The sequence below is a fragment of the Pseudophryne corroboree genome, chromosome 6 (genome assembly GCF_028390025.1).
Source record: "Pseudophryne corroboree isolate aPseCor3 chromosome 6, aPseCor3.hap2, whole genome shotgun sequence".
NCBI classification, from domain to species: Eukaryota; Metazoa; Chordata; class Amphibia; order Anura; family Myobatrachidae; genus Pseudophryne; species Pseudophryne corroboree.
The window spans coordinates 531,954,671-532,098,849 of NC_086449.1; the positions used below are offsets into that span (position 1 = coordinate 531,954,671).

General features: G+C 46.9%; 1 protein-coding gene across 2 annotated transcripts; it reads left to right on the top strand.

Moving 5' to 3' along the window:
- The first annotated feature begins 7,957 nt into the window (after positions 1–7,957).
- NDUFA12 (NADH:ubiquinone oxidoreductase subunit A12) lies at positions 7,958–85,461 on the top strand. Of its 2 annotated transcripts, XM_063927608.1 has the most exons (5): positions 7,958–8,115; positions 34,927–35,009; positions 41,555–41,642; positions 52,246–52,402; positions 85,243–85,329. In XM_063927608.1, the coding sequence occupies exons 1-4, from the start codon at positions 8,027–8,029 to the stop codon at positions 52,385–52,387; spliced, it is 402 nt and encodes a 133-aa protein (XP_063783678.1). In that variant the 5' UTR covers positions 7,958–8,026; the 3' UTR covers positions 52,388–52,402; positions 85,243–85,329. The 2 variants fall into 2 exon arrangements, with proteins under 2 accessions (XP_063783678.1, XP_063783677.1); XM_063927607.1 differs by lacking the exon at positions 52,246–52,402 and having other exon boundaries at positions 7,971–8,115; positions 85,243–85,461.
- Positions 85,462–144,179: the final 58,718 nt, after the last annotated feature.

A 144,179-nucleotide genomic window follows, 5' to 3' on the forward strand; every position in this document is an offset into this window, starting at 1 on the left:
CTGTGGATACTGGCTGGAACCAGACTGTTGTTAGCACGGAGTGGATACTGGCTGGAACCAGTTAAATAATAAATGAACTTGGGAGCGATGAAATATGAACTGAAATGTAGAACTTGAGAGCGGAGAAATAATAATACCGGTGGAGAGTGGTAAAGTGTAGAAAGGACACCGGCCCTTTAAGGGAAGCTGTACTCTGCTGGAAGCTGAGCTGGAAGCAGGTAATGTTGTAGCTGGAAACAGATGAATCCACAATGGATTGGAGAGTCAGGCTACACCGCAGGTGGAATGCTGGTGCGGGTCTCTATGGTGGAAGTCTTGAGACAGGAGCTGGAACCTGGAAGACAATCACAGGAGAGAGACAAACAGGAACTAGGTTTGACAACCAAAGCACTGACGCCTTCCTTGCTCAGGCACAGTGTATTTATACCTGCAGCAAGGAAGGGATTGGCTAGGCAATTATGCAGATTATCAATACTGAGAACAGATTGGTGGAAATGATCAGCTGACAGAATCCAAGATGGCTGCGCCCATGCAGACACTTGGAGGGAAGTTTGGTTTGTAATCCATGTGGTAATGAAAACAGTAATGGCGGCGCCGGCCACCGGAGACAGGAGGCGCCAGGCTGACAGATGCACATCCAACCACGCGGACACAGCGGAGGCCGCGGCCGACGCAATCGCCACTCAGACACTCTGCATGCAGAAGCTCCGGGACGGCGGCGGAGGCCGCGGGAGACGCCATGCCAGGTGCAATATGGCGTCCACTGTGACAGCGTCCCAGAGTGACAGGAGAGGACACAGGAATGTACACATCAGGACAACAGATGGGATCCGGTCCTGGAGCGCCGAGCCAGCCCCAGGAGGCATCCGATGGGTAAGAAATGGCGTCCAGATACCCGGATCGTGACAATTCCGAGTCCCTTGATGTGGTCAGGGCTTTGAAAATTTACGTGGCCAGAACGGCTAGAGTCAGAAAAACAAAAGCACTGTTTGTCCTGTATGCAGCCAACAAGGTTGGCGCTCCTGCTTCAAAGCAGACTATTGCTCGCTGGATCTGTAACACGATTCAGCAGGCTCATTCTACGGCTGGATTGCCGTTACCAAAATCGTTCAAGGCCCATTCCACTAGGAAGGTGGGCTCGTCTTGGGCGGCTGCCCGAGGGGTCTCGGCACTACAGCTGTGCCGAGCTGCTACTTGGTCGGGTTCAAACACCTTTGCAAAATTCTATAAGTTTGATACCCTGGCTGAGGAGGACCTCCTATTTGCTTAATCGGTGCTGCAGAGTCATCCGCACTTTCCCGCCTTTGGTATAATCCCCATGGTCCTTACGGAGTCCCCAGCATCCTCTAGGAAGTAAGCAAAAATAAGATTTTAAACCTACCGGTAAATCTTTTTCTCGTAGTCCGTAGAGGATGCTGGGCGCCCGTCCCAAGTGCGGACTACTTCTGCAAGACTTGTATATAGTTTTGCTTACTAAAGGGTTATGTTATAGTTTCATCGGACTCGGACTGATGCTATGTTGTTTTTATACTGTTAACTGGTTAGTATATCACAAGTTATACGGTGTGAATGGTGTGGGCTGGTATGAATCTTGCCCTTGGATAAACAAAAATCCTTTCCTCGTACTGTCCGTCTCCTCCGGGCACAGTTTCTCTAACTGAGGTCTGGAGGAGAGGCATAGAGGGAGGAGCCAGTGCACACCCATACCTAAAGTTCTTTCTTAAAGTGCCCATGTCTCCTGCGGAGCCCGTCTATCCCCATGGTCCTTACGGAGTCCCCAGCATCCTCTACGGACTACGAGAAAAAGATTTACCGGTAGGTTTAAAATTTTATTTTTTGGTTACCCTACAGAGTTTGACACATATATAGGTATATTATATTATATATCTTTTTAGTATATCTATATATACACATAATAAATATGTCATTATCTCAGTAGGGGACCCAAAAATGTGGGATTTTGGATAAGGGATACTCAACCTGTAACAGCCATTGCATTATTTGATTTGATGTCAGAAGCCATTCGATGCCAGGATTCCAATGTCTATCCCTCCTCTCAATGCTCTTCCATAGCTCTCTCTGCCCATCCACATCTCTGTCATTGCATCCACCCTCCATACCTCACTGCACCTCCACTCAATCTCTTCATTATCCTCTTACCTTTTTACTTTTTTTTTTTTTTTAAAGAATATTTTATTAGGTAATGCAGAATTAGGTTACATCAAATAAGAGAAAACAGTAGACTTATTATGGAATCTCAGCAAGACATTGTTAAACTGTAAAAAGAGTCTGCGGTCTAGTAGACATCATTAGAAGTCAGTAGAGGTGTAACCTATTATAATACTGAAATAGAGCATATCATTTTGTTTATGTGAAGAAGAATATACTAGTCAAAAATCTAAGCAATGTGCAACAGAATGTAAGAGAAAAAGAAGAAAAAGATAACACAGAACTTTATGGAATATGTAAAGAGAGAGACAAGAGGGTAGAAAGGGTGTAAAGAGGGAGAGCAAGAGAAAAGGGGGAAAAAGAAGAAAGGGAGAGGTAGGACAAGGGTTAGGAATTACAAAATCAGATATGTAGCCGTAAGATAAAAGTATTGAGGGGGGAATTGGGGGGTTGCCAGTCGGGGTGTATCATCATGCTAAGGGGATTCAGATGGTTTCAGATGGTCGACAATGGAGGTTCAGCATTGTTATAATCGGTGCAAGGTGACCAAACGCGGATAAATTGGGTCGGGGTGTCATGTATAACTGAGGAGATTCGTTCCATTCTGTAAGTTGACCATATGGCATTAATAGTAGCAGGGATGGGAGGGGGGTGGTAGACTTCCAATGTGCTGCAATTTGACATTTAGTGGTGTTAAGTATATGATTAACCAATTTGTGTGTGGGGCGTGGGAGGTTGGGGATCGGTCTAGCTAAAAGAGAGTAAAAAGGTGAGGAGGGCATATCAAAGTCAGTAACATTTTTAATTAATTTATGTATTTCCTGCCAATACTGGTTTATACTAGGGCACGTCCACCAAACGTGTAATAAAGATCCCCTCTGGCCACATTGTCGCCAGCAGAGATCCGAAGCATCAGGGAAAATAGCACGGAGTCGGGTCGGAACAAAATACCATCTAGTATATAGTTTATAAGCATTTTCTTTAATGCGCACCGAAATTTAACATTTTGATATGGCCAATTTAATTTGAGACCAATCGTTGGGAGTGAGAACCTCCCCCGTGTCATTCTCCCATGCCAGTTCGTGAGATTCCTTAATGGGTTGATTGTGAGATAGTAGAATCTGATAAATTGACGATATAAGGCCTTTAGATAAGTGGTGTGAACGACAAAGGGATTCAATAGCTGAGGTAGGTGTGAGGGGAGTGCCTGGAGAGGGGCGGTTAAGTGAGTGGTAAAGATGTCGGATTTGTAAAAATTGGTAAAAAACTCTGTGGGGGAGATTAAAGCGCGATTGTATGTTAGCAAAGTCCGGAAAGGTGTGTAAGGGAGCTATGTCCAGAAGGAACAAAATATTATGGGTAGTCCACAGTGGGAAGTGACAGTGGTCCATACCGGGAATGAAAGTGGGATTGTTCCATCAGAGGACCAGAAGGGGGTGAAACGAGCAAAGTTTGTAGAAGCGTGTACAGTAATCCCAGATGGATAGTGTGAACCGTATCGTAGGGAGAAAGGATGAAGGTGGCGGGCGATGTGCGCGTGAGCACCATAAGAGGGTAGAAGGGGAATAGACCGATAATGTGTGGGCTTCTATATGCGTCCAAACTTTCTGGTTCGGCGGGGCATGCCAATGAATACAAGAGGCTAAGTGGGTGGCTCGATAGTATTTGATAAGATCAGGTATGCCTATTCCCCCTGAGGATTGATGTTTGTGCAGTATTCGCATCTTAACCCTCGGTTTTTTGGTTGCCCATATAAAATTTGAGATGTCTCGCTGCAAGTTCTTAAGAATTGAGGTGGGGATATGAATTGGTAGCATCTGCCACAAGTATAATAAGCGGGGTAGAACGTTCATTTTGACCGCCGCGGTGCGACTGAACCATGATATATATTGTTTATCCCACGTTAATAGCTCCGTTTTGATAGAGGCTAGCAATCTTGGGAAATTGGCAGCGTATAACCGAGGATATGATTTCGTTAGATAAACCCCCAAATATTTGAGCTTTTCAGGTTGCCACCGAAAAGGAAAGTCCGTTTGAAGCAGTGTTAGATCTGAGTATGGGATGTTGATATCTAAAAATTCTGTTTTATCTGTGTTGATGTTATAATTTGAATGTAAGCCATAAGTGCGAGCCTCAGTAGGGTTGGTCAATGTCAGTATTACATCGTCTGCGTATAGTGCTATCTTATGGTTCGAGTGTCCCACCCTTATACCCGTGATGTTGCCATTAAGTCTAATCCTCGCTGCAAAAGGCTCCATGACGAGGGCAAATAACAGGGGGGAAAGAGGACAACCCTGTCGGGTGCCGTTTTTAATTTGGAAGGGCTCGGAGGTGAGGCCATTTACAAATACGGAGGCGGAGGGGTTATGCTAGAGGGAATTAATACCATTGAGAAAAGCGCCTCGAAATCCCATATGACATAGGGTTTGAGTCAAAAACGGCCAGGCAACCCTGTCAAAGGCTTTTTCGGCATCGAGCGCCACCACCAGGGTCGACAACGAGCGGGTTGTCGCTATTTGAATAAGATTGATCAGACGCCTCGTGTTATCGGAAGCTTGTCTGTTGGGGATAAAGCCCACCTGGTCCGGATGGACCAAGGACGTCAAGATAGGGGTTAGGCGCATGGCAAGAATCTTAGCAAAAAGTTTTAAATCAACGTTTAAAAGAGAGATAGGCCTATAATTGCCCATCTCTAGAGGGTCTCTCTGTGGTTTAGGGATAATCACAATGTTGGCCCTGGTGGTGGCAGCATCAAGCGTACCGCCCTCCAGTAGTGAGTTGAAAAGGGGACGAAGCATAGGAAGCAGCGAGTCTGTAAATTTTTTATAGTATAGAGCGGTGAAGCCATCAGGACCTGGCGCTGCAGAGCGGCGTAGCGATTTAATAGCTATCCTAATCTGAAAAAGTTGGAGTTGAGACCCAGAGTGGGAGACCGTAGAGAGCCCTCTAACAGCGGTCATAATTTGCTCTTTCGCTTTAAAGTAATGAAAGCGGAGGATAACGTCCCGTGGTGGTTGGGCCGAGGACGGTTTGGGGTGGAGAGGCCTATGAGCCTGGTCCAGATGAAGAAGATCTACAGAAATGTCAGGGACTAGGTGGAGAAAAAGGTCCTCTAAATAGGCTGGGAGTGAGTTGTCAGTTACTGTTTCCGGGATGTTGCGTATGCGGATATTGTTCCGCCTGTTTCGATTTTCAATGTCCTCGAGATGGTCTTTGTATGTTTCCATTTCAGCCCGCAGATCCGTGAATTCTTGGTCCATCACGCTCTGGTATTGACAGATTTCATCTACCTTCTGTTCGAGAGTGTTCGTTCTGGAACCTAGGTCATCTAGTTCCGATTTAAAATCTGCAAGGGCCGATCTCATCTCTGATTGTATCGTTTTAGTAACTATGGAGATCACATCCTGAGCTGAGAGAGGGGGGTCAGTATGAGAGACACCGGCCATGGTCAGAGTACCCTCAGCCCCAGGCGGTTGTTTCGGAAGAGAACCGGCTTTTTCCCACGCCCTAATGATACTGGGTTTGGATGGAGCAGGGGCCTTTCGGCGCTTCTGTGGCATACCGTGGGAAAGAAATAAAAATGGAAAGTTTTACAATGTGGGATAGATGTTATGGGGCTTCCCGTGATAGAACGGCAGTTACGGTCTCATGAAGATAAATGAAATAGGAGCAGACGGCATTAATAACAGAAATGTGTAGCTGAGCCCTTGTTCGGGTCATGTCATCTCGTGAGTTAAAGGTAAATCATCATCAGGCGAGTTGAAGAGAGCACATGTGGTGAGGAACTAGGCACTGTAGTATAGGAATGGAGGACACAGATGAGCAGCACCACCCGGGGGGGGGGGGGGGGGCACTCAATAAGTGTACCCTTAGGCAGCAGTGTGTCGGCCGGGGTCTGGAGAGCTAGTCGAGCAGATGAGGCGTCGCCTCATATAGTATATTGGGAGTTGTGGGTTGCCTCCAGGCAGCAAGGCAGTGTCCAGGGCGTATAAATATATATATTTGTTTATTTATTTTTGAATTTTGTTAATATATTCCCCTTTTTCTTTCTTTTATTTTTCCTCTCTCTCCTCTCCTCCTCCTTAATCCCTTTTGTGAGGGGTCACAGGGGACATGTGCCAGGAGAGCATGGAGGAAGATGGGCAATGGAGGGGGGGGGGGGGGGGGAGAGCAGGGCGTAGGGCAGAGAATCTGCCGCAGCTGCACCCACCAGTCCAGCGGAGGCACACAGGGTCTGGGAGGGCGTTCAGTGGGGTCCCCCAGCGAGGGGTGCGGCAGGCAGTGCGGGTCCCGCAATGTGTGGTAAGAGCCGTGCAGGCAGTGCAGAGCTCGCTGCGGCCGTCCGCCTCCTCCAAGATGGCCGCCGGACGAGCTTGTGTGTCAGGTGTACGGGGGAGGCGGCGGAGGCCGGCCGGATAGGTCAGGTGGTTCCGGCGGTGAGTGAAGCTCGTGGCCGCCGGGTGGAGAGCCGCGCCTGGTCCGGCCGAGCAGACAGCGGTGTGGGGCCTGTTGTGGACGTCTGCCCCCTCCAAGATGGCCGCCGGACGAGCCGCGCGCGGCAGAAGTGGCGTCCAGCGCCGATCAACGGGGTGAGTGAAGGCAGCGGTGGAGGGTCAGGCACACCCGGGGAGGTCCGGTGGCAAGGGGGCTCGTGGCGGGCGGCCAAACCGCGCTACTCACAGCGTGCGGGGCGCCAGGGAGCCGCGCCGGGTCCGGTCCAAAATCGAGGTCCCAGGCCGGAGGGTGCGGATAGGCCACAATCCTCAGGAGCTCCTATAAGTTGCTCCCCGACTCCGTGGCCGTAGTCTGGACACCCCCCTGGATACCACAGGTGGAAGTCCGTCAGTAGGGACACTGTAAGGGTTGAAATGGGCGAAAATGAGAGATTTGAGCCTCTGAGAATGTGGAGCTCAGGGCAAACGTGTCTGTTCCTCTCAGTAGCTAGGCCACGCCCCCTTACCTTTTTACTTTGTGTGACAGGCGTCTGCTGTTTTACTGCATTGTAGCTGCTATGGCATGTTGAGTATTGAGTTGTCATAACTTCCCCCCATCTAGGATCCTCTGCTGGCGCCTCCCACATTCAGCACTTGATGAACAAGCCATGCCAGCCCCCAATAGCTTTGCCCCTGCTCTAAGGTCACTACAGTCACTAACCCATTGAGAGCTATACCATTCTAAATAAACCTGCCAGAGATGCCTGTACATTTTACATGCATGTGTACTAAGCAAGAAATCACTAGATGTGGCCACATAAGAAGTTGCGTGCGACTCTGTATCAGGCCAAAAATACCATATTTTTCTCATAAAATGATTATATTCAATGAACTCTAACAATTATTGGGATATTTTTATATTTATGTTAATAGTCTTTAAATGAAAAATATTTATATGGGGCTAAGGTTTTTCAGAAATATGGTCATCTAATGGCCCCCATACATTACAGATATATTGTGGCAATTTCCCGATCCCCGAAAACTGTCGGGATTGGCAAATCAGGTATTTTCAACATGGCAATGCTGGCGGGTCGGGGAATCGGGGCCTCTGATATATGCGAGCCATAAGTTTTGACATTTTTTGATCACTCAGTATTTAGAAAACTTATTGTCAACAGATGCAGGCAGGTTTAAGTACCTATAATTGAGCAAACTGTTTTATTTGCATGTTAATTATATTAAGTTTGACCAAAGCAAGAAAATTATGTGTCTGTACATACAAATTGTGAGTTTTTTTTTAGTAGCCTAATGTACCACCTGCGCCACCAAGCAAAATGCCGGAACTGTCAGTGTAGCGTGCTTGTTTCCACCCGGTGCGCTTTCCGGAGCTGACACCGGCTATACAGGCAGTTGCCACACAGAAGATGGCGGAATACGCGCAGCTGGTCAGGAGGGCGCTGCAGCAGGTCCGGGCACACGGGGGACTCTGGGGATCGTTTTGGCAAATTCTCAGGTTAGATTCGGAGATGAAGTGGAGTCTGTGCCTGGCGGTCAGCCGTGTGAAGGCGGTGCAGTAGTCATGTCTGTCCGTCTCTGTTCCACCTTGGCTGTCACCTTGTACCGGAGAGGAAGCTGATAGCTGACCTCTGATAGACATACACTAACACAGAGCACAATGGTGGTGTGAGGCTGCAGCTCCCTCCTGGCACAGGTTTATTATTCTCTCGTTAGTAATTATGGAGGATGCGTGTTACTAGTAAGAGGCTGCTGCTGGTGTAACTTCAATCACTGCTGGACTGGTCTTCCGCAGGACATTGTATTTTGAGAATACTTGATGTGATAAAAACAAATATATTTTCTTATACGTTGTCTACATTTTCCCAGTATTTTAGTAACATTATTGAGGTTTTCTGCACTTTCTGTCTGTCTGATGCTGTCCTCACAATTCCTGAGACGATTCTGTGTGCGTGATCTGAGATTCTAATGGCAGTGGCTGTGTAATGTCATTAACACTGCAAGTCATACATGGGCAGATGTACTAAGGCAGGGGTGTCAAACACAAGGCCCGCGGGCCAAATACGGCCCGCCAGACCTCGTCTGATGGCCCGCGGTGCCGCCGCCAGCCTTGCAGCCTCCCCTTTTTTTTTTTCAATGAATTTACTCCGTGCCTGCACGGAGTAAATTCATTTTAAAAATGGCTCAAGTTAAAAAAAAAAAAAAAAAATTTACTTACCTTCCGGGACCTGGCCCGACTTCTTCCTGCCCCGCACTGCTCCCTGGGTGTCGGACGTGACGTCATCACGTGACGTCCGCCCGACATCTCCAGGGATCAGAGGAGCGCGCGGACGCCGCGGAGAGGAGCAAGAAGAAAGAAGTAAAAGAAAGAAAGAAGTAAAAGGTAAGTAAAGTAAATGGAGGGGGCAGATGGCTGGGCACTATAAAAGGGGGCAGATGGCTGGGCACTATAAAAGGGGGCAGATGGCTGGGCACTATAAAAGGGGGCAGATGGCTGGGCACTATAAAAGGGGGCAGATGGCTGGGCACTATAAAAGGGGGCAGATGGCTGGGCACTATAAAAGGGGGCAGATGGCTGGGCACTATAAAAGGGGGCACATGGCCTTGTGTTTTCCATATGTTTAATAAACAGTGTTTGGCAATATTTGTATGTTTAAAAAAAAAATTAATGTTTGTTACCAAAAAACATTTTTCAATACATTGTACAATAATTGTACATTTGAATATCTACTTGTCATTATTCTGACTATGTTTCTGCTTTCAGAGCTAGTTATTACTTACATTATTACAAAAAACAGTAATAATTGAATGCAGTGACATTAATTTATGATAATAAAGAGTGGACACATAGACCTACAGATACAACCGGCCCTTTGATGGGGACCAAACTGCTGATGCGGCCCCCGATGAATTTGAGTTTGACACCCCTGTACTAAGGGTTGATGCTATATCCAAGTGGGCTAAGTAACCTTTTCCGTCAGGGGGAGGAGCCACGACACAAGGGGGAGGAGCAAGTCTAGCGGGATAGGTCCTCTACTATCCACGCCACCAACTATTACCTTTAGTAATCAGGTGGCGAGCGTACTTTTCGGGTATCCTGTTCGGCCGTGTCTCCTCCCCTAGGTACGTCAGAAGGTCCCTTCTGCCACTCCGATATAGAATCAACCTGTACTAAGCTGTTGAAAGAGATAAAGTACCAGCCAACAAATATCTAATAACACTTTTCAAACCCAGCCTGTAACATGGCCAATATTAGCTGGTTCTTTATCGCTATCACTCTCCAAGGCTTAGTGTATGTCCCCCATATTGTGTAAACTAGCTTTCATATCACATTTAGAACACCGCGGACTCTTCATGAGTGAAACGTGATTTAAGAGCCCTACACACTGATCGATACCAGTAAAAGATATGAACGATCTCATTCATTAGTGAACGAGATACCGTTCATATCTTTCAGTGTGTATGCACCAGCGATGAACGATGCGCAGCCCTGTGCTCATTCATCGTTGGTGCCGGCTCGTTTAAACATGCAGGCCAATATGGACCATATCGTCCATATTAGCATGCATTGCTATGGAGCCGGGTCGCCCGTTTGCCGTATCGGCGGTCGGGCAGCCGGGCAGCGGGTCGCCGAATTTGTAAGTCTTATAAGAAAATGTAGTCTCCTCTTTTCCTGCAGGCTACTTTTTAAGTATACTGTGAAATTACCACTTACAAGCCAAAATCTGGGAATGGATGTCACCACATGCTGAATTTGTTGCTTAATCTAAGTTGGCTTATACCACTTTCAGATCGCACATGCTGGATCCCACCCGGGAAGAGAAACGTGTCCTTACCGGGTGGGATCCCGCATTTGCTCTGCTTTGCTGGCTTTCCGACCCGGCAATATACCGGGTCGGTTGCCATAGCAGCGGGGGGCGCAGCAGCAGCAGGGGTGGAGGCGGCGCTGGGAGATAAACTCATCTCCTGCGCCGCCTCTCCCTATGCTGTGAATGGGAGCCGTGTCGCATCGAAACAGCTCCCATTCACACTGCGCCTGACCCGGTATTCAACCCGGTAATAACCCTTCTTATATACCGGGTTGAATTACCGGGTCAGGCGACCCGCTAATTCGGGCAAAGTGCTTTCACATCGCACACTGAACTGTGTCGACAAGGCAATATGCCGTGTCGATACCGGGTTATTTGTGCGATGTGAAAGGGGTATTATTGTATCACAAAGTTTACACAATTTAAAAGTCAGATGTGCTGTCCTGATATAAATATATAAGGGGACAATACACAGAGCTAGAAGGGGATTTGTTTTTGAGAAGATCAGCACAGAGGACACGTGGACACCCGCTTAGGTTAGAGGAGAGGAGATTCCGTACACAGAGGCGGAAAGGTTTCTTCACAGTAAGGACAATACGTATTTGGAATTCCCTGCCTGAGAGAGTAGTAATGGCAAACTTGGTCAATACTTTTAAGAATGGGCTAGATAAGTACCTAATGGATAAGGATATACAGGGTTATGGTGGATAAATCATGCACTATAGTAAAAATAAAATAAAAAAATGAGTAGACATAACGGCTAACCATTCACCACAATTAACATTAGTTTTAAAATATTACAGTGTAGCAGATCACTACCAGGTTGAACTCTATTGACAAATTCTTTTTTCAACCTCAAAAACTATGGGGGTCAATCCGACCTGATCACATGCTGCAGTTTTTTCACTACTATGCAACGCAGTGTGCAGGCGCGTCGTACGAGTACAAAGCGGATCGTTGCTGGGCGATGGATTTAATGAAGAATCCATTTGCACAGCCGATCGCAAGAAGATTGACAGGAAGACGGCGTTTAACTGACTTGTTTTCAAGGAGTGGTTGGAAAAACGCAGGCGTGTCCAAGCATTTGCTGGGCGGGTGTCTGACGTCAATTCCGGGACCGGACAGGCTGAAGTGATCGCAGCGGCTGAGTAAGTTCAGAGCTACTCAGAAACTGCACAAACTGTTTTTGTACTGCTCAGCTGTACATGCGTTTGCACGGGCGGCGTTTGTACGGCTGCAAAAAGTAGCTAGAGAGCGATCAACTCGGAATAACCCCCTTTGTTACTATATCCAGCTGTGCATCTGAGTGACAATTATGGTCGGCCAACACTGCCTATTTCTCTGACGTTCTAGTGGATGCTGGGAACTCCGTATGGACCATGGGGAATAGCGGCTCCGCAGGAGACTGGGCACAAAAAGAAAGCTTTAGAACTACCTGGTGTGCACTGGCTCCTCCCCCTATGACCCTCCTTCAAGCCTCAGTTAGATTTTTGTGCCCGACCGAGCAGGGTGCAATCTAGGGGGCTCTCCTGAGCTTCTTAGATAAAAGTTAGTTTTAGGTTTTTTATTTTCAGTGAGACCTGCTGGCAACAGGCTCACTGCATCGAGGGACTAAGGGGAGAAGAAGCGAACCTGCCTGCTTGCAGCCAGCTTGGGCTTCTTAGGCTACTGGACACCATTAGCTCCAGAGGGATCGAACACAGGCCCAGCCTCGGAGTCCGGTCCCAGAGCCGCGCCGCCGGCCCCCTTACAGAGCCAGAAGCAAGAAGAGGTCCGGAAAATCGGCGGCAGAAGACATCAGTCTTCATCAAGGTAGCGCACAGCACTGCAGCTGTGCGCCATTGCTCCTCATGCACACCTCACACTGCGGTCACTGATGGGTGCAGGGCGCTGGGGGGGGGGCGCCCTGAGCAGCAATATTAACACCTTGGCTGGCAAAAATACATCACATATAACCCCCAGGGCTATATGGATGTACATTAACCCCTGCCAGAATCCATAAAAATGCGGGAGAAAAGTCCGCGAAAAAGGGGCGGAGCTATCTCCTTCAGCACACTGGCGCCATTTTTCCCTCACAGCTCCGTTGGAGGGAAGCTCCCTGGCTCTCCCCTGCAGTTAATACACTACAGAAAGGGTTAAAAAGAGAGGGGGGGCACAATTTAGGCGCAGTATACAATATATATGCAGCTATAAGGGAAAACACTTTTCTCTGACGTCCTAGTGGATGCTGGGAACTCCGTAAGGACCATGGGGAATAGCGGCTCCGCAGGAGACTGGGCACAAAAAGTAAAAGCTTTAGACTAGCTGGTGTGCACTGGCTCCTCCCCCTATGACCCTCCTCCAAGCCTCAGTTAGATTTTTGTGCCCGAACGAGAAGGGTGCAAGCTAGGTGGCTCTCCTGAGCTGCTTAGAAGTAAAAGTTTAAATAGGTTTTTTATTTTCAGTGAGTCCTGCTGGCAACAGGCTCACTGCATCGTGGGACTAAGGGGAGAAGAAGCGAACTCGCCTGACTGCAGAGTGGATTGGGCTTCTTGGCTACTGGACATTAGCTCCAGAGGGACGATCACAGGTTCAGCCTGGATGGGTCCCGGAGCCGCGCCGCCGGCCCCCTTACAGAGCCAGAAGAGCGAAGAGGTCCGGAGAAAGCGGCGGCAGAAGACGTTCCTGTCTTCAAATAAGGTAGCGCACAGCACTGCAGCTGTGCGCCATTGCTCTCAGCACACTTCACACTCCGGTCACTGAGGGTGCAGGGCGCTGGGGGGGAGCGCCCTGAGACGCAATAAAAACTATATGTAAACCTTATATGGCTAAAAAAAATGCATCACATATAGCTCCTGGGCTATATGGATGCATTTATCCCCTGCCAGTTTCCTGAAAAAAGCGGGAGAAAAGGCCGCCGTGAAGGGGGCGGAGCCTTTCTCCTCAGCACACAAGCGCCATTTTCTTTCACAGCTCCGCTGGAAGGACGGCTCCCTGACTCTCCCCTGCAGTCCTGCACTACAGAAACAGGGTAAAACAGAGAGGGGGGCACTATTGGCAGCTAATATATAAATACAGCAGCTATAACAGGGAGTAACACTTATATAAGGTTATCCCTGTATATATATATAGCGCTCTGGTGTGTGCTGGCAAACTCTCCCTCTGTCTCCCCAAAGGGCTAGTGGGGTCCTGTCCTCTATCAGAGCATTCCCTGTGTGTGTGCTGGGTGTCGGTACGATTGTGTCGACATGTATGAGGAGGAAAACGATGTGGAAGCAGAGCAATTGCCTGTGTTAGTGATGTCACCCCCTAGGGAGTCGACACCTGACTGGATGGTGGTAATTAAAGAATTACGTGACAATGTCAGCACTTTGCAAAAAACTGTTGACGACATGAGACAGCCGACAAATCAATTAGTGCCTGTTCAGGCGTCTCAGACACCGTCAGGGGCGCTAAAACGCCCGTTACCTCAGATGGTCGACACAGACCCTGACACGGATACTGAATCCAGTGTCGACGGTGACGAGACAAACGTAATGTCCAGTAGGGCCACACGTTACATGATCACGGCAATGAAGGAGGCATTGAACATTTCTGACACTACAAGTACCACAAAAAAGGGTATTATGTGGGGTGTGAAAAAACTACCAGTGGTTTTTCCTGAGTCAGATGAATTAAATGAGGTGTGTGATAAAGCGTGGGTTTCCCCCGATAAAAAACTGCTGATTTCTAATAAATTATTGGCACTATACCCTTTCCCGCCAGAGGTTAGGGCACGTTGGGAAACACCCCCTAGGGTAGATAAGGCGCTCACACGCTTATCAAAACAAGTGGCGTTACCGTCTCCTGATACGGCCGCTCTCAAGGAACCAGCTGATAGAAGGCTGGAAAATATCTTAAAAGGTATATACACACATACCGGTGTTATACTGCGACCAGCGATCGCCTCAGCCTGGATGTGCAGCGCTGGAGTGGCTTGGTCGGATTCCCTGACTGAAAATATTGATACCCTGGATAGGGACAGTATATTATTAACTATAGAGCATTTGAAGGATGCATTACTATATATGCGAGATGCACAGAGGGATATTTGCACCCTGGCATCTAGAGTAAGTGCGATGTCCATTTCTGCCAGAAGAACGTTATGGACGCGACAGTGGTCAGGTGATGCGGATTCCAAACGACATATGGAAGTATTGCCGTATAAAGGGGAGGAGTTATTTGGGGTCGGTCTATCGGACCTGGTGGCCACAGCAACGGCTGGAAAATCCACCTTTTTACCCCAGGTCACCTCTCAGCAGAAAAAGACACCGTCTTTTCAAACCCAGTCCTTTCGTCCCTATAAGGGCAAGAGGGAAAAAGGCCGCTCGTTCCTGCCCCGGGGCAGAGGAAGGGGAAAAAGACTGCACCATGCAGCCTCTTCCCAGGAGCAGAAGCCCTCCCCCGCTTCTGCCAAGTCCTCAGCATGACGCTGGGGCTCTGCAAACAGACTCTGGCACGGTGGGGGGCCGTCTCAAGAATTTCAGCGCGCAGTGGGCTCACTCGCAAGTGGACCCCTGGATCCTGCAGGTAGTATCACAGGGGTACAAATTGGAATTCGAGACGTCTCCCCCTCGCCGGTTCCTGAAGTCTGCTCTACCAACGTCTCCCTCCGACAGGGAGGTAGTATTGGAAGCTATTCACAAGCTGTATTCCCAGAAGGTGATAATCAAGGTACCCCTCCTACAACAGGGAAAGGGGTATTATTCCACGCTGTTTGTGGTACCGAAGCCGGACGGCTCGGTGAGACCAATTTTAAATCTAAAATCTTTGAACACTTACATAAAAAGGTTCAAATTCAAGATGGAGTCACTCAGAGCAGTGATAGCGAACCTGGAAGAAGGGGACTATATGGTATCTCTAGACATCAAGGATGCTTATCTCCATGTCCCAATCTACCCTTCTCACCAAGGGTACCTCAGGTTTGTGATACAAAACTGTCATTATCAGTTTCAGACGCTGCCGTTTGGATTGTCCACGGCACCACGGGTCTTTACCAAGGTAATGGCCGAAATGATGATTCTTCTTCGAAGAAAAGGCGTATTAATTATCCCTTACTTGGACGATCTCCTGATAAGGGCAAGGTCCAGGGAACAGTTAGAGGTCGGAGTAGCACTATCTCAGGTAGTGCTACGTCAGCACGGGTGGATTCTAAATATCCCAAAATCACAGCTGATTCCAACAACACGTCTACTGTTCCTAGGGATGATTCTGGACACAGTCCAGAAAAAGGTGTTTCTCCCGGAGGAGAAGGCCAGGGAGTTATCCGAGCTAGTCAGGAACCTCCTAAAACCAGGACAAGTGTCAGTGCATCAGTGCACGAGAGTCCTGGGAAAAATGGTGGCTTCTTACGAAGCGATTCCATTCGGAAGATTCCATGCAAGAACTTTTCAGTGGGATCTGCTGGACAAATGGTCCGGATCGCATCTTCAGATGCATCAGCGGATAACCCTATCTCCAAGGACAAGGGTATCTCTCCTGTGGTGGTTACAGAAGGCTCATCTTCTAGAGGGCCGCAGATTCGGCATTCAGGATTGGATGCTGGTAACCACGGATGCCAGCCTGAGAGGCTGGGGAGCAGTCACACAGGGAAGAAATTTCCAGGGCTTGTGGTCAAGCATGGAAACGTCTCTTCACATAAATATCCTAGAGCTAAGGGCCATTTACAATGCCCTAAGTCAAGCAAGGCCTCTGCTTCAGGGTCAACCGGTATTGATCCAGTCGGACAACATCACGGCTGTCGCCCACGTAAACAGACAGGGCGGCACAAGAAGCAGGAGGGCAATGGCAGAAGCTGCAAGGATTCTCCGCTGGGCGGAAAATCATGTGATAGCACTGTCAGCAGTGTTCATTCCGGGAGTGGACAACTGGGAAGCAGACTTCCTCAGCAGACACGACCTCCACCCGGGGGAGTGGGGACTTCATCCAGAAGTTTTCCAAGTGATTGTAAACCGTTGGGAAAAACCAAAGGTGGACATGATGGCGTCCCGTCTCAACAAGAAACTGGACAGATATTGCGCCAGGTCAAGGGACCCTCAGGCAATAGCGGTGGACGCTCTGGTAACTCCGTGGGTGTTCCAGTCGGTATATGTGTTCCCTCCTCTTCCTCTCATACCAAAAGTACTGAGAATCATAAGAAGGAGAGGAGTAAGAACGATACTCGTGGCTCCGGATTGGCCAAGAAGAACTTGGTACCCGGAGCTGCAAAAGATGCTCACGGAGGACCCGTGGCCTCTACCTCTAAGGAAGGACCTGCTCCAGCAGGGACCTTGTCTGTTCCAAGACTTACCGCGGCTGCGTTTGACGGCATGGCGGTTGAACGCCGGATCCTGAAGGAAAAAGGCATTCCAGATGAAGTCATCCCTACCCTGATCAAGGCCAGGAAGGATGTAACTGCAAAACATTATCATCGCATTTGGCGAAAATATGTTGCGTGGTGTGAGGCCAAGAAGGCCCCTACGGAGGAATTTCAACTGGGTCGTTTCCTACATTTCCTGCAAGCAGGATTGTCTATGGGCCTAAAATTAGGATCCATTAAGGTTCAAATTTCGGCCCTGTCGATCTTCTTCCAGAAAGAACTGGCTTCAGTTCCTGAAGTTCAGACGTTTGTCAAAGGGGTACTGCATATACAGCCTCCTTTTGTGCCTCCAGTGGCACCTTGGGATCTCAATGTAGTTTTAGGGTTCCTAAAATCACATTGGTTTGAACCACTTGCCACAGTGGATTTGAAATATCTCACATGGAAAGTGGTAATGCTGTTGGCCCTGGCTTCAGCCAGGCGCGTATCAGAATTGGCGGCTTTATCCTATAAAAGCCCTTACCTGATATTTCATTCGGATAGGGCGGAATTGAGGACTCGTCCTCAATTTCTCCCTAAGGTGGTTTCAGCGTTTCACATGAATCAACCTATTGTGGTACCTGTGGCTACTAGGGACTTGGAGGACTCCAAGTTGCTGGACGTAGTCAGGGCCCTGAAAATATGTTTCCAGGACGGCTGGAGTCAGAAAATCTGACTCGCTGTTTATCCTGTATGCACCCAACAAGCTGGGTGCTCCTGCTTCTAAGCAGTCTATTTCTCGTTGGATTTGTAGTACAATTCAACTTGCACATTCTGTGGCAGGCCTGCCACAGCCAAAATCTGTAAAAGCCCATTCCACAAGGAAGGTGGGCTCATCTTGGGCGGCTGCCCGAGGGGTCTCGGCTTTACAACTTTGCCGAGCAGCTACTTGGTCAGGGGCAAACACGTTTGCTAAATTCTACAAATTTGATACCCTGACTGAGGAGGACCTGGAGTTCTCTCATTCGGTGCTGCAGAGTCATCCGCACTCTCCCGCCCGTTTGGGAGCTTTGGTATAATCCCCATGGTCCTTACGGAGTTCCCAGCATCCACTAGGACGTCAGAGAAAATAAGAATTTACTTACCGATTAATTCTATTTCTCATAGTCCGTAGTGGACGCTGGGCGCCCATCCCAAGTGCGGATTGTCTGCAATACTTGTATATAGTTATTGTTACAAACAAATCGGGTTGTTTATTGTTGGAAGCCATCTTTTCAGAGGCTCCTACGGTTATCATACTGTTAACTGGGTTCAGATCACGAGTTGTACGGTGTGATTGGTGTGGCTGGTATGAGTCTTACCCGGGATTCAAGATCCTTCCTTATTATGTACGCTCGTCCGGGCACAGTATCTTAACTGAGGCTTGGAGGAGGGTCATAGGGGGAGGAGCCAGTGCACACCAGCTAGTCTAAAGCTTTTACTTTTTGTGCCCAGTCTCCTGCGGAGCCGCTATTCCCCATGGTCCTTACGGAGTTCCCAGCATCCACTACGGACTATGAGAAATAGAATTATCGGTAAGTAAATTCTTATTTTTTATAGGTGCTATCCCTGTGATATATAGCGCCCTGGTGTGTGCTGGCATACTCTCCCTCTGTCTCCACAAAGGGCTTTGTGGGGTCCTGTCCTCTATCAGAGCATTCCCTGTGTGTGTGCTGTGTCGGTACGGCTGTGTCGACAGGTATGTGGAGGATAATGAGGTGGAGGCGGAGCGAATGCCTGTAAATATGTTGTCACCCCCTGCGGGGTCGACACCGGTGTGGTTGAACTTATGGAAGGATTACGTGAAAGTGTCAACTCCTTACATAAAAGGTCGACGACACGGAACAGCCGGCTACTCAGCTTGTGCCTGTTCCAGCGTCTCAAATGTCATGGGGGGCTCTAAAATCGCCCGCTACCTCAGATAACAGACACAGATGTCGACACGGATACTGACTCCAGTGTCGACATCGATGAGACTGGTGTACCCTCCAAATAGGTCCACCCGTTACAGGATTGAGGCAATGAAAAATGTATTACACATTTATGATTATACCCCAGGTACCACATAAAAGGGTATTGTGTTTGGTGAGAGAAAACTATTAGTAGTTTGTCCTGCATCTGAGTAATTAAATGAGGTGTGTGAGGAAGAGTGGTCTTCCCCCGGTAAGAAATTGATAATTTCTACAACGGTTATTGGCAGCGTACCCTTTCCCGCCAGAGGATAGGTCACGCGGGGAAACACCCCATAGGGTAGATACAGCGCTTACACGCTTATCAAAAAAGGTGGCACTACCGTCTCCGGATACGGCCGCCCTGAAGGAACCTGCTGATAGAAAGCAGGAGGTTACCCTATAAGATATGGTCACACACTAGGGCATTATATTGCGACCAGCCGTTGCTTCGGCATTAATGTGCAGTGCTCCCGCTGCGTGGTCAGATTCCCTGTCGGAAAATAACTATGGATAGGGACAATATTTTGTGAAAATAGAGCATATAAAAGACGTGGTCTTATACATGCGTGATGCACAGAGGGATATTTTCCGGCTGGCATCAAAAAATAAGCGCTAGGTCCATTGCCGCCAGACGGGGGTTATGGACTTGGCAATGGTCAGGCGATGCCGACTCGAATCGGCACATGGAAGTTGCCCTATAAGTGGGTAAAACTGTTTGGGGATAGTTTTTCAGACCTCGATTCCACAGCTACTGCTGGGAAATCGATTTTTTTGCCACAGGCTACCCCACAACAAAAGAAAGCACCGTATCATCAAGTACAGTCCTTTCGGCCCCAGAAAAGCAAGAGGGCTAGAGGCTCATCCTTTCTGCCGAGAGGCAAAGGTAGAGGAAAAAGCTGCAACACACAGCTAGTTCCCAAGAGCAGAAGTCCTCCCTGCATCCGGTAGGTCCACAGCATGGTGCTGGGGCTGCTCAGGCGGACCCGGGTACGGTGTGGGCCCGTCTCAGATATTTCAGCGGACAGTGGGCTCTCTCACATGGATCCCTGGGTCCTTCAAGTAGTATCTCAGGGGTACAGGCTGGAGTTCGAGACGTTCTTCCCCCCGCCGTTTCCTAAAATCTGCCTTACCGGCACCTCCCTCTGCCAGGGAGACGGTGTTGGTGGATATTCAACACTAATCACAACAAGTGATTGTCAAGGTGCCCCTCCTTCAGCAAGGAAGGGGTTACTATTCCACAGTGGTTGTGGTACCGAAACGGTTCGGTGAGACCCATCTTGAAATTAAAATACTTGAACTTTTATATCAGAAGATTCAAGTTCAAGATGGAATCGCTCAGGGCGGTTATTACGAGCCTGGACAAGGGGGATTACAGGGTCTCCCTGGACATCAAGGATGCGTACCTGCATGTCCCCATTTACCCCCCTCACCAGGAGTACCTCAGATATGTGGTACAGGACTGTCACTATCAGTTCCAGACGCGGCCGTTGGAGTTGTCCACGGCACCGAAGGTCTTTACCTAGGTAATGGCCGAAGTGACGATACTCCTTCGCAAGAAGGAAGTTTTTATTATCCCCTACTTGGACAATCTCCTGATAAAGGCGAGGTCCAAAGAACAGTTGGTAGTGGGGGTAGCACTCTCTCGGGAAGTGCTACAACAGCACGACTGGATTCTCAATATTCCAAAGTCACAGCTGGTCCCGACGACATGTCTTCTGTTCCTGGGAATGTTTCTGAACGCAGACCAGAAAAGAGTGTTTCTTCCAGTGGAAAAAGCCGAGGAGTTGTCATCTCTAGTCAGAGACATCCTAAAACCAGGACAGGTGTCGGTACATCAATGCACACGAGTCCTGGGAAAAATGGTAGCTTCGTACGAAGCATAATTCCATTTGGAAGACTCCACGCAAGGACGTTCCAGTGGGACCTGTGGGACTAATGGTCCGGGTCCCATCTACAGATACAACAGCGGATAACCCTGTCAGCAAGAAACAGGGTGTCGCTGCTGTGGTGGCTGCAGAGGGCTCATCTACTAGAGGGCCGCAGATTCGGAATACAGGACTGGGTCCTGGTGACCACGGATGCCAGCCTTCGGGGCTGGGGTGCAGTCACACAGGGAAGAAATTTCCAAGGAGATTTCGCTTCACATAAATATTCTGCAGCTAAGGGCCATTTACAATGCCCTAAGCCAAGCAAGGCCCCTGCTTCGGAACCAGCCGGTACTGATCCAATCAGACGACATCACGGCGGTCGCCCATGTAAACAGACAGGGCGGCACAAGAAGCAGGATGGCGATGGCAGAAGCCACAAGGATTCTCCGATGGGCGACCTACACCCAGGAGAATGGGGACTTCATCCAGAAGTTTTCCAAATGCGGGTAAACTGTTGGGAATGACCACGGGTGGACATGATGGCGTCCCGCCTCAACAAGAAGTTGAAAAGATATTGCGCCAGGTCAAGGGACCCTCAGGCGATCGCTGGGGACGCTCTAGTGACACCGTGGGTGTACCAGTCGGTTTATGTGTCTCCTCCTCTACCTCTCATACCCAAGGTACTGAGAATAATAAGAAGGCGAGGAGTGAAAACCATACTCGGGGTTCCGGATTGGCCATGAAGAGCTTGGTACCCGGAACTTCAAGAGATGCTGGCAGAGGACCCTTGGCCTCTGCCGCTCAGACAAGACCTGCTGCAGCAGGGACCCTGTCTGTTCCAAGACTTACCGCGGCTGCGTTTGACGGCATGGCGGTAGAACACCGGATCCTAAAGGAAAAGGGTATTCCGAAGGAAGTCATCCCTACCCTGATCATAGCCAGGAAGGATGTCACCGCAAGACATTATCGCCGCGTTTGGCGAAAATTTGTTGCTTGGTGGGAGGCCATGAAGGCCCCGACGGAGGAATTTCAACTATGTCGATTCCTGCACTTCCTGCAAGCAGGGGTGACGTTTGGGCCTCAAATTGGGGTCCATCAAGGTCCAGATTTCGGCTCTGTCGATTTTCTTCCAGAAAGAACTGGCTTCACTGCCTGAAGTTCAGACTTTGGTTAAAGGAGTACTACATATTCAGCCTCCTTTTGTGCCTCCTGTGACACTTTTTGGATCTCAACGTGGTGTTGGATTTCCTAAAGTCGCATGGGTTGAGCCACTTAAAACCATGGAGCTAAAGTATCTCGCGTGGAAAGTGGTCATGCTGTTGGCCTTGGCCTTGGCCAGGCGTGTGTCAGAATTGGCGGCTTTGTCATGTAAAAGGCCTTATCTGATTTTCTATATGGATAGGGCAGAGTTGAGGACTCGTCCTCAGTTTCTCCCGAAGGTGGTCTCAGGTTTTCACTTGAACCAACCTATTGTGGTGCCTGCGGCTACTGGGGACTTGGAGGATTCCAAGTTGCTGGACGTAGTCAGGGCCCTGAAAATTTTATTTTTCCAGGACGGCTGGAGTCAGGAAAACTGACTCGCTGTTTATCCTGATGGCACCCAACAAGCTGGGTGCTCCTGCTTCTAAGCAGTCTATTGCGCGCTGGATTTGTAGCACTATTCAGCTGGCGCATTCTGCGGTAGGATTACCGCAGCCTAAATCAATAAAAGCCCATTCCACAAGGACGGTGGGCTCATCTTGGGCGGCTGCCCGAGGGGTCTCGGCTTTACAACTTTGCCGAGCAGCTACTTGGTCAGGGGCAAACACGTTTGCAAAATTCTATGAATTTGATACCCTGGCTGAGGAGGACCTGGAGTTCTCTCATTCGGTGCTGCAGAGTCATCCGCACTCTCCCGCCCGTTTGGGAGCTTTGGTATAATCCCCATGGTCCTTACGGAGTTCCCAGCATCCACTAGGACGTCTGAGAAAATAAGAATTTACTTACCGATAATTCTATTTCTCGTAGTCCGTAGTGGATGCTGGGCGCCCATCCCAAGTGCGGATTGTCTGCAATACTTGTACATAGTTATTGTTAACTAATCGGGTTCTTGTTGTGAGCCATCTATTCAGAGGCTCCTCTGTTATCATGCTGTTAACTGGGTTTCATATCACAAGTTGTACGGTGTGATTGGTGTGGCTGGTATGAGTCTTACCCGGGATTCAAAATCCTTCCTTATTGTGTACGCTCGTCCGGGCACAGTATCCTAACTGAGGCTTGGAGGAGGGTCATAGGGGGAGGAGCCAGTGCACACCAGGTAGTCCTAAAGCTTTCTTTTTGTGCCCAGTCTCCTGCGGAGCCGCTATTCCCCATGGTCCTTACGGAGTTCCCAGCATCCACTACGGACTACGAGAAATAGAATTATCGGTAAGTAAATTCTTATTTTTCCTGTGTGCTTCTATCTGGTGCAATGTCAGCAGCTGCAATATGCAGCCATTCCAGCCACTGCTGTGGCACTTCAAGGATGTTGCTTTGAATAGAATTGCTTAAAAAAGGGAAAAAAAGAAATAACTTAAGTTTTAGGATGTTTCCTTTTCTGCTGCGGGGTACACTGGGCTCCACAAGTCTGGACAATGAGGTGTAGAGTAGGATCTTGATCCGAGGCACCAACAGGCTCAAAGCTTTGACCTTCTTCCCAAGATGCATAGCGCCGCCTCCTATATCACCCCGCTTCCCAGCACAGGAGCTCGGTTTGTCATTTGGTGCTGCAGTAAGCAGGCACTTAACAGAGGGGCTGCTCCAAGCAGCCCTGAGAAAAGCTTTTTATGAGGTAAAAAGTGAAGACTTCAAGGGCAGCAGCGGTGGTAAATGTCTTGTGACATTCACTGCTGCAGCTCCAGCTCTCCCCAGCGGCGCTGTACACTCCCGAGCCCTGGTTGCCGGGTACCTACAGCGGAGGCTCCGGTTTTCTTCATGTTAGACACACACGGCTGGGGCTCTCCAGGATCGTGCTTCGGGAGGTGGTAAGTGGGTCCCGCTCGCGGGACCCGGTCTTTATCGTGATCCGGCGCGGTCAGTGGGAGGCGGGCCGCGCGTGCTGGCGGTGGACACTGTGGATACAAGCAATCCCACTAGATCGCTTGTATCCACAGCGGGGTGATATAGGAGGCGGCGCTATGCATCTTGGGAAGAAGGTCAAAGCTTTGAGCCTGTTGGTGCCTCGGATCAAGATCCTACTCTACACCTCATTGTCCAGACTTGTGGAGCCCAGTGTACCCCGCAGCAGAAAAGGAAACATCCTAAAACTTAAGTTATTTCTTTTTTTCCCTTTTTTAAGCAATTCTATTCAAAGCAACATCCTTGAAGTGCCACAGCAGTGGCTGGAATGGCTGCATATTGCAGCTGCTGACATTGCACCAGATAGAAGCACACAGGAAAAATAAGAATTTACTTACCGATAATTCTATTTCTCGTAGTCCGTAGTGGATGCTGGGAACTCCGTAAGGACCATGGGGAATAGCGGCTCCGCAGGAGACTGGGCACAAAAGTAAAAAGCTTTAGGACTACCTGGTGTGCACTGGCTCCTCCCCCTATGACCCTCCTCCAAGCCTCAGTTAGGATACTGTGCCCGGACGAGCGTACACAATAAGGAAGGATTTTGAATCCCGGGTAAGACTCATACCAGCCACACCAATCACACCGTACAACTTGTGATCTGAACCCAGTTAACAGCATGATAACAGAAGGAGCCTCTGAAAAGATGGCTCGCAACAACAATAACCCGATTTTTGTAACAATAACTATGTACAAGTAATGCAGACAATCCGCACTTGGGATGGGCGCCCAGCATCCACTACTGACTATGAGAAATAGAATTATCGGTAAGTAAATTCTTATTTTCTCTAACGTCCTAAGTGGATGCTGGGGACTCCGTAAGGACCATGGGGAATAGCGGCTCCGCAGGAGACTGGGCACATCTAAAGAAAGCTTTAGGACTACCTGGTGTGCACTGGCTCCTCCCCCTATGACCCTCCTCCAAGCCTCAGTTAGATCTCTGTGCCCGAACGAGAAGGGTGCACACTAGGGGCTCTCCTGAGCTTCTTAGTGAAAGTTTTAGTTTAGGTTTTTTGTTTTCAGTGAGACCTGCTGGCAACAGGCTCACTGCATCGAGGGACTAAGGGGAGAAGAAGCGAACTCACCTGCGTGCAGAGTGGATTGGGCTTCTTAGGCTACTGGACATTCGCTCCAGAGGGACGATCACAGGCCCAGCCTGGATGGGTCCCAGAGCCGCGCCGCCGGCCCCCTTACAGAGCCAGAAGGCAGAAGAGGTCCGGAAAATCGGCGGCAGAAGACGTCTGTCTTCAACAAGGTAGCGCACAGCACTGCAGCTGTGCGCCATTGCTCTCAGCACACTTCACACTCCGGTCACTGAGGGTGCAGGGCGCTGGGGGGGGGGGGCGCCCTGAGACGCAATAAAAAACACCTTGGATGGCAAAAAATGCATCACATATAGCTCCTGGGCTATATGGATGCATTTAACCCCTGCCAGAATACATAGAAAAACGGGAGATAAGGCCGCCGATAAGGGGGCGGAGCCTATCTCCTCAGCACACTGGCGCCATTTTCCCTCACAACTCCGTTGGAGGGAAGCTCCCTGTCTCTCCCCTGCAGTCACTACACTACAGAAAGGGTTAAAAAAGAGAGGGGGGGCACTAATTACGCGCAGTATTAAAGATACAGCAGCTATAAGGGGAAAAACACTTATATAAGGTTATCCCTGTATATATATATATATATATAGCGCTCTGGTGTGTGCTGGCAAACTCTCCCTCTGTCTCCCCAAAGGGCTAGTGGGGTCCTGTCCTCTATCAGAGCATTCCCTGTGTGTGTGCTGTATGTCGGTACGTTTGTGTCGACATGTATGAGGAGAAAAATGATGTGGAGACGGAGCAGATTGCCTGTAATAGGGATGTCACCCCCTAGGGGGTCGACACCTGAGTGGATGAACTGTTGGAAGGAATTGCGTGACAGTGTCAGCTCTGTATAAAAGACAGTGGTTGACATGAGACAGCCGGCTACTCAGCTTGTGCCTGTCCAGACGTCTCATAGGCCGTCAGGGGCTCTAAAGCGCCCGTTACCTCAGATGGCAGATATAGACGCCGACACGGATACTGACTCCAGTGTCGACGGTGAAGAGACAAATGTGACTTCCAGTAGGGCCACACGTTACATGATTGAGGCAATGAAAAATGTTTTACACATTTCTGATAATACGAGTACCACCAAAAAGGGGTATTATGTTCGGTGAGGAAAAACTACCTGTAGTTTTCCTGAATCTGAGAAATTAAATGAGGTGTGTGATGATGCGTGGTTTTCCCCCGATAACAACTGATAATTTCTAAAATGTTATTGGCATTATATCCTTTCCCGCCAGAGGTTAGGGTGCGTTAGGAAACACCCCCTAGGGGGGATAAAGCGCTCACACGCTTGTTAAGGGCTCTACCCTCTGCTGAGATGGCCGCCCTTAAGGATCCTGCTGATAGAAAGCAGGAGGGTATCCTAAAATGTATTTACACACATACTGGTGTTAACTGCGACCAGCAATAGCCTCAGCCTGGATGTGCAGTGCTGGGTTGGCGTGGTCGGATTCCCTGACTGAAAATATTGATACCCTAGATAGGGACAGTATATTTTTGCCTATAGAGCATTTAAAAGATGCATTTCTATATATGCGTGATGCACAGCGGAATATTTGCCGACTGGCATCAAGTCTAAGTGCGTTGTCCATTTCTACCAGTAGAGGGTTATGGACACGTCAGTGGTCAGGTGATGCGTATTCCAAACGGCATTTGGAAGTATTGCCTTATTAAGGGGAGGAGTTATTTGGGGTCGGTCTTTCAGACCTGGTGGCCACGGCAAAAGCTGGGAAATCCACGTTTGTACCCCAGGTCGCCTCTCAACATGAGAAGACGCCGTATTATCAGGCGCAGTCTTTTCGTGGACAAGGGGCAAAAGGTTCCTCATTTCTGCCCCGTGACAGAGGGAGAGGAAAAAGGCTGCAGAAATCAGCCAGTTCCCAGGAACAGAAACCCTCTCCCGCCTCTGCCAAGCCCTCAGTATGACGCTGGGGCTTTACAAGCAGAATCATGCACGGTGGTGGGCCCGTCTCAATGAATTTCAGCGCGCAGTGGGCTCACTCGCAAGTAGACCCCTGGATCCTTCAGGTGATATCTCAGGGGTACAAATTAGAATTCGAGACGTCTCCCCCTCGCCGTTTCCTAAAGTCGGCTTTACCGATGTCTCCTTCTGACACGGAGACAGTTTTGGAAGCCATTCACAAGCTGTATTCCCAGCAGGTGATAATCAAGGTACCCCTCCTGCAACAGGGAACGGGGTATTATTCCACACTGTTGTGGTACCGAAGCCAGACGGCTCGGTGAGACCGATTCTAAATCTAAAATCTTTGAACACTTACATACAGAGGTTCAAATTCAAGATTGAGTCACTCAGAGCAGTGATTGCGAACCTGGAAGAAGGGGACTACATGATGTCTCGGGACATCAAGGATGCTTACCTTCATGTCAAAATTTACCCTTCTCACCAAGGGTAACTCAGGTTTATGGTACAGAACTGTCACTATCAGTTCAGACGCTGCCGTATGGATGGTCCACGGCACCCCGGGTCTTTACCAAGGTAATGACCGAAATGATGATATTCCTTCGAAGGAAGGGAATTTTAGTTATCTTACTTGGATGATTCCCTGATAAGGGTAAGATCCAGGGAACAGTTGGAGGTCGGTGTAGCACTATCTCAGGTAGTGTTGCGGCAGCACGATTGGATTCTCAATATTCCAAAATCGCAGCTGGTTCCGACGACTTGTCTTCTGTTCCTAGGGATGGTTCTGGACACAGTCCAGAAAAAGGTGTTTCTCCCGGAGGAGAAAGCCAGGGAGTTATCCGAGCTAGTCAGGAACCTCCTAAAACCGAGCCAAGTCTCAATGCACAAGGGTTCTGGGTAAAATGGTGGCTTCCTACGAAGCAATCCCATTCGGCAGATTCCACGCAAGAACTTTCCAGTGGGACCTGCTGGACAAATGGTCCGGGTCGCATCTTCAGATGCATCAGCGGATAACCCTGTCACCAAGGACAAGGGTATCCCTCCTGTGGTGGTTGCAGAGTGCTCATCTTCTAGAGGGCCGCAGATTCGGCATTCAGGACTGGGTCCTGGTGACCACGGACGCCAGCCTGCGAGGCTGGGGAGCAGTCGCACAGGGAAGGAATATCCAGGGCTTATGGTCAAGCCTGGAGACATCACTTCACATAAATATCCTGAAGCTAAGGGCCATTTACAATGCTCTAAGCTTAGCAAGACCTCTGCTTCAAGGTCAGCCGGTGTTGATCCAGTCGGACAACATCACGGCAGTCACCCACGTAAACAGACAGGGTGGCACAAGAAGCAGGAGGGCAATGGCAGAAGCTGCAAGGATTCTTCGCTGGGCGGAAAATCATGTGATAGCACTGTCAGCAGTATTCATTCCGGGAGTGGACAACTGGGAAGCAGACTTCCTCAGCACGACCTCCACCTGGGAGAGTGGGGACTTCACCCAGAAGTCTTCCACATGATTATAAACCGTTGGGAAAAACTCGACAGGTATTGCGCCAGGTCAAGGGACCCTCAGGCAATAGCTGTAGACGCTCTGGTAACACCGTGGGTGTACCAGTCAGTGTATGTGTTCCCTCCTCTGCCTCTCATACCCAAGGTACTGAGATTGATAAGATGGAGAGGAGTAAGCACTATATTCGTGGCTCCGGATTGGCCAAGAAGGACTTGGTAACCGGAACTTCAAGAGATGCTCATGGAGGATCCGTGGCCTCTACCTCTAAGAAGGGACCTGCTCCAGCAAGGACCCTGTCTGTTCCAAGACTTACCGCGGCTGCGTTTGACGGCATGGCGGTTGAACGCCGGATCCTGAAGGAAAAAAGGCATTCCGGATGAAGTCATCCCTATCCTGATCAAAGCCAGGAAGGATGTAACCGCAAAACATTATCACCGCATTTGGCGAAAATATGTTGCGTGGTGCAAGGCCAGTAAGGCCCGACGGAGGAAATTCAACTGGGTCGATTCCTACATTTCCTGCAAACAGGAGTGTCTATGGGCCTGAAATTGGGGTCCATTAAGGTTCAAATTTCGGCTCTGTCAATTTTCTTCCAAAAAGAACTAGCTTCAGTCCCTGAAGTTCAGACGTTTGTAAAAGGGGTACTGCATATACAGCCTCCTTTTGTGCCTCCAGTGGCACTTTGGGATCTCAATGTAGTTTTTGGGTTCCAAAAGTCACATTGGTTTGAACCACTTAAATCTGTGGAGTTAAAATATCTCACATGGAAAGTGGTCATGCTGTTGGCCCTGGCCTGGGCCAGGCGCGTGTCAGAATTGGCGGCTTTATCCTGTAAAAGCCCTTATCTGATTTTCCATTCGGACAGGGCGGAATTGAGGACTCGTCCTCCGTTTCTCCCTAAGGTGGTTTCAGCGTTTCACCTGAACCAACCTATTGTGGTGCCTGCGGCTACTAGGGACTTGGAGGACTCCAAGTTGCTAGACGTTGTCAGGGCCTGAAAATATGTTTCCAGGACGGCTGGAGTCAGGAAATCTGACTCGTTGTTTATCCTGTATGCACCCAACAAGCTGGGTGCTCCTGCTTCTAAGCAGACTATTGCTCGTTGGATTTGTAGTACAATTCAGCTTGCACATTCTGTGGCAGGCCTGCCACAGCCAAAAATCTGTAAATGCCCACTCCACAAGGAAGGTGGGCTCATCTTGGGCGGCTGCCCGAGGGGTCTCTGCTTTACAACTTTGCCGAGCAGCTACTTGGTCAGGAGCAAATACGTTTGTAAAATTCTACAAAATTGATACCCTGGCTGAGGAGGACCTGGAGTTCTCTCATTTGGTGCTGCAGAGTCATCCGCACTCTCCCGCCTGTTTGGGAGCTTTGGTATAATCCCCATGGTCCTTACGGAGTCCCCAGCATCCACTTAGGACGTTAGAGAAAATAAGAATTTACTTACCGATAATTCTATTTCTCGTAGTCCGTAGTGGATGCTGGGCGCCCATCCCAAGTGCGGATTGTCTGCAATACTGGTACATAGTTATTGTTGCCAAAAAATCGGGTTATTGCTGTAGTGAGCCATCTTTTCTAGAGGCTCCTCTGTTATCATGCTGTTAACTGGGTTCAGATCACAAGTTGTACAGTGTGATTGGTGTGGCTGGTATGAGTCTTACCCGGGATTCAAAATCCTTCCTTATTGTGTACGCTCGTCCGGGCACAGTATCCTAACTGAGGCTTGGAGGAGGGTCATAGGGGGAGGAGCCAGTGCACACCAGATAGTCCTAAAGCTTTCTTTAGATGTGCCCAGTCTCCTGCGGAGCCGCTATTCCCCATGGTCCTTACGGAGTCCCCAGCATCCACTACGGACTACGAGAAATAGAATTATCGGTAAGTAAATTCTTATTTTTTCTCTGTGATTGTCACCATATCCTTTATCTCTGCTAGTGCTGACTACACTGCGCAGGGGTTTGGGCTAGAGGAATTGTGCTGCTGATAATTGTACTGTGTTACCTCATACTGCAAGTTATATCATGTCTGTTTCTGAGGGTAACGGTTCTGGGGCAGAACACGCTGCTGGTGTTGCTGAAGCCACAGGCACATATGGGGCGAATATAGCAGCTGTGGGCTCTGGTTCTGGGGGCTCCTTGCTCCCCAGTGGGACTGTGGCAACGGAGGCACATACTGACCCTCCGTGGACCGCTTTTTCCACGCTTCATAAACTAACACCCCCTATGGGACCCCCAATGCCGGTACAATCGTATGTGGTCCCTGCAGCTAACCCGACGTGGGCGGACGATTTATATGCTCAATTAAAGAAGTTGAACCAGTCCCTGACTACTAAAAAGTCTGACCAATGCTCGCCTAAGTCCAAGAGGTCCTCTAAGCGAGCGCTCGTCTCCTCACAAACCAGATGGTTCAAGCGTCAGAAGGTGATTAAACAAGTTTTACCTCACTCTGACCACCTAGTGGATATACGTCAGGAACCCTAGCAAAGCCCGGGTACGAAGTTTGTGCCTCAAAAGAAGATGCTGGCTCGCTATCCCCTCGCGCCAGAGCTGTCTAAGAATTGGGAAACGCCGCCTCCAGTAAACTCACATGTGGCTAGGATGGTGGTTTCCTCAGCTCTACCTGTCCCTACCGTCGCGTCTATAAAAGAGCCTACGGATAAACGTGTCGAGGGTTGTCTAAAAGCGATTTACACCCTCACGGGTGCTGCACAAAGGCCCACTATTGCAGCTACATGTGCGGCAGAGGCTATTGAAGCATGGGCCTTGGAGTTAGAAGCTGAAATCTCCTCTGACCATGCTAGACAATGCTTGTCATATATTGTCACAGCTTCTCGCTATATTAAAGAGGCGGCTCCTGATGCCGGAATCCTAGCAGCCAAGGCCTCTACTACGTGAGTCCTGGCTCGCAGGATATTGTGGCTAAGATCCTGGTCTCTGGATCTGGACTCTAGAAAAACCCTGGAGGTACTCCCTTTCAAGGGGCATATTCTGTTTGGGGAGGACTTAAATAAGATAGTGGCTGACTTGGCTACTGCCAAAACTGCCTGTCTGCCTAATACAGCTCCTTCTGTGTCGAAGGCCAAAGGCACGTCCTTTCGCCCCTTTCGTCCTTCAGGTAAAGCAAAAGGTCAGGCGCACCATAAGCAGGCCCACACTTCCAAACCTGGTAAGCCGAAGCCCAAAAGAGCCTGGGCTGCCCGTCAGCCAGCAGCCAAGACCGATAAGCCTGCCGCATGACGGGGCGGGCCTCCCCCTGGGGGATCCCAGGGTGGGGGGCTGGCTTCTAGGGTATACCTAGGAATGGTTAAATACCACTTCAGATGCCTGGGTACGGGAAGTCGTCACTCGAGGTTACGCCATAGCCTTCAAAAACCGACCCCCTCATCGATTTTCCAGACAGACGTCCCATCGGACCAGACAAAGGCAAACACTCTGCATTCGGTGGTACAGACCCTCCTGGATACAGGAGTCGTAGTACAGGTGCCTCTTGCTCAGAGGGGCCGGGGGTACTATTCTCCGCTGTTTCTAGTCCCAAAACCGAATAGGTCCTCCCGGCCCATTCTCAACCTCAAGGCACTGAACAAGTTTGTGAAGGTTTCCAAGTTCCGTATTGAAACCCTTCGCTCTATAGTTCTGGCCTTGGAACCTGGGGACTACATGGTCTCCCTGGACATACAGGATGCTTACCTGCATATTCCTATAGCAGTGTCACATCAACAATACCTGAGGTTCGCTATTGGCAACCTCCATTACCAGTTTCGGGCGTTACCTTTTGGTTTAACAATGGCTCCGCCAGTCTTCACCAAAGTGATGACGGTGGTACTCCGCCGTCAAGGGGTCAGGATACTGCCGTATCTGGACGACTTGTTAATCCTGGCAAATTCCCCAGATCTTCTCCTGCGTCATCTGGATATTACGGTCTGGTTTCTACAAGCCCACGGGTGGCTCATCAACTGGAAGAAATCCTCCCTGGTCCCTACTCAGAGCATGGTGCATCTGGGAGCGCTGTTGGACACTCACAACCAGAGGTTCTTCTTGTCTCAGGAGAAAGTCCTGAAACTTCAGGACAGGATTCGTTGCTTCCTTTCTCGTCCGCAAGTGTCGATACATTCGGCAATGCAGGTGCTAGGCCTCATGGTATCAGCATTCGACATGGTGGAGTATGCTCAATTCCATTCTCTCCCCCTCCAGAAGCTTATTCTAGCCAAGTAGGATGGCCTGCCTCACCGGATCAGGTCTCAAATGATCTCTTTGACTCTGGAGGTCCGTCTGTCGCTACTCTGGTAGCTCCAGGACCGACAATTGTGCAGAGGCCGTCCCTTCTGGATATCCAACTGGGTCCTGTTGACGACAGATGCCAGTCTAAGAGGTTGGGGCACGGTGCTGGAGCAGCACTCCTTGCAGGGTCGGTGGACCAAGGAGGAATCTCTCCTCTCGATCAACATTCTGGAATTGCGGGTGGTCTTCAATGCGTTGAACCTAGCCCAGCATTTGATTCAGAACCGTCCTGTTCAAGTACAGTCGGACAACGCCACCACAGTGGCTTACATAAATCATCAAGGCGGCACTCAAAGCCTTTTGGCAATTTAGGAAGCCTCACGGATTCTACGTTGGGCAGAACGCCATCTACCGGCAGTATCGTCAATATTCATTCCGGGAGTCCTGAATTGGGAAGCGGACTTTCTCAGTCGTCGGGACGTGCATGCCGGCGAGTGGGGCCTCCATCCAGAAGTTTCAACTCCTCGTGGAAAGGTGGGGTCTTCCAGATGTGGATCTGATGGCGTCTCGACACAATCACAAGGTTCCGGTCTTCGGAGAAGGGACAAGGGATCCTCGAGCAGCATTCGTGGATGCGCTGGCAGTGCCGTGGAGGTTTCGGCTGCCGTACGTGTTCCCTCCGGTGTCACTCCTGCCCAGGGTAATTCGGAAGTTCAAGCAAGAAAAAGGAAATCTGCTTCTCATAGCTCCGGCGTGGCCCAGATGGCACTGGTTCTCAGACCTGCAAGGCCTATCGTCAGAGCGTCCATTTCTACTTCCACAACGCCCAGACTTCCTCGTTCAAGGCCCCTGTGTCTACCAGGACCTAGCCCGGCTGTCTTTGACGGCGTGGCTCTTGAAGCTTCCGTCTTAAGAGCTAAGGGTTTTTCTGAAGAGGTCATTAAAACTATGTTGCGGGCCCGGAAACCAGCCTCTGCTCGGATTTACCATCGGATCTGGCATTCCTACTTTGTTTGGTGCGCATCTAACCATTATGACGCTTCCAAGTTTAGTACAGCCAAACTTTTGGCCTTTCTACAGCAGGGCCTAGATTTAGGCCTGCGTCTGGCTTCCCTCAAGGTTCATATTTCTGCCTTGTCGGTGTGGTTTCAGAGAAAAATTGCGACTTTACCTGATGTTCATACTTTCACTCAGGGTGTGTTGCGTATCCAACCTCCCTATGTCCCGCTTGTGGCTCCTTGGGACTTGTCGGTGGTTTTGGAGGCGTTACAAGAGTCTCCATTTGAACCTCTTGGTTCAGCTGACCTTAAGTGGCTTTTCCTTAAGGTGGTGTTTCTGTTGGTTATTGCCTCTGCTAGAAGAGTGTCGGATTTGGGTGCCTTGTCTTGTAGTTCCCCATATCTGATTTTTCACCGTGACCGGGCGGTTCTTAGAACTCGTCCTGGATATTTGCCTAAGGGGGTTTCTTCGTTCCACCTTAATCAGGAGATTGTGGTTCCAGCTTTTGTCTCTCCTGATTTGTCTCCCAAAGAGCGGTCTTTGGATGTGGTACGGGCTCTCCGTATCTATGTGTAGAGAACTGCTTCTATTCGAAACTCTGATTCTCTCTTTGTTTTGTTTGGATTTCACAAACGTGGCTGGCCTGCTCACAAGCAGACCCTGGCCAGGTGGATCAGAATGGTGATTGTGTATGCTTATGTGAAGGCTGGTCTGTCAGCTCCTTTTCACATTACGGCCCATTCTACTCGGTCTGTTGGACCTTCTTGGGCGGCCCAACGTGGTGCGACCCGTGATCAATTGTGCAAGGAGGCTACGTGGTCCTCCGGGAACACGTTCATAAGGTTCTATGCCTTCGATACTGCCGCTTCCCAGGATGCTTCCTTTGGACGCCGGGTTCTTGTGCCTGCTACAGTGCATCCCCTCCCATAAGGAACTGCTTTAGGACATCCCCATTGTCCAGACTTGTGTAGCCCAGTGTACCCCGCAGCAAAAAACGAGTTTTATGATAAGAACTTACCCTTGTTAAAACTCTTTCTGCGAGGTACACTGGGCTCCACAAGGCGCCCACCCTGACGCACTTAGCTTCTTTGGGTTGATATGGCATTAGCCGCTGACACTTCTCGTCGTGAGAGTGTGGTGTATGTGGCTACTAACCGTTGTCTCTTTTCCTGCTACTGCATTGGGCTGGTTAACTAAACTGAGCTCCTGTGCTCGGAGGCGGGGTGATATAGTAGGCGGTGCTATGCATCTTGGGAAGAAGGTCAAAGCTTTGAGCCTGTTGGTGCCTCGGATCAAGATCCTACTCTACACCCCATTGTCCAGACTTGTGGAGCCCAGTGTACCTCGCAGAAAGAGTTTTAACAAGGGTAAGTTCTTACCATAAAACTCGTTTTTTTGAGAAATTAAAATTAATGAAAAGCAGTTTAGTTACAACTTTAACACTGACGTTGAGGTGCTACTGTGCCATCGCATGCTTTTTTAAAAATACAAAAAATTACTATGAATTTGTTTTGCATTCTGTTTATTACTTTCTTGCAGAGTTAGTGATCTTAAAACTGGCACCCTTGTTGGTGTAGACAAATATGGAAACAAGTATTATGAAGACAAGCGGAACTTTTTTGGTAAGACCAGTTTCTAGTAATGCTAGATTTTTTGTGGATGATACTAATTTTTATATTTTTCAGTCAGTCTTTAACATTACATATGAATTGTGCTTGTTATTGATATTACTACATACTGTACAGTGTGATGTATTCTGAAATTGAGGTTAGATTTATAACACCACATTTGTGCTATTGTTCCTTTACCATTTCATTATTCAGTATCTGACACTAACATGTTTTATGGTAGAACTTCTAAGGATTATTCTATATATAAGAGTACAGCAAAGATGTTCCCAAGAGAAGTCCCATGGATCACAGAGAAAGGCATGCACTTTACACGCTGCGTATCTGACTGGTCGCATCCTTGCCGCCAGGTCAGATAAAGCACTTGCTGGTGTGGTCACATCTGATGCAACCATGCCAGGCAAGTGGTTAAAAACAAAGTTTGGCTGGCATCCTGCATGGCCGCTGAACTCGGGCTTCATTACATACGGGCCCTGTCCCCAGATCACACCAAATAGTCACATTTATTTATTTATTTATTTATTTATTAACAGTTTCTTATATAGCGCAGCAAATTCCGTTGCGCTTTACAATTTGAAATAATAACAAACTGGGTGATAACAGTCAGAGGTAGGAAGGCCCTGCTCGTAAGCTTACAATCTATAGGGAAATAGCACCTTTCCTTGTGTACATATGCCTATCTATTGCATAGAATGAGAAGACATGTGAGGATATGTGTGGACTGTAAAGAGTGGATGTAATTTGATAGGAAGGTTTATGAAAGTTATGTGGGCGGTTCAGGAATTTGATACGCTTGCCTAAAGAGGTGAGTTTTGAGGGAACGCTTGAAGGTTTGGAGACTAGAGGAGAGTCTTATTGTGCGTGGTAGGGCATTCTACAGGGTGGGTGCAGCCCGATGAAAGTCCTGCAGTCGTGAGTGGGAGCGAGTAATGAGTGTGGATGAGAGACGCAGATCTTGTGAAGAGCGAAGAGGTCGGGTTGGGAGATATTTTGTGATAAGCGAAGTGATGTACGTTGGTGTAGTTTGGTTAATGGCCTTGTGTGTGAGTAAAAGTAGTTTATATTGAATGCGGTAGAGTACAGGTAACCAATGGAGGGACTGACAGAGTGGATCTGCAGACGATGAACGTCTAGCGAGGAAGATAAGCCTCGCCGCTGCATTCAGAATGGATTGTAGTGGTGAGAGTCTTGTTTTGGGAAGACCAGTTAGGAGACTATTGCAATAATCAATGCGGGAGATAATGAGAGCGTGGATTAGAGTTTTAGCAGTGTCTTGTGTAAGGTATGGTCGTATTTTGGATATGTTTTTTAGATGCATGTAACATGATCTTGAGACAGATTGAATGTGGGGAACAAAGGACAGATCAGAGTCAAGGATGACACCTAGGCAGCGAGCTTGTGGGGTAGGGTAGATAGTCGAGTTTTCAACAGTGATAGAGATATCAGGTTGGTACCTACTATTGGCCGGTGGAAATATAATTAACTCTGTCTTTGAAATATTAAGTTTGAGGTGGCGAGATGTCATCCAGGATGAGATGGCAGAAAGGCATTTAGTGACACGGTCCAGTACAGATAGGGACAAGTCAGGGGAGGATAGGTAGATTTGAGTATCATCTGCGTACAGATGATACTGAAAACCAAAAGAGCTGATTAGTTTACCAAGAGATGAGGTATAGATAGAGAAAAGCAGAGGACCCAAGACTGAGCCTTGCGGTACTCCAACTGAAAGAGGTAGCGAAGAGGAGGTAGATTCAGAGAAGCGAACACTGAAGGAGCGATTAGATAGGTACGATAGGAACCAAGAAAGGGCTGTGTCTTTAAGACCTAGGGATTGTAGTGTCTGTATGAGAAGAGAGTGGTCTACAGTGTCAAATGCAGCAGATAGATCTAGAAGAATAAGTAGTGAGTAGTGGCCTTTAGACTTCGTAGTGACCAAATCATTAACCACTTTAGTCAGTGCCGTCTCTGTGGAATGTTGGGAACGGAAGCCTGACTGAAGTGGGTCCAACAAAGTGTATGAGTTAAGAAAGTGTGTGAGTCGAGTGTAGGCAAGTCTCTCAAGTAGCTTAGAGAGACAAGGGAGCTGAGAGATAGGGCGGTAGTTTGAGAGAGAACTAGGGTCAGAATTTTGTTTTTTTAAAATGGGAGTAATCACTGCATGCTTGAAAAGTGAAGGAAAAATACCAGTAGAGAGAGAGAGATTACAGATGTTAGTTAAGGTAGGGATGAGCACCAGAGACAGAGCTTTACTTATTTGTGAGGGTAAAGGATCAAGAGGAGAGGTAGTAGAGAAGCAGGATGAGAAGAGTGATGATACTTCATCTTCATTTGTGGGATCAAATGAAGAAAGAGTGCCAGAGGGTTCAGGTACAGAACGGAGCAGGTCACTGGCTGCCGAAGAGCATACCATTTCATCTCGGATCTTATCAATCTTCTCCTTGAAGTAGGAAGCAAGATCCTGTGCCTTGATAGTGGCTGGTGGGGTAGGTGCGGGAGGATTCAGAAGTGATTTAAATGTATTAAAGAGTCGTTTGGGGTTAGAGGCTTGAGCAGAGATAAGAGTTTGGAAATATGTTTGTTTGGCAGTGTCCAGGGCATTTTTATAAGAATGGTAGACTGTCTTATATGTGAGGAAGTCACTTGAAATACGAGATTTACGCCACTGACGTTCTAGTTTTCGTGTGAGTTTTTGTAGTTGTCTTGTTGATTTGGAGTGCCATGGTTGACATCTAGGCCTACGTGGAGTGTGATGGGTAGCTGGAGCCACTTCATCAAGGGCTAGTTCTAGAGTCTTATTAAGGTGTGATACAGCCATCTCAGGAGAGGTGAATGCAGAAATAGGTGAAAGCAGTTGTTGGAGTGAAGTGGAAAGTTCTTGAAGATTTATTGTGTTAATATTTCTGCGAGTTTGAGGAAGATTGGAGAACTTCCGCAACACAGGGTTTGAATTAACAGAGGAAAGCATGCAGGTGATAAGGTTGTGATCTGATAGGGGGAAAGGAGTGTTAGTGAGTTCAGAGATGGAGCATAGTTTGGTGAATACTAGATCAAGGCAGTGGCATGCCTGATGAGTAGAGGAGTCAGTCCATTGGGAGAGGCCAAGAGAGGAGGTTAGAGAGAGTAGTTTGGAGGCATGCGCAGCAGATTTTGGACAATCAATAGCAATATTGAAATCACCCATGATAATGGTGGAGATGTCAGAGGATAGAAAGTGAGGGAGCCAGGCAGAAAAATCTTCCAAAAATTGTTTTGGATGCCCAGGTGGGCGGTAGATAGCTGCAACACGCAGAGAGAAAGGAGAGTAAACCCTAATGGAATGTACTTCAAATGATGTAAATGTGAGTGATGGAACCTGTGGTAGAACAGTATATGCAAAAGATTGGGAAAGTAAAAGTCCAACTCCTCCTCCTTTATGGTTATCGGGTCTGGAGGTGTGTGTAAAGTGGAGACCACCATGTGCCAGTGCTGCAGGGGAGGCTGTGTCAGATTGTGTGAGCCAGGTTTCTGTTATAGCCAGCAGATTGATGTTGTTAGATATGAAGAGGTCATGGATAGATGTTAATTTGTTACAAACAGAGCGTGCATTCCATAAGGCACATTTTAGTGATCTGGAGGGTGATGGAAGACATGTGATGTTTATGAGGTTAGCTGGATTTCTATGTTGCTGTGAATCAGGTGACACATTTAGTGAGCCACGGGTTTTGTGACTTAGCCACGGCATGCCACTTCTTAAAATATGCGTCTTAATGTGCTACTTTATACCAAATCTTTTGTGACAAAAAATGTATTAATCCTCAGTACTTAGTACACTATTAGCGACTTAATTCACCATTAGTGAATTAACAAGCAAAATTAAGGAAAAAGTAGGTAATCTGTGTAAGAAGGCAAAAGACAGAGGTCCTATACAAGTGACTTGCGCCATGCGTTGTTATGCTTAATCTTCTACTTTCTAACAATTTCATTGTGACTAAAACCCAGTCCTAAAAACAGCAGTTAGGGGGCAATTCAGAGTTGATCGCAGCAGCAAATTTGTTAGGAGTTGGGCAAAACCATTCCGACCTGATCGTAGCTGTGGTAAATTTAGCACAGCTACGATCACTTACACTGACATGCGGGGGGATGCCCAGACAGGGCCAGTCCGCCCCGCATGGCAGGCACTACCCTCCCGCACAAGTACAAAAGCATTGCACAGCGGCGATGCTTTTGTACTTGAAGAGTAGCTCCCAACCAGCGCAGCTCCTGCGGCTGGCCGGGATTTACTGGTCGCTGCCCGGGTCGCAGCAGCTGCGTGTGACGTCATGCAGCCGCTGTGGCCTGCCCCCCACACTGTCCGGCCACGCCTGCGTTGCCCAGACCGCGCCCACAAAACGGCAGCCAAACCCGCCCAGCGACTCCCTCTGCCTGTCAATCAGGCAAATGCGATCGCTAGGCAACGACAGCCGTCAGCTGTCAGCCATGCGCCGGCGCACTGCGGCTCCAGCGCATGCGCAGTTCTGACCAGATCGCTGCGAAGAACTGCAGTGAGCGATCAGGTCAGAATAACCCCCCATGCAGATATAACATTTGCAGAGAGAGTTAGATTTGGGTGGGTTATATTGTTTCTGTGCAGGGTAAATACTGGCTGCTTTATTTTTACACTGCAATTTAGATTTCAGTTTGAACACACCCCACCCAAATCTAACCCTCTCTGCACATGTTATATCTGCCCCCCTGCAGTGCACATGGTTTTGCCCAACTGCTAACAAATTTGCTGCTGCGATCAATTCTGAATTAGGCCCTTAATACACTATTAGCTACTTAGTACGGGTGGTCTTCTGTTTGCCGGCGGTCGGCCTCCCGGCGCTCAGTATACCGGCGCCGGGAGCCCGACAGCCGGCATACCGACAATTATTTTCCCTCGTGGGGGTCCACGACCCCCATAGAGGGAGAATAAAATAGTGTGGCGCGCGTAGCGTGGCGAGCGCAGCGAGCCCGCAAGGGGCTCATTTGCGCTCGCCAAGCTGTCAGTAAGCCGGCGGTCGGGCTCCCGGCGCCGGGATGCTGGTCGCCGGGAGCCCGACCGCCGGCCAGCCGTAGTGAACCCACTTAGTACACTTATACACTAATTAAGATGCAAAATTCATAGGAATCGCTACCTGCAGCGAAGCATCTAAGTTGCTCCAGGTGTTTTGCACTAAATGATACAAAAGGGATATGTTTATGAGAACACACATGAGGGCATTATGCTTAAAATGTAAAATATTAGTCACTGGTTGACACAAGCGCCAATGAGTGGTTTCCACTGACAAACTACAGGGACTGTAATGCATACCAAATGAGTGTTGTTAATAATAATTGTCACCATGCATTACAAACTGGAATCGTTAAAATATATCTCCGAATTATCTAAAGACAATGGGGGTCATTCCGAGTTGCTCGCTAGCTGCTTTTAGCAGCAGTGCAAACGCTAAGCTGCTGCCCTCTGGGAGTGTATCTTAGCTTAGCAGAAGTGCGAACGAAAGGATCGCAGGACGACGGCAACATTTTTTCAAGCAGTTTCTGAGTAACTGCAGACCTACTCCTACCTTGCGATCACTTCAGTCTGTTTAGTTCCTGTTTTGACGTCACAAACACGCCCTGCGTTCGGCCAGCCACTCCCCCGTTTCCCCAGGCATTCCTGCGTTTTTATCAGGCACGCCGGCGTTTTTTAGCACACTCCCGGAAAACGCTCAGTTACCTCCCAGAAACGCCCCTTTCCTGTCAATCACACACCGATCAGCAGTGCGACTGAAAAGCGTCACTAGACCTTGTGTGAAACTGCATCTGCTTTTGTGAAAGTACTTCGCGCATGCGCAGTGCGCCCCATACACATGCGCAGAAGTGCCAATTTTTTTTGCCTGATCGCTGCGCTACGAACAACTGCAGCTAGCGATCAACTCGGAATGACCCCCAATATCCTTTATTTTAAAATCACTTAAAAATCATCTTCATGCCTGGTAACTTATACAGGTTGAGTATCCCATATCCAAATATTCTGAAATACGGAATATTCCAAATACAGACATTTTTTGAGTGAGACTGAGATAGTGAAACCTTTGTTTTTTGATGGCTCAATGTACACACACTTTGCTTAATGCACAAAGTTATAAAAAATATTGGCTAAAATTACCATCAGGCTGGGTGTATAAAGTGTATTTGTAACATAAATGCATTCTGTGCTTAGATTTAGGTCCCATCACCATGATATCTCATTATGGTATGCAATTATTCCAAAATACGGAAAAATCCGATATCCAAAATTCCTCTGGTCCCAAGCATTTTGGATAAGGGATACTCAACCTGTATATATATATATATATATATATATATATATATATATATATATATATATATATATATATATATATATATATATATATATATATATATATATATATATATATATATATATATATATATATATATATATATATATATATATATATATATAATTCTACTGTCAGTGGCAATAATCTCTCCCATAGATGCTCCTTCACACTTCTCTTCTGCTATTCTTGCAGGACGTCACCGATGGGTAGAATATACAAGTGAGATGAATGGTAAACCGACATACTGGGATGTGGATGGTAGTATGGTGCCACCTGAATGGTGAGTTCATGCCACTGCTCTTTCGCATACAGTGCCAAATGGTTGCTTATGTACATGTATAAATTACCTTCATACATGCAGGTTTGGCATGCTGCGTAAATAAATCCTATAAAAAATAACCATTATCCTTCTTGTTTTTAATTATTATTATTATTATTATTATTATTATTATTATTATTATTATTGCTGCGCCCCTGAGGCCATTTAAACCAACTTGTGCCTGTTAGAAATCTGTTTCTCAGAGTTCTGGGATGTTTCAGGATGTGTGGTACAAATTGTCACTTGTGTTCATGCCGCAAAGAGGCAATAAAATTTGTTGCTGCAATGTTTATACACATACAGAGTGTCACATTCAGTCATTGGTCAATAAGAATAAATTGACTTCATGTTGTACCAACAGATTCCACAACGATCAGCCTCCTCATTTGTTACAAAATTGTGGGATTATCTGCTGCTCACGGTCTTCTGGTACATATTAATTTTGGGAGTATGGCAATGGGTCACTCTGCAGGACATAATATCTTGCTGCTTTAGATTTATTCTGCCCAGTTACTGGTGGGAACTAAGCAATGCTGTATGGAATACATACTATTTACCGGCAGGTGGGATGCCGGCTGTCAAGATACCGGCAGTGGCATCCTGCCTGCCAGAATGCCGGAAGCAGGGGGAGCGCTAAGAGTTCCCTTGCGGGCTCGCTGCAATATGGGCATCCACGAGTGGGAATAGTGCCTGTGCGTCTGGCTGTCTGCATTGGGATTGCGGTGTCTGTATCCTGACCGCAAGGATCCCGACAGCCGGCAAATTGATTGCATCCCTGCTATATATGGTTCTCAGTTGCAACCCCTCAAATAAGATCTCTGCCCGTGGAGTTGACCAGGTATCGTCCAAGGAGGGGTATGACTCCCCAGGCTCTAGCAGCAAATCTGGATCTCTCTGCTATACTGGGTGACCGTGAAGATCCCTGTTCCCTAGTCCGTTATTATAATAGGGATGTTATGGCTGCAATTGATATTATCGCCCCTGTGCGTATAAGACCTCGCAAACCGCAGCGTCGAGCTCCCTGGTTCGACAACCGTGTTAGTGAGCTCAAGAAAAGGGAGCGTAGACTGGAAAGATGATGGAGGAAGACTAACCTAGTGGATGACCAACTAAAACTAATAAAGCATAATGAAGAATATCAATCGACAATCTCCCGTAAGAAATCACAGTTCATGTCAAATGAGATCACAGCAGCAAACAATAGGCCAGTTCAACTTTTCCGCACAGTGGAGATGCTTTGCAAGCCAGCATGCCTGCAGACTGATGAAACCCTCTCCCAGGCAAGATGCAACGAGTTTGCAAACTTCTTTGCAAATAAAATATCCACCATCCGGACTGGAATCTCCACAGTGTCATCAAAGGAGTGCCAAACTACAAAGCTTGCCAATATAAGCTACCTGCCTTCATGGACCAGCTTTAACCCAGTGGATATAAAGGACATTGCTGAAATTATTCGAAGTTTGCATCCCACCACCTGTGATCTGGACCCTGCCTCAACCAAGCTTCTAATAGGTTGCATGGATATAATAGGTCCTGTCTTTGCAAAAATTGTTCAATGCTCTTTGCAGACACGCATTTTTCCTGGACCCCTAAAGGAAGCAATTGTTAGACCTCTTCTTAAAAAAAACTAATTTAGATCACGACTGCATGACCACCTACAGACCTGTATCAAACCTTCATTTTCTAGGAAAGGTTATTGAGAAAGTGGTTCTAAAGCAACTGGAAACCCGCCTGACAACCCATGATATCTATGATCCATTCCAATCAGGATTCAGGAGACATAGCACTGAAACAGCCCTGGTGTGTATGTTAAATGATCTTCTGATGGCAAGAGACAGAGGTGACTGTTCAATATTAATCCTTCTGGATCTCTCTGCAGCATTTGATAACGTGGACCATGGGCTTCTGATTGAGAAAATGATACATTTTTGTGGACTGGATGGCACAGTCCTAAGCTGGTTCAAATAATTTCTCACAGGCAGGTCACAGAGAGTATCGTCTGGATTATACTCATCACCATCAGTGCCATTGCCATGTGGTGCCCCACAAGGTTCCATACTAACCCCGATGCTTTTTGCAGTATACATGCTCCCGCTGGGTGAAATAATCAGGCGCCATGGGCTAGTCTACCACTGCAATCCAGATGATACACAACTGTACTTGTACTTTGTTCCGGGCACTGATAACCCAATAGCAACCCTTAATGGCTATCTAGCTGAACTACAGGAGTGGATGAGTGCCAGTTGGCAGCGACTGAACCCGGATAAAACAGAGGTCCTTATGATAGGACCGCAACATCAAAGGACAAGACTGCAGCATATCCAACCAACTGGACTTACACTCGGGGATTCAGAATTACAAACCACTGATCGTGTGCGGAATCTTGCCGTTGTCCTGGATGGTGGCTTGACACTTAAACATCAGATATCAGCCACAATCAAATCCTCATTCTTTCACCTGAAGAACATAGCCAGAATCAAGCACTAAATTCCCTCAGATGATCTGCCAAAAGACATCCATGCATTTGTATCATCTCGATTTAGACTTCTGTAATGCCCTCTGCTTTGGTCTCCCAGCAATAGAATTGCAATGCTTATAGCTGGTGCAAAACGCAGCTGCCAGGCTGTTAACCGACCAGCCCCGTTCCAACCACATAACACCCATACTCTACTCCCTTCACTGGCTGCCTGTAAAATGGCGAATCATCTTCAAGATTAGCTTACTGAGTTTCAAAGCACTACATGACCAGGGCCCAAGGTACCTGAAGCAGCTTCTGACCCCATACTGCCCCACTCGATTACTGCAATCTATAGATGAAGGACTTTTAGCAGTACCTAGAATCTGCCGTAATTCATCTGTGGGTCGAGCTTTTAGTCATGCGGCTCCGACTCTATGGAACTCACTTCTCTGCACAGTGCGAGAGGTGCACAAAATGGAAAGCTGCTCAATCAGATTGTAATGTCACTCAGGTGCTAAAAGGGAGGGGTAATTCTGTGTAGGAAAAAACTGTGTTCCCTACTGCACACCGAGTGAAAAATATTACTACATAATAGTCAGATAATACGGAGATCTTAATTACGTATATCTGCAGATATAGGGTTAAGCCCCCAGGCCGATCGACCAGGCTTCTCCGTCACTGGGGGTCCCTAATACTAGGTATGGGTCCGGGGTGCAGGACCCCACGATGTCGGCACAGGTCGGCCACCCCAGGTCAGCACACAGGTGAGAATTAATAGGGGTTAATAAGAAGCACAGAAGTGCTATGTAAGTGGTGTGATTAAAATAATATATACAAAGTGATAGGGAAAATCATAAGTGTTAATAAAGTGTTAGGGTGTGCCGACCTGAAGCAGCCCAGCCATACCGACACAGGGGCCACCGCACCCCACACCCACCCCATAAATAATTACAAATATGTCTGGGTTAAATTCCCAGTGTAAGGCCACATGGTAATGGCTCCTACAGCATCTGAGAGCCAGCTTACCTGGGGATACTCCTGGCTTCCCCTATGGCACTCTGGAGTCAGCAATCCCTCCTAATGCTGACCCATCCATGCCTCTCTAAATACAATGCACAAAATGGAAAGCTGCTCAATCAGATTGTAATGTCACTCAGGTGCTAAAAGGGAGGGGTAATTCTGTGTAGGAAAAAACTGTGTTCCCTACTGCACACCGAGTGAAAAATATTACTACATAATAGTCAGATAATACGGAGATCTTAGTTGCGTATATCTGCAGATATAGGGTTAAGCCCCCAGGCCGATCGACAAGGCTTCTCCTTCACTGGGGGTCCCTAACACTTTATTAACACTTATGATTTTCCCTATCACTTTGTATATATTATTTTAATCACACCACTTACATAGCACTTCTGTGCTTCTTATTAACCCCTATTAATTCTCACCTGTGTGCTGACCTGGGGTGGTCGACCTGTGCCGACATCGTGGGGTCCTGCACCCCGGACCCATACCTAGTATTAGGGACCCCCAGTGACGGAGAAGCCTTGTCGATTGGCCTGGGGGCTTAACCCTATATCTGCAGATATACGCAACTAAGATCTCCGTATTATCTGACTATTATGTAGTAATATTTTTCACTCGGTGTGCATTAGGGAACACACAGTTTTTTCCTACACAGAATTACCCCTCCCTTTTAGCACCTGAGTGACATTACAATCTGATTGAGCAGCTTTCCATTTTGTGCATTGTATTTAGAGAGGCATGGATGGGTCAGCATTAGGAGGGATTGCTGACTCCAGAGTGCCATAGGGAAAGCCAGGGGTATCCTCAGGTAAGCTGGCTCTCAGATGCTGTAGGAGCCATTACCATGTGGCCGTACACTGGGAATTTAACCCAGACATATTTGTAATTATTTATGGGGTGGGTGTGGGGTGCGGTGGCCCCTGTGTCGGTATGGCTGGGCTGCTTCAGGTCGGCACACCCTAACACTTTATTAACACTTATGATTTTCCCTATCACTTTGTATATATTATTTTAATCACACCACTTACATAGCACTTCTGTGCTTCTTATTAACCCCTATTAATTCTCACCTGTGTGCTGACCTGGGGTGGCCGACCTGTGCCGACATCGTGGGGTCCTGCACCCCGGACCCATACCTAGTATTAGGGACCCCCAGTGACGGAGAAGCCTTGTCGATCGGCCTGGGGGCTTAACCCTATTTCTGCAGATATACGCAACTAAGATCTCCGTATTATCTGACTATTATGTAGTAATATTTTTCACTCGGTGTGCATTAGGGAACACATAGTTTTTTTCCTACAGTGCGAGAGGTCCCAACTATAGATTCCTTCAAAAGTAGACTCAAGACTTTCCTGTTTACTCAAGCATTCCCATAATGTCCCTTTTAGTATCTACATGCTTCTGTATTTTAAGAAAAGCTTTTCTGTACTTCATTATTTTCTGTACTATATTATGCTATGTATCTGTTAAGCGCCTTGAGTCCTATTGGAGAAAGAGCTCTATATAAATAAAATTATTATTATATACTAAGCAATGCTATTTATTTATTTCTAACTGCCTGCTCATACTGTGGCGATCACTGCCATGTTATGCATCACTCCTACCCATTGCCAAATGAAGAGGATAATATATTAAGTGTTTATTTTAGGACATCAACAATTGTCAGTGAAATATTAGTGTTGCGCAAGTACTATGGTATGGCCGACAAGTCATGGGGATAACTCCTGTGGAACTCCCAAGAGTCCAGAATAAGTGCTACATCATACAGTACATCACACACCAGTTATTTAAAGTTAAAATTTAGTTTATTTCAGATGCTAGCACTAGTCCCTCTTTCTGTCAACTCAGTTCTCTTCTTATGAAAATTTTACTTTTGTTACCTTGTCAATTTTCAGACTGACGCATTTTTTTTTCTCTGTTGCATCTTGACAAATTGCTTGTGTATCCCCACTAGATCTCCTCTTTGCTCCAGCTTGCTGCTACATCTCTCGCCCCATTCTGCCACTCCGTTAAGCAGCTTCACTTTCTAACTCTGAGCAGGTTACAGCAGGTTTCTGCTAGCACCTCTCAGAATCCTCATCTCTTTCCCCTCACCAAACATGGTGAGATGACCTGGCCAGCTTTATAAAGCTGCAAACATAGCAACGAAATGTGTCGGTTGACAAGGTTGGTCAGCGGGCATTCTTCTAGCGTTCATTCTAGCACCCTGCACCTTTCAAAACCTCTTTCCTGCCTGGGCTGTCGCTCTTTGGTTTGGTTTTCACAGCACTGATATACAGACCAGACTGTGCTAGAAGCACCACAGCAGAGAAAGAGGAACTACATGGGTTGTGGAAGGTGCTAGAATGAACACTGTTCTTCTGATGAACTCCTCCACTTCAGTTCTGGTCACAAACTGCATTTGGGACTTTCAGCAAACAACTGTGACATTATTCACTTTGCGTTGGAACCGATTAATATTTGGACCCCAAGGGACTATCGCAGAACTGGTAATTATTCACTGCCACAGCTGGACTATCTGTCCCTATAGGGATGTGTACCCCTTTTGTGAGCTGCCCATTGCTCCCCAGTTGTGATTGGGTGAAAAAATGTCCAGGGCATCTTATTGCATACTTGCTGAAAATCATTTTTTTTTTTTTTTACAATAAGGCTTTTATTTGTTCGCTTAACATTCAGTGATTTTAGTACTATACTTTTTAATCCTCGTCCCCATAACATACTTTAATTTAAGTTAAATGTTTTCTTATATTATATAGTTATATTGTATCAGTTGTATTTAGAATATGTAATTTCTCTTACGTCCTAGAGGATACTGGCGTCCATTTAGTACCATGGGGTATAGACGGGTCCACTAGGAGCCATGGGCACTTTAAGAATTTGATAGTGTGGGCTGGCTCCTCCCTCTATGACCCTCCTACCAGACTCAGTTTAGAAAATGTGCCCAGAGGAGCTGGTCACTCTGAAGGAAGCTCCTGAAGTTTTCTGCATTTATTTTCTATGTTATTTTCAGGCAGGGCTGGTTGGCACCAGCCTGCCTGCTTTGTTGGACTTGGGGGTCCTTTCCCGTTCCCCGCTGACAGGACACTTAGCTCCTGAGGGAACAATTCGCAAGCCCATCACGGCAAGCGTACATTCCCGCAGCATGCCGCCACAGAGCCAGAATAATGAAGAGTGGTGAGTAATGACCCGGCTAGCGGGGCGCTGGTCATTATGGCGGCATGAGGGTACGGAGATGCATGGCTTCTGGAATAAAGCCGTTTTTATCCAGTTTTATGGTATTTTTCATTTAACATCAAATAAAGCTGAGACAAATACGAATTTAATGTGGACGAGCTAAGTATTTTCAAAGGGCTTGATCCTACATGTTCTGGATGTTCCACTTATATTCCTGATATTTTAGTCAATATGAAAGCTTAATTTTATATTCAGTGACATTGGCTAAATATTATATGTATTTAGTGTGATTTGCAGTGAGTTTTTTTTAAATCTATTCAACATTGCAGTTAATGTTCCTATTTTACCACTAGAGGGCGCTCGTAGAATAATTATTATTGTATAAAAACAAATGCAATCTACAAATCTAATTTGCACTGTGAAGTTGCGTGCCTATACAATATGATGTGTGTGATTTCCTGACCTTTCCTCAGCTGAAAGAGAAATGATTATCTGCTCATCAAGCAGATGCTTTTAGATGCTAAAATACCAACTAAGCAGCTCCAAACTCATTTTTCAAACACAGCATATAACATGGCAGTTAGGAGCTGATTGGCTGGTACTTTATCTCTGTCCACTTATCTCTTTCTCCAAGGCTTAGTACATAGACCCCACAGTGACGGTTACACATAACAATGAGAAGGCTAATTTCAGTAGTCCTCTTTTTTGCATTATTTTCATTTTATTTTAAGTCCAAAATAATCATTAACAGTATTTGCATTTGTAAACGGGATGCAAGATAAAGAACAACTGAAACAGTCTGAGAACATTCTATTTGTTTATTTAATACCAGTTCTAGGAGTGTCACTTAAAACAAAAAATATATTTTTGCGGGTACTGTTGGTCTCAATTACTATTGGCGCCGCCTTCCTTTGGTTTTATTTATATATATATATATATATAAGCATGGGATTCAGGCGGCACTCACGGACTCACTCACAAACGACCTGGAACACCACGGTCTGCTAAGCAGACCGTGGTGTTCCAGGTCGTTTGTGAGTGAGTCCGTGAGTGCCGCCTGAATCCCATGCTTATCCATTCAACAAGAGGAGGGCACCCGGCGTTTTTGCTTTTGCTGTGTGAGGGGAGTGCCGGACATTGCATGACATATATATATATATATATATATATATATATATATATATATATATATATATAATCTTGGAGATGCGGCACTCTGGTTCACTTAAGAAACGACAGGCGGGTGTGGAGTCCCAAATATGTGTCAACGTTTCAATATTTATTTATATTGTCATCAGGATACAAATATAGATAAAAACAAACATACCTTTATACAAGACCATCACCACGTGAATGCCGGCATCGGAGCGGGACTGCACACCCGCCCCTTTGCTGCGCTGAAAACGGACGTCATAGACATGTGCCTATTGGGTCCCCGTGTTATCACCATGACAACCAAACCAAGTATAGAAACATAGAACGCACTGTAATTACATAAGTAGTAATAACTTAGTGATACCATTATAAACCCTAATTCTCCCAGATCTTATATGGGAGATATGTATAGACAGATTTCAAAGAAAGGAAAAAAAAAAAAAAAATGTATAGTAAAACATTACCGTAATACTGCATAGGCTATACTTTCATTAAGTCCCTTAGGGGCCATTACATCAAGGCGGTGGATCCATTGCGCTTCACAGCGCAATAGTTGTAAGGATCTATTGCCCCCTCTAATATTAATAGGGACCGTATCTATCATACGGTATCGGAGACTTGCGAGAGGATGTTTAAAAAGTGCAAAATGACGGGCAACAGGTTGATCACTCGTACCCGAGGTGATCGCTGCCCGTATAGCAGCTCTATGGTTGCCCATGCGCTCCTTGAATTTGCTCTCAGTTTTACCAATGTATGATAAGCCGCAAGGGCAAATAATTTGGTAAATTACAAACGAAGAGTTACATGTGAAGTGGTGTCTAATGAAGAATTGTTTTCCTGATTGAGGGTGACAAAAAACATCTCCCGTAAGGAGGAATTGACAAGTGGTGCAGGTGCATTTAAAGCATCCTACCCGGGTATTGGTCAAAAAAGTGGTTTTCTTAATGGGCCGTACGGAGGTCAAAGTTTTAACTAAGGAGTCTTTCAAGTTTTTACCCCTTGAAAAACAGGGCATTAACTCATGTTCCTGTAGATGTAATTTTTCATCACTTTGAATGATGGGCCATAATTTTTTTGCTTTATTCATAATAACTGGTGAGCAAACATTGTATTTGCTCACCCAAGGTAATTTATTTTTATTTTCATTTTCATGACTTCCAGGCTCTCTTATGTCGTCTCTAGATAATAAACTGGAGCGATCCATCTTTAACACTTTTTCTTTACATTGCAATAGCAAATTAAGTTTATACCCACGTTCTAAGAAGTGGTTAATCATCACATCAAGTTGCTCAATTGCAACCTGCTTATCACTATTAATCCTCATCACCCTTATCATTTGGGAATACGGTAAACCGTTAATTAGTGCTCTGGGATGGCAGCTTTGTGGTTTTAATAACATGTTTCTGTCAGTTTCTTTAGAGAAGAGTTTCGTGTGCAGGCTATTGTTCTTAATGGATACATTTACATCAAGAAAGTTGATGTTGTCCTTACTGTAATTATAAGTGAGTTTAATTGGATTCTCTGAATGATTATGAGTTTCTATTGTTTCTAAAAGAATCCGCACATCGCCTCTCCATAATAGGAATAGATCATCTATATATCTGACAAACATGAGGATCTTAGATGATATAATTTCATTTGAGAAAAATAGTAGATGCTCGATTAGGAACATCACCACATTTGCATAAGCTGGAGCCACAGAGCTCCCCATCGCACACCCCTTTGTCTGCAAATAAAACCGGTTGTCATAAAGAAAAAAATTGTTATACAGAATAAGTTCAAACATTTGAAGAATTACATCAATCACTTCATCAGGATAATCACTTTTAGCTTGTAGAAACAATTTAAGTGCATGCAAACCCAAGGAGTGCGGTATTGATGTATACAAGCTAACAACATCTATTACTACCAGGTAACAATCGTCAGGGATCTCAGTAATCATATTTAACCGAGTAAGGAAAGCAGTAGTATCGAGTAGAAAAGTTGATTCTACTTGGATCAGCGGCTGCAGCAAGGAATCCAAAAAGGTTGCTAAAGGCTGCAATAGCGATCCTCGGGCCGATACAATAGGGCGGCCCGGTGGCGGGTGTAACCCCTTATGCACCTTGGGGATCGTATAAAAAATTGGTATTAATGGAAATTTAGGGTTTTTGACCAATACCCGGGTAGGATGCTTTAAATGCACCTGCACCACTTGTCAATTCCTCCTTACGGGAGATGTTTTTTGTCACCCTCAATCAGGAAAACAATTCTTCATTAGACACCACTTCACATGTAACTCTTCGTTTGTAATTTACCAAATTATTTGCCCTTGCGGCTTATCATACATTGGTAAAACTGAGAGCAAATTCAAGGAGCGCATGGGCAACCATAGAGCTGCTATACGGGCAGCGATCACCTCGGGTACGAGTGATCAACCTGTTGCCCGTCATTTTGCACTTTTTAAACATCCTCTCGCAAGTCTCCGATACCGTATGATAGATACGGTCCCTATTAATATTAGAGGGGGCAATAGATCCTTACAACTATTGCGCTGTGAAGCGCAATGGATCCACCGCCTTGATGTAATGGCCCCTAAGGGACTTAATGAAAGTATAGCCTATGCAGTATTACGGTAATGTTTTACTATACATTTGTTTTTTTTGTTTTTTTTCCTTTCTTTGAAATCTGTCTATACATATCTCCCATATAAGATCTGGGAGAATTATGGTTTATAATGGTATCACTAAGTTATTACTACTTATGTAATTACAGTGCGTTCTATGTTTCTATACTTGGTTTGGTTGTCATGGTGATAACACGGGGACCCAATAGGCACATGTCTATGACGTCCGTTTTCAGCGCAGCAAAGGGGCGGGTGTGCAGTCCCGCACCGATGCCGGCATTCACGTGGTGATGGTCTTGTATAAAGGTATGTTTGTTTTTATCTATATTTGTATCCTGATGACAATATAAATAAATATTGAAACGTTGACACATATTTGGGACTCCACACCCGCCTGTCGTTTCTTAAGTGAACCAGAGTGCCGCATCTCCAAGATTGTATCTCCACTTCTATGAAGGCACCGGTGCAGGTGATATTTTTCCGTTGAAGGGAGTGCCAGACTGACATGAGTTGTGTGTGTGTGTATATATATATATATATATATATATATATATATATATATATATATATATATATAAATAAAACCAATGTGTGTGTGTGTTTATTTATTTTTATATTTTTAATGTGCGAAATTGTAAATGACGCAGTGTTGTGTTAACAATACAAGTGCAACATTTACTTCCATTAGGAGCAGAAGCATTTCACACTTGACTAATACATATTTCTTGCCGCGTATCTAGTTTTGATTTGCAAAATTGTTCATAGCTCCTACTTAACAGGAGGAGCAGTAGGGAGTACCGCTCGCCTTATTGGAAATGGACATATTCTTTTGCTGCACATCACACCCGTCTGCCAAGAATGTATGCTTGTAGCAGCTAGTGTTGCAACTTCACTCAGTTCACCTTAATTGCTATCTCATATAAATGTATCAAGTTTGTATATTAAAAAACTGGTGGTTGTGTTGTAATTCCAATCTTTGCAGTTTTGCAACAATTTTTACCCTTACTCAAAATGTGCTAGGACAATTTTACTCCTTTTCAGGGAATGGCCCAATAGCTGCTTTATTGGTTACTTTCTGTTAAGGGTGGGTACACACGGAGTGATGTTCAGCTAATTTCTAAGCAATCTGACTAGATTGCTTAGAAATTAGCTGAACATCCCTCCATGTGTAGGGGTGCCGGCGACAGCGATGCGTCGTCCCACGTATCGCTGTCGCCGGTGCTAAATTGCCCTGCATGCAGGCACAATCTAGCAGGTCGCTAATTTCACCTCTGAGTGAAATGATCGGCCCCCTGTGTCCGGCCTCCCCCCTGCACAGCACATCGCGCTGTGCTGAACTGGGGGAGAGATGTGTGCTGAGCGGTCTGTTCTGGTCAGCACACATCTCTGGGCAAATCTCCACGTCAGTACGGCCCTTAAATTGCATTATATTAGCCTCGGGGAATTACCTCTGAATTTGTCCTGCTTGTTTTCAGACAGTGTTTTGGAAACCTTGTTTATTTTTCTAATGTAAAGTAAGTGTTTCTCTACCCAGAGTTTAAACATGACTGTAGCCAAGTCTTTGGGATGTCTGCATTCTTTATTTAAATTGAGGGATTAACTCCGTAAAGAGGCTGTAATATAAACTGTTTGCAGGCCAAAACAAAATCGCACAATTAACTTTGATGGTTTAAAATCCCAGCAAATTGCTTACAAATTACATGCTGAGTTGTAGACTCAATCCTTATAACAGCTGTGTTAATTTTGAGTCATTTTACTTAACAAGCTTTAAAATGACAATTATGTATTGTAGATTTTAGCATCATAAATGCATTATTTGTATGCCCACAACAGATCAGTATAAACCCAGTTATTTCATTTAGTGTGTTGACCTCTGTAAAAGTGGAGGTAAATGAACTATATTCTGTATATAAATTATAACATATGAATAACATAACTTTTACCTTTCAGTTTATAACCAAAACACATTAATTCACAGTTGTGTCAAAGCGGTTAGAACTTTTGTGAGTGTACATCGCTTTCAAATGTACATTCAATGTGTGAGGTAAGACAATGGAGGTGGAATAAATGCGACTCCAGGCAGCACTCCCCATTCCCCCGATAATTAATTAATTAATTAATTAAGCAATTGGAAGTTTACAATTAGCTCAATCAGTCTGTAATTACTCGCCTTCCGAAGCAGTGTCTTCTGCATCCAACGCCGGGAGCCGGATCTTCTGCAGTATTGGTGAGTATGTGTGGTGTATGTGTGACCCCCGCAGTCAGCACAGCAGGACCCCACCCAGCGGATGCAGACTTTCCACTGGGAAAGTGTAAAAAAACAAAACAAAAACCCCAAGCCACCCCCAGATTCCCCCTGTGTACCTGGCAGCTGTTTTGGGGGTAAAAAGTAACGTTGCAATGTTCCAATGTTACCGATCTTCCCGACCGTTGTTTGTTTTGAGAAAAATTATTTAAAAAAAATATATATATAAACTATATATCTATAGTTCATCGACTTTGTACACAGACATATTGGGTTTGCCCTGCAGCACAGCCAACACAGATATCTTCATGTGTGGTTATGTGTACGGCCTTCCTCAGGAACACATTGGTGTCACAGTTGGGCAAGCAAATTCAAATACCCACCCAGTTGTGATGTCTGGCCAGATATATCAAGTGGCGATTGGTAAGTGTTCTGCTCAGTGTAGTGTGTACCCAGCCTTATGACTGAATTCACTTCAAGCGGTAATTTACCAGGAAAAGGGTTGTAGCCTCCGTTGCAGACCATATTTTCATGCACGGTAGATTACCTGCTACTGGACGGTAATCCATAAAATATGGGATTAGTTCCTGGAGCTATGGGTTAACAGCTTTGCGGCATCTGTGATCAGTAAATTTAACGCAGATTTCTGTTTTGATATAATTGAATAGTCCCTGCAGATCAATTAACTGTGGCTTATTGCAGTTTATTTAAGATCTGTTATACTTTAACACTGAAAAATTGACCAAGATTTATAGTCCGCCATAAATTGCTGGCTACATTTATAAATTCTAGATTTGCACCATTTTACCTTGTTCACAGTTTTTTGGATTATTTGTAAAAAATCACTGCTATATGTTTTTTTCAAAGTCAATTGATTTAGTTTGCAATTTTTTTAGCATAAGTTTCATATTGATTGCATCGAACTTTAGTTTTTATACAGTTGATCAGGCCTCATCATAATACAGACAGCGTAAGAATGATGGTTTATAAGGAATCTTTGTAATATGTTATTAATGGTGTATGGCTGCAGGTTTCATGTGTATACAAATGGCTACTGTGTTACTTTTCTTGGAAGTGGAATGATTTTTATATCCCCCCTGGACCGTTAACAAGTGAATCATTCTACGTAGCAGAATCTAGTGAAATTGCTTTGAAACTTTATCTTCTAAAAGTGTAACCTAGCTGGGAACATTATTTTCTTACACCATGCTGTCAACTCTATACAAATTCAGTGGCTGGGATCATGAAGTAGTGACCCATGTCTGTAAATGTGATATACAGATTGAAACACAACGGTATCTACAAATCTGTCTTCTAACTACTTTTCATGCAAGTGACAAATCCCAGAATAATATTCTCAAGTGCTTCTAATCAATTGGCGTCATCCAAGGCTGTTAAATCACGTGTATATGCAAATGATCTGTTCTTTATCCACAATGGTGTTGTAGAAGTTTTTTTTTTTTTTAATATATTTCTTTATTAGACAGCCATAAAGTCACAACAAACATTGTCAGACATTAAAGTACAAGGTTATTCAGCAGTGACATACATTCAAAGTCTAGTATGAATAAAATACAGAGGATTGAAGGCTGTACCGTTTTTTTTTTTTTTTTTTGTAGGAGAAGAAGAAAAATAAATGCAATTACAGCAAATAATGCAAACTCAACTGTCTAGTAATAATGGTGGTAGTGGTATCAGGGGGGGGGGGGGGGGGTGCCCAACATACGTGCACCCCCTCCTCCAGTAATAAAAACAGACCAAACAAATGAGTTAAATATCACATCATTTAAGGAAAAGTAGGGATAGGAAAGAGAAAGGAAGAAAGAAAAAAGAGAGGAAATAAAGGGGAAAAAGATATGTTAGAGAGCAAAGAGAAGGCCTTAGTACCGAGGTATCATAGATGGTTAGCGTTCGTTGCCGGGGGGGGGGGGGGGGGGGTCAAATCCTTATTTTGGGCAGGAAGAGCAGCTCATGGGTTTGGAGTGAATGTTGTGCTATGTTAATCTCTAATGATGACTGTCTACGCTGTAAGCTAGGCATCTCAGTTAAATCCATCTTTCATCTCACCTGTGGTCAAGTAATGGTTCCTACTATTCGACTAGTCCAATACCATGTAGTGTCGCGGAATACTTTCCAGATACATTCACGCCTGTCTAGGGGTAAAGTCTCTATATAGGTTCCCCATTTTTTGTGGAAAAGCTTCACTCCATTTTCAATTTGAAAAGTGGCCATTCGCCTCTCACAAAACAGTATATCTAATAAGGCAGATTCCCATTCTCCCATTGATGGAGCAGTTTTATATATCCAGTGTCTCAGTATCACCTGTCTCGCCACCGTGACCATCACAGTCAGTAGTGGGATCATAGGAGCAAGATCAAACTGAGACAACCAGGATGAAAAGTCCGCAAACAGCAACGGGCCCACCTCTTCTGGAAGGGGTAATTTAAATAAACGGGATAGATATTGGAGAAACTTGCGCCAGAACCGTTTGATTTTCCCACATAACCAGAAATTGTGGATGAGGGATGCTCCACTCCCTCCACATTTAGGGCAACTACCCGTCTCACCGGGGCGGAAGTGCTGTCTTTGAGAAGGGGCTATATACATCCTGTTTAAAGTTCTTAAATGTATTTCCTGTAGTGTGGTGGATTTTAGAGCTTTGAGGACCAGTTCAGTGTTCTTAGATATCTCGTCCATCGCGGGTGCCTCCGGGAGTTCCCGCCGCCATGAAGCAGAGAGGGGGGACCAAGAGGGTGCTGACGCCTCAATCAGGTCACTATAAAGGTAGCGAATTTTGAATGGGTTATGTCTGCAAAACGTGAGAGTATCGAGTATTGTTCGAGTAGAGGCCTTTTTACCCAGGGGGTCACCTAGGGAGGTAATGTAGTGTCGCGCTTGGAGATACATAAAAAAATTAGTGTGGGGCAAAGAAAATCTGTCACGTAGTTGTTGAAAGGAGAGCATCTGGCCACCAGGATCAAAGACATCCCTGATAGAATAAATTCCTCTACACTTCCACATGTAAAAGTGGCGATTATCTAAAGAAGAGGGGAAATTAGGGTTGCCCCATAAGGGAATATATGGAGACTCAAATGGGTTAGTATGGAATAATTTATGAGTGGAGATCCAGGCCCTATAAGTGTCCCAAAACAGAATGTTAGTCTTTAGTTTCTGAGGTAGTTTGGAGAGTGGTGTGTGAAGCAATGCTGCAGGGGAGTAAGGAAAAAATAATGCTTCTTCCAATTCCAGGTTCGTAAATAGATCTGACCGGAGGAGCCAGTCTGAGGCGAATTTAAATAGTGCTGCTCTAGCAAACATCGTCACATTGGGCATACTCAGACCACCTTTTCGTTTGTTAATATAAGTTCGGGCTTTGGGCATACGAGGTTTAGCGTTTTTCCATATGAATTTTGAAAATATTTGCGAGCAAAGTAGGGAGTCTTGTTTAGTAATCGTGACAGGGAGCATTTGGAGCAAATAAGCCAGTTTAGGGAATATAACGGATTTTATCACGACTATTCTGCCTAGTAGGGAAAGCTTAAGATCTTTCCAGGTTTCTAATCGTGTTTTGATTTGTTGGATAATGGGTGTGTAGTTGAATATATACAGTCGGGAGAGTTCTGAGGGGATATAAATACCCAGGTATTTCAACTTAGTAGGAGTCAGCGTAAATTGGGAAGCGAAATCAGTATAGATGTGGGGGTCTTTTATGTTAGTCAGTGGGAGTAATTCGGATTTATGTGTGTTTATGCGGTAGCCAGCAAAGGTACTAAAACAGCTTATGGTGTCAAAAATGGCTGGTATCGAAGTACGAGGGTTGGAGACAAATAAAATCATATCATCTGCAAATAATCCAAGTTTAACTTCTCTTTCTCCTATCGAGATCCCCGAAAAGGTTGGTAATTGTCTCAATGCTATGGCCAGTGGTTCCAATGCAGCCGCAAAAAGCAGAGGGGATAAGGGGCATCCCTGTCTAGTTCCCCTATGAATCATTAAGGGCTGTGATAGGTATTTGTTTGTGAAAATTTGTGTAGATGCATTATGATAGATAGTGCGTATAACGGCTATAAATCTGTCAGGGAAACCGAAACGTCGGAGTGTCTCAAACAGGTGGTCCCACGTCACCAAATCAAACGCCTTTTCGGCATCTAAAGACAATAGGAAACTGGGATCACCAGTCTCCATCTCGCTCAGGGACTGTATAACTGTCAGGACCTTGCGGATATTGGTTACAGAGTGTCTGCCTGAGATAAAACCGGTTTGGTCTTCATGAATTATTTCTGGCAGGATAAATTTTAGGCGATCTGCCAACAGTTTAGTAAACAGTTTGTAGTCTACATTAAGCAAGGAGATAGGGCGATAAGAGGACGGGAGTAACGGGTCTCTACCAGGTTTGGGTATAACTCGAAGTAGGGCCGAGTTGAAATACTGTGGGATAGTAAGGTTGGAAAAAATAGAATTAAAAAAGGCCGTTAGAGAGTCCACTATTTTAGGAGAGAGCAATTTAAAGAATTCTCCGGATAAACCATCTGGTCCCGGGGTTTTCAATGGTTTAAGGTTTTTAATAGCTTCTGTCACTTCAGTGACAGGGGCCATGATAGAGTCTGACTGATCTGGGGAGATCTGAGGCAGTTGTATTTTTTCCCAAAAGGAGTTTTTAGTAGGTTGTTCGATGTCACTGTGTGAGTAGAGATCGGTATAAAAGGAGTGAAAAATATCTGTGATCGCCTTTCCTTCAGATTGTATATCAGAAGAAGGGTCTTTCAGAGCAGTTACATGTTGGGGTCCCTTATCAGATTTAACGAGGTTGGAAAGCATTCGGCTAGGTTTATCTCCATATTGAAAAAATTTATATTTTCCTGCAGTAAGGAATTTATTGTCCATTTGTGTCAGAGTGTGATCAAATTGAGTCTTAGCGTCTCTATATTTCTGTTTGTTAGATATCGTGGGTGAGGATTTAAATTTTTGAAATGAGGAAGTGAGTTCGGACTGTGCCGTCCTGTATGCGGCGTCTTGTTCTCGTCTATATTTCGCCATGTATGCGATTATGTCTCCTCGTAAGACAGCTTTGGCTGTCTGCCAAAATAATGCGGGGTCAGACGCGTGGGTGGAGTTATTAAGTGCGTAAGATTCCCAGGATGTCGTCAGCATAGTTTTAAAGTCTGGGGAAGCCGCCATCTTAGCAGGGAATCTCCAATGGGAGTTAGTACCTAAAGTGAGTCTACTCTGTAGTACTATCGATATAGGGGCATGATCTGAAATGGTTATGGGTTTGATAGTTGTCTCAATGATCCTGCTGGACAGATCAGTGGAAATGAAAAAATAATCAATACGTGAAAAGGAATTATGGGTTGAAGAGTAGTAAGTATATTCCAATTCTACGGGATTATGAAGACGCCAAATATCAATCAGTCCCAGTTGTGCAGACATGTAATCTAAATTGATCTTGGGAAGTCGGGTCCTCTGAGACGAGGCACCCTTCTTGTCCAAGACCAGAGAGGACACCATATTCATATCTCCTCCCACAATGAGGGATGTGTGCGAATATGGGCGGAGAATATTTGTTATTTCTAGATAGAATGATTTATCATAGACAGCCGGGGCATAAATGTTGCACAAGGTCAGTCTGGTGCCCTCCAAGGTTATATCTAGGATAATGTATCTACCCATAGGGTCAATAATCTGATGGTGTACATCAAAGGCCACCCCCTTACGTATAAGGATCGCAACCCCTCTCGCCTTAGAGGTGAATGAAGAAAAAGCTACAACTTCTTGTCCAAGCATGGTGAGTTTAGCGTGTTCAGCGGGGGTCAGATGTGTCTCCTGAAGCATAGAGACATCCGCTTTTATTTTATTTAAGTAGGTAAGGATACGTCTCCGTTTAATAGGAGAATTAATACCCCTGACATTCCACGATATTATGTTAAGTTGTGACATTTATACCACCAGTAGGAGAACACATAAGGGCCTTATCAGGTCCTGGGACAATAAGCCTCCTTATATAAGTAATCCAGAATATCATGGACACAGACTGTTCCCACCCCCACCAGCTAAGCATCTTCAGGGAAGGAGGAGTAGAGAAGAGAAAAGAAAAAGTCAGAAAATAGAAAAGAAAGTAAACATAGAGGTTAAGACAAGAACAATATATGGGAGCGATCCCACCAGTATACATCAGTATATACTGTCTGCATGGGCTCGCTGCAGTGTAGAACATTGATAAAAAGAAAAAGAACAACAGCATAACCAACAGGCAATACCTAGAATGGACTTTAGAAACATCTTTATGACCCTTATATAAAGAGAATGGAGTAATAACTAAACTATCCCGGTAGCAGTTAAATCGAATCCAATCAAATCAGATCAAATCCACCCCGCAATAGATGAGAATCATCAACTGTATCGATCTACATAGTAATATGAATTAAGACCTGAACGATATATGAGAGCGTTCCCATCAGCATACATCAATATACGTTGTCTGTATGGGTTCGCTGCAATGTAGAACATTGATAAAAAGAAAGAGAATAACAGTATAACCAACAGGCAATACCTAGAATGGACTTTAGAAACAACTTTATGACCCTTATATAAAGAGAATGGATTAATAACTAAACTGTTCCGGTAGCAGTTAAATTAAACCATATCAAATCAAATCCACCTCGCAATAGATGAGAAACATCAACTATATCGATTCACATAATAATATGAACACACAAACTTGGTATCTGCACACTCTTATAGTATTAGAATATCATGGGTATATGTAGTTCATCGACATATACCCACTTGATGGAAACCCCTCTTCCCAATAGTTAATAATATTATTGTGTAAGGGGGTGCTGTCAACTACAGTGTATATGAACAGGAGTTTGAGAGGAAAAACAAGAGGAAATCTGTACTGTTGACGCACTGAACAGATGAATTAATCATAAAATGTAACCTTTATTAAGTATGTATTAAAATTGGATATGTATTAGTGTTATTATCCCAAACTGCAGTGAAACATAAAGGTTAAAATCACAAAACTGACATACATGTGAATAAAGAAAATAAAGAAATGTGAAGAAGAATTTAAAAAGCGTGTCCACGTGTAGTTATTTTTGAAGACACAACCCTCACAGGGTTGTTTGTATACATATATATGTTGCTAGTAATCACTTATTAAACAATATTATTAGATAGCTGTTTATGTCTGTATCGTCTGGTACCACTGGGTCTAGTCCTATACACTCCCTTCACTCAATAGGGGTTACCTCCCGGGAAGCCATCCCCATTGGCGAGATTATGGGGGTGAGTAGGTATAACAGATAAACTGACCTCCAATTATGGGATATTTTGGTGATTAGCAATCACTGTTTCTCTATATCTCCTAAGGCCATATTTCTAAATCCAATGCCACTAGAGGATAATTTTCATATATCAGATAAGGAGTCACTTAATGAGTGAATCTCCAGACATCATGGAGAAGTCATATTTATTAATATCCAGGAGGGAAGAATGAATTGTTTTAATTTAGCCGTATAGATATAATTAATTGGCAAGATATACCGATAGGAAGGGTTGCCTTAAGGAATATAGCAATTCCAATGCTCATATAAATAACAACCTTCCTTCATATAAGTAACCAGATCTTATTTAATCTGATCCTGATCTAAGCAATATTGCTTTCCTTAGAGGTATAGCCACCTCAATTCTTACTGGAAAGCAAAGTATCTGTCCTGATAGTTTAGTTATTGCTACTTCATATCCAATTCATCAGAGAAAATAGTATATTCCATGTGTCGGAGACTTATTGATCTCTATTTACACTGTTAAAGGACAAATCCTTATTATGTTACAGTGTAATTAAATTGTCATATAAGGAGATGTGGCAATCCCATTTTCTGCATATATAATAACCCTTAGTGGTCCAGATTCCACAATAAGAAATGTAATTTGTCTTATAGAAATGTATATTATCGTGTTCATATATCTATAGGTGGGTATAGCCAGAGAATTCTGTGTCCAGATACACTACATACATGTCAGATTTAATAAATATGGCTGTCTATAATTAATTCATGCTATAGATTATACCCTTCATGCCATAATTAAATAGTAAGTTTGTCTGAACATAGGACTATAACAATAATATGTTTCTCTCCTCACTGATTCATATATATTACGGATCTATTTCCTCATTATATTGTGCTAAATAAGCTAATAAGGCATGCTGCTGCTCCTGCATTCATTGAGTGTGACTAGTTAATTGGTTACAGTGTTTAGATTTTTTATATCCTGCTCATCTAACTCCTGAATATATATATATCACTTTGTAACAGTCTTATGATAGAGATACTGTTACATACTCAGCCACTTGATTATCTGGAAGTTTACACACTCTGTGTGAGGGAGTATGATATATCCAACACACTGTCAGTGATCGTGGTGACTGGTATTATAATGTGATATACTGAGTATGCTGGTAAAACAAGCAGCTGCTCTCCAGCCCTTAGGTGTTACCAATCAATTTGTTACACTGTAAAGATTTTTGCTAGGACACGCAGCTGCTAGGCTGACTCTAAAAAATGTATCTATTTGTAACAATCATGTAACAGTTATATACGTGTTACTAGTATTACATAGAGATAGTGTAGCATATGCAGCACTGTATTAATATCTATAGCAGCCAGTGTGAAATCTCTGCTCTGTCGTAATTATCTGGTTATTACTAATCTAAACGGCAGGATTCAAATTAGCTCGCTTTAGTTCATTTCACTGGGGAGTAGTGTACATTCATTGGTCCTAATGTCCCATCTCTAGATATACCCACAGTAATGTAGTATACTCTCTTATCAAAGATTATTAGTGGCTATCTGTATGCACTTTAAACATTGTAATTGCTGAGTGACCTCTTTTCTGGTATATTCCTTTTCTATGGCTCAGCTTCAATTCCCTATTAGTGGAGACTAACAGCTAACATCACGATCATATACATTTGTTTTATAACATTTCATATAGGTCAAATACACGCGGACACGCCGTGCCCTACACGCGTGTTTCACTGCATCTGTGGCAGCTTCGTCAGGGAGCTATGAACTAAGACCTGAAGTCAAGTTTCAACTGTTATCATCAGCTCTGCTTGGAGGAGACGAGTGTGAGGCCGAGGGTGACCGCATGGGTCCTTCAAGCTCCGTCATAAATTCCTTAGCTGAGTCCACTGAAGTAAAATCTTTCGGACCTTGCGGGGTGAAAATGCGCAGCCGCGCAGGATAAAGGAGGGCAAATCGGATACCGCTTTTCACTAGGTGAGAGCATAATGGAGACATTTCTCTTCTGGCTCTAGAGACTTCTGCGGAATAATCCTGAAAGAGAAATAGCCGTTGTCCATCCCAGTGAAGTGGACCCTGGCTTCGCGCCGCAGACCACATCAGTTCTTTATGTTTAAAGTTTAAGCATTTAAAGATAACCGGGCGGGGTCTGGTTTGGTTAGAGTCGCGTGGCGGACCCAATCTATGAGCTCGTTCAATCTCCATCGAAGACAGGTCTTCCGGTATGCCTAGGAGGCCTGGAAGGTCGGAGAGCAAAAACTTTAGAAGATCAGGGCCTTTCAGTGATTCTTTAAGGCCCACAATTCTCAGATTGTTACGTCTCGAGCGATTTTCCAGGTCGTCTATCTTCATCATCATATGTTGGCGTGAAGATGTTAAAGATACGACCTGTTCCTTGAGATCTTCGATTTCTTTGAAATTGGCTCCAATCCTATTTTCATTCACGGATATTCTGCGGGTCATAGACCCAAGTTCCGATTTAAGGTCTGATACCGCAGTCATAAATTTGTCCGCCTGTGCTTGTAGTAACGGTTCCACGGTTTCCTTGATTGCTTTCACTATTTCCAAATAGGAAGGAGGAGGGGGGGGGGAGCTTTTGGGGCCATGGTAGATGATGATTCAACTTCGTCGTTTAAACCGTCAGGGTTGAAAGACAGCGGCGGAGAGACGGGGCACGGCTCCCCACGTTTATTTCCACTTCTATTTCTTTGTGGTTTTGGTGTAGAAGAACTTAGAAATTTGTCCATAGTAGTAATTATGAGCTCATGAGGGTCGGATAGGTGAGATGGTATGCCTTTGGTCATGCAGGAGTGGAGAATTCTACATCACAGCTGCGGGTGGAGCAAGTTCACATAATGCTGTGAAATGTGTCGACTGCGGGCAAACTGAGGATGGGCGCAGTTCACCAAGTTGTCAACGGGATATAGGTTTGATGTCGCCAATCCACGTGGGAGTACGAGCAGGATGATTTAGAGAGCGTGGTGAATATATTCAGTGGTGTAATATATCACTTATAACGGCAATCCGGCCAGCGGCATCACCGTATGAGCACTTCCACGAGAGAGTAATCAGTAAGTAATGGATTAGTCGTTTTCACCTCCCACATACGTGGCGACGAGAGGGGGGTAGTAGATGTAATTCACTTTGTGGCAGCAGACTGGAGAAACATCACCTCTTCTGAGAATTAACAGTAATGTTATATTCCCTTTTCTCTGCAGTGTAATCTGAAAGATGTCCAGCTTGGAGAAAGGATCTGACCAGCTGGGGGTGGAGGGAAGTGAGGCTTAGTAGATCTGTGGTGTCTGTGTGGCAATTGATCTCCTCCAGCCTTCCCCTTTAACTTTAATGTATAAAGGTCTCCCCAATTGCATAGATCTCCTCGATCTTAGGTAGCTGCAGCAGTTTAAATTGTCAGGGGGAGAAGGGTGTAGAAAGGAGACTTTCCCCTCACCTCCCCGAGAATCTGCGTCTGGCAGGGGGAGAGAGCCGCGTTGCCGCAGGACCGGAAGTGCAGCCTCGCGGGTCCCTCCGTCTCCTCTCCGTTCGGGCGCCGGGTAACAGCAGGGCTTGGACACCGCACCAGCCCTGTCACAGAGGGGGTCCCAGCGGTCTCGCGGCACACAGGGGTGAGGGGATCCACACGCTCCGGCCGTCACAAGTCGATCCGGCTCCCGCACCGCCCACGGAGCCTCCTGGCGGGCTCTGGCTGAAAATCTAGCCGGCGGCTCCGGCACCCGGCACAGGCCCCAACCCGCAAAGACCGTAAAAACGGTCTCCCGGCTCCGCGACCAAGTGCTCAGGTAACCAGAGCACCAGGGGGGATTGCAGGGGCAGGAACGGGACAGCTGAGATGATTATAGCTGGGGATTTAGATGATTTTAGCAGGAGCTCTGCTTTCCTGCTTCCAGCCGTCTCCCCAGTCAGGCCACGCCCCCTTGTTGTAGAAGTTTTGATAGAATTTTTCAAATTCCTTCCATTAGTAAGAATTCAGAATTCATGGCATTTAGTAAGAATCGGCTTCCTAACTGCCATGTTACAGACTGTTTGAAAAAAATGACGAAGCTGATTGGCTGGTCATTTATAACTCTTTATCCGCCTCCACTTTATCACTTTTTAAGGCTTAATACATTTGGGCCAAAGTTCCTTATGTGCAACCGATGCTGTGTCTTCAGATGCAAGTGGCGGATCTGAGAAGCTGCCGGTGGGCATCTCTGCAAAAGACGGCTTCTGCAGTATTGCCGTAGCATATCTTCACAGATCCGCTGTGACCAAAGATGCAGCACTGAAACGAATTATTCACCTCTGATTTAGGACCTATGCCAGATTCTCTCTCTGTACTTTTATGAAACAGTAAGCGCAAACCTAGATCAGGGTAAAGAGGTGGATGTAATCTTTTTAGATTTTGCCAAAGCATTTGACACTGTACCACACATGAGACTTATCAACAAGCTACAAGAATCGGGGCTAGGAAGCACAATATGCACTTGGGTCAAAAACTGCTTAGATAATAGGGAGCAGCGCGTTGTGGTTAATGGATCTTTTTCAACTTGGACTGAAGTACTAAGTGGTGTGCCGCAAGGCTCAGTATTAGGACCGCTATTGTTCAATGTTTTCATTAACAACCTACGAGAAGGTCTAGAGAGCATGGTGTCAATTTTTGCAGATGATACCAAATTGTGTAAAGTTATAAATGCGGAGCGGGATGCTGAGTCGCTTCAAAATGACTTAGTTAAATTAGAAGCTTGGGCAGCGAAATGGAGAATGCGCTTCAATACAGACAAGTGTAAGGTAATGCACTGTGGTAACAAGAACAAAAATAACATCTACCTACTAAATGGGGTAAAATTAGGGGATTCTGTATTGGAAAAGGACTTAGGTGTCCTCATAGATGGCAAACTAAGCAGTAGTACCCAAAGTAGGACTGCAGCAAAGAAGGCTAATAAGATATTAGCATGCATAAAATGGTTAATTGATGCTAGGGACGAGCGTATTATACTCCCGTTATATAAATGACTTGTGAGGCCACACCTTGAATACTGTGTACAATTCTGGGCACCTTACTACAAAAAGGATATCCTGGAGCTAGAAAAGGTTCAAAGGCGGGCGACCAAACTAATTAAGGGTATGGAGACGCTGGAATACGAGGAAAGGCTTGCAAGACTAGGCATGTTTACACTGGAAAAGAGGAGATTAAGAGGGGACATGGTCAACATTTACAAATATATAAGGGGACAATATACAGATCTTGCGCAGGACCTGTTTTTGGTTAGATCAACACAGAGAACTCATGGACACTCGCTCAGGTTAGAGGAGAGGAGATTCCGCACAATACGGCGTAAAGGCTTTTTTACGGTAAGGACGATACATGTTTGGAATTCCCTGCCTGAGGGAGTTGTAATGGCCGACTCAGTCAACACCTTTAAGAATGGGTTAGATAAATTCCTAATGGATAAGGATATCCAGGGTTACGGGGCATAGTCACGCACTATGGTTATTATAAAAAAAGAGGGGTAAAACGTAACGGCAGTCATCAACTTCAGTCAAAATTTTATACAAAATAATCGTGCATAGGAGACCACAAATAGGTTGAACTCGATGGACAATTGTCTTTTTTCAACCTTAGATACTATGTTACTATGTGCATGTTGCAGCAGTAGTGGAACATCATCAGATCAAGCAACATTTTTCCAGTCTTCACCTCAGATTGCTCCTCTTCTGTTGCTGTATCCCATTCACTTCAAGGTTTCACTTTCTGGGCCTGATTCCTAGTTGCTCACAGGTCCAAATGCATTCTGAATGTGACTGGATTGCAAATTGAATGAATTTATTTATTTATTACCAGTTATTTATATAGCGCACACATATTCTGCAGCAGTTTACAGAGAATATTTGCCCATTCACATCAGTCCCTGCCCCAGTGGAGCTTACAGTCTATATTCCCTACCATACGTACACGCTCACACACGAAGGTTCATTTTCTTTTGGGAGACAATTTAACCTACTAGTATATTTTTGAAACCCACGCAAGTATGGGGAGAATATACGAACTCCACACAGTTGTATTTACCCCACGCTAACTGCAAGAGATCATCTCAAATTTGATGTCCAGTGATTTTGGCTATATGTTCCTGACATGAGGCAGTTTGCATTGTTGCCTCCAGAAACTCTCTCTTGGCATTTACAGGGAAATGGCTGAGATACGGGCGACTCTGCATCATGTGTTTTTCACAAGGATATATATGCAGCATATGGCCACATACAAGGAGCTTGTGACTCAGGAGCAGACCCTCTGTGCGTTCAGAGATACTCTCTGCATGTAACACATGGTTATCTCACTTACTGTCCATTTTCCTCTTACCTCATTAACAATTGGCTGATTAGATATTTTAGGTAACGAGCCAGTGTATAGGTGTACCTAATAAAGTAGCTACTGTCTAATATGCAAGATTCTTTGTACTCATGGAATATATAACTGTATGGGCAGTATGTTCTCAAATTCAGACCAATCTCCTAAAGCTGTGAAAGAACTTCTCACTTTACAGATCTTAAGACCATTTGCCTCTTTCATGGGGAGAGTATACTTTTCTAGTTTTGTGGACCTACGTTATAATTATAGTTATTATATAATGTGTTAGATAAAAGATTATACAAGGTTGGTCACCTGGAAGAATCCTGTTTATCACCTCTTTAAATCCCAACCACTAAAATCACTGCATAAATTCACAGAATAAGCATACTATATGATTCCTTTGGCTTGGAATGACTAATGGTGGGCACTGATGTCACACAGGGTACTAACCGAGGGTTTAGGAGCTTGTGCAAGTGCTTAGTGTGCATTGTGCTACAAAACAAAGTTGTCAATTCTATATATGAACAATTTGGCTACCATGTAAATAGGATTTTAATACCTACCGGTAAATCCTTTTCTCGTAGTCCATAAGGGATATTGGGGAATCTAGTACGATGGGGTATAGACGGGGTCCAAAGGAGCGGTGCATTTTAAATTTCTTCAACTGGGTGTGCTGGCTCCTCCCCTCTATGCCCCCTCCCACAGGCAGTTATAGGTAAAAACATGCCCAAAGGAGAAAGGACATATATATGAGAGAAGGAACATAACAAAGGGTGGTAAGATTTACATACCAGCACACTACTAACATATAACAACCAGCAACAGCTGGTAACAATAACAGCAACAGCGGAGCAGGTAACTACATAACAAGAACCTACAGAAAAGTCAACGCACTGGGACGGGCGCCCTATATCCCTTATGGACTACGAGAAAAGGATTTACCGGCAGGTATTAAAATCCTATTTTCTCTAGCATCTATAAGGGATATTGGGGAATCTAGTACGATGGGGACATCCCAAAGCTTCCAGAACGGGCGGAGACTGCTGTAGCACCACCTGCCCAAACTGGGTATCCTCTTTGGCCAGGATATCAAATTTGTAGAACTTCACAAAGGTGTTCTTCCCCGACCAGGTAGCAGCTCGGCATAGTTGCCTTCAGAGACTTAGGAACAGGTAAAGCTGCTGACACACAGGCCTGTTGGATAGTAAGGCCTAATCCAACGAGCAATAGACTGCTTTGAAGCAGGGTGTCAAAGTCAGAAAAGTATCACGCTGCACATTGCCATATATGCACCTCATGCGTGTGCCCGCTGCACGTGCATGAGCCCTCCCGTGCGTGCGTATACTCGCAGTCGCGTGCACTCGCAGGCGCACGATATGCGCATTTACGGTAGAGTTTGTGTGCGTCTAGCGGGCGACTCGATCGTTACATATTTTAGTCATATAATGTATTTTGTAGATTATGGTCCCTTTGATAGAATCTGAAAGTTTAGTTAATGTAGTATGTTCAGAGACAAAGAGATCCCTCTTTGTTTGATACGAAGGGTCAGACATGGGTCATACAGTGGTGTTTAGTATCCATCGGAAGAGTATTAAATTAGCAATATTCCGGTGTTGGTTAGAAACGGATTAATCGCTCGTGCGTATAGTTATGGCCATAAGAAGTTTATGGACATTTGCTATATTTGCAGTTTATTACCCATGCGGCGGGAAACCTGAGTTTCCCTCCCACTTGAGCAGTTTGAAATAGTCACAGCCCACCTGTATGAACCAACCTATGACCTTTTGTTATAATGCGGAGACGGATTCCTGTGTCCAATGAACAATAAGAATGTAGGGACCATTGTACTGTACTGTGTGTAAGTGTATATAAAGACAAGCCGACCTGGGCCAGCTCCATTCTACTCTTCTCAACGGTTCTCATCACTGATAATCGGGAGCTGGATATCTAGAAAGGCGCTTGCGATTGTTTCCCCTTGTGCGTAAGTTCTCTGCAACCATATTTATCTCCTTTTTGTTGTAAGCCATTTCTCTCTCTCCTTCCCCTTAAATGTAATTGTGCCGCTATTGTAATTTTAACGTGTAGTAATTCGGTTAGGTATTTTATGTTAGTTTGGTAGTGTATAAGTTGTAATGTGTATTCTTTTGCAATTGAACGTTCATTCTCTCCCTTAAAGGTGTTAGAACCTTAGACCGGTATTTGAGTGTTTATTAGATTGCTAAAGTGTTCTCTGAGCGTCACATACGCTCATACACCTTTTAAACTAACAAGGTTACACTGTGTTGCATTTACACCCTAACACTGCACAAAGGTTTACAGTATAAGTACATTATCTATGGTATAGTTATAAAGGTTTAACTCTGTGAGCGTCAGCACCGCTTGTGATCTCCTCGTGGTCTCGAGCGTCCGCTACGCTGATAGCGTATCGTTACGTTAATCGGCAGCCTATAGCGTGCTTGCCTCTACGCATTAAGCCGTGAGCGAACGTGCCGCTCGTGCATCTCGTCCACAGCTAAGCATCCGCTACGCTAAGTGCGTACCCTATACTCCAATAGCGTACTGAGTCTCTTAACCTTTTAGCGTGTTTAATATAGGATAAATCAGTAGGCTTTATCAATGGCAACCCTTTTTTCTGCGCATCATAGAGCACGAACAAGGAATCCATTTTTCTGACCCGAGCTGTGCGCTTGACATAGATCTTCAAGGCACGCACAGCATCCAGTGCCTCTGGAGGAGCAGAAGCGTCAGAACTGGATGGAACCACAATAGGTTGATTCAGGTGAAACGCAGAGACAACCTTCGGCAGGAGCTGCTGTCTAGTCTGGAACTCTGCTCTGTCCTCGTAAAAGACCAAGGGGATAATTCAGAGTTGATCGCAGCAGCAAATTTGTTAGCAGTTGGGCAAATCCATGTGCACTGCAGGTGGGGCAGATATAACATTTGCAGAGAGAGTTAGATTTGGGTGGGTTATTTTGTTTCTATGCAGGGCAAATACTGGCTGCTTTAATTGTAAACTGCAATTTAGATTTCAGTTTGAACACACTCCACCCAAATCTAACTCTCTCTGCACATGTTATATCTGCCCCCCCCCCCCTACCCCTGCAGTGCACATGATTTTGCCTAACTGCTAACAAATTTGCTGCTGCGATCAACTCTGAATTAGGCCCCAAGCATTACACGGTAAGGCCCCCAGTTCTGAGACACGTCGAGCAGAAGCCAGGGCCAGTAATATCACTGTCTTCCACGTGAGGTACTTGTCTTCTACCGTCATCAGAGGTTCAAACCAGGAGGACTGTAGAAATGCCAACACTACATCCAAATCCCAGGGTGCTGTAGGCGGCACAAAAGGTGGTTGTATGTGGAGTGCCCCTTGCAAGAAGGTCTGAACTTCTGGTAACACTGCCAATTTCTTCTGGAAGAAAATTAAGAGGGCTGAAATCTTGACCTTAATGGAACCCAGACGTAAGCCCTTATCCACACCAGCCTGCAGAAAACTTAAGAAACTTCCCAAGTGAAACTCTGCAGGCGGATACGTGCGTTCCTTGCACCAAGAGACATATCTTCTCCAGATATTAGTGTTTTGACGTCACAGGTTTCTGCCGTCAAACAAAGTCGCCGTAATTCCGGGTAGACAAACTGTCCTTGTTGAAGAAGATCTCTTCTTAGTGGTAGAGGCCAAGGGTCTTCGACGGACATGTCCAGAAGATCCGCGTACCACGCCCTCCGTGGCCAATCCGGGGCGATCAGAATTGCCTGGACACCTTGATTCCTGATTCACTTTAGCACTCTTGGGAGCAATGGAATCGGAGGAAACAGGTAGACCAGCCAGTACGGCCAAGGCGACGCCAGTGCGTCCACTGCCCTCACCTGAGGGTGCCTGGTACGTGAGCAATACCAGGGAAGTTTCTTGTTGAGACGAGAAGCCATCATATCTTTGTGGGCAACCCCACCGCTCAATGATTTGCTGGAACACCAGATGGTGGAGCCCCCACTCCCCCGGGTGGAGATCATGACGACTCGGGAAGTCCACCTCCCAGTTGTCCACACCCGGAATGAAGATTGCTGACATTGCTCTGGCATTCCTTTCCGCCCAAAGGAGTATCCTTGACACCTCTCGCATGCAGGCTCTGCTTTTTGTCCCTCCTTGACGATTGATATCCACCAGTGCCATGGCGTTATCAGACTATACCTAGATCGCGTGATTGTTGAGCAGAGGAGAGGCCTGAAGCAGAGCATTGTAGATCACCCAAAGTTCCAGAATGTTGATCAGAAGGAGGGCCTTGTGGGCTGACCACCTGCCCTGGAACTGAGCCCCTTGGGTGGCAGCTCCCCATCCCCGTAGACTTGCATCCGTCGTGAGGAGGGTCCAATCCTGAATCCCGAAACTCCGGCCTTCCAGGAGATTAGAGGACTGTAGCCACCACAGGAGGGAAATCCTGGCCTGAGGTGACAGCCGAATCATCCGGCGCATCTGTAGATATGCGATCCGGACCACTAGCTCAGGAGATCCAACTGAAACCTCCCATACTGTATCGCTTATTTTGAGGCAACCACCTTTCTCAACAATCTTATGCAAAGATGGACGGACACTCGAGAAGGTCGAAGCACCATGCGGACCATCTCCTGAAGTGTATTCGCCTTGTCCTCTGGTAGAAACACCTTTTGGGCCACACTATACAGCAACGTCCCCAGGAACAGGAGCCTCTGAGTTGGCTCCAGGTGGGACTCCCATGGTCCGGCAGAAGATGGATAGTGCGGTCGATATGGAGCAACAAAAGCTTCTTGGATCGTGCTTTTATCAGAAGATCGTCCAGATAAGGGACAACATTGACCCCCTGGACCCGGAGTTGGAACTTCATCTCCGCTGTGGACAGGTTGAAGGGCAGTGCCTGGAATTGGAAGTGATTGTCCAGAAGGGCAAAGCGCAGGTATACCTGATGAGGTGGCCAAATCAGAATATGGAGGTAGGCGTCCTTGATGTCCAAGGAGACCATCATTTCCTGTTCTTCCAGGCCCGCAATCACTGCTCGCAGGGATTCCATCTTGAACTTGAACACCTTCAAATAAGGATTCAAGGATTTTAGATTTAAAATAGGTCTGACCGAACCGTCTGGTTTCGGCACCACAAACAGGTTTGAGTAAAACCCCATAGGTATTGGTACTGGAACATTGACGTGGGACTGGACCAACTTTCGGATATCCTGTTGCAACGTAACTTACATATCCTCCCAAACTGGTAAGCTTGATTTGAAAAATCGTTGTGGAAGAGTACGGTCAAACTCCAGCTTGTAGCCCTGAGAAACAAGATCTCTGACCCAGGTATCCTGGCAGGAAGTCTCCCAGACACGGCTGAAGTGACGCAGTCGAGCTCCCATCTCAAGATCCCCATGGGGTGGGTGGTCATCGTCATGCTGAGGCCTTATTGGACGCAGAACCGGTGCACTGTTCCTGAGAGCTGGTGCTGGCAGGTTTTCTGGACTTACCTCTGGTGCCTCTAGTCGCATTGGAGGCACCTCTGGCCTTAGATCGAAATCTGTGAGACCGAAAGGACTGGATAGACAGTCCCAGATAGGAGCGTCTCGCCGGCAGTGCCTCAGAGGGGAAAAACGTGGATTTCCCAGCCGTAACTTTGGAAATACAGGTATCTAATTCAACACCAAAGAGCTGTTCCCCCGAAAAGGGGAGGGATTCCACACTACGTTTGGATTCTTTGTTCGCTATCCACTGATGCAACGACAAGGCCCTGCGCGCCGACACTGCCATGGCAGAAGTCCAAGCATTAATGTTCCCCATCTCCTTGAGAGAATCACAGAGGACACGGGTAGTGTACTGAATGTGTTTTAGGAGGGTTACCATAGTAACTAAGGGCATATTCCCCGAGAGGCCCCCCTGAATTTGAGTGGCCCAGGAATGAATGGCATGGGTCATCCTATATAGACTTTAGGGTAGTCTCTCTCTTCCTATCCCTAGGATCCTTTATTGTAAAGGAGCCTGGGGAAGGCAGCACCGCCTTTTTAGACAGGCGAGAGACTGATACATCCACCCCAGGGGGTTCCTCCCAAAATGTTTGACCTTCAGGAGCAAATGGGAAAGTGCGCAAAAACTTTTTGGAGACTTGGAATTTTTTTGTCTGGATTTTTTCCAGGCCTGTTTGAATAGGTCATCTAACTCTGTAGAGTCAGGGAAAGTGACAATAGGCTTGTTATGTACATAGAAAAACGACTGCTGTGACGCAGCGTCCTCTAGAGGGAGCTTTAACATGCCTTATAGCCAGAATTAGGGGTTTAATACCCTGAGCAGAATCTGTATCCCCACTAGCTGGATCCGGGTCATGCCCATCCTCCTATATATCATCATCTGTATCAGAGAGTAGAGCAGGCAAACCACGCTTCTGTGGACCTGCATGAGAGAGGGGGGCTGTGCATCTGCCCTAGCAGCTAAATCTGCAACAGCTTATTGTAGTAGCTAAGTCTTCTGCACATTAGCAGTGAGCTGGGATGACATATCTGACATCATAGTCTTAAGAGACCCTAACCAGTGGGGCTCTGGACCCTCTCCCCCAGCTCCTTCACTGATTTGTGAAGATTGACTGCATTGTTCACATTAAACAGAATCAGTAGATAATGGAGAGAATCTAGTGTGACATACACTGCACAGCTTGTGTTTACCCATGTTTCACAGTAAGCACAATGACATACACACAAACAGTTAATATAGAGAGTGCCTATAGCACAGAATGCCTATAGCACAAGCCTGCCCCACTGTATGTGAGAGGAGACACAGAGAGAGAACACCAGCACACCCTGAGCTGCACAGCGCCAGTGAGGCTGCCAGCTCCCTATAATACAGTAAACACTAATAATTTTTGTCCTAAATAGGATCCAGATAGTGTACACAAGTGGCTCTCCCCCTTTACTACACTCTGTACCAGATATCTAGCGCGGCTGAGGAATCAGGAAGCGCTGTGTGTGCTGGCTGCAGTAAGCAGAGGAAGGCACCAAAATGCCTCAGGTCCTGCTCTGATGTAGCCACGCCCCCTCCAATGGCGCCGGAGTTACACTAATATATTATACTGGCAAAGTCTCCTTTTTACCTCAAAACATCACAACAAGTGCTAGTCAAGCCTTTTGTGCCAGTTCCACACGGGGGGATCTTAGCGGGACTAGCGGGGCCCCCGCTTTGTACTCACCACCGATGTCACCTTTAGGCAGAGTAAGGGTTGTGCTGCTGCTGTGACAGCCAAGGCGCAGTGCCCTGCTGAACAACCACACCTCAGGACGGTAGTCCTGCAGCGGGCAAGCGGCGCTGCACCTTGAAAGGCCGGTGACCCCTACCCCCCATCCTAACAACCACGGTGCAGGTATGCTGTTGCCCAGGCAGCATACTTAAAATAACAAACAGAAAAAAAGAAATTGAAGAAAACTCTGGAGCTCCGAGATGTGCATCTTCTTCTGAGGGCACTTTTTTCTAAACTGCCTGTGGGAGGGGCATAGAGGGGAGGAGCCAGCACACCCAGTTGAAGAAATTTAAACTGCACTGGCTCCTTTGGACCCAGTCTATACCCCATCGTACTAGATTCCCCAATACCCCTTATGGATGCTAGAGAAATACATGTAACACTCCTCTTACCCTAGTGGTAGCTGGCATTGCTTGTTTAGCCTTTATTCGTAAGTGTAAATATTCTAAGAAGTAAAGGTCTCTGCACCAAGTAATGGGGTCCATACATCTAGCCTGTATCTGAGCAATTTCTGTTCTGCCTGGGTTGGTAGAACAGTCGTATCCAACATGTTGGATTTCCCAATTCCAACCAAAAAATGGTTGGGAATGTTGAGTCAGGGAATTTGAACAGGTTGAATTTCCCCCTGGCATATTGGATTGGCAGAGAGGGAAATCACAGCACTAATGTACAGTATGCCCTGCGTAACTTAATGTGTTATTAACCACTTGTGTTCTAATAAAGCAGAAACTATGTTAAATACAGTGCAATATACAAAGCTAAAATTAGTTGTGTTCACTTTTTTAGATTTTTGTTTTAATTTCCTTCTTGATGTTCAGCAAGTCCTTAGTATAAAGTGAAAAGGCTCGTCCATTTTCTTGTCCAGTCTTTTATTTGTATTTGGTTTATGTACTTCAGAAGACAATGCCAGTTAATTCAAAGTTTTTATTAAGTACTATTCAGTATGTGCCTCTGCCTAGAAAACCACACTATTGATGATTAGAGTAACAGAATAGGATTAAATGACTGTCTTCCGGAGGTGTGAAATTAAGGTGTATTTTAGATATACCAAGGAAGAGGAAAAACATTTGTCTTGGTGTGGTGCACCTAGAGATAAGAATTAACTTTTATTGATTTATTAAAATTGTTTAAAAACTGCGAAATACTGAAAAAAAGAAAAGTGAAAATGTAGGAAAGTTGTGATAGTAACACATACGGTGTGTAAGAATGCCAATGCACATATAATCACATTCAAATGTAACTGCGTCTTATGGTGATTTATTGTAGCACTCTCCTCTCTGGTATGAGATATATAAAATCGTGTTCACAATGAGTTACCGATAGACGGGATGCCTGCGGTCAGAGTACCGACAGTGGCATCCCGTCCATCAGAATCCCAACAGCCGCCCATTTAAGCCCCCTAACCCTCACACTTTTCCTACCCTAACCCTCCCTTGAGCGTGCCTAACCTTAACCCTCCCCTGAGGGTGCCTAACCCTTCCTACCCCTCTGCCTAAACCTAACCCTCCCCGCTGGGTGCCTAACCCTAACCTCCCCTTCTATGTCCCTTACCCTAACCTTACGTCCCTGGTCCCTAACTTTCCCATGGCTGCACCCTAACTCCCCTTCTGCTGCCTAAACCTAACCACCCTGCCCACCCACCCCTGCACGGCAGCAAGTCCCACTGACTGAACAATTGGGATGCCGGTTGTCTGTATTTTGACGCCGGGTTTGTGTCTTTCCCCGGGATCCCAGCGACCGTATATCGACTGCCGGGATCCCGTTTGTTGGGAAGCTAACTACTTCCCGGAAAATCCACTACTAAATCAGATTGTAGTGCTAAATTACCAATCAAATTACAACGCGATTCCCCTTTGGTTATGCGTCACTCTCACTGGTGATTACAATATTCTAATAAGCCTGTATTGATGAGACAGGAGTATCAAAAATGAATGAAACACTGTAGGTGGATTTATGTAGTAAACTTGGACATATTCATATAGTTAATCCCTGCGAGTATAACCTCCTTTTATGCATACATATTTCTATCCATCATAATGCATATTTTCAATCCAGTGCTGTAACTTTATATTTCTCTGACGTCCTAGTGGATGCTGGGGACTCCGTAAGGACCATGGGGAATAGACGGCTCCGCAGGAGACTGGGCACATCTAAGAAAGATTTAGGACTATCTGGTGTGCACTGGCTCCTCCCCCTATGACCCTCCTCCAAGCCTCAGTTAGATTTCTGTGCCCGGCTGAGCTGGATGCACACTAGGGGCTCTCCTGAGCTCCTAGAAGAAAGTATAGTTTAGGTTTTTTATTTTCAGTGAGACCTGCTGGCAACAGGCTCTCTGCAACGAGGGACTAAGGGGAGAAGAAGCGAACCTACCTAAGTGGTGGTAGCTTGGGCTTCTTAGGCTACTGGACACCATTAGCTCCAGAGGGATCGAACACAGGACCCGACCTCGTCGTCCGTTCCCGGAGCCGCGCCGCCGTCCCCCTTACAGAGCCAGAAACAAGAAGGTGGTCCGGAAAATCGGCGGCTGAAGACTTCTGTCTTCTCCAAGGTAGCGCACAGCACTGCAGCTGTGCGCCATTGCTCCTCATGCACACCACACACTGCGGTCACTGATGGGTGCAGGGTGCTGGGGGGGGGGGCGCCCTGAGCAGCAATAATAACACCTTGGCTGGCAAAACTAACACCATATATAGCCCCAGAGGCTATATAGGTGTATATTAACCCCTGCCAGAAACAATAAAATAGCGGGAGAAAGCCCGCCGAAAAAGGGGCGGAGCCAACTCCCTCAGCACACTGGCGCCATTATTCCCTCACAGCTTCGCTGGAAGGAAGCTCCCTGGCTCTCCCCTGCAGTCCTGCACTACAGAAAGGGTAAAAAAGAGAGGGGGGGCACAATTTAAGCGCAGTATATATATATTATAGGCAGCTATAGGGGAAAACACTCTGTATAGTGATATCCCTGTGTTATATAGCGCCCTGGTGTGTGCTGGCATACTCTCCCTCTGTCTCCCCAAAGGGCTTTGTGGGGTCCTGTCCTCTGTAAGAGCATTCCCTGTGTGTCTGCTGTGTGTCGGTACTGCTGTGTCGACATGTATGATGAGGATAATGATGTGGAGGCGGAGCAAATGCCTGTGAATGTGATGTCACCCCCTGCGGGGTCGACACCAGTGTGGATGGACTTATGGAAGGAATTACGTGACAGTGTCAGCTCCTTACATAAAAGGTTTGACGACATAGGACAGCCGGCTACTCAGCTTGTGCCTGTCCAAGCGTCTCAAATGTCATCAGGGGCTATAAAACGCCCGCTACCTCAGATGACAGATACAGATGTCGACACGGATACCGACTCCAGTGTCGACGATGATGAGACGAGTGTACCCTCCAATAGATCCACCCGTTATATGATTGAGGCTATGAAAAATGTTTTACACATTTCTGATGATACCCCAGGTACCACAAAAAAGGGTATTATGTTTGGTGAGAAAAAACTACCAGTAGTTTTTCCTGCATCTGACGAATTAAATGAGGTGTGTGAGGAAGCGTGGACTTCCCCAGATAAGAAATTGATCATTTCTAAACACCCCCTAGGGTAGATAAAGCATTGACACGCTTATCAAAGAAGGTGGCACTACCGTCTCCGGATACGGCCGCCCTAAAAGAACCTGCTGATAGAAAGCTGGAAAGTACCCTAAAAGCTATATACACACACACTGGCATTATATTGAGACCCGCTATAGCATCAGCTTGGATGTGCAGTGCTGCTGCTGCGTGGTCAGACTCCCTGTCGGAAAACATTGATACCATGGATAGGGACAATATTTTGCTTACGATTGACCATATAAAAGACGCGGTCTTATACATGCGTGATGCACAGAGGGATATTTGCCGGCTGGCATCAAAAATAAGCGCTATGTCCATTGCCGCCAGACGGGGGTTATGGACTAGGCAATGGTCAGGTGATGCCGACTCCAAGTGGCACATGGAAGTTTTACCCTATAAAGGGGTGGAACTTTTTGGGGAAGGTCTTTCAGACCTCGTTTCCACAGCTACTGCTGGGAAATCGACTTTTTTGCCACAGGCTACCCCACAGCAAAAGAAAGCACCGTATTATCAGGTACAGTCCTTTCGGCCCCAGAAAAATAAGTGGGCTAGAGGCCCATCCTTTCTGCCGAGGGGCAGAGGAAGGGGGAAAAAGCTGCAGCACACAGCTAGTTCCCAGGAGCAGAAGTCCTCCCCTGCGTCCGGTAAGTCCACAGCATGACGCTGGGGCTGCTCAGGCGGAATCGGGAACGGTGGGGGCACGTCTCAGGTTTTTCAGCGCACAGTGGGCTCTCTCACAAGTGGATCCCTGGGTCCTTCAAGTAGTATCTCAGGGGTACAGGCTGGAATTCGAGACGTCTCCCCCCCGCCGTTTCCTAAAATCTGCCTTGCCGGCAACTCCCTCTGCCAGGGAGGCAGTGTTGGTGGCTATTCAAAAATTGTATTCACAGAAAGTGATCGTCAAGGTACCCCTCCTTCAGCAAGGAAAGGGTTACTACTCCACAATGTTTGTGGTACCGAAACCGGACGGTTCGGTGAGACCCATCTTAAATGTAAAAACCTTGAACACATATCAAAAGGTTCAAGTTCAAGATGGAATCGCTCAGGGCGGTTATTGCGAGCCTGGAGGAGGGGGATTACATGGTATCCCTGGACATCAAGGATGCGTACCTGCATGTCCCCATTTACCCTCCGCACCAGGAGTACCTCAGATTTGTGGTACAGGACTGTCACTATCAGTTCCAGACGCTGCCGTTCGGGTTATCCACGGCACCGAGGGTCTTTACCAAGGTAATGGCCGAAATGATGATACTCCTTCGCAAGAAGGGAGTTTTGATTATCCCGTACTTGGACGATCTCCTGATAAAGGCGAGGTCCAAAGAACAGTTGATAGTGGGGGTGGCACTTTCTCAGGAAGTGCTACAACAGCACGGCTGGATTCTAAACATTCCAAAGTCACAGCTGGTCCTGACGACACGTCTTCTGTTCCTGTGAAATGATTCTGGACACAGACCAGAAAAGAGTGTTTCTTCCACTGGAAAAAGCCGAGGAATTGTCATCTCTGGTCAGAGACATCCTAAAACCAGGAAAAGTGTCGGTACATCAATGCACACGAGTCCTGGGAAAAATGGTAGCTTCGTACGAAGCAATTCCATTCGGAAGGTTCCACGCAAGGACGTTCCAGTGGGACCTGTTGGACAAATGGTCCAGGTCCCATCTCCAGATGCAACAGCGGATAACCCTATCGGCCAGAACCAGGGTGTCGCTGCTGTGGTGGCTGCAAAGGGCTCATCTACTAGAGGGCCGCAGATTCGGAATACAGGACTGGGTCCTGGTGACCACGGATGCCAGCCTTCGGGGCTTGGGGGCAGTCACAAAGGGAAGAAATTTCCAAGGACTGTGGTCAAATCAGGAGATTTCTCTTCACATAAATATCCTGGAGCTAAGGGCCATTTACAATGCCCTAAGCCAGGCAAGACCCCTGCTTCAAAACCAGCCGGTACTGATCCAGTCAGACAACATCACGGCGGTCGCCCATGTAAACAGACAGGGCGGCACGAGAAGCAGGATGGCGATGGCAGAAGCCACAAGGATTCTCAGATGGGCAGAGAATCATGTGTTAGCACTGACGGCAGTGTTCATTCCGGGAGTGGACAACTGGGAAGCAGACTTCCTCAGCAGGCACGACCTCCACCCGGGAGAATGGGGACTTCATCCAGAAGTCTTCCAAATGCTGGTCAACCGGTGGGAAAAACCACAGGTAGACATGATGGCGTCCCGCCTCAACAAGAAGTTGAAAAGATATTGCGCCCGGTCAAGAGACCCTCAGGCGATAGCGGTGGACGCTCTAGTGACACCATGGGTGTACCAGTCGGTTTATGTGTTTCCTCCTCTACCTCTCATACCCAAGGTACTGAGAATAATAAGAAGGCGAGGAGTGAAAACCATACTCGTGGTTCCGGATTGGCCAAGAAGAGCTTGGTACCCGGAACTTCAAGAGATGCTTACAGAGGACCCTTGGCCTCTGCCGCTCAGACAAGACCTGCTGCAGCAGGGACCCTGTCTGTTCCAAGACTTACCGCGGCTGCGTTTGACGGCATGGCGGTTGAACACCGGATCCTGAAGGAAAAGGGTATTCCGGAGGAAGTCATCCCTACCCTGATCAAAGCCAGGAAGGATGTCACCGCAAGACATTATCACCGCATTTGGCGAAAATATGTTGCTTGGTGTGAGGCCATGAAGGCCCCGACGGAGGAATTTCAACTGGGTCGATTCCTGCACTTCCTGCAAGCAGGGGTGACGTTGGGCCTCAAATTGGGTCCATAAAGGTCCAGATTTCGGCTCTGTCGATTTTCTTCCAAAAAGAACTGGCTTCACTACCCGAAGTTCAGACTTTTGTCAAAGGAGTACTGCATATTCAGCCTCCTTTTGTGCCCCCAGTGGCACCTTGGGATCTCAATGTGGTTTTGGCATTCCTGAAATCACATTGGTTCGAACCACTTAAGACTGTGGATTTAAAATATCTCACGTGGAAAGTGGTCATGCTGTTGGCCTTGGCGTCGGCCAGGCGGGTTTCAGAATTGGCGGCTTTGTCTTGTAAAAGCCCTTATCTGATTTTCCATATGGATAGGGCAGAATTGAGGACTCGTCCTCAGTTTCTCCCAAAGGTGGTCTCAGCTTTTCACTTGAACTAACCTATTGTGGTGCCTGCGGCTACTAGGGACTTGGAGGATTCCAAGTTGCTGGACGTAGTCAGGGCCCTAAAAATTTATATTTCCAGGACGGCTGGAGTCAGAAAGACTGACTCGCTGTTTATCCTGTATGCACCCGCTAAGCTGGGTGCTCCTGCTTCTAAGCAGTCTATTGCGCGCTGGATTTGTAGCACTATTCAGCTGGCGCATTCTGCGGTAGGCTTACCGCAGCCTAAATCTCTAAAAGCCCATTCCACACGGAAGGTGGGATCATCTTGGGCGGCTGCCCGAGGGGTCTCGGCTTTACAACTTTGCCGAGCAGCTACTTGGTCGGGGGCAAACACGTTTGCAAAATTCTACAAATTTGATACCCTGGCTGAGGAGGACCTGGAATTCTCTCATTCGGTGCTGCAGATTCATCCGCACTCTCCCGCCCGTTTGGAAGCTTTGGTATAATCCCCATGGTCCTTACGGAGTCCCCAGCATCCACTAGGACGTCAGAGAAAATAAGAATTTACTCACCGGTAATTCTATTTCTCGTAGTCCGTAGTGGATGCTGGGCGCCCATCCCAAGTGCGGATTGTCTGCAATACCTGTACATAGTTATTGTTACAAAAATCGGGTTTTGTTGTGAGCCATCTCTTCAGAGGCTCCATTTGTTATCATACTGTTAACCGGGGTTCCTATCACGTGTTATATGGTGTGATTGGTGTGGCTGGTATGAGTCTTACCCGGGATTCAAAAATCCTTCCTTATTGTGTCAGCTCTTCCGGGCACAGTTCCTAACTGAGGCTTGGAGGAGGGTCATAGGAGGAGGAGCCAGTGCACACCAGATAGTCCTAAATCTTTCTTAGATGTGCCCAGTCTCCTGCGGAGCCGTCTATTCCCCATGGTCCTTACGGAGTCCCCAGCATCCACTACGGACTACGAGACATAGAATTACCGGTGAGTAAATTCTTATTTATTACAGTATAACCAGTTTGAGGGGATAGACACTCAGCAGGCTATCCTATTATTGGATTATGCTGTTGCAATACACATACATGAATATAGGTGGTAGTATGGTGTAGCACTCAGTTTGTTGTTTACATGCAGCTCATATTTAAATGCAGGATCTATCTTGTGGTATGTGAGTGTCCCACATGATCTAATAGTGTGTCATGCTGCCCTTACAGGGGTGGAGACAGGTTGCACAGTATCATACATAAAATTAGTACATTAGGACTGAGTAATAGGAGAGGGTGCACTGGTAGCGCCCACATACAGTATGGAAGCCAGCGCGAGCTTTGCAGTGTCCGCTTCGTCAGGACTGTGAAGCGCGCGCCGGCTTCCATACTGTGTAGATCAGTGATGGCTCACCTTGACACTCCAGCTGTTGTTGAACTACACATTCCAGCATGCCCTGCATCAGTTTTAGCATGGCCAAATAGCAAAACTAGCAGGGCATGCTGGGATGTGTAGTTCAACAGCTGGAGTGTCAAGGTTAGCCATCACTGGTGTAGATTATTGTAATCACCAGTAAGAGTGACGTATAACCAAAGGGGAATCGCGTTGTAATTTGATTGGTAATTTAGCACTACAGTCTGATTTAGGAGTGGGTCTTGTATGTCTCATATCAGAGAGGAGACTGCTACAATAAATCACCATAAGACGCAGTTACATTTGACATTATTGATACAATTCATATAGTAGAGTGATTGTATGTGCATTGGCATTCTCACATGCAGTACATTTAATTATCACAACTTTCCTACTTTTACACTATTCTTTTTTTTTTTTTTTCCAGTATTTCGCCGTTTTTAAACAATTTTAATAAATCAATAAAAGTTTATTCTTATCTCTAGGTGCACCACACCAAGACAAATGCTTTTCTTCTTCTTCCTTGGTATATGTTCATTATTATTTGTCATTTGATAGCACACCCTGTGTTAAAATAAGTGTATCAGTGTAATATTTCTCAATATTCTGTGCTATAGGCATTCTCTATATTAAGGCGTATTTTAGAACCTCCTAAAAATGCTGTTCCTGAAGGCAAGTGTATTAAAGGCTTAATGATTGCAGGGTGGATCCTAGTATTGACCACTTCCCAGGAAGTTAGCATACTTAGGAGGAGAAGGAGGAGGTGTGCCCAGCGCCCTGGACTGTCGGGGTGGGGGGCAATGTTCATTCAGAATTTGAAGAATTACTGCTGAGAGACTTGGCTCTGTTCCCTTTGAACATGTGTGGGAGCTGGTTTATGCTTGCAATTCTAATCTCAGTGGAACTGAAAGGCTAAACACTGCTTCAAAGTTAAGGCCTATAAACACTGGGCAATTTTGAGCTGAAAGCAGCTCACTTTTGGTGTTTTGAGTTGCTTTCAGCTCAACCGCCCAGTGCGTATGCCCTGGCGATGAGCGCTTCATGAACTGCGGTGTGGACTGCTTTCCATAGCATCCTGTTATGGAAAGCCGTTCACCCCCGCTGACATCGCTGGGCAGGGGGGAAAGTAGCGCAGTGTTTATGCACTGAGCGCTTTTCAGCCCAGCAATGTCAGCGATCATCGCTGTGCATACACGCTGGGCAAAAACGCCCAGTGTGTATGCACCTTTATGAAACAGAGAATTTGATGGCAGATAAACCAACTGTCCCATCTAGTCTGCCCTAAACACATGTTCATGCACACACTTACACGGTAGGGTTTTGTTGTGTTTTTTTATTTTTTTATTTGACAGGTGACAATTAACCTACCACTATATTTTGGATTATGGGAGGAAACCAGAGTACACAGTGGAAACCCACACAAACACAGGGAGAATATACAAATTCCATACAGGTAGTGATGGGATTAGAACCCATTACCTCAATGCTGTGAGGCAGTAATGCTAATGTTTATGCACCGACTCCTAGAGCATGCTCAGAAGATCAGAGCAGGGACCATCAAAACTTTGTCATTCTTGGGGCCCATTCCAAAAGCTTACTATGGGGCTCTGTGAGTTACTAGTTCCCTTTAGAGTAGGGACTTGTAATTGGATGGCATTCTCCTTTCAAGTCAAATAGATATGTAATAAAAGGCTAGACAAAACCCAAAAGAAAAGTAACTAATGAGCCTAAAATATATTGCCTGAGCCTAACACATGGAGTCATTTCTGTTGATGTAAACGAATGCTCATCTTTTCTGGCTCTGGAAAAATCCTGCTGGCTCTGAGATGTTTCTCATGAATCTTTCATTATTTGTTCAGCCCGCTGTGACATTTTATCTCTGTTCTAAATGAGAAATGTGTTTATATTTTTCTAGGCATCGCTGGCTGCATTGCATGACAGAGGAGTCTCCAGCCACTCACCCTCCTACTACTCATAAATTCGTATGGGAGAATCACAAATTCAACCTGAGTGCCACTCCAGGACAGTATGTTCCATATTCTACCACTCGCAAGAAGATAGAGGCGTGGGTCCCTCCTTCATCATCTAAGCTGTAAAAATGACATATATTTAATAAAATTCTTTCAACACTCAAGCCAATATTTCCCCTTAGTTTATTGGGTAATTTTTATTTTTTTTGTATTTAGTCAACAAATATCGCTTTTCTGTTGTAATGATCTGTATCTCTGGGTAAGATTCTACAGTGGATGCCTCCTATACAGATGTGATGATTAAATACTAGCAAATGTCCAGCTCCAACCAGTTAGGACAGTCTTTGCAACATTTCCGTGCCATGCTATTCAACTATAATTAACATTTGCATAGCATCCACATTAACCCTGGTGCATTACAGCTGAGAAAATAATGCCCCCATCTCAGGAGACCTTAATTTCTCTGACGTCCTAGTGGATGCTGGGACTCCGTCAGGACCATGGGGAATAGCGGCTCCGCAGGAGACAGGGCACAAAATTTAAAAGTTTGACCACTAGGTGGTGTGTACTGGCTCCTCCCCCTATGACCCTCCTCCAAGCCTCAGTTAGGTTTTTGTGCCCGTCCGAGCAGGGTGCAATCTAGGTGGCTCTCCTAAAGAGCTGCTTAGAAAAAGTTTGTTAGGTTTTTTATTTTCAGTGAGTCCTGCTGGCAACAGGCTCACTGCAACGAGGGACTTAGGGGAGAAGAAGTGAACTCACCTGCGTGCAGGATGGATTTGCTTCTTAGGCTACTGGACACTAGCTCCAGAGGGACGATCACAGGTACAGCCTGGATGGGTCACCGGAGCCGCGCCGCCGACCCCCTTGCAGATGCCGAATAGAGAAGAGGTCCAGAAACCGGCGGCAGAAGACGTCTCAGTCTTCATGAGGTAGCGCACAGCACTGCAGCTGTGCGCCATTGCTCTCCGCACACTTCACACCAGCGGTCACTGAGGGTGCAGGGCGCTGGGGGGGGGGCGCCCTGGGCAGCAATGTAATATACCTATTCTGGCTAAAATATATCGCATATAGCCCCTGGGGCTATATGGATGTATTTAACCCCTGCCAGGTTCCAAAAAAACCGGGAGAAGAAGCCCGCCGAAAAGGGGGCGGGGCCTATTCTCCTCAGCACACAGCGCCATTTTCCTGCCCAGCTCCGCTGCGAGGAAGGCTCCCAGGACTCTCCCCTGCACTGCACTACAGAAACAGGGTAAAAACAGAGAGGGGGGGCACTTATTGGCGATATTTATAATATTTGAGCTGCTATAAAGGGAACACACTTATTAAGGTTGTCCCTATATATATTTATAGCGCTTGGGTGTGTGCTGGCAAACTCTCCCTCTGTCTCCCCAAAGGGCTAGTGGGGTCCTGTCTTCTATCAGAGCATTCCCTGTGTGTCTGCTGTGTGTCGGTACGTGTGTGTCGACATGTATGAGGACGATGTTGGCGTGGAGGCGGAGCAATTGCCTGTAATGGTGATGTCACCCCCTAGGGAGTCGACACCAGAATGGATGGCTTTGTTTATGGAATTACGGGATAGTGTCAGCACGCTACAAAAGTCGGTTGACGACATGAGACAGCCGGCAAACCAGTTAGTACCTGTCCAGGCGTCTCAGACACCGTCAGGGGCTGTAAAACGCCCTTTACCTCAGTCGGTCGACACAGACCCAGACACTGACACTGAATCCAGTGTCGACGGTGAAGAAACAAACGTATTTTCCAGTAGGGCCACACGTTATATGATCACGGCAATGAAGGAGGCTTTGCATATCTCTGATACTGCAAGTACCACAAAAAGGGGTATTATGTGGGGTGTGAAAAAACTACCGATAGTTTTTCCTGAATCAGAGGAACTGAATGAAGTGTGTGATGAAGCGTGGGTTACCCCAGATGGAAAACTGCTAATTTCAAAGAAGTTATTGGCATTATACCCTTTCCCGCCAGAGGTTAGGGCGCGCTGGGAAACACCTCCTAGGGTGGATAAGGCGCTCACACGCTTATCAAAGCAAGTGGCGTTACCGTCTCCTGATACGGCCGCCCTCAAGGATCCAGCTGATAGGAGGCTGGAGAATACATTAAAAAGTATATACACACATACGGGTGTTATACTGAGACCAGCAATCGCCTCAGCCTGGATGTGCAGTGCTGGCGTGGCTTGGTCGGAGTCACTGTCTGAAAATATTGATACCCTGGATAGGGACAGTATTTTACTGACTATAGAGCAGTTAAAGGATGCATTTCTTTATATGCGAGATGCACAGAGAGATATTTGCACTCTGGCATCAAGAGTAAGTGCGATGTCCATATCTGCCAGAAGAAGTTTATGGACGCGCCAGTGGTCAGGTGATGCGGATTCCAAACGACATATGGAAGTATTGCCGTATAAGGGGGAGGAATTATTTGGGGGTCGGTCTATCGGATCTGGTGGCCACGGCAACGGCCGGAAAATCCACCTTTTTACCCCAGGTCACCTCCCAGCAGAAAAAGCCGCAGGCTTTTCAGCCACAGTCCTTTCGTTCCTATAAGAACAAACGAGCAAAAGGACATTCCTATTTGCCCCGAGGCAAAGGAAAGGGTAAGTGACTGCAACAAGCAGCTCCTTCCCAGGAGCAGAAGCCCTCCCCGGCTTCTACAAAGGCGTCAGCATGACGCTGGGACCTTACAAGCAGACTCAGGGGCGGTGGGGGGTCGCCTCAAACATTTCAGCGCACAGTGGGCTCACTCGCAGGTGGACCCCTGGATCCTGCAGGTAGTATCTCAGGGTTACAGGTTGGAATTCGAGAAGTCCCCTCCTCGCCGTTTCCTAAAGTCTGCTTTGCCAACGTCTCCCTCCGACAGGGCGACGGTATTGGAGGCCATTCACAAGCTGTATTCTCAGCAGGTGATAGTCAAGGTACCCCTCCTACAACAGGGACAGGGGTATTACTCCACGCTATTTGTGGTACCGAAGCCGGACGGCTCGGTAAGACCGATTCTAAATCTAAAATCTCTGAACCTGTACATATAAAAATTCAAGTTCAAGATGGAGTCACTCAGAGCAGTGATAGCGAATATGGAAGAAGGGGATTTTATGGTGTCCTTGGACATCAAGGATGCTTACCTTCATGTTCCAATTTGTCCTTCACACCAAGGGTACCTCAGGTTCGTGGTCCAAAACTGTCATTATCAGTTTCAGACGCTGCCGTTTGGATTGTCCACGGCACCCCGGGTCTTTACCAAGGTAATGGCCGAAATGATGATCCTTCTTCGAAGAGAAGGCGTCTTAATTATCCCTTACTTGGACGATCTCCTGATAAGGGCAAGATCCAGAGAACAGCTGGAGGTCGGAGTAGCACTAACCCAAGTAGTGCTCCAACAACACGGGTGGATTCTGAATTTTCCAAAATCCCAACTGATCCCGACGACACGTCTGTTGTTCCTAGGGATGATTCTGGACACTGTTCAGAAAAAGGTATTTCTTCCGGAGGAGAAAGCCAGGGAGTTATCCGATCTAGTCAGGAACCTCCTAAAACCAGGAATAGTATCTGTGCATCAATGCACAAGAGTCCTGGGAAAAATGGTAGCTTCTTACGAAGCGATTCCATTCGGCAGATTCCATGCACGAACTTTTCAGTGGGATCTGCTGGACAAATGATCCGGATCGCATCTGCAGATGCATCAGCGGATAAAATTGTCCACAAGGACAAGAGTGTCTCTGCTATGGTGGTTGCAGAGTGCTCATCTGTTAGAGGGCCGCAGATTCGGCATACAGAACTGGGTCCTAGTGACCACGGATGCCAGCCTGAGAGGCTGGGGAGCGGTCACACAGGGAAGAAACTTCCAGGGCGTGTGGTCAAGCCTGGAGACGTCTCTTCACATAAATATACTGGAGCTAAGAGCAATCTACAATGCTCTAAGCCTGGCAAAACCTCTGCTTCAGGGTCAGCCGGTGTTGATTCAGTCGGACAACATCACGGCAGTCGCCCACGTAAACAGACAGGGCGGCACAAGAAGCAGGAGGGCAATGGCAGAAGCTGCAAGGATTCTCCGCTGGGCAGAAAATCATGTGTTAGCACTGTCAGCTGTGTTCATCCCGGGAGTGGACAACTGGGAAGCAGACTTCCTCAGCAGACACGATCTGCACCCGGGAGAGTGGGGACTTCATCCAGAAGTCTTCCACATGATTGTGGTCCATTGGGAAAGACCAATGGTGGACATGATGGCGTCCCGCCTCAACAAAAAACTGGACAGGTATTGCGCCAGGTCAAGAGACCCTCAGGCAATAGCTGTAGACGCTCTGGTAACACCATGGGTGTACCAGTCAGTGTATGTGTTTCCTCCTCTGCCTCTCATACCAAAAGTACTGAGAATTATACGGCAAAGGGGAGTAAGAACGATACTCGTGGCTCCGGATTGGCCAAGAAGAACTTGGTACCCGGAACTTCAGGAGATGCTCACGGAAGATCCGTGGCCTCTACCTCTAAGACGGGACCTGCTTCAGCAGGGACCGTGTCTATTCCAAGACTTACCGCGGCTGCGTTTGACGGCATGGCGGTTGAACGCCGAATCCTAAGGGAAAAAGGCATTCCGGAAGAGGTCATCCCTACCCTGGTAAAAGCCAGGAAGGAGGTGACTGCACAACATTATCACCGCATTTGGAGAAAATATGTTGCGTGGTGTGAGGCCAGGAAGGCCCCGACGGAGGAATTTCAACTGGGTCGATTCCTACATTTCCTGCAAACAGGATTGTCTATGGGCCTCAAATTAGGGTCCATTAAGGTTCAAATTTCGGCCCTGTCGATTTTCTTCCAGAAAGAATTGGCTTCAGTTCCTGAAGTCCAGACTTTTGTAAAAGGAGTACTACATATACAGCCCCCGGTTGTGCCCCCAGTGGCACCGTGGGACCTTAATGTAGTTTTGGTTTTTCTCAAATCCCATTGGTTTGAGCCACTCAAATCGGTGGATTTGAAATATCTCACATGGAAAGTAACCATGCTACTGGCCCTGGCTTCAGCCAGGAGAGTGTCAGAATTGGCGGCTTTATCGTATAAAAGCCCATATCTGATTTTCCATTCGGACAGGGCAGAACTGCGGACGCGTCCTCACTTTCTGCCTAAGGTGGTTTCAGCGTTTCACCTGAACCAGCCTATTGTGGTGCCTGCGGCTACTAGCGATTTGGAGGATTCCAAGTTGCTGGACGTTGTCAGAGCATTGAAAATATATATTTCAAGGACGGCTGGAGTCAGAAAATCTGACTCGCTGTTTATACTGTATGCACCCAACAAGCTGGGTGCTCCTGCTTCTAAGCAGACGATTGCTCGTTGGATTTGTAGCACAATTCAACTTGCACATTCTGTGGCAGGCCTGCCACAGCCTAAATCTGTCAAGGCCCATTCCACAAGGAAGGTGGGCTCATCTTGGGCGGCTGCCCGAGGGGTCTCGGCATTACAACTCTGCCGAGCAGCTACGTGGTCAGGGGAGAACACGTTTGTAAAATTCTACAAATTTGATACCCTGGCTAAGGAGGACCTGGAGTTCTCTCATTCGGTGCTGCAGAGTCATCCGCACTCCCGCCCGTTTGGGAGCTTTGGTATAATCCCCATGGTCCTGACGGAGTCCCAGCATCCACTAGGACGTCAGAGAAAATAAGATTTTACTTACCGATAAATCTATTTCTCGTAGTCCGTAGTGGATGCTGGGCGCCCATCCCAAGTGCGGATTGTCTGCAATACTTGTACATAGTTATTGTTACAAAAAAATCGGGTTGTTATTGTTGTGAGCCGTCTGTTCAGAGGCTCCTACGTTTGTCATACTGTTAACTGGGTTCAGATCACAAGTTGTACGGTGTGATTGGTGTGGCTGGTATGAGTCTTACCCGGGATTCAAAATCCTTCCTTATTGTGTACGCTCATCCGGGCACAGTATCCTAACTGAGGCTTTGAGGAGGGTCATAGGGGGAGGAGCCAGTACACACCACCTAGTGGTCAAAATTTTAAATTTTGTGCCCTGTCTCCTGCGGAGCCGCTATTCCCCATGGTCCTGACGGAGTCCCAGCATCCACTACGGACTACGAGAAATAGATTTATCGGTAAGTAAAATCTTATTTTAAAGCCTTCCTTCAAATGGGGACCTAGTTACACGGGTCCCAATGAGAACCCTGGCTAATTAAAGGCTGTATAGGAGAATGACCACATCACAGGGACCATTGGATAATGCCCCTTAATTCTTGGGTCATTAAGAGAATGCTCCAATCACCAGAGTACATAGAGGAATGCAACCCCAATCTCGGAGATTCTTATGAGAATGCCCCCCCATCACAAAGGTCCTTAGAGCGGCTTCTATTACAAGGGTCCATTGGAGAGTACTGCTTGATTTAGAATTACACTGTGAAGCAATCCGAGGCAAAAGGCCTGATTTGGAGTCGTAACCAATGCCGATGTTCGCATAACAAAAATGACCCGTTCACGAGGGGATTATTCTGTGGCTGTTGGTGTGTCAATGTAAGTGGCTGTGTTCCCAGCTATACACCTGCAAGCGTAGGAGGCCACGGTCAGACTGAGGAACTGCACATGCCATAGGGCTTGAGCAGTTTTCAATGGTGCAACCAATGGTGGCATATAAGGAACCACCAATTTGTTTTTGGTTTAATCATTTTATTGAAATTTTGTCATAAACAAATAGTAGTAACATTGAAAGATACATCAGAACCAATGAGGATAGGGTGAATCAAAAGTATCCACTGTGACAATATCAAGAAAAGGATACATCATGACACAACCTAATATAATCTATTTAGTAATCATGCCACTTAACAGTCATCAAAAGTAAGACAAACCAAGACAAGGATGGAGAAGGGAAGTACACAAATGGAACAATAATATAATTTCAGTAATCAACCCGTAGGGGCGAATATATCTAAAGTAATTATCCAATACATGAGAAAGTACAGTGAGTGTGGATATCTATAATCTAAATCTAAAGAAAATGACCATGAGGTTAGTTATATAGAAACATATAAGTAGGGGATTAGAAAAAAAGGGTAATTTTAGCCACAAAGGAGAAAATGAGCGACTTGTTGGCGGTCTAAGGTATGAATATATCTGCTCCATTTCAAGAAGAATTTGTCAGACGAAGGAGATGATCCCAATGTCAATTAACGTTTGTCAAAGAGCAAGTAGTTGGTGTAATCTGTTATTCAATTCGCATATAGGGGGTTATTCCAAAATGATCACAGCAGGAATTTTGTTAGCAGTTGGGCAAAACCATGTGCACTGCTGGGGGGGCAGATATAACATGTGCAGAGAGTTAGATTTGCACATGGTTTTGCCCAACTGCTAACAAAATTCCTGCTGCGATCAACTTGGAATTACCCCCAAAGTCAGGGCTGGCCTTTCAATCCAGTGGATTAATATCAGTTTCTTTGACATTGTTAAAATTATGGTAAGTAAGGGTACAATGGAAGACTCGTTAGGTGGTAGATTCCATTTCATGAAATTAATGCAGAGGCATGCTAAGGGGTCTGGGTATACTGATACAGAAAATTGTTGATTAACAAAATAACCTTACGCCAGAACTTCAGTAGTTTGGAGCAGGACCAGAAGCAGTGGTAAAGTTTAACATTCATCATTTTACACTTGCAAGATTCACCTGTTTCAGTAGAAAGCATGTTTTCTCTGGGCAGGGGCGATATATAATCTGTGTAGTGATTTAAAGTGGACCTCTTGTAAGTAAGCTGACTGAAGAATCTTCATGCTAGAAGAAAAATTACCAAACGGGCTGGGTATTATTAATATCTGGAATATCAGTGTTCAAAGAAGATATGAGAGAAGAAAGTGGAGGTTCTTCTGATGGTGTAAGTAAATATTATATAGGTAAGATGTTTTGTGGGCTTGTGTGTAAAAAGTCAAATAGAGATGTAAGAGGGTCAGAAGTGGAAAGGGATATCATAGACATTCTGAACGAGTTGACATAGTGATGGGCTTGTACTGTAGGTACATATGAAAATGAGAATTTGGAATATTATAGATATCTTTCAATACATCAAAAGAAAATATAAACCCGCCTGGATCAAAAAGTTTATTAGCCAGATCAAGGCCTTTTTCCCGCTATCCCAAAAAGGAAGCATTCTGAAGTGATGGAGAGAAATTTGGCCACGTGGATTGTTAAGTATGATAAAGGTCAAAATATGAAAAAAAATTATGAAAAACCTCATGTCGACCTTTTCCCATGTCGACCTAACTCATGTCGACCTAATGACCGCCATCCTATTCCAGCAGTCTAGATGAGTCATAATTTTGGAAATTAAGGGAGTGAAGATAGATGTATAGATTTTGTGGGGATCACGGGTAATCAATATACCTAAATATTTAACGTGGGAGGGTTGTATGGTATATTGAGATAAAGTGGGGTGAGAAGATACCAATGGAGAGAGTGAGGTAATGGGAAGAATCTCTGATTTGTTTACATTAATCTTGTAACCGGAAGTTGGGCCAAAAGACGTTATAATAGCCATGATCACTGGGATAGAGGAAAGGGGGTTAATCACGAAAAGCAGCATGTAGTCGGCAAAAAGAGCAAATTTCAGTTCAGAACCTGCTAGGGCAGTGGTTCCCAAACTGTGTGCCGTGGCTCACTGGGGTGCCTCAGGACACTTGCAGAGGTGCCTATGATTGGTGGTCAAGAACCAATTCAAATTATTTATGGTCAATATAATAGGCAAAACTAGTGCTGGTGGCTGTCAGTAATACAATATGGGGACAAACAGAAGCAAATCTTGTCCCTCACCACACAATTGAGCCTAAGGATGACATATAAAGACAATTTACCTAAATGAATATTTCTTTCTAAATTTCTCAATAAGAAATTTTTGGCCTAGGGGTGCCGTGAAAAAAAATCTGATACTCTAGGGGGCCGTGATTCAAAAAAAGTTTGGTAACCACTGTGCTAGGGGATACCAGTATAATCAGTAGATGATCTAAGGGCCAAAGGGAGGGGTTCGAGTGCTATGGCAAATAGGAGCGGAGAGACGGGGCAGCCTGGCCATGTACCTCTTCGGATCTGGAAGGGGGGGATAAATACCCATTACAGGTGATTTGAGAAGTAGGATTAGTATACAAAGTTTGAATTAAGGATATATAAGTCATAGGGATTTAAAATTTGGACATGTTATGAAACAAATGGGGCCAGTGAACCAGATGAAATGCCTTTTCGGCGTCGATTGTTAAAATAACATTAGGGGAATCAGAGCTTGTTTCAGACTATAAAGCCTGAGTGGCTGCTAGCACCTTTCGCACATTTCTTACAGAGTGTCTGCCTTTTATAAATCCTGTCTGGTTCTGATGGATCATGTGGGGTAGAATGGGGTTAAGGCGATCCGCAAATATTTTTGTTAAAATTTTGTAATCACAATTCAGCAAAGAGATAGGACCCAGGTTTAGAGAGATCTCTGGCTGGTTTTGAAATACATTTTATCATGGCAGAGTTAAAGTGTGATGGAAGAGAGGTAGTTATTAAAATATAGTTGAAAACCGACTCAAGAATAGGAGCGATTTTATCTGGAAACATTTGATAGAAATCCCCCGATAATCCATCAGGACTAGAGGCCTTAGCAGGTTTAAGGGATTGTATGGCCGTAAGCATTTCAGTTGTAATAAACTTTTTTTATTGAGACATCACGGATATCACATTACATAATAAAATGTACAGAAACTGTAAAATACAGTAATGCAAAGGGATTGTAGCTAGGGGTTGTACAGCAAATTCACATACGTCAAACAACAAAGACTTTTGCATTATTAGTGAGTAATCTTTTAGTACATTGACAGTGTCATACATCGTATACGTAACCGTAAGAGGAGCCGCCATAACCGTCCACTCTTAAACCAAAGATATAGGTTGGTCTTGTGCAGACAATCTAGTTAAGTACCACGTAGTGTTCTTGAGGCTGTTATGGATATGTAACCGCGTAGTGACGGGCAAAGTGGAGATATAAGATTTCCAAAGATCGAAAAACCTATCTACTTGTTTACCTCTATCAACAATAGCCTCCACCCAGTCCATCCTGAATATATGGTGTAGTTTACTGAAAAACAAAGGTATCTGTGGTGGCATACTATCTACTATCCACCCCTGTAGAATCGTTTTTTTTCCCAGCCGCATTAAGGGCTTTCAGTAGTTTTTTACATTCCGATGGCATGCGGAGAGTGGGATCAATGATACCCAAAATTGCCCATTCGGGGGTAAAGGGCACATAGGTTATTAAATTAGCCTCCGCATATCTCCTAATGAGATGCCAAAAATATTGTACAATTGGACATGCCCACAAACAATGATATGTGTCAGCCTCACTTTGATGGCATCTTGGGCAAGAGTGTGTTTCCGACGTTCCCATATGGTAGCGTCGCAACAGGGATAGATGAGTGTTATGGTACACATTAAGAAATAATTCAGTATACATGCTTGCTGGGAGGACCTTTCGGGAGTATAGTAGTGCTTTGTCCATTGTTGGTATGGTCAGTCCAGGAAAGTGAGCCAACCATTTGGACATGCCACCTGTCACAATAGCGTGATCTAATATCGTCCTCAAAAAAGTATAATGTATGGATATGGCCTTGTGACTCGGTACAGGGTGCATTAAGAGGCTATCTAGGGGGTTAGTCCAGTCCCCCTCCGCAAAGTGTGTAAGAACATGCCTAACGTAAAATTGTGTTTGCAAAAATGGAAGGGAGGATGAAATGACTACAGCATGTCTCGTTTAAACCTCTGAAAAAGTGAGCAAACGGTGGTCCTCCACAGTCACCAATGACCGAATCGATGCTATACCAGCCTCCCTCCATGTTGTAAAGGGGTGGGCAGCCATGCCGTCCAGAAACTCTGGGTTTTTAATTAATGGCAAGTGTAAGGAGTAGTATTGATTCAGTTTCGCATTGTGGCGCAATATGTGCCACATTTTCCTAGTAGACCACAAGAGTGGGTTAGACCTAACATGGTCCGGTATCTCCCAATCATGTTGGTGAAGGAAACATGTCAGATCCACATTTGCTAAAAAGTTCTGTTCGAGGGATGTGTTCGTATATACAGAGCTATTTTGCAGCCAATCTCTCAAGTGTCTCAAAAGTGCAGCGTGATTATAAACTACATCTGGAAAGTTGATACCTCCATTGGACTTAGGTTGGGCAAGTTTACACAAAGCAATACGTGCCCGGCCTCTCTTCCATGTAAAGGTTCTGATAAATTTGTTGATCGTTTGTGCGTCCTGTTTAGTCAGCAGTATGGGAAGTGTTTGCAGTGGATATAAAATGCGCGGTATAGCCGCCATTTTTAGCAGGTTGCCTAGATATGACAGTGGAAGACGTTCCCATCTTTTAATATCATCAGTTAGAGTGTGTATGGCCTTGCTTACGTTGATTTTGTATAGTTCAAACATATAACGTGGCACCATAATACCCAGATATATAATATATGTGGACACCCAATGTAAGGGAAAGTGTGAGGTCCAACTCGGACACGTCACATTGCCATACAACAATAATGCTTTAGATTTGTCCATATTGATACTAAAACCTGAAATGCGGCCAAATAATTGGATCTTGTCTAGGATCAAGTTTAGGGAGTGCTCAGGGTCAGATATATAAAGAAGGACATCATCAGCGAAAGCGGATAGCTTAATTTCCTGTCTATTCACTTTTATACCCCGAAAAACCGACCAATCCTGTAATGTCCTAAGCAACGGGTCGAGGGCCAGTTTAAATAGCAGCGGCGATAGAGGGCATCCCTGACGGGTACCCCTTTCCAATAGGAACCGTTGGCCCCTGATCCCATTTATTAACAAAGAGGCAGATGGATTGTCGTAGATGTATCGTACATAGGCCCTCATTCCGAGTTGTTCGCTCGCTAGCTGCTTTTAGCAGCATTGCACACGCTAAGCCGCCGCCCTCTGGGAGTGTATCTTAGCTTTGCAGAATTGCGAACGAAAGATTCGCATAATTGCGAATAGAAATTTCTTTGCAGTTTCTGAGTAGCTCGGAACTTAAGGGCCCTACTCACTGGCCGACCCGCCGCCGAGCTGCCCGGCGGCGGATACGGCCGACGAGCGACCCGGCGGCGGGGGGGGGCAGTGACGGGGGGAGTGAAGTTTCTTCACTCCCCCCGTCACGCGGCTCCATAGAACTGCAGGCAAATATGGACGAGATCGTCCATATTGGCCTGCATGCACAGCCGACGGGGGACCAGCGATGAACGAGCGCGGGACCGCGCATCGTTCATCGCTGGAGCCTCCACACTGAAAGATATGAACGAGTTCTCGTTCATTTATGAACGAGATCGTTCATATCTTTCAAAAAATCGGCCAGTGTGTAGGGCCTATCACTCTGCCACTGCGATCAGTTCAGTCAGTTTCGTTCCTGGTTTGACGTCACAAACACACCCAGCGTTCGCCCAGACACTCCCCCGTTTCTCCAGCCACTCCCGCGTTTTTCCCAGAAACGGCAGCGTTTTTTCGCACACGCCCATAAAACGGCCAGTTACCGCCCAGAAACACTCACTTCCTGTCAATCACACTCCGATCACCAGAACGATGAAAAATCCTCGTTATGCCGTGAGTAAAATACCTAACTTTTGTGTAAAATAACTAAGCGCATGCGCTCTGCGAACCTTGCGCATGCGCAGTAAGCGACTAATCACAATATAGCGAAACTCGGCAACGAGCGAACAACTCGGAATGAGGGCCATAGTTAATAAAGCCTGTATCAAAGCCTCTTCTCTCCAACACAGCAAACAAATGTGGCCTTATTGGCATCGAGGCTGAGAAGCATATTCGAGTCTGTACATGGAGACTGGGATGCCGCCACCGCCGCTAGTGCCATGCGGATTGCTTTATCCGCATGTCTACCAGTTACAAAACTCATTTGTGTTGTGGTGAGTATGTCAGGGAGAATGGATTGAAGTCGCATCGCCATTATCTTGGCCAATAGTTTGTAGTCAACATTTAATAGACTAATTGGTCTGTACGGGGCAAGAAAATTGGTGTCCCTACCAGGTTTAGGGATAAGTGTAATAAATGCTTCATTAAAGAGAGGAGATGGGGAGCTCCTTTCATGTATGGCATGAAACAATTCTAATAAGGTGGGGACAATGTGGGCCTGTAACATGCGGTAGTAATCTCCCAATAGGCCATCTGGGCCTGGAGACTTACCATGAGGTAAATTGGAGATAGCAGTGTTAATTTCCTCCGCCATTATTTGTCCCATAAGGGCTTCTCTCTGGTCTCGAGTCAGAGGGGGCAGTACCTCATCTGTAAGCAGCTGTGATTGTATATCAGTATCTATTTGTGCCGAGCTAAACAAGGATTGAAAATAGGATTGAAATTGGTCCACTATTTCTTGAGATTTGGTGATAATACGCCCGGACCTGGGTGGTGTATAGCGGTTATAACGTGTCGTTTTTTGGGAGGCCGGGAAAAAAATGCCAGTAATCTACCCGCCTTATTGCTCCATCTATAGAATTTATTTTTGGTAAAGTCTAAGGAGTGTTTCGCCTGGGTGGCTAAATAAGTTTCAAGCAGGCGTCTGGCCTGTTTGTACTCAGTAAGGGTGCTTTCTGTTGGAGTAGAGGTGTATGTTTGGAAGGCTATGGCCATTGCCGCTTTCAACGCCGTGTATTCTGGTTTGGATTCCCTTTTTTTTCGGGTGACATAACCAATAATATGACCCCTCATCACTGCCTTGGAGGCGTTCCAAAAGATGTCAGGTCTATCCCAGTAATCTATATTTTCATCAACGTAATTGGTCCAATGATATGTAAGATACAGTTTAAAATCCTCTGAGTCGAGGGGGGCGTGGCCTGACGGCGGAGGAGAGTGGCAGCAAAATCACTCGGCTCCCACATCCACCTCACCAAACACACTCTCCCTGCCCTCTCCTGCTATCCCCTTCCCTACACCCACCTGCCTTCCATCCTCACTTGTCCCCCGCTGTGTCCCGGTTAGCGCCGCGGAGCCGGGGAGTGTTTTACAACGCTCCCGCAGGTTGTGGCCTACCGCTGGTCCGGGGCCTCGATTTCTGAGCCTGCCCGAGGCGCGTGCGCGGGAGGCCGCGCTGACACGTCCGCCGGAGAAACCCGCTGAAGCGGCCGCCGGGCCCGCTGCCTACTGGGCCCCTGCACACCCAGAGAAGATATTTGCTCCGTGGCCCCCTCGTACGGCCGGGACCTCTATTATCAGGACTGCCTGGAGGGAGATCCGGAGGTCTTCATCCTGCAGAGAGCTGACCTTGCACCCCTGCTAGGATAGGTGCTGCTGTGGTCACCTCTGTCTCTGGACCTGCTACCTACTGATGTGACCCCTGTGCCCCAGCTGAAGACATCTGCGATACATGCTTGGCACCCAGGTAATCTCTCGGCTGAGAGACCCTCTTTCATTTTGTTTGCTGCCTCAGCATCGGTTGCTGCAAGCTTACTACACTTGGGAGCTGCTTTGCCCACTACCCCTGGCCCCCACACTGTGGTGTTTATTTCAGCTGCTGCTGTCGCTATAAAACCAGCTCTCACCCTACTGCCTTCTTGCATATCCGGCTCTCCTGCTGACTGCTCCACGCATAAATCCATGCCGGCTTCTGTAACCTTGTGACATTTCTCCTCGCCCATGTGCGCTGTTTACGGACTGATGCCTACCGGTCCTAAGCTGCTACTCGTTGGGATGTAGCCTGTTGTTATACTTCCCCCTTTTTTTTTCTTCTCCATGTGACCTCATTATAGCCTGCTCCTTGCGTGAGGCGACTCCTACTGTATAAATAGGCCCTCCGTTTTCCGCTTATTTTTATGGAAAAATTTCTCATACCCACCCCGATGTCAATTGCTGACCCCGCCTCCACAACCCGAGGCGATACTGTGTGGGGACACTCGTCTGATTCAGATTGCTCTATCACCCGTTCCAGGTCTTTACAAAAACACAAGTCTGCTCCGGCCAGTAAGCCTCCCAAAATGAAACCTGCAGATATTGCGGCTGTGCTGGGCCCACTGCTAGATGAAAAACTGGCGGGCATTAGGGAAGCTATTGACTCTACTCTATCCAAATTAACTCAACACTCTGGCCGCTTAGATGACGTCGAACAGAGGGTGTCTACCCTGGAGGATGATTTGCATGCAGCACAACTCACCATTAATTCACAGCAAAGTGACATTTCGGATCTAACCCAGAAGCTAGATGATTTGGAGAATCGCGGACGCAGAAGTAATCTCCGGGTGGTGGGTATCCCCGAATCGGTCAAAGGCCATGAGTTACTTGATCTTCTCTCTAACTGGATACCGCAACAACTGGCCATGGATCTCAAAGGTACCCCTCTGGCTATTGAGCGGGCACATAGAATCGGCCCTGAACGCAAAACGAACTCTGGTCGCCCTCGTCCTGTGATCATGAAAATCCTTAATTATGCCGACAAGGCTCGACTCTTAGACCACTACCGGAAGACGGATAGCCTGACCTACAATGGAGATCGGCTCTTGATCTTTCAAGATTTTTCCACTATTGTCGCTGCTAAGCGCAAGGAGTTTGCCCCGTTGTGCAAGCAACTGTTTGACGCCAAAATCATATTCTCTCTCCTGTACCCGGCTCGTCTGCGGGTCTTCGAGGACGGCAAGCCGTTGTTCTTCGATGACATAACACTCGCCAAGGCCCACTTCTCGAGTCTACCCACTTGAATGTTGCACTGTTATTATTGCTTGCATGCATGTTTTTCTCCCCCCTTTTTTTCCTCCATCTGTAGGTCACGTGGAGAGGAATAATTGCGCAGCTCTGTGTATACAATGAGCTGTACTTTTTCTTGTTTTTTTCTTTGTTACTGTTTAGTATTGTTGGTTGCACCTGCCGGACCTGCCGACCCCAATCCTCCATGGGTCAACCCCTTCCCGCTCGCTGGGACGGGCAGGGGCCCTACTTTACCTTTAGTATATATTTGCTTGCATTACCATCCATCGGCATAGGCTGATATAGCTGACCCTGCTCCTATTTCCCCCGCCGCCGCGGAAGATACTCCACTCCTTGCCTTTAATATAGAGTCATGGAATGTGGAGGGCCTTAACGCTCCAGTGAAGCGTAAGAAAGTGCTCTCCCACCTCCACCGTCTGACCCCTCACATCACCTTCCTACAGGAAACACATTGGCTGGATGATCCCCGTAACACTTTACGTGCCCCCTGGATTGGGGATTGTATCTCGGCCCCTTATTCTAATAAGACCAGGGGAGTTGCCATCCTTTTTCACAAGTCCTTACAATATTCGATACGCAGAAAGTTTCTCGATCCTAATGGGAGATTTATTTTGCTGGATGTGATTATTGATAATGTCTTGTATACTCTCCTTAATCTTTATGCCCCAAATGTCTCTCAACAGGATTTTTTTGCAGTTGTCCTACAGAAACTTTTATCTTGGGGGGGAGCTCTAATCTAATCCTGGGAGGAGATTTCAACACGGTCATCGATCCGTCCATGGACAGGTCTGGGGTGAGTACTTCATCCTCCAAATCCGGCTGTGATCTTCTTTCTTCCCTCTGTTCGCAACTTGCTCTTTCCGACCCTTGGCGTATCCATCATCCTCTTCTTCGTGATTACTCTTTCTACTCTCACCCCCACTCTACACACTCCCGTATTGATTATATTTTCTTATCCCGACACCTCTTCCCTAAAGTCACTCACACCTCGATCAAAAATATTATTATCTCAGACCATGCCCCTATTATGATTTCTCTTAAGCTTGCGTTGCCTCAATGCTTTTCCAAATGCTGGCGATTCCCTGCTTATCTTATTCACTCGGAGGATATTCTCCTACATCTTAGACACACTTGGCACACTTACGTTTCTGATAATTTAGCCCAGGCGGAGGATGTCTCACTGTTCTGGAGCGCCTCTAAAGCCGTTATCCGGGGCCACATTATCGTACGTAAATTCTAGGCGCAAAGCATTTAACTCCCGCCTCCATGAACTGAGTTCCATTCTCACCTCAACGTATAGAACGTATAAGCGTTCTGACACTCCTGCACATAAAGAGGCGTACCTGACTGCTAAACAAGTATATGATACCTTCCTAACAGAGCAGGCCCAGACACGATATGATTACCAGCGGAACACATTTTTTAGATGGGGTAATAAATCGGGCAGACTTTTGGCAAACCTCGCTCGGGGACCCCGCACGCGTACGTGGGTTGAGGTGGTTAAATCTTCAGACACTATTATATCAGATCCGACAGCCATCTGCGCTGAATTTATGCAGTTTTACAAATCCCTATATACAGCAGAGCCAGATAATGTGGAGACAGGTCAATCCTTTTTGCATGACGCTCAGCTTCCTGTCCTCTCTCTCGAGATGACAGGGACCTTCTCGAGATGTCTATAACTGAGGAAGAGATACTCACAACTATCAAATCTTTACCAAACGGCAAGAGCCCAGGCCCTGATGGCTTTGGGGCTGAATATTATAAATTACTTAGTGTTGAACTCACACCTACTCTAGCCAAACTATATAATCATATCTTTTCCTCCGGAACCATACCTTTATATTTCAATGAGGCGCGGATAATCGTAATAGCCAAGCCGGGTAAAGATCCCTCCCTCGTGGGTTCCTATCGCCCTATCTCACTTCTTAACCAAGACTTCAAATTGCTCACCAAACTAATGGCCAACCGTCTACAGTCTTGTCTGCCTCATCTCATTTCCCCGGCTCAGTTAGGCTTTATTAAAGGCAGACAATCTGTACAAGGTATCAGGTCGGCGATAGCTGCTATTTCCCATACCCGCCTTCATAATTTGGAAGACTATTCTTATTAATCTAGACGCCGAAAAGGCCTTTGATAAAATCGCTTGGCCACACCTTTTTAGAGTGCTCTCCCATCAGCAATTTGGCACTAATTTCTGTAGTCTAATGCGAACCCTCTGCACTGCTCCGATGGCCCAGGTGGTAGTCAATAATGTGGCCTCCTCTTCCTTTTTTCTTGAGAGAGGCACCAGACAAGGGTGCCCTCTCTCCCCTTTGCTCTTTAATTTGGCCTTGGAACCTTTTATTCGTTATGTCCAACTGCTACCTGGGTTTAGGGGTATTGTTATTGGGGATCGCGAACTCAAAGTTATAGCCTTCGCAGATGACCTACTTATATGTACCTCGGACCCTAAACGCTCCCTTCCTGTATTGGTAGAGGCAATTGACAGATTTTCGTCTTTTGCTGGCTTCTCCATTAACTTTGCCAAGTCTGAAGCCCTGGCCATATTTGGCCAGGTGAGACTGGGTTGGGCTAGACCCTTCCCGTTTAGATGGGCCCCCTCGCATATCACCTTTTTAGGAGTGGCTCTACCGCAACATCTCTCCACTCTCTATGCACGTAATATTACCCCGATCATACATAAAATCCAGGCTGAACTTAGCCTATGGCAAAACCTTCCCCTTAATATGTTAGGGAGATGCAACCTGTTTAAAATGGCAAGCTTCCCGAAACTCCTGTATATTCTTCAAATGACTCCCATTCTTCTCACTAACTCCGACTTTTCTTTACTTAATACCTTGCTTTCCAAGTTTGTATGGAACCGTAAACGTCCCAGGATGTCTTAAAAAAATGTTGCAATCTGTACGCCAAGGGGGCGTAAACCTACCAAACATTAAACAATACAATCTAGCCTGCTTACTACGTTTCGCTATGGACTGGCTCAGTGGCAACGATGTATTCACGGATACCAAGTTAGAATCTCAGCTCTGTACTCCCCTCTCTCTTGCTTACCTTTTACATGCCCGGCCCTCTCAAATAAAATCTTCCCACTTTGATAACCCACTATTGTCTTCCACTATTAAGGCGTGGAAAATGGCTAGGAAAGCTCTTGGTCTCAAATATTATTACTCGGTATCTCTACCATTACTTGGAAACTTGGAGTTCCAGAATGGCACTGCCTCTTTGCCTTTTAGTGCTTGGTGCTCCTCTGGTGTAAGAACTTTACGTAATCTGATGACACCTACTCATACTCCTTTGCCATTCCAGGAGGCTATAGAGAAATATACAATCTCGCCCCTGCATGGATTTTACTACTCCCAGGCTATACATTATCTTACGTCCGTTCTCCCTCACCTTACGGAAAAAGACTTTAGATTCTCTTTTACGCTCCAATACATACTCCATATCTTCTATTTATACCCGTATCCGCATTGAACTGGACCCCCACACTGATTTTCCAGATCTAGCTAAATGGATCTCCCAAGTTCCTACACTCACAGTGGAAACCCTATTAGATACTTTTCTTATGACCCTTAAACTAATACCGGCAAGTATATATCAGGAAATGGCCTATAAACTGCTACACAGGGCATATATCTCGCCTAAACAAGGTTTTCTAATGGGTATATCAGATAGGGCCGGATGTAATAAATGCCCAACGGTAGAAGCTGATCTTTTCCATTGTCTCTGGGCCTGCCCTGCCATTCAAAAATTCTGGCATACCTTACACCATTATGGCACCTCAACGCTAGGCATCCCCTTTCAATGTACTGTTCCCTGGGCCCTCTTTGGTCATCTGTCGGACCAACCTGGAATTCCACGCACTGATAAAAAATTGATAGTGTTACTTTCAGCAGTGGGGAAAAAAGCGATATTGCAACAGTTGATCCATCCTACCTCTCCTACTCTTCCTATGGCTACTTCTAGGTTACTCTTTTTATTTAATATGGACTGGTTGGAGGCCTCTATCCATAAGGAAACCCTGACTCCTGCACTCTTTAAGTGCTGGGATAAATACATTTGTACCCTTCCTCCCCACACTAAGCTAGCAATACATAAATGTTTCCAATCTAACTTTTGGTACTCTCTCCGACAACTTGATAGCCGAGTTTCTCTAACTGACTGAGCCTCCTCTCTTCCCCTCCCCTTCTTCTTCATTCGTGCTTCCCTCTCCACACACTTCTTCTTTTCTTCCCCTTCTCTCCTTATTTCTTCTGTTTCTTCCCTGACGGATTGGATGGACACTTCTATGGACGGATCGTGGCCTGTGGCTCTTGGTAGGTGTTTTTGTTCACTTTGTTTTAACGTTTTTGTGATGTTCTTTTCTTTTACCCCTTCTTTTTCTTTATTTGAACTGTCAGAATTGAGTGTCAGTTTTTAGTCAGTCGTATTCAGTCCCATTCTTAATATACTACAGCCTGGCCGCCGCTCTTCTGGTGGTTTGCAGTTTGTTCTTGTTGATTATTTTAGAAAATTGGAAAATTTCCTCCGGTTACTCACATATGCTGTATACTTTTACCTCCTTTATCTGCTTACTTTGATGTTGATATGTCTGATATGTATGCAGTTTTTTCCTTATTTCTGTACTATGTTTTGGAGGTATTTAATAAACATATTTGGAAAAAAAAAAAAATCCTCTGAGTCTGCCAAGTATTGTGGGAATCTCCAGATACGATCCGTCGAGTGCATATGGGGGTGGGTTAATGCCAGCGTGACAGGGGCATGATCAGAGATCAATATGTCAAGTATATCCACCCCATCAACCTGGGACATTAAGTCATCGGCAATTAAGACCCTGTCAATACGAGACAACGTTCCATGTGCCATTGACAAATGGGTATTGTCGGTTGGGTGTAGCAATCTCCATGGATCACAAATGTCCAAGGAATCTCTAAATGTCAATAAATGTCTGCTCTGGGAGTCAGTGGTTTTCGGCATAGTCGGTGACCTGTCGACTGTAGGGTCGTCCACCATGTTATAGTCTCCACCTACTATTAGAGAATAATTAGTTCTGCCCAGAAGAATGTGGGTGATGTCTTGAAGAAATGTGTGTGTATTAACGTTTGGGGCGTATAAGTTGACAAGGGTAAATTTAGAATGAAAAAGCTCTATGTCCATTATGATATATCTGCCTTCGGGGTCAATGATTTCTGTCAAAACAATGACGGGGAGATTTTTTCGAAAAAGTATGGCAACCCCTCTGGCTTTCGTACGAAATGGAGCAGCAATACAAGAACCAAGCCACGGAGCTTTCAATACATTTTCTTCGCCCGTCAGCCAGTGTGTTTCCTGTAAGAAAATCACATCCGTGTGAGAGCGTTTAAGATGTGTGACCACACGTCGTCGCTTGACTGGGGAATTAAGTCCTCCTACATTCCAAGAGATGAAATGTAGTGGCTTCGGGGGTATTACCTCAGATGAGGAAGAATATGCTGACGGCATGGCTACCCAATCCCCTCAGGGCATTGAATTATCTGACGGATAAATAATATAAGTAGGCATATAATGGCGGCTCCCCTCCTAACCCTAGATCCCCAGGGTAGCAAATATTTTGACAGCAGCAACATCAGTATAACATGAAATGCAATGCACTATTTGAGATATCAATCGTGAATCATAATGTCTCATACCTCTATTTTCTAACATTTTCCTAACAACCAAAACTATGGTGGGCACCAGCTAGGCCTAGTGGTGCGCACACTGAACACTATCAAAAATAATCACTGAATCAGTAAGAATTAATACTTATAAGTAAATACAGAGTCAACTAGAATAAGAAAGAGAAGAAAAGAAAAAAAAAGAATATAAAAATGTATAAGGTAGGTTAACACAGATCCGCCCGAGGCGGAGGTACCCGAACGCTCAACCTTTTGTGCCCCATTGACTGATATCCTAACTAATAGGCGACCTTGACGGGGATCTGTGAGTTAGGAAACGAGACCGCGCCACCTCTGGGTCAGTATAAAACATCTGATTACCATTCTCTAAGACCCGCAATTTAGCTGGGTACAGCAGGGCAAATCAGATATTTTTACTGTGTAAGTGGGAGCAGACGTCAGAAAATTATTTTCTTTTCTGAGCCACAGCCGCCAAGAAGTCTTGAAATATCAGGATCTTGTGGCCCTTGACTAACAATTCTCTATTTTTACGGTAAGCTGTGAGAACTTGTTCCTTGGCCCTGTAGCCTAAGTAGCGGGCGATGACTGGTCGAGAACGCTTCCGCGCCCCGTCCTGCATCGCTCCCAGCCTATGGGCTCTTTTGATATATGGGACTTCAATATCATCTACGATTCCCAATGAGGTCGAGAGGTCTACACTAAGATAAGAGGAAAGGGCCGGGCCCGTCAAGGACTCTGGAATACCTATAAATATGAGGTTATTCCTATAAGATCTATTTTCCAGGTCCTTAACTTTATCCTGCAATTGTTGTATATATTTATCCTGGGTTGATACCTCCTCCCGACAAGATTGGACCAAGTCCTCAGTGTCACTCAGCCTTGTCTCCAACGCGGAAAGACGCGTCGCATGGGAGTCTATGCGAGCTAAGCCTGTTTCCAAGTGGGCCTGTAAGTCGTCAAATCGTTTATCAAGCAAGGGCATAAGAAAATCTGAAATTTCTTTAGCTGTCAGGGGAGAGGTTTTATCACTAGTTAAGCTTGAGGACTCCGACCCATGTTCAGCTAGGGAGAGCGGTCCCGACTTAGGGGGAGCGTCCTTCCCCTTCCCCGCTTTAGAGGAATTGTAGGATTGTTTCGGGGCATGGCTTTGTCGAGGTATTTGTCCATACCCCAGGGAATGAGATGTGGAACAATCAGCGTCCCCTGTGGGCAATAAACCTGCAGGTACAGGCAGTGATACTAAAACAAAAGTAATTATATATGGAGCTCGAGCGGAAGTGCGCAACCAGACCAAATTATTTAGAACATACTACACTACATCAACCCTCCCACCAAAAGAAAAGGAAAGCTGCAATTATTTACAATGGTCTATAACCTGTGAAGGAGCCCGTGAGGTGACCCTGGCAACAAGCTAAGGGAGACCTCGACTGGGACGGAAACCCGTATCTGAAAAAAATTTGAAATGTCAAGCAATACAGAATGGAATTATCGAATAAAAATAACAAACGTCACATACAGGCCACAGCGGGAAAAGAGAAAAAGAAAGTTATCTCACACAGAATACGTTGAAGCAGGAAAATAACAAACGTCACATAGAAGTTCCCATATGAGAAGAACAGAGATATATCGCATAGAATCCCTGGTGTGTATAAAATAACAAACGTCACATCAAGTTCTCCGCAGGAAAAAATAAATAAGTAAAATCCTACACTCAATAATGTGAGAAAAATAACAAATAGCACAGATAGGTTTCAAAAGAAATCAGCAGGATGTAGGGTACAATTAGGATATGTAATAATGGGTCAGGGACAGCAATTAAGGTTTGTGGTCAGCAGCCAAACAGCCAGAATGGAAAGTCCTCTTCTGAGAGTTCTCGGTGCTACACCAGCCGGTGGTACGCAGTGTCCGGTAATATGGTAGGCCCCCCAACAGGAGTAAGTAGGAGGCAGCAGGTTCAGGTCGTGACACAGTTAATGGAGGGTGATGGTACGCTTCCAAAATAATTTGACAGGGGAGTAGGGTCCAGTAAACTGCCGATGGAGAGGCCAAAGTATCCCGTACACGCGTGGGAGGTGTCCATATACAGTACTGGTGCACGAACAAAGCGCAGGGAGAGGGGAGAAAAGTGAGGGTGATTTCGACTAGGGAGGGAAAAGATAGGGAGCAGGGGAGAAAAGGTGCACACAGGAGGGGGGAAGGTTTCAAGTATAGGGTAAAGGAAGAGATGAAAGGGGTATTTATTAGTAAAAAGGGAGGGGGGGACAAACAGTGTTAGTACCTGAGGAGCCCACAGGGCTAGGCACGTGAGTAGAGGCTATGGGTATGGAGGCACCCCCAGGTCCACCAGCCGATGAATAGGTCCAGAGACTTCAGCCCCAGGCTCCCGCAGGAGTTGGCAAATGGAGTGGAGAACAGCAATTGTCACCACAATCTCTGTTCCTCCAAGTAGGGATGGGCGTGCAGTCACACAGTACCTCCGCAATTCCAACGGCTTCGGCCCCCGCTTGCGAGGATGTGGGCACCGGAGCCGATGCGGTCGGTCCAGCCGGGTCCCTGCTGTGTGGCCAATCTGGTGTGTGGCAGGGGGAGAGCTGACACCCCGCTCCAGCTCCCGATGTAGAGGGGCGATAGACGCAGCGGTGTTCCGGTAGCGACCACCGCCGTCCGGCACCCAGGTAGAGAGGGCAGCTGTACGAGGGAGTAGAGGAAAAGAGGGGGGCAGGGTGATCACAGCAGATCCTCTTCACAGGCCAGCAAAGCCCCAGCGAAGGAGCAGAGTCTGTTCGCAGCAGCTGGAGATATGAGCCGGGCGCCTTCTGGCAGCAACACCCCCCGCAGCTAGATCCGTTCCGCAGCTTCCGTCTAAGCACGGCAACCTCCCCGCACCTCCAGCGGCCAACACCGTCCCGCGGCCGCTGACTCAGACAAGGCCTCGTATAATAGGCTTCTGACGGCAGTGAGATTCCGCCACGTGTTCCCAGCCGACCGGCCACCAATGGGGCTCCGACAGGAGGTCCAGCGGTCCGCGATCCGGCCGATAGACGTCGTACACGGTTTCCCAGGGAGCAGGTTCAGCGGGGCACTTCTGTGTTGAACCGCAACGGCACAGCGGCACAAGGGAGCCACCTCAGGCAGCCCGTCAACGAGATCCCCGGTCAGCCACAGATCCCCCGGGTCACAGGCAGCACTCCAAGGCGCGGCGGCTCCACTGGGTGCTTGCAATCCCAGGGGGTTAGGGACATGTGCAGGTGTGTCGCACAGGGTAGAGCAGACCCTGCAGCGCTGAGCAGTAGATAGATGAGGCGAGGCAATGGACACAGGGGCCGATATGTGCAGGCACTCGCTAGCTAGAGCTCCTTTCCAGCGCCCACGCCAGTTATCCTGGCGGTCATACAGGCCGCCAACAAGCAGCCGGAATTCGGTGGAGAAATAGGCTCCCGAGACAGGAAAGGGATCCCCCAATTCCTCTGGTAACGGTCTCTCTGGTAGTGTAGCCCCAGAGTCCAAAAGAGATGTTTATATGTGGGAAAAAGGCGTTTGTCCAGGGTCCGTTTCAGGAGCAGAGCTAAAATGCGGCCATGCTGGATGCCCCGCCCACCGGAAGTCGGCCTTAAGAATTTCAGACAACGAAATAGGGGGGTCATTCCGAGTTGATCGCTAGCTGCCGTTGTTCGCAGCGCAGCGATCAGGCTAAAAATCTGCATTTCTGCGCATGCACCGCAATGCACACGCGCGACGTACGGGCACAAAAGCATTTGTTGTTTTGCACAGGTTCTAGCGAAGTTTTCAGTCGCACTGACAGCCGCAAGAAGATTGACAGGAAGGGGGCGTTTCTGGGTGTCAACTGACCATTTTCAGGGAGTGTTTGCAAAAACGCAGGCGTGTCTGAAAAAATAAGAATTTACTTACCGATAATTCTATTTCTCGTAGTCCGTAGTGGATGCTGGGGACTCCGTCAGGACCATGGGGATTAGCGGCTCCGCAGGAGACAGGGCACAAAAGTAAAAGCTTTAGGATCAGGTGGTGTGCACTGGCTCCTCCCCCTATGACCCTCCTCCAAGCCTCAGTTAGGATACTGTGCCCGGACGAGCGTACACAATAAGGAAGGATTTTGAATCCCGGGTAAGACTCATACCAGCCACACCAATCACACTGTACAACCTGTGATCTGAACCCAGTTAACAGCATGATAACAGCGGAGCCTCTGAAAAGATGGCTCACAACAACAATAACCCGATTTTTGAACAATAACTATGTACAAGTATTGCAGACAATCCGCACTTGGGATGGGCGCCCAGCATCCACTACGGACTACGAGAAATAGAATTATCGGTAAGTAAATTCTTATTTTCTCTGACGTCCTAAGTGGATGCTGGGGACTCCGTCAGGACCATGGGGATTATACCAAAGCTCCCAAACGGGCGGGAGAGTGCGGATGACTCTGCAGCACCGAGTGAGAGAACTCCAGGTCCTCCTCAGCCAGGGTGTGCCCCTGACCAAGTAGCAGCTCGGCAAAGTTGTAAAGCCGAGACCCCTCGGGCAGCCACCCAAGATGAGCCCACCTTCTTTGTGGAATGGGCATTTACATATTTTGGCTGTGGCAGGCCTGCCACAGAATGTGCAAGCTGAATTGCACTACACATCCAACTAGCAATCGTCTGCTTAGAAGCAAGAGCACCCAGTTTGTTGGGTGCATACAGGATAACAGCAAGTCAGTTCTCCTGACTCCAGCCGTCCTGGAAACCTATATTTTCAGGGCCCTGAAAACATCTAGCAACTTGGAGTCCTCCAAGTCCCCAGTAGCCGCAGGTACCACAATAAGCTGGTTCAGGTGAAACGCTGACACCACCTTAGGGAGAAACTGGGGACGAGTCCGCAGCTCTGCCCTGTCCGAATGGACAATCAGATATGGGCTTTTGTGAGACAAAGCCGCCAATTCTGACACTCGCCTGGCCGAGGCCAGGGCCAACATCATGGTCACTTTCCATGTGAGATATTTCAAATCCACAGATTTGAGCGGTTTAAACCAATGTGATTTGAGGAATCCCAGAACTACGTTGAGATCCCACAGTGCCACTGGAGGCACAAAAGGGGGTTGTATATGCAGTACTCCCTTGACAAACTTCTGGACTTCACGAACTGAAGCCAATTCTTTCTGGAAGAAAATCGACAGGGCCGAAATTTGAACCTTAATGGACCCCAATTTGAGGCCCATAGACACTCCTGTTTGCAGGAAATGCAGGAATCGACCGAGTTGAAACTTCTTCGTGGGGCCTTCCTGGCCTCCCACCACGCAACAAATTTTCGCCACATGTGGTGATAATGTTGTGCGGTCACCTCCTTCCTGGCTTTGACCAGGGTAGGAATGACCTCTTCCGGAATGCCTTTTTCCCTTAGGATCCGGCGTTCAACCGCCATGCCGTCAAACGCAGCCGCGGTAAGTCTTGGAACAGACATGGTACTTGCTGAAGCAAGTCCCTTCTTAGCGGCAGAGGCCATGAGTCCTCTGTGAGCATCTCTTGAAGTTCCGGGTACCAAGTCCTTCTTGGCCAATCCGGAGCCACGAGTATAGTTCTTACTCCTCTACGTCTTATAATTCTCAGTACCTTAGGTATGAGAAGCAGAGGAGGGAACACATACACCGACTGGTACATCCACGGTGTTACCAGAACGTCCACAGCTATTGCCTGAGGGTCTCTTGACCTGGCGCAATACCTGTCCAGTTTTTTGTTCAGGCGGGACGCCATCATGTCCACCTTTGGTCTTTCCCAACGGTTCACAATCATGTGGAAGACTTCCCGATTAAGTCCCCACTCTCCCGGGTGGAGGTCGTGCTGAGGAAGTTTGCTTCCCAGTTTTCCACTCCCGGAATGAACACTGCTGACAGTGCTAACACATGATTTTCCGCCCAGCGAAGAATCCTTGCAGTTTCTGCCATTGCCCTCCTGCTTCTTGTGCCGCCCAGTCTGTTTACGTGGGCGACTGCCGTGATGTTGTCCCACTGGATCGATACCGGCTGACCTTGAAGCAGAGGTCTTGCTAAGCTTAGAGCATTGCAATTGCTCTTAGCTCCAGTATATTTATGTGGAGAGAAGTCTCCAGACTTGATCACACTCCCTGGAAATTTTTTCCTTGTGTGACTGCTCCCCAGCCTCTCAGGCTGGCATCCGTGGTCACCAGGACCCAGTCCTGAATGCCGAATCTGTGGCCCTTTAGTAGATGAGCACTCTGCAGCCACCACAGAAGAGACACCCTTGTCCTTGGAGACAGGGTTATCCGCTGATGCATCTGAAGATGCGATCCGGACCATTTTTCCAGCAGATCCCACTGAAAAGTTCTTGCGTGAAATCTGCCGAATGGAATCGCTTCGTAAGAAGCCACCATTTTTCCCAGGACCCTTGTGCAATGATGCACTGACACTTTTCCTGGTTTTAGGAGGTTCCTGACTAGCTCGGATAACTCCCTGGCTTTCTTCTCCGGGAGAAACACCCTTTTCTGGACTGTGTCCAGAATCATCCCTAGGAACAGCAGACGTGTCGTCGGAAACAGCTGCGATTTTGGAATATTTAGAATCCACCCGTGCTGTCGTAGAACTACTTGAGATAGTGCTACTCCGACCTCCAACTGTTCTCTGGACCTTGCCCTTATCAGGAGATCATCCAAGTAAGGGATAATTAAGACGCCTTTTCTTTGAAGAAGAATCATCATTTCGGCCATTACCTTGGTAAAGACCCGGGGTGCCGTGGACAATCCAAACGGCAGCGTCTGAAACTGATAGTGACAGTTCTGTACCACGAACCTGAGGTACCCTTGGTGAGAAGGGCAAATTGGGACATGGAGGTAAGTATCCCTGATGTCCCGGGACACCCTATAGTCCCCTTCTTCCTGGTTCGCTATCACTGCTGAGTGACTCCATCTTGATTTGAACCTTTGTAAGTGTTCAAATATTTCAGATTTAGAATAGGTCTCACCGAGCCTTCTGGCTTCAGTACCACAACATAGTGTGGAATAATACCCCTTTCCTTGTTGTAGGAGGGGTACTTTGATTATCACCTGCTGGGAATACAGCTTGTGAATTGTTTCCAATACTGCCTCCCTGTCGGAGGGAGACGTTGGTAAAGCAGACTTCAGGAACCTGCGAGGGGGAAACGTCTCGACTTTCCAATCTGTACCCCTGGGATCCTACTTGTAGGTTCCAGGGGTCCTGTACGGCCCCAGCGTCATGCTGAGAAACTTGGTAGAAGCGGTGGAGGCTTCTGTTCCTGGGAATGGGCTGCCTGCTGCAGTCTTCTTCCCTTTCCTCTATCCCTGGGCAGATATGACTCTTATGGGGACGAAAGGACTGAGGCTGAAAAGACGGTGTCTTTTTCTGCAGAGATGTGACTTAGGGTAAAAACGGTGGATTTTCCAGCAGTTGCCGTGGCCACCAGGTCCGATGGACCGACCCCAAATAACTCCTCCCCTTTATACGGCAATACTTCTTTGTGCCGTTTGGAATCTGCATCACCTGACCACTGTCGTGTCCATAAACATCTTCTGGCAGATATGGACATCGCACTTACTCTTGATGCCAGAGTGCAAATATCCCTCTGTGCATCTCGCATATATAGAAATGCATCCTTTAAATGCTCTATAATCAATAAAATACTGTCCCTGTCAAGGGTATCAATATTTTTAGTCAGGGAATCCGACCAAGCCACCCCGGCTCTGCACATCCAGGCTGAGGCGATCGCTGGTCGCAGTATAACACCAGTATGTGTGTATATACTTCTTAGGATATTTTCCAGCCTCCTATCTGGAGACGGTACCGCCACTTGTTTTGATAAGCGTGTGAGCGCCTTATCCACCCTAAGGGGTGTTTCCCAACGCGCCCTAACTTCTGGCGGAAAAGGGTATACCGCCAATAATTTTCTATCGGGGGAAACCCACGCATCATCACACACTTCATTTAATTTATCTGATTCAGGAAAAACTACAGGTAGTTTTTTCACACCCCACATAATACCCTTTTTTGTGGTACTTGTAGTATCAGAAATATGTAACACCTCCTTCATTGCCCTTAACAAGTAACGTGTGGCCCTAAAGGAAAATACGTTTGTTTCTTCACCGTCGACACTGAAATCAGTGTCCGTGTCTGTGTTGACCGACTGAGGTAAATGGGCATTTTAAAGCCCCTGACGGTGTTTGAGACGCCTGGACAGGTACTATTTTGTTTGCCGGCCGTCTCTGTTGACATTATCACGTAATTCCTTGAATAAGCCATCCATTCCGGTGTCGACTCCCTAGAGAGTGACATCACCATTACAGGCAATTGCTCCGCCTCCTCACCAACATCGTCCTCATACATGTCGACACACACGTACCGACACACAGCACACACACAGGGAATGCTCTGATAGAGGACAGGACCCCACTAGCCCTTTGGGGAGACAGAGGGAGAGTTTGCCAGCACACACCAAAAACGCTATAATTATACAGGGACAACCTTTATATAAGTGTTTTTCCCTTATAGCATTTTAATATATATAGTCATATCGCCAAATAAGTGCCCCCCCTCTCTGTTTTAACCCTGTTTCTGTAGTGCAGTGCAGGGGAGAGCCTGGGAGCCTTCCCACCAGCATTTATGTGAGGGAAAATGGCGCTGTGTGCTGAGGAGAATAGGCCCCGCCCCCTTTTCGGCGGGCTTCTTCTCCCGTTTTTCTGAGACCTGGCAGGGGTTAAATACATCCATATAGCCCCCAGGGGCTATATGTGATGTATTTTTAGCCAGAATAAGGTACTATCATTGCTGCCCAGGGCGCCCCCCCCAGCGCCCTGCACCCTCAGTGACCGCTGCTATGAAGTGTGCTGACAACAATGGCGCACAGCTGCAGTGCTGTGCGCTACCTTATGAAGACTGAAAAGTCTTCTGCCGCCGGTTTCTGGACCTCTTCACTTTTCGGCATCTGCAAGGGGGTCGGCGGCGCGGCTCCGGGACGAACCCCAGGGTGAGACCTGTGTTCCGACTCCCTCTGGAGCTAATGGTGTCCAGTAGCCTAAGAAGCCAATCCATCCTGCACGCAGGTGAGTTCACTTCTCTCCCCTAAGTCCCTCGATGCAGTGAGCCTGTTGCCAGCAGGACTCACTGAAAATAAAAAACCTAACAAAACTTTTACTCTAAGCAGCTCTTTAGGAGAGCCACCTAGATTGCACCCTTCTCGGCCGGGCACAAAAATCTAACTGAGGCTTGGAGGAGGGTCATAGGGGGAGGAGCCAGTGCACACCACCTGATCCTAAAGCTTTTACTTTTGTGCCCTGTCTCCTGCGGAGCCGCTAATCCCCATGGTCCTGACGGAGTCCCCAGCATCCACTTAGGACGTCAGAGAAAACGCAGGCGTGTCTGAAAAAACGCAGGCGTGGATGGGCGTTCGCTGGGCGTGTGTATGACGTCAAATCCGGACACGAATAGGCTGAAGTGATCGCAAGCGCTGAATAGGTTCAGAGCTACTCAGAAACTGCACAAACTCTTTTTCCAGAGCTCGGCTGCACATGCGTTCGCACTTCTGCTAAGCTAAAATACACTCCCCAGTGGGCAGCGGCATGGCGTTTGCACGGCTTCTAAAACTAGCTAGCGAGCGATCAAATCGGAATGACCCCCTCAGGTAATTGTGGGTAATTTATATTTATATAGTCCATGTATCTTTTCGTTTTTGTGGGTTAAGCAGAGGAGTGGGGGGGAGTAAATATCAGCATAGAAATCGGACATTTTTGGGATATTTGTGCATTGGAGGAGATAAAGGATCCGTCAGGCAATTTGAGGTGACTAATAGTCATAGGAACCCTAGTGCCGTTTAGAATATTGGTAAGCCGTTTACTAGTTTTATTTCCAAATTTGTGATAACGGTAATTAGATGTAAATTGTAATTTAAAAGACATAGGGGCTAATTCAGTAAGGACAGCAAATTCTGTTAATCAGCAGAATTTGATAATCCTTTTCCTAGCATGGCCACCCAGCATGCTGATCGGAGCTTCATCCCCCCTCCCTTGAACAAGCAGAAACTGCGAGTGATCGCAATTTCTGCTTATTAGCAGAAATACTGGAAGCCTCCTGCCGGGGCAGGTTGGCTGCGCCTGCAGGAGACCCGCCAACTTCTCCCTGATCAAGGTGGCTGCATGTGATGTCACGCAGCCACCGCGATCACGCCCACGACATGCCCCCGTTCGGCTGACTCCGCGCCCCCCCCCCCCCCCCCGTTCGCGCTGCCCCCGCAACGCTACTTCTTCTCCCTGGAAATTAAGTGTTGTGTATGATCGGGAGTGCTGTTTACGCAGACTAGCTTCATAGGTCAGAATAGAGCCTCTTAATACCGGTTTGGCAGCCATCCAATAAAGTGAGGGGTCTGTTGCAAGAGTGTCTGTCTCTATTATGCAAATGATAGTCATTCCAAGCTACGACCAAGTGTTCCCTAAATTTTGGAGAACTAACAAGTTGGACAGGGAACCTCCAAGATTTACATGGGGACATTTTTTTCGTGTGGAGAGCAATAGTTAAAAGTGCATGGTCCAAAGCAGAATGGGATTAATATCTGCATCTCTAAAATAGGAAAAAGGGTGTGGGAAACAAAGAGGAAATCTATGCGAGAAAGGGTATGATGGGGGTAATTCAGAGTTGATCGCGGCAGCAAATTTGTTAGCAGTTGGGCAAAACCATGTGCACTGCAGGTGTGGCAGATATAACATTTACAGAGACAGTTAGATTTGGGTGGGTTATTTTGTTTCTGTGCAGGGTAAATACTGGCTGCTTTATTTTTACACTGAAATTTAGATTTCAGTTTGAACACACCCCACCCAAATCTACCTCTCTCTGCACATGTTATATCTGCCCCCCCCCCTGCAGTGCACATGGGCCCTCATTCCGAGTTGTTCGCTTGCAAGCTGCTTTTAGCAGATTTGCACACGCTAAGCCGCCGCCTACTGGGAGTGAATCTTAGCTTATCAAAATTGCGAACGAAAGATTCGCAATATTGCGAAAAGACTTCTCTGTGCAGTTTCTGAGTAGCTCGAGACTTACTCTTCCAGTGCGATCAGTTCAGTGCTTGTCGTTCCTGGTTTGACGTCACAAACACACCCAGCGTTCGCCCAGACACTCCTTCGTTTCTCCAGCCACTCCCGCGTTTTTCCCAGAAACGGTAGCGTTTTTTCACACACACCTATAAAACGGCCAGTTTCCGCCCAGAAACACCCACTTCCTGTCAATCACATTACGATCACCAGAACGAAGAAAAAACCTCATAATGCCGTGAGTAAAATACCTAACTGCATAGCAAATTTACTTGGCGCAGTCGCACTGCGGACATTGCGCATGCGCATTAGCGACTAATCGCTTCGTTGCGAGAAAAAAATAACGAGCGAACAACTCGGAATGACCCCCATGGTTTTGCCCAACTGCTAACAAAATTGCTGCGGCGATCAACTCTGAATTAGGCCCAATGTGCAGCCAATAGGCACGTATAGTCTCTTTGTGTAGGGTTTGAAGCTCTCCATAGATCTACTAATTGAAGAGTTTTCAATGTAAAGGGAATACCAAGCTTGGGATTCTTCAGTTTAAGCTTATGGCTGGAAGATCTCTCTAGAATAGGATGACAGGTCAGGTTGAAATCGACCACATAGAATAATTGGACTAGATATAAAAGGGAGCAATGATTTTATAATCTTCTTGAAAAAATATTTCAAATAGGTATTGGGAGCGTAAATCGAGCAAAGGATGTAAGCAGTGTTGTATAAGGTAAATTAAACTAATAAATATCTGCCTTCAGGATCAGATTGGACAGATATTACTTCTATTGGTATGGATTTAGACACTAAATTAACAATACACCTAGACTTTGAGTTATATGGGGCTGATGCTAAAAGCTTCCACTTGAGTATTTGCAATTTGAAAATCTCTGGGGGAAGGAGATGGGTCTCCTGGAGACATGCAACATCAATAGATTGTTTCTGTAAATAAAACATTACGATGTTTAGCCGGAGAGTGTAAACCACCGTCAATGAAGGACCCAATTTTCAACTCGTCATAGGTATCAGGGTAGAAAGTCACATCATAATACAGGATAAGTGGTAGCGACAGTCTCAAATTGCATAACCTGGAGAATTGGAGACAAGAGGGAAGAAATGGGGAGAGGAACAAATAGTGACAAGACATGGGGGATACAATAATAAACAACTTGAGCACAATCAACTTGCTATTAGTTATTAGGACAATGTTGACATTCCGCATACGTAACAAAAGTAATATGCTGAGCATAACCCACCTAGTGGATTAGTGTACAATAAAGGGAACTACCGGGGCATAACAGATGCTCCAGGGCCCTTTGAAGAAAATTAAACTACGAACTCAACACAGGCCACCAGCATAGTTAGTAACTATTTGGAGAATCTAACTAATAAACCTATATATAATAGATCAGGATATGGAGTGGGCCGTGAATGTTAGGTAAACTGGAAACAAACTATAATGAACACAGTAAAACATAGCGACACCATAACTTTACATCTGTGTGAACAGAATGAGTAAATTAGTGCACGTGAGAGGCTCCATAATCAATAGACGGTATATGACACATAGAGGGATCTCAGATTAATCCGGATGTAGCGCCCTGATCACCACTCAAAAAGGCCTGTGCATCCTCTGGACAATTGAAGTAGTAATGGGTGTCCGCCATGAAGATTCTAAGCCGAGCGGGGTATACATGAGCAAATTTCTGGTTTTTAGACACCAATCTAGAGCAAACAGGGGAAAAGGGAAAAATCCTGGAAAAGTCTCAGCCTTTTTTCTTCCCACATAATATTTTGTATTTTGCGGGATGCTTTCCAAAAATGCAAGCTTATGAAGGTAATTCAGGCATCTAAATAATGTTACCCTAGGGCGAGAGTCATTAGGTTTGAAGGGGGGTGGGGGGACCAACATGGTGTACCCTTTCCACTACTAAATCCTTGCAATCGTCTTCAATGCGCAGTAGTTTGAGTAGGGAAACTGAGACAAAGGATACTAAAGCCGGTCCTTTTACAGTTTCGGGGAGCCCCACCACCCTAATATTGTTACTACGTGAATGATTTCCGATGTCGTCCAATTTGTTCCATAACTGAAAGTTTTCTCTCTGTAATTTACCTACATCACACTGTGCCCTATGCATGTCATGGTAAAGTGAGACAATTCTATTTTCAGAGTCTGAAACCCTTGTGTTGCAGCTGTTGAGATATGTCAGAGACTGCTTTTGTGAGCAATGGGTATATAGTGGACATAATATCGTCTACTATCACTGAAAGTGACCGGCGAGTCTGGATTGCGGCATACCTGGGGCAGGTCAAAATGCTCCTGGGCTGCTGCAGCTTTCTTGCAGGCTGGCATGGACGGAGCTGAGTCGGCATCCGGAGCCATATTGGGGTCTGCGTGGCGCTTCTCCTGCCGCGGCGGCTGCGCTTTCTGTGAAGACCCCGGAGCCAAGTATTTCTCCATTGGAGAGTCGCGGGTGTTGTGCAGATGGGTGGTCGAAGTGTATGGCTGAAAGTAGGCATTTAGAGCCAGGCGAGCTGGTCCCGGAGCGGAGCAGCGTTTTCAAGATGGCACCCATGCCGATTTCAAGATGGCACCCATGTTCAGTACATACCCTAAAAGATAGCCCACCTCACCCATACCTTACTGGAGTATTCAGTTTTCCCATTTCCTGCACAGTTTTTGAAACAAAAGGGAGTACTGCGACTTTTGAATCACCCTGTATTAATCCATGGTTCTTGGCGCTACCTGAGGAGCACTCGCAACAGAGACGGTAAAACGTGACGGGTCCATTTTTGTAGTTAATTAAATTCTACCCACTGGAGGTGCAATCCAAATGTTGATCCGATTGTTCGTGTGGGCGTTATCATTCACGCAACGCAAGCCACGCATCAGTGATGATGTCATTATGTCAACACCCTTTTCATCCCCTTACGGGAGGCTTATTAAAATTCTAATTACATCGTTTTCCTATTTCCAACCTGCAGAATGCCTGTGTTAAATTTGAGCTTCCTAACATATCGGGAGGAGAATTAGTGATCAGCCAGTGAATGAGTGAGCTTTTGCATTTATATATACAATATTTATAGATATGAAATAATGTCAGAGACTGTATAAACATGTCTGACATGGATGTGGAATCCAGTCCAGGTATTCAGTTTGATCAAGTCTGAGCAACAGCAGGCATGATTACAGACACCTGTCAGCCTGATGTTAAAATGGTTACAGACACAAGAGACAGTACTCCTGATGGTGAACTAATCACCCACGTGATAGGCCGGGTTGGGGGGGGGGGGGGGGGCTACTGTTAGGGGTCCTGGATGAATGGTCTCAAGAGAATTTGAATTTTGTATGCTGTGAACTATTCTGTAACCTGTGACTTGCTAGTAACTGCTTATCTTCAGTTGTGAATTGCCTACCTGTGGAAAAAGTGGAAAATAAACCTGCAGTGTGGAACATTTGCCTGGTGTACAGTATGTAATCCTTGTCACATTTTTGCACCTGAACATGGACCATTTTGCTGGATGTTGTTACATGGCAAAGAGTCCTCGAAGGTGACTGGATCCATCCATACTAGCAGCAAAACCTGTTGCAGGAGACAACCCGCTGTGAGTGAGCCGGGCATGACAGCCATTAAATGGAAATTGTTCACAGTTTATGATGGTGTATGTAAATTGGAGACCAAGAAACATTGGGGGTCATTCCGAGTTGTTCGCTCGGTAAAAATCTTCGCATCGCAGCGATTTTCCGCTTAATGCGCATGCGCAATGTCCGCACTGCGACTGCGCCAAGTAAATTTGCTATGCAGTTAGGTTTTTTACTCACGGCTTTTTCATCGTTCTGGCGATCGTAATGTGATTGACAGGAAATAGGTGTTACTGGGCGGAAACAGGCCGTTTTATGGGCGTGTGGGAAAAAACGCTACCGTTTCCGGAAAAAACGCAGGAGTGGCCGGAGAAACGGGGGAGTGTCTGGGCGAACGCTGGGTGTGTTTGTGACGTCAAACCAGGAACGACAAGCACTGAAATGATCGCAGATGCCGAGTAAGTTTGAAGCTACTCAGAAACTGCTACGAGGTGTGTAATCGCAATATTGCGAATACATCGTTCGCAATTTTAAGATGCTAAGATTCACTCCCAGTAGGCGGCGGCTTAGCATGAGCAAATCTGCTAAAATCCGCTTGCGAGCGAACAACTCGGAATGACCCCCATTGTATAGTGTGTTTACTTATGGCAGTGTGGCCAGTAAAGGTGAAGCACACACAAAGATTGCTGTCATTTTCACTTGGCTGTTTAAACTGGCTTGCCAGAAAGATTTGGTCAAGCCTGCTTAATTTGTTTATAGAGTTGAATCACTGTGTAAAATGGAGGATGTTTTACAGGGCTGGCAAACCCAGATCCAGTTGCTGCATGAGGAGTTGGTGGAGATCAGGAAATGTGGACAGGAATAAGAGATGCTTCAGAAACTGACACTGTCAGAATCAGTGGCGGTTCTTGCCACGGGCAAGCAGGACTTTTGCCCGGGGCGCCGCCTTCCGGAGGGCGCTGGCGCCATCCGGAGGGCGCCGCACCGTGGCAAGATCCGCCACTGCTGCCCGCTGTGTCCCCCGTCCGCCTCCGCTGCCCGCTGCCGTCCCCGTCCTCGGCGCCTCCTGTGAAGGGAACTAGACGCTATGCGTCTAGTTTCCCTTCGTGGAGAGTAACTGCTGAGCGGTGCGCGATGACGTCATCGCGCACCGCACAGCAAAGGTCCTCTCCACGAAGGGAACTAGACGCATAGCGTCTAGTTTCTCTTCGTGGAGAGGACCTTTTGCTGTGCGGTGCGCGATGACGTCATCGCGCACCGCTCAGCATTCAAGCGGCGCTTTCAATGTACAGGGGGCGTGACTCACCACGCCCCCTGTATTAGGCCACGCCCCTTTCCTGCCCGGGGCGCTCTGCGCCCTTGAACCGGCCCTGTGTCAGATGATGAAGTAGCATTTTTGTGCACCTTTGAACGCACTGCTGCCAGGCTAAAATGGCCAGTGGAGCAGTGAGCCAGAAGGTTAGCTTCCTGTCTCATGGGGGAAGCACAAAGAGCTTATGTGGCTTTACCAGTGTCAGAAGCAGACTCCCATCCACACCTGAGAAAAGCTATCCTCTCCAGGGTTGGGGTGATGGGCCCCAGCAAAGCTCAAAGATTCCGTGACTGGTGACTGAACCCCTCTGAGGCCCCGAGGTTCCAACTGGCAGAACTATCCAGATTAAGCAGAACTTGGTTACAGCAGACAAAGACATACCACTACACATAGTGGAGGTTGTTGCATTAGACCATGCTATGCAGGTGTTAGAGCCTGCTGCACAACAGTGGGCTCTTCAGGCTGACCCCAAAAGTTTGAGGACTTAGCAGTAGTAGCTGATTGGTATCTGACCCTTAGGAAAATTAATAAAAATAAGCAAGGGTTAAGACCAGTACCTAAGCCCAGAATTCAGGTTCCGCTTGTTAAAAAGGATAACTTGTCTGCAACTTTATGTTTTAACTGCAGTAAACCTGGTCATGTACACTGGGACTGCCAAGACTGGGAAGAACAAATGGTCTGCAGTGTGGGTAAAACAGCACGCCCTGTTGTTAACATGTTTTCAGGGAATATTTCCCCAGCAGAAACCACTCTGTGCTGGATAACAACCCAAATAGAATGCCCGGAGGTCTGGGCTTTGGTGGATACATGTAGTGATCTATCTATTATTGCAGATAATCTGGTTCCAAAAGAGGCTGACCAAGTTTTACCCTCAGTCAAGGTGATGTGTGTCCATGGAGATGTGATGGCATACCCTCATGTACAAATGTCGATGCTGTTAAAAGGACGACCACATAAGATAGTAGCTGCACTAGCTCCTAGGTCTTCCTATCCTTTGATTTTGGGCTGTGATTTTCTGCTATTACAAAAACTGATCTCTTTGCACAACAGTGAAAGACAGTGGGCGAGGTGTCCAAGGAAACGGGAGCCGTGATGAGCCAGAGTGCTATAATGGTAAAACCCTCCTTTGCTGGTGAACAGCAAGAAGAGAGTCGCTTAGAGACTAATTATCTATCGGTAAAAATGTTTCCTTACAGGACTTTGCTCATAACCATAACGGAAATGGCCAAATCGCTAATAATATTGTCTACTGTATGGGCACCTTAAGTTAATGAAAGATCTTTGCCATCAGTTGGGGATTGAGAGAATTAACAACTCAGTGTATCATCCGCAAACAGATGGATTAGTGGGAAGCTTTAACCAAACACTTAAGCAGGAGGTAAATTGAGCAGTATCCCAGGATAAGAGAGAGTGGGACCAGCTCTTGCCTTATCTAATGTTTGTAATGCGAGAGGTACCCCAGTCAACTACAGGATTTAGCCCCTTTGAGGTCCTTTATGGTAGACAACCTGGGGGAATCCTAGATCTCTTAAAGGAAGGGTGGGAACAACAACCATCCCAAGAGCCTAATACAGTTCAAGTTGTGTCTCAACTGTACGGCCACTTAAGACAAATTGAGCCACTTGTAAGGCAACATATGAACTTGACTCAGGAACGTCAAAAGAGTAATTATGGGGGCGTGGTCTGGGTGCTGAAGGAGACAGACGTGCCTAGCGTGAGCTCCTGAAAACCACAGCCCAAACTGCTTTTATTTTCTGCCTTCTGCACCTCCCAAGCCACCCTACTCTCACTGCCGCCCTCCTTGCACCCCCGGCTGGGACCCCTGAAGTGCCGCGGAATCGGGGAGCAGTTTTAACTGCTCCCGCGGATTGCGGCCTACGGGACTAGGAGAAGCCGGGACCTCGAGTAGGGCCTTGGACCGGAAGCGGCTCCGGGACCCGCTACACGGGCCGCAGACATCACCTGGAGCTCCGTCTTCCCCGCGGACGCTGGCCGCGACTAGCTGTGCCTCCCTGTCCCCGGCCCCAACAGAAGTATACTCACCCGGCGGAGACCCAGCAACCCGGCGAGCGAGGCAGCGCGGGGAGACGCCCGGCGGCCATATTGGACGCACCAAAAGGTACCGAGCCCTCACTGCTGCCAGGCCGCTGAGCGGAGCTACGGCCCCGTAACTGAATCTCTGAGGTGCCTAAGTTTGAGGGGAGGAGGGGAGACCCATGAGGCTGGGCCAGACAGGCCTTGGGGCACCATAAAACTAATCATAGTGCTGACACATCGCGCATCAGCAGGGGAGAGCGACCTTCGGGCTGTGCCCTGAGCTGGGGGTGAACCGGAGAGAAGCTGGGCCTGTGGTCCACCAACAGAGGGGCCCTTAACTCCTTAAATCCTGGAGCCTAGTTTGTCAGCCATTGGAGCACCAGCAAACAAATCTCTCCCCCCCCCCCCCCACCTGACCCCCCCTGCTCCTGTACATCCCCATACCCTAATATAAAAAAAAAAAAAAGCAGACACACATTGAGGGAGCTCCTGCAGCTGTGATCCCTAAATCCCTTTCATATCACCCCCTCAGCATCCCTTTCCTTCTCCTAACGGCTTGCCTGCCTGCCCCTGTCTCCCTGGTGCACCCCTGTTCGCGCTGCGGAATCGGGGAGCGACGCCTACAGGAACCTACGAAGCCGGGGCCTCAATTTGCTGAGGAGGGTGTCCGGAGCCTCGGTGATCCCCCGCTGAACCCGCCACCACCTCCTGGAGCCTGGATCTCGGCTCGCAGCGGCGGAGCGTCATCCACCACCGCATCCTGCCTGTCTCCGTTACCCGGAGGTTTGGGGACCCTCGGTGGCCGGACGGAGCTGCATGAGGCCCGGCGCCCATTTCAGGTGAGACCTGCTTGCCCTCTGCTACCCCCCTGCCAACATCAGAGGAGAAGGGGAACAGGGGGGGGATCGAAGAAGGGAACGAAGGGGAGAAAGACAAGGGAAAAAAAAAGAAGTGGAGGCTTGCTGCGGGAGACACTGGGGGTTAGTGGCTGCAGCTCCCACAATTACCCGCCCCAAACATACCCCCAAATACCCTCCAGGGGTCCACTTATACCACCCTGCACTCTCCTTTCACTAGGAGGCCGCACCAACACAAGGAGCACTCACCTCCCCCCCACCTACTGCTAGTCTACCTTCAGCCACAACTCGCAGGGCACCGTTCTACCCCTTGTGATTCTTCTTCTACACTACTGCTGATGGGCCTCATGCCCCACTGAAGACACCATAATCTAGCCCTCCAGTGGTTCACCCTCAGGCCTTATCGCTTGCACATCTCCACAAGCCGCTTCAACAATCTCTCTAAACCCTTCCCGACTCAACCCAACAGACTGCCACCATGTCTAAATCCGCGGCCTCCATCAGAAAACGTGCAGGGACAGACATAACCCAGCACTTTACCAGAGCCGACAAAAACGACAAACCATCCTCGCTCTCTGGACCCCCCTCCCCTAGCCTCTCGGTGTCCGACAAGGAAGACTCGTCTTCATCTCCCACTCTCTCAACCAAGGAGGACATCCTAGCTCTGAAATCGCTCATCATGGATTTCAAGGAGTCACTGGAGTCCAAACTAGACAACGTGGTTACCTCCATTAGGTCGGATATTACATCACTATCCTCTAGGACCTCCAAACTTGAATCCCGTCAGGACACTCTGCACAAAGAGCAAAGTGAGACCGTTAGAGACATCGACCATCTCATCCGGGACATCTCGGAACTACGCGACAAGAACGAGGACCTGGAGAATCGCGAGAGAAGAAACAATCTCCGCATACGGAACGTCCCGGAATCCGTCCTTCCCGCGAACCTCGAAACATACCTACACAAATTATTCTCCACCGTGGTTCCGACTCTAGGCTCCCGTGAACTGCCGCTAGAAAGGGCCCATAGAGCTCTCCGGCCCAAACCACGTGATGGTGACCCCCCCAGAGATGTAATCTTGCGCTTTCTTAATTTCAAAGATAAAGAACTGGTTCTTAATCCCACCCGGAGCAAGCCATACATCTTATTCGAAAATGTTAGGTTGCAATTCTTTCAGGACCTGGCTCCCTCCACGCTACTCAAACGGAGAGAGCTGAAAGATCTGACCTCCGCGCTTCGCACGCGCGGAATTCGATATCGCTGGGGGTTCCCATTCAAGCTGCTGATTGACCTCAATGGAAAAACTGTTATCGTCAGGGACCCGAGAGAGGGTAGAGACTTCTTGTCACACCTAGAGGACCCCGACTCTGTACAGGCGGCAACCCCTACCCACCAGTCGGCCTAACTATCCTCACTCCAAATGTCACCTAAACTTTTTGCTTAATTGAAGCATCTTCGCCCACCCGTAGGAAATATTTTTTTCTTTAAAAAAAATATTTTTTTTTTTAAATTATTTTTTTATTTATTTTTTCTTGTTTACTGACGCTTAGATTTACTTGACCAGTTGATGTTTATTACATATAATATATATTGGTTGTTACCAAGCGGGGGGGAGGTTTATACAGCAACCACCTAGCCCTTCCACAATGCTTAACGCCACGGAGGGCTTCCGAGTGTGTTGCGAGACCCCTCCGCCTAGCTATCATACTCACTGCTTTAGAGCCAACGCCCCGGTCATACTGGACACATCTGGGCATGTGACTCGGAACACCCCCATAGGGAGTGACCCGACCTCTGAGGATACTATGTTGGAGCACACAGGGTACTGGTTGATGTTCGCGACTCTACCCTGTTTGCTCTGCTTCTACTTAACTAATGTTACTGTTATGTTATTTACTGCTTATACGTTTATTCTACATTATTTCTCTTTGGTGCTTTTTTCCCCTAAGGTCAATACTAGCTTACTCTCTAAATATTCCACCACTGGAGGGCTACGATCCCTCTTCCACTCTACATAACCCACGAGTTCATGTTGCCGAACTCCTACCTGTAAACACACTCCCCCACCCACCCTACCTCCTAGGAGGGAGCACGGCTATCACCCGCTGCTTCCCCACCTTGGACCAATCGGTCCTAATTTCTGTGCTGGTTCCTCCTCGCTGGTCGTGAGGTTCCTTACACGGACCCTTTCCCCTCTCTCCCCCCCCCCCCCCCTTTTTTTTTTTTTTGTCCTCCTCTGGCCGATCACCGCCAACTCCCCTTTTTCTTCCGACGAGCCGGGACCCCCCACCAGCTCTAACCTCCCGCCCCCCCCCCCAACCCCCTCTCCCCGGGGGTTTTTTGTTTTTGTTTTTTTTTTCTTCCCTCTCACCTTTTTCTCTCTCTCTCTACCCTCTTTCTCTTTTCTTTCCCTCTTCTTCTCTCCCTCTCTTTCTCCACCTCCTCTTACTCCCAACTCACAATGCCTCTGTTGATAGCATCTTTGAACGTCAAGGGCCTCAACACCCCTCAGAAACGCTCCTCTCTATTCCGATCCCTTCGCACCCTTAAAGCGGGCCTAGTATTTATCCAGGAGACTCACTTCAAATCCCAGTCACACCCGGCCCTCACCTCTAAACGTTACCCAATGGCTTTCTATTCCTCGAGCCAATCCAAACACAATGGGGTGGCCATTTTGGTAAACTCTAAAATCCCGTTTGTGTTGGGCTCCTCACATACGGATAAAGACGGGCGGTTCATCATTTTAACGGGCAGGCTCGGACACTTAGAATGCACAATAGCCACTGTTTACGCCCCTAATTCCGGACAAGCGTCCTTCTTTAACTCCTTCTTCTCCACACTGTCCAAAATCAGAAAAGGCTACTTAATATTAGGTGGAGATTTTAATACTGCCCCGGATACCCAATTAGATAAATCCTCTCCCCAGCCACGCCTACACCGTGATCCCTCATCCCGAGCTTTAAACAAACACACACGGGAATCCGGTCTCACTGACGTTTGGCGGGCCCTCAACCCCACATCCAAGGATTACACATTCTACTCGTGTCCACATCAATCTTACTCCCGTATCGACCTTTTTTTCTGTAGTACCCAAGCCTCCAAGCACATATCCGACTCATCCATTATCACCAACCCGTGGTCAGATCACTCCATCGTCACCGCCACCTTTGATTTCCTTGACACCCCGACATCCCGACCTGCCTGGCGTTTAAATGAGACGCTGCTGAAAATTCCTCAATTCCAGGAAAAAATCAAACTTGCTCTTGCAGACTACTTTACTTTAAACATCACTGACTCCTCTTGCACCCCATTAATATGGGAAGCACACAAGGCCGTCATCAGAGGTCACATCATTAGTTATGCCTCACACAGGAATAAGGAACACAAACAAAAATTGGCCTCCCTCACAGAAGAGGTCCACAACCTGGAAACCCAACATAAACAGCGGCCCTCTCGCCCTCTTTACACACAACTTACCACTGCTAGAGCGGCCCTGAACGCTTTGCTGGCTGAAAAAACTGAGCACTCACTCCGCTGGCTGAAACAAAGATTTTATGAAAAGAGCAACAAAGCTGACACTTTATTGGCCAGCGGACTGAGGGCTCGGAAAGCGCAATCCGCCATCTCAGCGATCAAAGATGACAAGGGCTCACCCCAATATAACCCCTCCACCATCAACTCCCTTTTTAAAGCTTATTATGAGCGACTTTACAATCTCCCGGATAGATCGCCCACTCCCGACCAGACCTACCCGCCTGCTTCTGACTACCTGACATCGTGCGATCTGCCCCGCTTAGATCCAGAGACCTCATTTGGCTTGGACGAGCCCATCTCTGAGGAAGAAATTGCCTTCGCCATTAAATTTCAGAAACCGTCGAAAGCCCCTGGCCCAGACGGCTTTCCTATGTCATACTACAAAACCTTTCAATCTTCATTACTTTCCCATCTCACGAAGGTATTTAACCTAATATTAGAGGGCACCCCCTTCCACTCTCAAACCACCAAGGCTACCATCACTGTAATTCCGAAACCAAATAAAGACCCCCAACTAATTACTAACTACCGGCCCATTTCATTACTGAATACAGACCTCAAAATTTTCGCCAAAGTCTTAGCTAACAGGCTCAACCCCATTCTCCCCTCCCTGATTCACCCTGACCAGGTGGGCTTTGTCCCGTCCAGACAAGCGCTTGACAACACCAGACGCACGATTGACATTATTCACTATGTTAATCTCCACAAAATCCCATCTCTGGCGCTTGCTCTGGACGCGGAGAAGGCCTTCGATAGGGTGTCCTGGCCCTTCATGCTGCAAACCTTACAACACTTTGGCTTTCACGGTAAATTCCTACAGGCTATACAAGCTTTGTACCACAACCCCTCGGCTTCAGTACACACAAATGGCCTACTATCGGATCCCTTCACAATCTCTAACGGAACCAGACAAGGATGCCCGCTATCCCCCCTCATCTTCGCGCTGATAATCGAACCCCTCGCGTGCCGCATCAGAGCCAACCCAGATATCTCTGGGATCGCTGTTAACCGCACTCACTACACTGTCTCCCTATTCGCAGACGACATACTCCTCACGCTGACGAACCCGACCATCTCCCTTCCCAATCTACTTCGAGAGCTGTCTATATACGGCAACCTCTCGGGATATAAAATCAACCAGTCAAAATCCGAGGCCCTTTCCTTACATATCCCCAAGAACGCCAAGACCCTGTTACAAACAAACTTTGAATTCACATGGCGCAAACATTCACTTAAATACTTAGGAGTCTTCATTACCAAATCATACAACTCTCTCTACCGAGCTAACTACCCCCCACTCATAACTTCAATTTTCAAGGACATCCGCCAATGGGAATCTTATTATCTCTCTTGGATTGGACGTATTAACGCCATAAAAATGAATGTACTCCCCAAACTCCTGTACTTATTCCAAACACTTCCAATTCAGATCCCCCCGCACACCCTCCGCTCCCTCCAGTCCTCGCTAGGTGACTTTATTTGGAACCATACAAAACCTCGACTCCGACGGGAAACCCTGGCCAAACACTCTCAGCTGGGTGGCCTAGGCCTTCCCATCCTTCAACGCTATTTTGTTGCGACTAAACTGAGCCAATTGGTTGCTTGGCACGCCCCAAGAGGCACTAAGCGATGGGTCGACCTGGAGAGCGATTTAATTGGCGTTCCTTCGGTCTCCTATCTACCTTGGATTCACCGCAAAAACTATCCCCAATTTAGCCACCCTACACCTACTGTAGCGGTCACACTCAGAAATTGGGAGCTCCTGAGCAAAAAATTGAAACTGCCTATTTACCCCTCCCCCCTAACCCCTATCTGGAACAATCCAGCATTCCCCCCAGGTCTATCCTCAGCAATGGCCCGTCCTTGGATCTCTGCTGGTGTCACTAGAATTCACCACATTACAGGAACCCACGCTATCAGATCTTTCTCCGATCTACAGACTACATATGGCCTGCCCAACTCCCTACACTACCAATACCTACAAATACGGCACTACATCTCCTCTCTACACCCTTCATTCCCACTTCCAATCCCTTCCTCTTTCGAAAGGCTCTGCCTGCATAACCCCACTAACAGAGGAGTCATCTCTCTTCTCTACAAAACCATCTTGTCCCCGGTAACCCCCACCCTTGAACCTCACGAACAGGCTTGGGAAACTGATTTGGGACGACAATTCGAGGCCGAGGAGTGGGAAACTATCCGGGCCGCGGTCTCGAAGTGCTCCATTAGCGTGGCCATCCGTGAGAACTCGTTTAAAATATATACAAGATGGTATTTGGTCCCAGACCGCCTACACAAAATGTATCCTGGTACCTCAAACCTTTGCTGGAGGAACTGTGGACAAGTGGGCACATTTTTCCACACATGGTGGTCCTGCCCAGTGATCACACGTTACTGGACCATGGTCCGTGCCCTGCTTGCCCAGCTGCTAGACCTCCCGCAACCCCTCTCACCCAATAATCTACTCCTCTGTGCCCCCATGGACCAGGTACCTAAAGACTCAAATAAACTGATCCTCCATATCTCCTGTGCAGCTAAATACCAAATAGCACGCAACTGGAAAGCACCAGACACTCCTAACCGCCAGGCACTAACAAACAGAATTTGGTTCATTGCACAAATGGAATACATCACAAGCCTCCAACACAACACAGTCCAAAAATTCCATTCCACTTGGCTTCCTTGGTACAGATATAAAAATTCACCCCTCCCAGGACTCAGCTAGATTGCTACTCAAACTGTGCGCGTTCGATATCCCTCCCCTACTAAACCCCCCCCCCTTTTTTTTTTTTTTTTTTTTTATAATTTTTTTTTTTTATTATTATTATTATTTATTTTATTTTTTCCCTCTCTCTCCACTTTTCTCTCTCTTTCCTCTCTCACAATCCTCTCCCTTTCTCCTTTTCCCTGTTCCCTACCGCCTGGGCCCCTGGCTCGTCGGAGTTCCGCCTCCCCTACCTTCCTTATATCCCCCTAACAATCTCACTTACTCAATTTGCCTAGACCTCTTAATATGACGACTATACTTTTTGAAAGTACGCTTTTTCTTTCTTCTGATATTTTTTCCCCTTTGATCACACATGAATCTCTATTGTCATAACATTCTTCATGACGAGCCTTGTGAAATTTGATTCGAGACTCATTTATTGTATCATTGTTCGCTTTATTACCGAATGTTGTTAACGTTGTTTATTTCTCACAATAAAACTTTATGATTGAAAAAAAAGAGTAATTATGATGTTACAGCAGTGAACCACTCTTTCAAGCCAGGGGACACTGTTTTGGTTCATACTCCTAACAGTAAATTGTATGCCCATTAGCAGGGTTCTTATAAGATCTTAGAGGCAGTAGAGCCTGTTAATTATAAAGTACACCAAGAAAGTCAAATAAAAAAGGTATAAATTTACCATGTTAATTTAGTAATACCTTGGAAGGGAAGTGCCAACCAATCTTCTCTATTGGCCATTAAACCCCAGATTTTCAGACGCCTATTGAAGCCTCATTAAGTCCCAACCAAAAGTAGGAAGTTATAGACCTAGTATCGCAGACCCAGGATTTTGTTTTCTGCTATCCCTGGGAAAACACATAGAATACAGCATGATGGTATTACATCACCCGATGTAGTGATAAAACAAAGGTCTTATCATATTCCTAATGCTAAACTGGTGGCGTTAAGCAAGAGGTAGAGGAGATGCTGAGCCTAGGGTATATAGAAAAGTCAAATAGTGAGTTGAACAACCCGCTTGTGCTGGTACCCAAGCCTTTGGGAGATCTGATGGTGCCCACACATGGTGAGATCTGTGCTAGGTGCGATTTGAGCCTATACAATGTGTAATATGCGATTTGGACTAAGTGGTATGCGATTTTAACTACATGAGATTTGAACTACACCCGAAATTGACTACACTACAATATGTAATGCTGCGATGTAGTACAAAAATACCTGACTGCACATACTATTTTGCCTTGCGGTATTGACTACGTGGGAGCACGCATCGAATCGCAAGGGAAAATAAACACAGTGCGATTTAAATTAAATAGATCAAATCGCACGCGATAATCACACCATGTGTGGGCACCATAAGATTCTGCAATGACTTTAGGAAACTCACTAAGGTCTCACAGATCGATACCTACCCTATGCCTTCGGTTGACAAACTGGTAGAGAACCTTGCAAAAAGCCAATACTTAACCACTCTTGAATTGACCCTTAACTGATGCTGGCAAAGCAAAAACAGCCATCTCTACCTCGAAAGGAAAGTTCAAATATAAAGAGCTGCCCTTTTTTTCTTTTACATGGGGCCCCTTCCAAAGTGCTATTAAATTGTTTTGGCCTCATTGGGAGTGGGAGGCACTTGATATGCCGGCTGACGGGATCCCGGCGCTCAGCATACCGGCGCCGGAATCCTGACAGCCAGCATACCGACAACTATTTTCCCTCTTGGGGTGTCCACGACACCCCTGGAGGGACAATAAATAGCGTGCACCGTGCCCGCAAGGGGCTCTTTTGCACTCGCCCCGCTGCCAGTATACCGGCGATCGGGATCTTGGTGCCAGTATTCTGGGCACCGGGATCCTGTGCGCCGGCATACCGTAGTACACCCTTGGGAGTATGCAGCAGCTTACCTCTATGACATTGTCATCTTTAGCTCACTATCTGAAGGTAGAAACAGTTTTACTTAAATGTTTATATACGGTCCATTCCTGTTTACATGTATATATTTTGCAAGTATGTATAGCAAATAATTGTGCTAGATTCTAGATTCACATGATTCTGAATAACGGAGTACAATTATACATCTAGTGTATGTTTCAGTGTGTATCTGTATATAATTTCTTGTGTAATTATGCATTATTGTGTGATTGCAAGCCATCATATGATGAATAATTATATACTTCCTTGCAGTGTAATAATAAGAATTTACTCACCGGTAATTCTATTTCTCGTAGTCCGTAGTGGATGCTGGGAACTCCGTAAGGACCATGGGGAATAGACGGGCTCCGCAGGAGACTGGGCACTCTAAGAAAGAATTAGGACTACTGGTGTGCACTGGCTCCTCCCTCTATGCCCCTCCTCCAGACCTCAGTTAGGGAAACTGTGCCCGGAAGAGCTGACACAATAAGGAAAGGATTTGGAATCCCGGGTAAGACTCATACCAGCCACACCAATCACACCGTACAACTCGTGATACTATACCCAGTTAACAGTATGAATAACAACTGAGCCTCACGAACAGATGGCTCACAACAATAACCCTTTAGTTAGGCAATAACTATATACAAGTATTGCAGACAATCCGCACTTGGGATGGGCGCCCAGCATCCACTACGGACTACGAGAAATAGAATTACCGGTGAGTAAATTCTTATTTTCTCTGACGTCCTAGTGGATGCTGGGAACTCCGTAAGGACCATGGGGATTATACCAAAGCTCCCAAACGGGCGGGAGAGTGCGGATGACTCTGCAGCATCGAATGAGCAAACTCAAGGTCCTCCTCAGCCAGGGTATCAAACTTGTAGAATTTTGCAAACGTGTTTGATCCCGACCAGGTAGCAGCTCGGCAAAGTTGTAAAGCCGAGACCCCTCGGGCAGCCGCCCAAGAAGAGCCCACCTTCCTCGTGGAATGGGCTTTGACTGATTTAGGATGCGGCAGTCCAGCCGCAGAATGTGCAAGTTGAATCGTGGAGCAGATCCAGCGAGCAATAGTCTGCTTAGAAGCAGGAGCACCCAACTTGTTGGGTGCATGCAGGATAAACAGCGAGTCAGTCTTTCTGACTCTAGCCGTCCTGGAAACATAGATTTTCAGGGCACGGACTACGTCCAGCAACTTGGAAGCCTCCAAGTCCCGAGTAGCCGCAGGCACCACAATAGGTTGGTTCAAATGAAACGCTGATACCACCTTAGGGAGGAATTGGGGACGCGTCCTCAATTCTGCTCTGTCCATATGGAAGATCAGATAGGGGCTTTTACAGGACAAAGCCGCCAATTCTGACACCCGCCTAGCCAGTTCTTTTTGAAAGAAAATAGACAGGGCTGAAATCTGGACTTTAATGGATCCCAATTTTAGGCCCATAGTCACTCCTGACTGTAGGAAGTGCAGAAATCGACCCAGCTGAAATTCTTCTGTGGGGGCCTTCATAGCCTCACACCAAGCAACATATTTTCGCCATATGCGGTGATAATGCTTTGCTGTCACATCTTTCCTAGCTTTTATCAGCGTAGGAATGACTTCAACCGGAATGCCCTTTTCCATCAGGATCCGGCGTTCAACCGCCATGCCGTCAAACGCAGCCGCGGTAAGTCTTGGAACAGACAGGGCCCCTGCTGTAGCAGGTCCAGTCTGAGAGGTAGAGGCCAAGGGTCCTCTGAGATCATTTCTTGTAGTTCCGGGTACCAAGTCCTTCTTGGCAAATCCGGAACGATGAGTATAGTTCTTACTCCTCTCTTTCTTATTATCCTCAGCACCTTTGGTATGAGAGGAAGAGGAGGGAACACATAAACCGACTGGTACACCCACGGTGTCACTAGAGCGTCCACAGCTATCGCCTGAGGGTCCCTTGACCTGGCGCAATATCTTTTTAGCTTTTTGTTTAGGCGGGACGCCATCATGTCCACCTGTGGCCTTTCCCAACGGTTTACAATCAGTTGGAAAACTTCTGGATGAAGTCCCCACTCTCCCGGGTGGAGGTCGTGCCTGCTGAGGAAGTCTGCTTCCCAGTTGTCCACTCCCGGAATGAACACTGCTGACAGTGCTATCACGTGATTTTCCGCCCATCGGAGAATCCTTGTGGCTTCTGCCATCGCCATCCTGCTTCTTGTGCCGCCCTGTCGGTTTACATGGGCGACCGCCGTGATGTTGTCTGACTGAATCAGCACCGGCTGGTTTTGAAGCAGGGGTCTTGCCTGACTTAGGGCATTGTAAATGGCCCTTAGTTCCAGAATATTTATGTGTAGGGAAGCCTCCTGACTCGACCATTGTCCTTGGAAGTGTCTTCCCTGCGTGACTGCCCCCCAACCTCGGAGGCTTGCATCCGTGGTCACCAGGACCCAGTCCTGTATGCCAAATCTGCGGCCCTCTAGAAGATGAGCACTCTGCAGCCACCACAGCAGAGACACCCTGGCCCTCGGGGACAGGGTGATCAGCCGATGCATCTGAAGATGCGATACGGACCACTTGTCTAACAGATCCCACTGAAAGATCCTTGCATGGAACCTGCCGAATGGAATTGCTACGTAAGAAGCTACCATCTTTCCCAGGACTCGCGTGCAGTGATGCACCGACACCTGTTTTGGTTTCAGGAGGTCTCTGACCAGAGATGACAACTCCTTGGCCTTCTCCTCCGAGAGAAACACCTTCTTCTGATCTGTGTCCAGAATCATACCCAGGAACAGCAGACGCGTCGTAGGAACCAGCTGCGACTTTGGAATATTCAGAATCCATCCGTGCTGTTGTAGCACTTCCTGAGATAGTGCTACTCCGACCAACAACTGCTCCCTGGACCTCGCCTTTATAAGGAGATCGTCCAAGTATGGGATAATTATAACTCCCTTCTTTCGAAGGAGTATCATCATTTCGGCCATTACCTTGGTAAACACCCTCGGTGCCGTGGACAGACCAAACGGCAACGTCTGGAATTGGTAATGGCAGTCTTGTACCACAAAACGGAGGTACACCTGGTGAGGTGGGTAAATGGGGACATGCAGGTACGCATCCTTGATGTCCAGTGATACCATGTAATCCCCTTCTTCCAGGCTTGCAATAACCGCCCTGAGCGATTCCATTTTGAACTTGAACCTTCTTATATAAGTGTTCAAGGATTTTAAATTTAGAATGGGTCTCACCGAACCGTCTGGTTTCGGTACCACAAATATTGTGGAATAGTAACCCCGTCCCTGTTGAAGGAGGGGAACTTTTATTACCACCTGCTGGAGGAACAGCTTGTGAATTGCCGCCAGCACTACCTCCCTGTCCGGGGGAGTAGCTGGCAAGGCTGATTTGAGGTAACGGCGAGGGGGAGACGTCTCGAATTCCAGCCTGTATCCCTGAGATACCACTTGTAGAACCCAGGGATCCACCTGTGACCGAACCCACCGGTCGCTGAAGTTCCGGAGACGGGCCCCCACCGCACCTGGCTCCACCAGTGGAGCCCCAGCGTCATGCGGTGGATTTAGTGGAAGAAGGGGAGGATTTCTGTTCTTGGGAACTGGCTGTATGGTGCAGCTTTTTCCCTCTACCCCTGCATCTGGGCAGAAAGGACGCGCCTTTAACCCGCTTGCCTTTCTGGGGCCGAAAGGACTGTACCTGATAATACGGTGCTTTCTTTGGCTGTGAGGGAACCTGGGGTAAAAATGTCGACTTCCCAGCTGTCGCTGTGGAAACGAGGTCCGAGAGACCATCCCCAAACAATTCCTCACCCTTGTAAGGCAAAACCTCCATGTGCCTTTTAGAATCCGCATCACCTGTCCACTGCCGAGTCCATAATACTCTCCTGGCAGAAATGGACATTGTATTTATTCTAGATGCCAGCCGGCAAATATCCCTCTGTGCATCTCTCATGTATAAGACTATGTCTTTAATATGCTCTATGGTTAGCAATATAGTGTCCCTGTCAAGGGAATCAATATTATCAGACAGGGAATCAGACCACGCTGCTGCAGCACTGCACATCCATGCTGAAGCAATAGCAGGTCTCAGTATAGTATCTGAGTGTGTATATACAGACTTCAGGTTAGCCTCCTGCTTTCTATCCGCAGGCTCCCTTAAGGCGGCCGTATCCTGAGACGGTAGTGCCACCTTTTTTGACAAGCGTGTGAGCGCTTTATCCACCCTCGGGGATGTCTCAGAACGTACCCTGTCCTCTGGCGGGAAAGGGTACGCCATTAGTAACTTTTTAGAAATCACTAGTTTTTTATCAGGGGAAGCCCACGCTTCTTCACACACTTCATTTAACTCATCTGAAGGGGGAAAAACCACTGGTTGCTTTTTCTCCCCAAACATAATACCCTTTTTAGTGGTACCTGGGTTAATGTCAGAAATGTGCAACACATTTTTCATTGCCGTAATCATGCAACGGATAGCCCTAGTGGAATGTACATTAGTCTCGTCGTCGTCGACACTGGAGTCAGACTCCGTGTCGACATCTGTGTCTGCCATCTGAGGTAGCGGGCGTTTTTGAGCCCCTGATGGCCTTTGAGACGCCTGGGCAGGCACTGGCTGAGAAGCCGGCTGTCCCACAGCTGTTATGTCATCGAACCTTTTATGTAAGGAGTTGACACTGTCGGTTAATACCTTCCACATATCCATCCACTCTGGTGTCGACCCCGCAGGGGGTGACATCACATTTATCGGCACCTGCTCCGCCTCCACATAAGCCTCCTCATCAAACATGTCGACACAGCCGTACCGACACACCGCACACACACAGGGAATGCTCTGACTGAGGACAGGACCCCACAAAGTCCTTTGGGGAGACAGAGAGAGAGTATGCCAGCACACACCACAGCGCTATATAAACAGGGATTTACACTACACAAAGTGATTTTCCCTATAGCAGCTGTAATACACAGTTTTGCGCCTAAATTTAGTGCCCCCCCCCCCCCTCTCTTTTTTACCCTATTGAGCCTGGAAACTGCAGGGGAGAGCCTGGGGAGCGTCCTTCCAGCGGAGCTGTGAAGAGGAAATGGCGCCAGTGTGCTGAGGGAGATAGCCCCGCCCCTTTTTCGGCGGGCTTCTCCCGCTCTTTATATTAATATTATGGCAAGGGATTTTTACACATATATAGTTTATTAGACTATATTATGTGTTTTTTTGCCATTTTAAGGTAATCTAATTGCATCCCAGGGCGCCCCCCCCCCCCCCCAGCGCCCTGCACCCATCAGTGACCGGAGTATGTGGTGTGCATGGGGAGCAATGGCGCACAGCTGCAGTGCTGTGCGCTACCTTAATGAAGACCGGAGTCTTCAGCCGACGATTTCCAGGACGTTCTTCTTGTTTCTGGCTCTGCAAGGGGGACGGCGGCGCGGCTCCGGGACCGGACGACCGAGGCTGGGCCTATGTTCGATCCCTCTGGAGCTAATGGTGTCCAGTAGCCTAGAAGCCCAAGCTAACTGCAAGCAGGTAGGTTTGCTTCTCTCCCCTCGTAGTCCCTCGTAGCAGTGAGTCTGTTGCCAGCAGATCTCACTGAAAATAAAAAACCTAATAAATACTTTCTTTACTAGGAGCTCAGGAGAGCCCCTAGTGTGCAACCAGCTCGAGCCGGGCACAGATTCTAACTGAGGTCTGGAGGAGGGGCATAGAGGGAGGAGCCAGTGCACACCAGTAGTCCTAATTCTTTCTTAGAGTGCCCAGTCTCCTGCGGAGCCCGTCTATTCCCCATGGTCCTTACGGAGTTCCCAGCATCCACTAGGACGTCAGAGAAAACTGTATATTACTTTGCAATGGTTTGTTTCATACGTGATGTAGGTGTGGAGACCACTGGTCACAATACTGACCCTGAACAATCCTAATAGATGGCATGCCAACTAACAGGGACTATTTCCACTCGTGGGTGTCAATGACACCCATTGAGTGGGAATAGGACCTGTGGCACGCGGGTGGTCTTCTGTTTGCCGGCGGTCGGGCTCCCGGCGCTCAGTATACCGGCGCCGGGAGCCCGACAGCCGGCATACCGACACTTATTTTCCCTCGTGGGGGTCCACGACCCCCATAGAGGGAGAATAAAATAGTGTGGCGCGCGTAGCGCGCCACCGTGCCCGTAGCGTGGCGAGCGCAGCGAGCCCGCAAGGGGCTCATTTGCGCTCGCCAAGCTGTCGGTAAGCCGGCGGTCGGGCTCCCGGCGCCGGGATGCTGGTCGCCGGGAGCCCGACCGCCGGCCAGCCGTAGTGAACCCGTGGCACGCACAGTTCGCCACCGAGCCCGTAATGGGCTTCGTTGCGCATCCCCCCCCCACAACCCGGCCATCTCGAAGCCGGGATCCCGGCGTCAGTGTGGTAACCGGCAGTTACCATGGTTGGGTATGTCTAAAGGTGCATACACACTTGCCGAGAAACTGAACGACGTTGCTCATTTTCACCCATCCTGGGAGACATCATTCACTTTATCGGCAAGTGTGTATGCCGGCGACGATGAGCGATGCGCGGCCCCCGAGGGACGTTAATGACCCCTGCTATCGGCTGTGCATGCAGCTCAATTTGGACTGGCGTCCAAGAACAGTCTGCACGGCCCAGCTGCGGCGTGACGTCACTGAGCGATAAGGTCATCATATCGCACAGTGTACATGCACTGCTGCTGACTGCCCGGCCCGGGAGGGGAAGCACTACATACCTCCCAACTTTGACCTGTGTGGAGGAGGGACACATGTGCGGCTTCGCCGCGCGTGCTCCCGAAAAGTGGGCGTGGTCTATGAGAAGGGGGCGTGGCTTCACGGGGACCGCAATCAGTAGCCACACCCCCATTTTCATCACTGAGGAGGCATGCCCAGCGCTCTGTGAGCCGCTGGCATGCCCCCTCTCCCTCTGACTCCAGTGAACAGACGCTGTGCGCATGCAAAAAACGGGACTGTCCCGCGAAAATCGGGACAGTTGGGAGGTATGCACTAGGCGACATCGCTCATAGAGCACCTTACCTAGTGTGTACCCACCTTAACAAACCCTATTTAGATGGTCCGTTTATTTTACTTATTTCAAAATAAATATTTAATAACCAATGTACATAACCAACTTGCTGCACAAAGATTTTCTAAAGTTTAAAAAAATAAAAAATAAATAAAAAGGATTCACTTAACAGAAGACATTGGAAATGGGCAAAGGAATGTTATACTGTGGCAAAACTCATTAAAGTAAGATGGGCCAAACTGCTGATGTGGGACGCGGTAGATTGATGTGTTTCTACTGCGCATGTGTCTATGTCGCACCGTGCAGGTGTCCCAATTGTTGGAGCACGGAGTCTCAGTACTATTCAGACACACGGCCTCTGAAATGTATTAGAAATGTACTGGGCAGTCCAGAAGTTGGATAATCGGGCGTACAGAGATGGTCCATCTTGTGGGAGTGTAATTGAAGCGTCGCGGGTGCGCAGTGAAAGTAGTTGTGTACACAGACGTCTAATCACTCATACTGGAAGCCGAATCTTCACCTAGCAAGGTGCTGGTGATAATTTTGATGGTGCTACTGATGTTGGGGTCTAAAGACGCACCAAGCGGCAGGGACAGCTGAAGTGGCTCTGGTATTCCAGCGCATGCGCAGCAACATTAGGCGTGGCCATGGCTCATGGGGATGTAATTTCTGTATGTCCGGCAGCCGCGCAGAGCATTGGGAGGCAGAGCTGCTCGGCCAACCCTGGCATTTACATCAGACAAAGCTACTTGCCCAGGAAGTTATACCAGATTGACCCATCAGCCCTTTTTTTTTTTTTTTAAATCATTAGTTTTTATTGAAAGAGATAAGCAATTTTTATGGGGTACAGAATAAAGAGAGGTAAAAGAAAAAACATGGGGGGGGTAATACAACAATACAGTGCATTGCAAGGATATGAACAAAAGGTATATAGATGGGGGAGGAGGGGGGGGGGTAGGAGTCCAGACTAGGGTCAGGGGAGTAGTACATCGGGGCTCAGTAAGAATAATACATCAGAGAAAGGGGAGACACGTAGAGAATCTATACATTGCGGTGTGATAGAAATGGCCTAACCTTGTTGGGCAGTATTTATTGGTACTCGTTAGGGGAAGATAGCGGGAGAGATTTCTAGCTGGGGGGCCCCCTTTGTCGAGGGAATGGAGGGGTGATTGCCTAGGTATTGGGAGGTATAATAGGAGGGGGGGTGTGGTTTGGGTCAGGCTGTATTTGTTTGCGGGGTCGGACTGGGTGAGGGAGTGGTGGGGTTATGAAAATATTGGGACCCTTCCGACGAAGAGACAAAGCTTTGCCACATTGACCATCTCGCTTTGAGGGAAGAGTATTTAAGAGAGGAGGAGGCGAATTCCGTTTCCATAAGGAAATGGTGATTTATCTTATGAATAGCTCTTACCAGGATAGGGGGAGTGGATTGTTTCCACATTTGGGCTAGGTTTGCTCGTGCGGCTATCAGAATGTGGCCCAGGACATATCTGGCATCTGGGGTTATTGATGAGGGGACAACTTGCAGTAACGCTAGAGTTGGGTCTGGTGCCAGGTGGATGGACAGAACTTTATTTATTAGCTCAAAAACATCCAGCCAGTATTTAGTGATCTTTGGGCACGACCAGAATATGTGGAAGATGTGACCCACTGAGCCGCAGAGTCTCCAGCACTTATTGCTGTGAGATGGCCAGAATTTGTGGATTCGTTCTGGGGTTTGGTAAATTCTGTTCACCAGTTTTATATGCATTTCAGTGTGGTTTAAGCACTGGGACATAGAGTACGAGATTAAGAAAACTTGGCGCCAGTCATTGGGGGATAGGGTTTTGCCCAAGTCCTGTTCCCATTTCTTTTGGGCATTTGATTTGGGGGGGGAGGTAGGAGTTAGCCGAAGTTTATACCAGTATGAGATGTCGCCTTTGGATTCTGGTAGGGAAAGGCGAGAAAATAGGGTATGTGAGCTTATGTGGGGCGCTGGGTAGGCAGGAGGAATCGTCTTCCACCAGTGCGCTACTTGCATATAATGGAAGAGTTCTGAAGCTGGGAGTGAGTATTGTGACTGGAGAGTTAAGAAGGGTTTTAAGTAGAGTCCGTCGAGTAAGTCGCCTAGGAATGATATTCCTGCGCGTTTCCATTTGGATAGATTGAGGTGCGGGATCATTTGTGCTAGTGTAGTGATGGATATTTGGGGGAAAAGGGAGATGGTGGATGTTAGAGAGGCTAATAGGGAGTCCCATGCTTGCAAGGCGGCTTGCGTGGAGGGGAGGAGGGACGGTTGGGTGGGTCGGAGCGACTTTGGGATGCGGAAAAGGTCAGCTAATGGAATTGGATTCGACCTTATTTGTTCCAGCTCCCTCCAGCCAGTGTGCAAACAGGTTGTGAAATAATATTTAATGGGGGCTAAGAGGGAAGCTTCCTGGTAAAGTGGAATATTAGGTATGTTGAGACCTCCTAGCGCTCTTGGCAGGGTCATTCTTGAAAGAGCCATTAAGGTTGGTTTTGAGGACCAGATATATTTAGACATAATAGAGGAGCAGGTTTGAATGGCTTTCTTTGGGAAAGGATATGGTATTGTGCGGAAGAGGTACATGAGTTTAGGCAGTAAGGACATTTTAAATGCCGCCATCCGTCCCAGCCAAGAGACCTCGTAGGAAGACCATGCTTTCGTAAGTGCTTCTAATGACTCAATCAAGGGGGTTAAGTTGACAGAGAAGACGTCTGCAGCGGAGATAGGGATATTGATACCTAGATATTTTATCGTGCTAGTTCGCCAGTTGTATGGAAAGGAGGCTCGGAGTGCTGGGATGGAATGTGATAGGTTGAGGGGAAGGGCGTCTGTTTTGGTTGTATTTAATTTATAGTAAGATGCGAGGCTGTAGGCATCTAGAACAGAGTGCAGGACTGGGAGGGTTGTAGAAGGGTTAGAAATAAAGAGGAGGACATCATCTGCGAAGAGGCTCAGTTTGTGTAGGGATGCGCCAAATCGAATCGGAGGTATGTGGGGATTGTCTCTTATTTTAGTTGCCAGGGGTTCGATTGATAGGACAAAGATAAGGGGGGATAAGGGGCAGCCTTGCCTGGTGCCATTCGTGATGGGGAAAGGGTCGGATAAGAAGCCCCCGTTATACACCCGGGCCGTAGGAGAGCTGTATAGTGCTAGGATAGAGGATAGGATACGGTCTTTGAATCCGAATCTAAGGAGGGTTTGGCGCATGTACATCCAATTTAATCTGTCAAAAGCCTTCTCTGCGTCTAACGATAGCAAAAGAAGGCCTTGATCTCCAGCTAGGGAATCTATCAAGTTAAAGACCCGGCGTGTGTTGTCAGACGGTTGTCTCCCAGGGACGAATCCAGTCTGATCCTGGTGTATCAGGGAGGGGAGGAACTTGTTGATACGTGTGGCAATCATTTTAGCATATAATTTGATATCGCAGTTTAGGAGCGCTATTGGTCGGTAGTTATGTACAAAGGCGGGGTCTTTTCCGGGTTTAGGAATTGTAACAATACGCGCTTCTAAGAGTTCTGGGGGGAGG

Coding starts and splice junctions, on each gene's coding strand:
- NDUFA12 (XM_063927607.1), top strand. CDS start 8,027: ATGGCGGAATACGCGCAGCTGGTCAGGAGGGCGCTGCAGCAGGTCCGG. Junction 35,010..41,554: donor AGACAAGCGGAACTTTTTTG/GTAAGACCAGTT, acceptor CTATTCTTGCAG/GACGTCACCGATGGGTAGAA. Junction 41,643..85,242: donor AGTATGGTGCCACCTGAATG/GTGAGTTCATGC, acceptor ATATTTTTCTAG/GCATCGCTGGCTGCATTGCA.